Genomic DNA, 144,179 nt, shown 5'->3' on the forward strand with positions numbered 1-144,179 from the left:
CAAGGTTCATAAACAAAAGAGTCTCCTTAGATCGACTCTTATCAGTTAGCTCGGCAGTGGCTTTGCTTCCACTGATTGAGACTCCTTTTTAAACCCGGAGATGACTGCAACATCATCCTTCAAGGCAAATTTATGGTAAGAAACTGACAGTTGACGCATCTCATGTTTGTCATGAATAACATTTTTTGCCTTAATCCTTATAAAGGAGTTTCAAAACAAGAAAGTTGTAAAGACGGAAACATTTCTGTTTTTTCACACAGAGTGGTGGGTGATACGAGCACACGCGTGTATCTTTTGTGTTGTCTACAGTTACACGTACCACATGTTCAGACACACACACACACACTTGCATACAGTGTGGCCCTTAGTGATCATTTATCATAAATACATATACAGTCCTTTATATCAGGGGAAACACCAGTCCTCGGCTCATCTTCTCCATCCTCCCATCCTGCTTGGATTTACAGCACAGAGCCCTTTTCAGCCTCTGTACATCCACTCATCTCCCACCACTTTACCCAGCTCTCTGCCTCTGCCAGCCTGTTTCTCCTTATAGCCCATAATAATCCCCCAAAAAGCCTCTCAGGGTCTGCGTTTCCCAACTCTCAGACCAGAAACACAATGGAAGCTCAGCAAGAGGCACAGGCGAGCAGAGGAGATCAGTCAGTTTGATGAATGCATACACATCTGTGGGAGATTTCCTCTGTAGATAAAATGAACACTTACTGGTTTTTAGCTTTTTTCTTTCCATTTTCCCCCACTGCAGCGAGTTAAATATGTATTTGAAGGACAGGGTTTGTCAGGGTCTTGGACTGTACTGTTCAAGAACAATGAAATAATGCTGAACTTCATGTATATTAACAAAGAAAAAAGTTAAGACTGATGTCTCCAGTACAGGTCACACAGTCTCATGTCAGTCTTCCCTCACATCATTTCTCTGATGTGTTAAAGGTGCTGACACCTGCACTCAGAAGCTGTGGCTTGTAATAACACTGATCTAGGAACTGAAAGAGCATGCTGCCTGCTGCTGAGTTACTCAACCATTCAATAACACAGACAACACCATGCAATCCTTATCTCTAAAACGCGTGGCAAGCACAGCCCTGATACGGGAACGAGGAATTACCATGCTTAATTTAACTTCATCAACATGTCTCCTCTTAGCTACTTTTCCCTTTTTCCTTCACTGGGACCGCGCTGCAGTGCAGAGACTGGAGGTGGATAATTTGTTGGTGTGGCTGTGACAGTGGAGGTAGGAGCGTACAGGGGTTTAGGGACCAGACTGTGTGGGCCTATCAGGTTGCAGTATTGAATCGAGGTCTGCCTTGAGATATAAAAGAGAGCTCAGATTGAGAAAGAAATCCATGAAATAAAGAAACATCAGTCTGTGTGTGTGAGACAGAGAGAAACAGAGAGGGAAAAGAAGGAAGAAAATGTGAAAAATATTTGTATATCCTTCATTGTATTTGAGAGATTAAATCATGAGTAAAAGGAACATATGTAAAACATTTCAAACAAAAAAAAGGGAAGCCTGATACCACTTCCCTATTCCAGTAAATGGGAAAGTGGTCTCCGACACTTGGACCCCACTGTACCTATTTACTGTAATAGAGCTATAGAGTCTAATAAAGCAGTTTTGTTTAAAAACAATGGAGTAACACGAGCCTGTCAGATTTCAGGAGCACTTGACTCTTTGTGGCCAAAGCAGAAATAAACACTTAACAATCCTCAGATTACGGTCTCTTATTACTATTTATAAATCATCATGATTAAACCACCGGCAATACTTCTGCAAGATGAAATGGAGCCTGTTGTTTGTATTTTATCTTGTTTAAGTTTCTTTCTCATAGAGGGAAGCTACGGATAAATGAAACGGTTGAGGAAGGTTCAGCAGGTAACCTTCAGGTCAAAAGTTCATCACCGTCTTCAAAGAATAATTATTCTGATGAAAATAAAAATGTACTTTTATGTTTACAAAGACATATGACTTCTTCGATCAAGAAATACACTGCTCAGAATGTAAATGGAGTTAAATGTAAAATATTACACTTTGCCATTTGCTTTGGGTGAATTGTCGGTATTGTCAGACTCAGTGTTCTCACAACTTCACACTTTCATTCAGATTGTCTCACGTATGTGAAATATTTATGGGTGTGTGGCCTGATGTATATTTCTGCCTTAATTCCTACAACATTTTAAGTAAACTACTGAAAAAGTGCTCCCCCCAGGATTAAGTCCACAATTCAACATGTAGTCCTGTCCTCTAGAAAAACAAATGATCATGTAAAAGACAGCTATAGTGAGATCACTTTATAGTCTGACACCACTTTCTCAGCGGGAAAGTGGTTTCAGACTCTCAGACGCCGCTGTATAACCCTGTGTTAGAATGATAAAAATCAATCTGTTTGAATGTTAATTCTCTTCAGCAAATTCAGTCAAACTGACACAAGCAAACCTATTATTTTGTTTGCAGACACTTCCTGCAACATTGGCCAGCTGCATCATCACAACTGACAGAGGACCATTTATCTTTACTGTACCTAGTCACCATTTGCTCAGCGACCTGTTGAGCCAGATTTAAAATTTGCTGTTCTGCACAGCAGGCTCCCCCGCTGCGTTGTGCAGCTCATTTAATCCTTCTCTGTTCTAATGTTTTACCTTTATTTGTAAAGTTATGAGACTTTTAACTGCCTTAAAAAAAAAAAAAAAAAAAAAAAACTTTCCTCTTTTTGTGCGTGTTCAAGGGACGGAAGAGTTTGTGAGGTGACTGCTTTCAACATCGGGGGCCGATCAGGAACAGATGGACAGGGTGATGACCCCCCCCAGCAAGCAAGAGCAGCGCCACAACTGCCACTCAAAATCCCAGCGTGTGGATGTGTGTGAGTGTAGATTTGTGTGTCGGAGGAAGATGGGGTGGGGGGGGTGGGGGTTGTGTTATGGCTCTGAGGGTGCTATGGCAAACAGGGTCCCCATGAGTGACTGACGCTCCTCCAACATCTGTTCCATGGAAAACACTCTTTCTTCCTCAATCTCACTTCTCCACTAACAATCTCCCTGACTCTGTTGTCTCCCTGTCTGTCTCTTCCACACGCGCGCAGGCACGCGCACAGGCACGCACGCACACACACACACACACACACAGTTAGATGATCTTTTCATTTTACAGTAAAGCCAAGAGGAATGGGGAAATTAGATTAGGGCAGAATAAGATACTCCATTTATGATGTGGCTCTTTGCAGGGTTCTCTGCATGGTTGACAGAGGAGGCTGCAGACGGCACTGATGCCTTTACCCTTCTCTTCTCCTTCCTCACTCGCTCTGTTATCCCCTCCACCACCACCACCACCACCACCACCTCCACCACCATTCCTTGCTCAACGATCAGGTTTCTTTCTGCCCATCAGTGGAGAGGGGGAGGAGAAGAAGGGGGTGAGGTGGGGTGTTCTGATCAATGGCAGGAAACCAGACGATGGGAAGGGAAGACATGAAATAGATAGGCCCCATAACCTACCTACCCGTCCAGGATACCGCAACCACTTCTCTCGCTCTCTCTCCCTCCATCTATTTCTTGCTCACTTCTGTGTTCCTATCTGTAATTCTCACTCACACACACACACACACTCGCACACACGCCACACGCGTGCTCACGCACACACACACACAGCTCTGTTGAAACACAGTCCAGACACCACACATACAAACACGCATCTGACCGCAAACATGCTGCAAAGAACGCACTGCAGCACCTACTTTCAGAGTCTGATATGCCAACACACACACACACACACACACACACACACACACACACACACACACACACACACACACACACACACACACACACACACACACACACACACACACACACACACACACCCACCACACAACACTGCAGATTGCACAAAGCGTGTATATCTTTCCCTTTAGGCTGAATGCATACCTACTTACCTGCCCCTTATGGGAGAATGACTAATAATATACAAAATTAGAATATATTTTTCTCCCAGCCCTATGCAAATCTCAAACATATTGCTTTCTGTCTCAAGGGGGCCACACATTCCCAAACATGAATATACTTAGAGGTGCATGTGAGAGGGACACAAACACAAACACAAACCTCACCCAAGCTATGTGTGATTAGGGCAGACAGAGAGAATAGCTCTCTCGTTTGAGTTTATTAATTTGAGGTATTGCTCTTAGTGTTTATCGCCAGCATTTTATGGTGGACAACGCCGCAGCTCATTCCTCGAGGCACTTATTAGCAGAATGAGTATTTGGTGGTTATTTAAATCTATCCCTCTGGATTAAATTATGCAGTATTAGATCCTGGCAAAGTTATGAAACTAACACTGATAATACAGTGGGAAAAGGTGGAGACTTCATTATATTCAAAGACTGTGCTAAACATGATCTCATTGCTTCTTGTTTCAAAGATTTATTGGATTTTTTTTTTAATTTTATTTTTTTATCAGATCTGATGTGAGATGGTCACAGTTGCAAGTTTGACAGTCAGAGTGCGTCCTTGTATGTGTGTGTACATTCAAGCGTGCATGCGTAAAGGTGTGTGTTTCTGATCTATACAGTGCAGACTACTGAGCTCTCTCGCCACCCCAGCTAACTCTTAACTCCTGTCAAAACACGGCGCTTTAAATTGAATTAAGACTCCATGCTGCAGTCCCTGCTGAGCCCCCCAACCAACGCCTTTTTACACCCTACACTGCTCTGGGACACACACACACACACACACTGTGTATTCACACATCTTTTACATGCAAATACATATGTAGAAAGATGCACAGATATCAACGCTAACACCAATCTCAAAATGTACACCTGAATTCATGACAACCAACGAGACTAAGTGTGATTTGCTTTTTTAAAAACCAGCTAAAACACAATGAACGCACACACATGCAGAGGGTACTAAAAGAATATTTTAAGTAAGATGAGGCCGGGCTCAGCCTTGAAACTCTGTAGCTGTTAATTCACTGCAGCTGAAACAGAGACGATGATACCTTCTCAGAGTCCATAATGCTGGGAAGACTACAGTCTGAGGATTTCTGCCCTGTTTCAAGAGTTTTGAAATGATGTGTGGGTGGCAAGTTGAACTGAAACGTGTGTACTGATGTTGTGTCCAGCAGGTTCAAATGTCTGTGACTAACAGGGGAATACAGACTTGCAATAGGTAATGTTTTTTGTTGTATATTTTCATTTTATCATCATATTAGTATTGATATTTGCCACTGCAGTTATAAGGGAAACTCTGCAAAAATCAAACTAAACTGCATTTTGTTTTAATTACAGAACATATTCTGTAAGAATTGAAACCTCCTTGCAGACAGCAAAAGACCATTGTTAATATTCAATTACCTGCAGTTGATGAAAAACACCAAAAGTGTGATTCACTGAGTGACTAAAAATAGCAGAGATAGCCAACAATTTGGCTCGCACTGAGCTGGTTTGTCTTTTGTCCTCTGCAGTTAATGTATGTTGCAGAAGTGTCAATGTTCTGTGTTTTATCCAAAGATTTCTCCGCAATTTGTTCTGCGTGTTGTTGGCAGTTCAAGTTGCTCTATTAGAAATCATGTTAAAACAATATTGTCTAAGTGAGAGGGTCATTAATCATCAGGCTGACAAGAGCTCTGGACATTGTTGACGAGTAATGAGTGTGTTACTAACCTTTAATACATTTGGGCTGCTGTTAGACAGGTGGATAATTAGTACATTGATGATGGTACAAAAATATTCTGTATGCCATTAATTCTGGTGATTATGTGTAATTACTCAACTGAGCGGCGCAATAAAAGGCAGGAGTTTTGTTTCATTTTTACAATTTGAATATTTGTCTTTTCCCACATATTCAGAGCTTTGTAGCTGCAGCCAGAAAAATATTACTTCATTCACATGTGTGTGCATGTGTGTGTGTGTGTGTGTGCATGTGGATGTGGGTGTGTGTGTTTGAGTACTGAATTGTTATTTAATTTACATTTTAAGAAATTAAAGATATATGATTAAGGAAAAAATATGTCTGCAACATTAATGGTAAATTCATATATATTTTAGACATTTTTGGCAAAAAAACATAGTAATGTGACAATAAATTTTCACATAATTAACCTACAATTAACAGCAAGTTCCTTATTGAAACATTGAATTTGCTCAGTGTTTCATGTTATTACACATTATTTATGAAGGTGTGTATCGGCTACATAAATTTATGAATGAGCTGTTCTAGTCTGGCTCCCACAAATGAGAGTTAAATGGTGTGTGGGACATAACCTTTGCTTGGGGAATGAGCAAAAGGTTACTGCAGTGTGTGTGTTAGTGTGTGTGTGTGTGTGTGTGTGTGTGTGTGTGTGTGTGTGTGTGTGTGAGTGTGAGTATTGAGCAAAGGCCACTGCAATGCAACCAAACACCAGCTCTTTGTCTGGGCAGCAGCTCACCACAGACTGCTAACCAGACTGTCTCATTCCTTTCCTAATGCAATTCTTTAATAGTATATTTATAATATTTATTTCAAATTAACATTAACTGCTAAAATTTCATGAGCTTAAATGACTTTATAATGGATAATTAATTGAAAATCATTTGTTTGTTTTTTTGTTTTTTTTATTCGGTAGTTTTAACTTCTTAATGTTTCTTGACCCAGACCTAAAGAAGTATGTCTTTGTTCCAGCTTCAGTAATTATGATATATATGTATCTAGTTCAAAGTAAATTTTGTGTTAATGTAAAGCAGAGCTTGTGATGCTAAATGTATTTTATCACTAACAATAAAATTCACAGGTTTAATGAGCTATACAGAGTTCACGGATTTCCCCCAGAGACAAAGGAACAACAGGATGTAAAGGTTAAGACCAGAAAACCTCTCAGCTGTTTTACACTGCTCTGACATTTTGCATTTTGTTTTACAGTTCATAAACCACCTGTTGTATGAAGGGAAAAAAACAGCAAAGGTAAAAGATTTATAATTATATACAAGTTTTCAGGAGGTGAAATACTAATACTACAGGAAGTGAAACACTGATAGCATGGCTTTTAATTTTCCCACGCTGTAGTCAGGAGTGTGTTACAATATCTACCATGAAATGTTTGTGTGTGAGGCCGGTAGTGGGTGCGTGTGTATGTGTATGCACATGCAGTTTCCGTCCCTCCAGAGACATGATAATTGTTTGTTGTGATATTGTAATGAAGCCCTCAGGCCCTCTTAAACTAATCAGCCTCCCTCTCTCTCTGTGCAGATAGATCGGTTGTCAGGGCCGTGGGCAGGACGGTGCAGTGAAGCTCAGCGTCTGCCTTTTGGCCTTCGCCTTGCGTGACACATTCCCTGCCATTCCTGCCTAACACGTTAGCATGCAGCCTGCCTATCAATCAGCCGCTCAGCTCTCCCATTCCAAGCTCCAGCTGTTGTTCCTTGTCACAGTCATGATACATGAGCAACATTTTAAGGTAATACACCTCAGCAATTCTGCCAATAATTCTGCCGATGATATTAGGGTATAATGGTAAAGGTTTTACACAAATGTTAACGTGTCATTTTTGAGTCAAGGTTTTCTTAGTGAAATGCATCAGTCAGCAATAGGTTCTGTCACATCATTTTGCCCAGTTATTAAAACATTAAATGGTTTTTATACTATTCTCTGTAGTAATCCTTTTTTAAAATTCCTAATTATTTTCGCCATGAAGACATTATTGCCTCTGATATATGAGCCCTCTTCAACACTTCTCTGCAAAAACAACAAATCCAGAATCTAAGTAATACATGAATCATGGTCAATGCAGATTTATATACTGGATTCAGTCAAAAAAATGTATATATATATATATATATATATATATAAGTTTTATAGTATAGGTGATATCAAGAACTTTTTCAAAAACTTTTTCTTTACTAAATTTATTTTATTTATTTTAAATTTGTGTGAATTTGTGTGTGAATCAGCGTATTTGCCCGTAATGTGCAGTTAGTGGTCAACCCTTGTTGTATAATAACAGAACATTATATGGAAGCAACAAATTACTGTCTTGTTTTGTTTTTTTGAGGAAGATACACACACACACACACACACACACACACACACACACACACACACACACACACACACACGCAGACCTGTTAAATGTTCCATGCAAGAAAAAAAGGAAAAAAAAAATCTATATATAATAACTGAAAAATTATATACCAGAACTAAAATCAACAAACGTAGGGTTGCACTTTCTTCTGGCATGGATCAATATTCAGATACGTAGTAAATTGTTGAGGACAGGTCAGGGCTGTATGGATTTGGCCAGCGGCTTACCAAACATGCAAAACAGATTACCCTCCAGAGAATGAAGGGAAAGTTAAACAAAAACAACACTGGTGTAAATGAACTCTCACTGAGGACCTGGGTCTGTGGCATGCACCTCGTATGTGTGTGTGTGTGTGTGTGTGTGTGTGTGTGTGTGTGTGTGTGTGTGTGCGTGTGTGTGAGAGAGTGTGTGTGTGTGTGTGAGAGAGAGTGTGTGTGAGAATGTGTGTGTGTGTGTGTGTGTGTGAGAGAGTGTGTGTGTGAGAATGTGTGTGTGTGTGTAGTGCTCACTTCTGTATGATGATGATGATGATGATGACGACCATGATGATGGTGATGATGATTGGTTAATTGCAGGCAGCTTGCAAGTGCAGTGTAGAGCTTATTCTTTGTGTGTGTGTGTGTGTGTGTGTGTGTGTGTGTGTGTGTGTGTGTGTGTGTGTGTGTGTGTGTGTGTTGTTCACAGGTTGCAGTGCAAAGGAGTGGCCTGCGGTGGCTGTAAGAGGCATGTAATATGTTTAAATAGGGCAAAGTAGTGTTTGGAGAATTGGTAATTACTTACATCCCTCTCTGGCCATAGGGACACTGACCAGATCTCAGCCCTCCACCACACACACACACACCTAACACACATACACAAAACATGTACACTCCACTATGAAACTCAGTCAAACACTCAACACAGAGTCACTCTGACAATCAACAGTCATCAGGAGTGGCCAGCAAAAAGAAGTAGATGAAGTAGTTTAGACTAGTAGTTTCAAGGCAACATGTTGCATATTTGTAATTAGAAATGTGACTTAAGTGTGAAGTGACACTTTCCGGCAAAGGTCATCAAAGATGATGCCCATTGTACTCCACTGGTTGGCTGCAGCAACCTAAAACTCCTCCCACTTCAGTATAAGCCAGGGCAGCAATTTTCTTAGGGAAAAACACAATTAATATCTAAATAGCCACACTTTTTTATCATCACCGTTCCATTAGAAAAATGTTCGAATGAAGTTGAAAGTATTTAAGAGGGAATGCATGCATAATCCAGTTCTTGGCTAGCCACATCATGACCATATAAGTCAAAGTGAGATGCCACTGTTCTGCCCATTGTCCTCCCCGAAACTTGAAACTCTCAGAGATCATAAATACCACATTATAAGTTTCAAACAAGCAGGTAGAACGTCCACTTTGTCCTTTGTCCACTATTTCATACAGTCTGTCCTGTGTACAGCCTTTAAATTCAATCCTGACCTATAGCTGCTGTATGCATATTGATCCCATCCCTCACCACGAACAAGCAAACTCAGACACTAAAGAGGTGTAAAGACTGCGGTGTCGTGGTTTCTCGGTACATCGACAATTTGATGATTTCAACATTTTGCAAAAATTGTGTGAAATGCGAAACAATTTCTCAATATTTCCGGAAAAATGCAACTAGAAGACAAATTTAGTTCTGCATCAAAATAGAATTTCAATGCAATTAAACAATGCAGCAATAATGCTGGCAAGGCGGTCGTCCATTTGCTTCTAGGCTCTCAAGCCCAGGTCACGCCACAAAATGGCACAGCCAAGTTCATCTCCAGATCCTATCAAAATAGGTGTCTAGTCAGCAACAAACATGCTAGCGCTAGTCAGTCACAATAATCGTGGAGGATACAATATGGCAAAACAAAAGCCTCCTCTGTTTTGGACTATTCAACTCCTCACAAGTTTCCTCAGAAGTCATTTGAACTGGATGGAAAATATTGACTTCACGCCCACAAGCGAATCCACTTGTCATGGTGATGCCAATAACTGACTGTGTAATTTTGTTCTTATGAATGCTCGTGTTACCAGGCTTTTTGCTGTAGGGTCTAAGGTCGTTCTGCACCACCCATTTGCATGATAATTATGATGATGATACTGATGATTAATTAACGTGATTAATCATGATAAATTAAATAATGATTTTACAAAATTAAGCTTTAAAGGTCTTTAAACAGCATAGTGTTCCTTGTGTTCCTCGTCTCTCGAACTGAAGAAACAGAAAGAAAGTCCTGTGTTATTCAGCCATGATGTCACTTTGACCCTTATTCTGCTTCATCTTTTCAAAAATGTAAAAAAAAAATACAGTCCACTGACCTCAGACAATCAACTGAGAGTGAAAGAATAGAATAAAGTCAGGCAGCAAAGTGACGTAAAGTCACATGTGCCTATGCGTGTGCTTGCGTGTGTGTGTTTTGGGTGAGAAGGTCACAGGTGGCGCCAAACTCAATTTCGGATTGAGTGTTTAACTTGACTTTCCACTGTCTCCCTTTTACCAGTCCTGGCACTTAGTACGAGTGAGACATCAAGATGTGACCACAATACCACATTCTGCGTAAGAGGACCTTTTTCTCACTCATAATATTGACTCTGATAATGTTTTCATCACTACGTGGCAACACCAGATCAGATGAACAGCATTCTGCACAAACCAAATACACAGCAGCTTCTACGTGAGCGAAGGACAGAGCGACTAATGTTGCTCTTACCTTTTTACCCCTGAATAAATAAAAGACGCTCTTTCACTTCTTCCTGAGTTGAGAAGCATGTGTGTGCTGTTCGCTCATCAAGACGCGCGCTCTTGCTCTGCTCTTAGAGGCCTATCGTTCTGAGTGTTTCAAGGAAATGGACGTGAAAATATACAGAATTGGCTGTAATTATATGTGAAGGTTTATTTAAGTTTGAGGGTAACATGGAGAAAAAAGACAGACAGACAGAAATCCAGATGAGGGTCTTGTATGCGTGTTGAGCAGAGTGGGTTAAGCCTGTGTGAGTGTGTGTACTTGACCATGTATGTGTGTCTGTATTTCACATTGTGGCTTGATGATGTTGTCTGGGCCAATATGCTGGAGTGAATGGTTTGAATTTACTAGCCCGCGACAGTCAAATTGTCCTAATCACTAAGTAAATAGATACTTCCCCAAGCTATCAGGGCACATACGCCGACAAAACTGCCTGCAAGGAGGAGGTTGAGGGGGGAAAAAAAAGAGAAAACTTTCACTGTTAATTGTTGTTTTCCTTCTTATTCCAACATAAAAACACCCGGTGTAATTATTCATAAGTGCCACTTTGATTCGGGCAAATTTGTTTGAAAGAGGCTTAAGGTGTTTCGCTTGAGTTATTCCCTTACAGAGTTGGGGTTGTGCACGGAGGGTCTTATGCTTGCAGCGTTTTCAGTTAAATTGAAGCTGAGAGCTGGGGGTGGGATAGAATTACACACCTTGTGCCCCTTTCTGAATGACTTGCCTCTAATCTAACCCAATCTGGCTTTCTGCAAACCTTATGGTGCTATATTTCTTTACATGCGCTGGGTCTTAAGATAGGATAACAACTGATGAAGATAATCCACTCAAATGAATTAGATTTGTTAAAAAATGCTTTTAGCTGAAGTGAACCTACCACCTCTTGTAAACATTTAATTAAAGTTTACAGTGGATTATGCCCTGAAATTTGAGTCTATTTTGATTTAAAGGCACAAACAAATGTGTACACTCATAACACAGGAAATTTGCCGGGATAAGCATCTGCAACAAGGCAATTATACCACATTATGTTGCTTTGTAAATACAAAACAGCTATAATTCAACAGCCAATCAATCTCTCAGGACCACCTTTTAGAGTTTTCAGATGGTTCATGTTTTAAAATCTAATTACCTAATGACACTATACCACTAAACATTCAACACTGTGTACTGTAAGCTAATTTACAGCATCCACACTCTGAACACCTGCAGTTTATCCTCACCACTCACAAAATGTACCAACATAAACACAGTGTATTGTGTTGGAAATCAAGGTATAGACCAGTCTGCATGTAGTTTACCAGTGATTTGAACGTTCGAGCGTAGCTCAGGCCAAGTCAGCAACCTTATACCGGAGTATAGAGTGTCTGTCATGCCGGGTTTACACTGGACCCATGTCTGGAACAGGAGAAGTGAGGATACGGTGACATACCGAGGACTGAAACTCTGACGTGGAGCACGTCTCACACAGTGTTGGAAGGGAAATTACAAAAAAATGCCACAGTTGACACAGATCTCATGTTTGGTCATTTCCCAATTTTGGAATTTTAAAAGGAAAACTCTGCTCTGCTTTGGCGATGAGGTGTTGAAGCGTGAGAGGTGATACTTAATGTGTGAAGAAAAAAAATTCCATTAAAATGGGGAAATATGAGCTGCAGGATAGTTACATTAATTAGTTTATTAAGTTTTATTGTTCTGATGGTTGATGCTGTAAAATCAAACTGTGACTTGGGTAGTAGCTCACAAAAACAATGTAAACTTAAAATAATTTTGAAAAGTAAACTTGCATTCTTATTTTTACCTCCGCATGTTTTGGCTTCCCATACTGTACATGATGGACCGTTATTTGAAGATTCCCATAGAAAAAACAAAATCAGGGCAAAATCGTCTAGACACTAATGTATCAGATGTCTACATAATGTGGCTTATAGGCGCTCCCAGTCTTCTTAACATACCTAAACAGCAGCCGTGAGCTTTACAGTCTAACATTAACGACCACACCAAATACCACAGCCAGCGTTTAAACTGTAAACTGTAAATGAGGCAGCTCAGCGTGTCTGTGTGTGAACAGTAAGAACTATACTAATAGCTTTTAAGCAGTTTGTAATAGAGAGACAGTTTTTTACTGCAATGTGTATGCATGTGTGTTGAAAGTGTGTGTCTATGTCTCTGTGAGAGTGTGTGTTCGTTTATGGGCTAATTAGGATTGGAGTTACACCATAATTAGTTTTGTGGCATTCCCACAGCACAGCGTATCATTTTACAGCTCATATGCATAATTAGGGAAAATAAACATTCGGGGCTTTGGTTGGCTGTTATGAATCTTTCAACACTCTCCTTGTTTTTCCCTCTTTCTCTGCTCCCTAATCTCCCCTTTTATTTCTCTTGTTTTGTCTACTTCACACACACACACACACACACACACATTGTTTTTCCCTTCCTTCCAGTTTTCCTGTGGTAAAAAAAAAAGGTGAGGGGTAGAGCCTGAACGGTTTCTATCCCATTTAGAGCAAAACACAGCTCTGCATCAAGTCAAAAACACACACAAACATTTGTACATACACACATCAACACACACTTTGGTTTTTAAAGGGCAAATATAAAAGACATATTTTTCCTGGTTCTAATTTTAGTGTACACGTCTGTCTTTGGAGATAGTGTTGAGTTGACTTACACACCTACAGAGAGAGACTCCTGTGATGACTTTTACTGTCCAGGCGAGAGCCAATCACACTTTTGTGACACAAGTACAAAAAAGAAACGAATAAATCATAAATCAAGTGGTGTTTCTGTGGGAATTACATCCTGCAGTTAAATATCTTAAAAAGAGTAAAAATAAGCCTTGTGCTTCTTTGCTGTTCTGTGTCTCTCAGCTCTTCCTGAATGAGAGTCACAAAGTCCCCCAGGCATTTTTTTTTTCTCATATTGGCGCTCCAGAGCAGACACATGATGTCAATCCTACTATTTATTATGTTTATTTTGCTCTCTCTCTTTTCATAACATACTGGAAATGTCAGCCTCAGTTTCTAGCAATGTGTCTCTTGGCTGGACTTGAAAAGACATGACAGCAAGGAGTCTATTTTTCCTGTGTGTGTGTGTGTATGTGTGTGTGTGTGTGTGTGTGTGTGTGTGTGTGTGTGTGTGTGTGTGTGTTTTACTGACAGATTTTTCTTTACACTTCATGCTGACATTGACATTAGCCATTTAGATGTGTGTGTATTTGTGTTTCTCCAGAATCACAGACCATGCACACTTGGCTGCAGTTAACGTGTGTATTTGTTTGTGTATGTACAAGTGTGTGTGTGTGTGTGTGTGTGTGTGTGTGTGTGTGTGTGTGTGTGTGTGTGTGTGTGTGTGTGCCAAAGTATTTACAAATCTCTCTAATGAGAAATTATTGAGGTGCAGTACTGAATTTTCTTTGACCAAGGCGATTTATTTTCCCAGGTAAAATGTCCATATTTCAAAAGTGGCTTTTGCTCAATAGATGAAATGAAATATCAGAGCAAGTGAAAAGTTATCCTCCACCCCCGTCTGTCCACTCCTTACAGTTATGTTTACAAGGTTGATTTTAAAATGGTTGTGACCTGCGGGTGTTTATAAGGCAAGTTTAGCTTGTGAACATCTCAGAAGTCACTGAAACAGACTCGCTACAGGGGAAGAAATTAGTTCCAGAGAGAGGGGGGAGGAGGAAAGGAAAGGAAAGGAAAGGAAGGGAAAGGAAAGGAAAGGAAAGGAAAGGAAAGGAAAGGAAAGGAAAGGAAAGGAAAGGAAAGGGTGAGGTAAGAGGGGAAGAGAGCAATGGCACCAGACTTTTATGTCTGACTGAATATCTGCATATCTGCATGAAATGTGGATTTGTGTAAAGCAGCAAGACATTATTCCCCTTGATTATAGTGTTCTTTAGCACACACAAAACCTAGACAAAATTTGATATAACTTGAAATTAAAATATGTATAGATATAAACCCATTTTTGTGTCTGCATGTGTATTTATGTGTGGTGGGGGTTGCTTGTGTGAGGCACGCAGACTCGCAGATTTCTGGGTGGACAGAGAGCAGATGTTGAGAACGTGCTGAATAACTGACTTGTTGATAATCAGCCTGCCATTACATATGTTGGGATTTACGTGCGTGTGCACGCAACAACTCGAAATGTACACTCTAGTAGCCGTGTCGGAAGGGAGGGGATTACCCACTCACCCATTCTTACCCACTCACATCTTACAGTATGGCTCTAAATGTTTAAAGGTTGAGACTTGAACCAAGAAAATTTTGTGAGAAACATTTGCACCCTCCTCTCCTGAACTCTTTGATAAACAGTTCTCTTCATGTTTTATGCTAGATTAAAAAAAACAAAAAAAAACAATAAATCTAAATACACATTAAGATAAATTTAAATGAGTCACAGAGATGATGTCAACATCCCTTCAAAACATATTCTTTTATGGTGTGTCAGATTTTTATCTGCTTATTCTAAAAGATACAGGGGTGTATATACTATGTTTTCAGGACAGCCCGTTTGGTCAGGCTTAGTACATCACAGGGAATGAATTGGATGGATTTGAAGTAGTTAATTTGAGCCAAGGTCACGTAAACACTGGCTGATAGAATGGATTTGATTTCCATCAAATTCACCAGGGACGGATACACTTAACTCTACCCACACACACACACACACACACACACACAGAGAGACACCTGTAAAAGCTGAGCCTAGTGTATAGTATAGTGATTACTTATTTCCACAGAGAGTTACAGGGTAGAGAGAGAGACAGAAAGAGAAAGAAAGAAAGAAAGAAAGAAAGAAAGAAAGAAAGAAAGAAAGAACGAAAGAAAGACTCCAATGGATCCTCTCCTGCCATAGACACACATACATTCATTTGCAGTCATTGCTGAGCCCGTTTTGTTCAACAGCTGCATTTCCTCATGGCTCCGACTCAGCACATTTCCATCAACCAACTCTGCCAGACCACAACACACTCTAACAGCCCTCTTCAACACACACACACACACACACACACACACACACACACACACACACACACACACACACACACACACACACACACACACACAGCTGAGTGCATTAGCTGTGTAGATTAATGAAAATGTCTTGCTGAACAAGGAAGAGAATACCTAGCACTGTGAAATTGCTTGCAGACTGTGTGTGCGTGCGTGCGTGCGTGCGTGCGTGCGTGCGTGCGTGCGTGTACATGTGAATCCAAGGCGAGAACAGCATGTTTCATCTCAAACCTTGTTTCTCGCTGCTACTACTTCTACTACTACTACTCTCTCTCTCTCTCTCTCTCTCTTCCCTTGTTCCTCCCTCCTTCACGCTCCCTTGCTGGCCATTCATTTACACTTGTCAAGAGGTGGCCATTAAGCCCAAAAGCCTGTGCAGAAATTTTATTACAAAACCATTTGTATCCCTGAAAGAAAAATAAATCCAACGTTCCCTGCGACTGCATTAGGGCCGAGTTTTGGTGATTTGTTTAGGTTGATAACACTCACGAACCACCAGCCACTCAAACACTGATGTGACTGGAAAATAACTAGCCCTTGGTTCTGTCTTCTTTGCTTTTTCTTTCTTTCTTTCTTTCTTTCTCTCTCAGGGGCCACACAGGGGCCCTTGTCTGAATGTTAAACAGCTGGCTGTAACATAAATTCATACTTTATTTGACTTCTACTGGGAGAACAAGACATCTAATGAAGAGGGCTGTGTATGTAGAAAGAAAGAAAGAAAGAAAGAAAGAAAGAAAGAAAGAAAGAAAGAAAGAAAGAAAGATGGAGAATTAGCCTCAATAAAGTAGTTGGATTTGCTCAGAGTGCTCGTAAAAGCAAGTGGGCCCATTCAAAACGGCTGGGTGGGAGAGGACTAACAGAGCAGATCATGTCCCTAAAGTGTCCTACTGACTAATTGTGCTTGTGCACTAATATGTGTAAATGTGTCATTTTTGCTCTTTGCATGTGCGGGTGCATGTGTGTCTATCGTCCTGGAATGCGAAAATGTTTCTCCATTCAGCGTTTCAGCCCAGAGCAACACATTCTTTCAAGCCCTGTTCAAAAACTTGAGCCTGATTTCCAGACTGTTTGTCTGGCTGTTTCATGGTCGCAGTGATTTCATGACAGTATCCATACGCAGGCGCGGGCGGATTGGGGTTTTATCTTCCTGACATAGTAGCAATTGTACAACGTGATGGCCTTGGAAAAGTAATGGCTAGTCACATTGAGCTGCCAAAATGAAACCCTACTCTAGATGACTGGGGGAATGTTCCCACATCTCTTGTTAAATTGTCTCTGTCTGCTCGTTCATTTGTGCAATTGTTTTTTACTGTCTTTCTTTCTCCTTCTTTCTTTCCTTTCTTTTCTTCCTTCTCTCTTTTGCTCTTGGCACTCTCTCTCTCTCTCCACTGGGCTTTGTTTGAAGTCTGCTTCAGGCCAGTAAAAGGACTCCCCCATCCTTCCCGTGGCAGTATAAATGACAGCCAGTGAAACATGATACAGTGGCCCACCGTTAAAAAAAAAAAGAGCCCCTGATAGCCATGCCGCTCGCTCCGTTAATCAAATTCTCCGTAATTGTCATCTGCAGATTTGAATGGACGCAGAGGGGAAAACCATGAGATAAACCTCTGAACCTGCAGCCCTGGGGTCAGCGTTTGTGTGTGTGTGTGTGAGTGTCTTCAGGGATCGTCTGAGAGTTTGTATATGGTCATGCTGAGTTAAGGAGCTGTGTCTGAGATCTGGATGGAGCGTCTCCTCAGGGAGCCTATCGTCCACCCACTCTTTGTCTCTCAGTCTGGTTGTCTGTTTCTATGTCTCCCCATGTTAAATCCTCCCACCCATTCTGTCTGTTTTTACTTTGTCTCTCTCTCATCCTTTGACTTTCTCCACCATTGGCCTCATTTTCAACTGTGGCATAGAAGCTAATTTTACCACAACAGTTATAAGGTTGTCTCATGTTTTGAGCTATTTTTAAGACCAAGAAGTGACATGATAAATTAAGTCACTCCTCTCCACAAAGGCTTATGGTGTTGAGTAAAAGAAGAACTGAGGACAGGATCTGGGAGGATAGCTTTGGTCATGTGTTTCATTCACATGAATCTCATCTAAATTCCCTGCATGTTTTTTTCTGTTTTACAGCAACAACAGGCAAGAAATCACTGTTCATGAAAGACGATTAGACTGTTACAGTACTTATTTATTTACTTATTATTTTATATATTACTTGTATGTAAATAGCTATATAATGTACAACATATACATCAAACTATATAAATAATGTATAAAATATTTCCTCATTAACACATTTTGTAAGAAAAAGGTCAGGATCACATATAATAATAGCAGCTCCGGTTTTAAATATCTCAGTTTAGAATGAAACTCCAGATTCTGACACCATGCCACTGCACACTTTTGACCATTTGTCATTTCCCAGCTCAGCCACAATCCCAAACCAACATGTGGCTCTTCGATCAGCTGGTCCGACTGGCGGGAGGGGTGGTGTATGATCTGTGAACGATTCAGAGCCATTCTGAATGGCTCTAAATAGCAATGACTGATGTCTTGCTTCACGCCCAATGTGTCAATCCCATATTGTGAAACTGTCTCAGAATGTGTTAGCAGTAATTAAGGTCAAACAGGTTGTACACCTGTTGTATTCAATAATTAAGGAGCAATTCAGATGTTGACGGATGAGTAATAATGATCTGTGAGTAATTTGGCATTAAAAACAATGCAAAATTGTTCACTGTGAGACTAATTGGGAAATCTGAGTACATATTAGTCAGCCGTCTAGATTCTACAAAATGAAGAGTTCAGGGAGAGAAAGAGGATGACAGCCAATCAAGGATATGAAACACAAGATGATGCCAATAAATGACATGTGGTTACGCTCTTTTAGTGCCACCAGGAATTCACCCAGTGAATGAAATCGAAAGAGACGACTCCCACTGGACAACCTGCATGACTTCACATCACTCAGCAAGCGATTCACAGTGTAACAGACCATATTACAACACCGGGCAAATATGCACTTTATCGCCTACTCGAGTCTTTGATTTTCCTTTCTGCTCCATTTGGATTGACATAAATTGTGCAATATGGTAGTCTTGATTTCTGCTCCAGGCGGACAGGCGGACAGGCAGCTGGCTGGAGGGAGGGGGGAGACAGAGGGAGGACTGTGGGGTCAGTTAACTTCAGAAATTGAATTCTGTTCATCTCAAACGAAGCATTTGAATCGTGACTGCGTTTATGTGTGTGTGCATGCGTGTCGATTCACACCCATGGGCTCCTGGCCACACGTTTAACAAGGCGTTCCGGTGAGCCTGCAGACACAAGTGTTTACCCAACGTCCTGACCTTCCTGCACTGACACTTTCACTGCTGATATAAATACCACACACACAAACAAATGCACACACATAGCAGCAAAGATGCAGGTAACTTAATCCTCTTTGTCCTCCATTCTCTCCATTGGCTAACACCTGTCACATGTCCTTGCTCTCAACCAATCAGATCCCACGTCCTAAATGATACAAAGGATATTTTTATACCAAGCACTTGTTGTTGAGAGGCCTTCTGTAAAAATTGTGTTAGGGTGGGGGTGAGATCCTATTGGGTTGCGGTGCATGTATGTGTGTGTATGCATGTGTGTACGTGTGTGTGTGTGGTTTGAAACTAGATAGGTCAGAGAAGCCTGTGCTAATATGTCCTAAAGAATGCTTATGACGAGGTGCTAACTCGCAGTGATTGCAACTGCTGGTGGCAGAGAGCAGGAGAGAGAGGGAGAGAGACCGACAGACAGAGAGAGAGTGTGGGAGAATGCTCCAGTTTTATTTGGGTAACTGTGGAAAGGTCCCATCATGCTTCATGTTGACAGGACATTTGTCAAATTGGAATGATGCAACTGCCCTAGGTCTCCTTCGTCACGTGGCAAGGCTCTAGTTACCCGATATATTTGTTGTTGGAAAAATAGGTTCAAACATTTGGACAGCCCGAGAAGCACATGATTCGGGAAATATACTTTGAGTCCATTCACATATGAATCTATTGAATCTATGGATTTATAAATTCAATAGTACAACCAATTTGTCCTGATGTGATTGTTGATGAAAAGTCTGAAACCCATTCTAAAAAGTCAAAATCCTAGTCCCATTCAGACTCCCAAAGAGTTTCCATAGTAGCACTAAATTCTTTTGCTTGATTATCTGACCATGACACCAACATAATCACTTTGTGCTCATCTATATACCTCAGCCTTTGTTATGTTAGCCATTTGCCTGTTGAAGATCTGGCACAGTGGGTCTGTCTCAATACCTGCACTTGCAGTCTTGACCACTTTCAGTTTACGTTCACGTGCCACCAGGTAGTTGACAGGTGTGTCCTACGCAAACATGCAGTTCACTGAACCCACAGTGACACAGTGCACACGTCGTTCCCCACAATTCACCATAGTCTGCTGCTCCACACCAGTCCAGTTGATGACCTATGAGCTGGTGTTAAAACTGACAATAACACAATTTGAATCAGGACATGCCGGTAATTGTGTTTCTAATATACACAAAGCACTTCCTCCCTCTGTGCAGCTCAGTGAAAACAAGCAGGAGACGACTTTCCAGGAATCAATCTGTGCATCAATCAGAATACAGCTACAAACCAACCAATTACAATACAGCTACAAATCAATCAATCAAAATACAGCTAAAAACCAACCAATTACAATACAGCTACAAACCAATCAATCAGACTATGGCTACAAATCAACCAATCAGAATATTGCTACAAAATAACCAATTCAGCTAAGGGGTTTCCTTGAGGACTTCCCAAGATATTGTGGTCATGAGGCCAAAACCATGTTTTGTGAAGTCACTGTGATCTTGACCTTTGACCTTTCAACAGCAAAATCTAAACAGTTCATCCTGAGTCCAAGTGAATGTTTGTGCCAAATTTGAAGAAATTCCCTCACAGCGTTACTGGGCTATCGTGTTCACGAGAATGGGACAGACGGATTACCCGCAAAACATAATGCCTCCGGCCTTGGCTGTCGCCGGCACGGAGGCATAAAAATATATAAATATGTACTTGGTGTCTAATATCATGATTAGGTGCTTTACAGCTGTAAAACTTCCCAGCTCATCAACTAGTGTGTGCTGGGAAAGTATCCACTCTCACTAACTTCACTGATAGGTTAACACACTTTGAAAGGTTCCTTACAGTGCTGGTAATTGAGGAAAAACCTTCATAGCAAACTGCCACCACTGTGCTAACCGCATGGAAACATGTGTGTGTACAGTGTGTCTGTGTGCATTTGCATCTGTGTGTGTTTATGTCCATGGCCGGCCGGCATGCAGACCGGCCTGTGCATTAAGAGTGGAATATATGTAAAAGTTCTCATTTCCTTTTGATGTTCAAGCTCACTGTTTCCAGGCAGGAATTTGTGAACTCTGGAGAGAGAAACAGGGGGAAAATGGAGTGGAAGACAAACAGAAAAACAGAAATTGGTCATTTCTTCATGGTGCTGAAAAGGCAAACCCTCGTCATTACTACACCCTTTGTCCTCATATTCTACCATTCGCCTAACCACTCATGTTTTGATATTGTTTCTTTTTTTATAGCTGTCAAACATTGCCATGCTTACTCCATTCATTATTAGGAATAGTGTTGTAATTGTGTGTTTAAACATAAGCACAAAAAGACACACAAAGTCATGGTGGAGGAAATTTTTGCATTCTGTTTCATGTTTATTGACAGTGCTAATGGAATCATGTTTATGTCTGTGCGTGTTTTCTAGTGTTACTTTTTTTAATGTGTGTGCTTTTAAACATGCCTGTTAAGTGTCCACTGCTCACTTTGTCTGCGTTTGTATTTATGTGTGTAAGAATGTGTCACTCTCCATCTGCATTTCATTGTGTGTACCTGAATGAATTCATGCGTGTGTCTGTGTTTATCGATATAGCTAATGGATTTTCTGCTGGCGCAAAGTTTGTTTGTCCAGTAACTCAATACGGCAGTCAGTTTATAAGGCAAGCCTTCCGAATAGAAGCATGACTCATGACTCTGTCTGACACAACCGTCGATGACCTGACACCCATATCAGGTAACAGGGGACATAGGGAGGGGTGGAGGGAGAAAGATGGAGGGAATAAGAGGAGGAATTGTGATGAGCGATAGACCATCAAGCCAGGATGACATTTTAACCAGACGAGTGGGAAAAGAAAAATTTGAATGTTGGAATGAAAGAAAGAAATGCGGAGAAAAGACGCAAGGTAGAAACAGAAAGAATAAGGAAAAAGAGAGATTTATACCAGTAGTAGGTTTTTCTCAATCCTGGAGCCCAAAAATCAGATAACATTTCAGTGGATGGAAGAGGGAGGTCCTCCAAATCTGGCGATAATTGACTTTGAAGAACACACACACACACACACACACACACACACACGTCTAATTAAGTTAAGTTATCAGTGAGAGAATGAGTGAGTATGATCGGCAGAAAGAAAGGCAGTCTGGCTGCAGACAAAGAGTTATTCACACAAGCCTGGTCGTCAGACTGCTCTATAGGTAGATGAGTACAGAGCAGATGATTTCCACAGAGGGACGTCTCTGTCTCTTTCTCTGTAAGAGATGACTCACATCTCGCCGTCTACCTTAAAGCCCTTCCCTTCCCTCTCATCCTCTGCCTTCGCCACATGAAAGGAGACTGCAGGGCATTTCTAACTCTTGAAAGGGATTTGAGTTGAGCCATCTATAAAACGCTGTATGTGTGATGGTGACTGGGAGTTTGAAAAGAGCTCTTGTGACACTGCAAAGAGTGACTGAGGTGAAACAATGGCTGCTGAAAAGCATCTGGATATGTACGCTAAAGCTGGGCAATGGCTATGAAGTATGATCACACTGAGCTCCATGGACAGACTTATAGCTGTCTGACTGCTCAAGCATGCAGTGATACAGATGAAAGCAGACTTTGAGAGGTAAACAAAAGCAGGATTGTCATCTCTAGCTGAGAGCTAAACGTAGCACTATAATGGGTAACAAGTTTAGCTGGAGAAACTGGAGTGTAAACTTCACCACATAAAGAGCAGGAGACAGCCACAGTCATTACATCAAACTCTAATATAGTAGCATCCAGGATTGGCTCCCATACAGTGGATTTTCCTGTTTTAAATGGGGATTTTTTTATAACCTGTAAACCCACAAAATAATGGAGGAGGTGACAATATGCTCCTTGGGTTTGGAAGTAACACTCATTTACAACAGGCTGCCAGTCCATTACAATTGTTCTCTTGTATTTGTGGTTTAGAAAAGGCTAAAAGAGACACCTCCCTAGAAAGTCTTTAGAAAGGGAATATCACTCTTCTTACAGCTCAGTGCACACCGCCTGAGTGTGTCGATAAATCCAAAACTTGACAGGACTACAATGAGTAGCTACAGTTGCTTATATTGGACAACCATGATACAGGGGACACGGTTTCATGATCACTGGCAAAGGTCAATTGACTAATAGAAGATGTTTTAATATATAAATGCCATTCAAATGGATGAGTAGCAGGACAGATTCCATATCAAGGTCAAGTGAAACCAGCTAGGTTGAGGGAATCATTACCATGCTTTGAGAATTTATATGCATTATATATTGGTGCATTGCATGAAAGTTTTAGAGTAAAAGAAAAGAGGGGAGAGGAACAGTTAGCAAGGGATAAGTGAACAAAGAAGTAAAAAGCAGTTTAAAAAGGAAATAAAAGCGAGCTGATCAAAGTGATAATAGGGAACAGGGGAATGACTGAGAGCAGATTAACATCAAGAAGAAAGCACAACAACAGAAGAAAGGAACAAGGGAATGACAAATTGATGATGGAACAAGTGAGGAATGCACAGAAGTAAATAAAGACAGAGAACAAGGAAGCAAAGCTGCAGGAATCAAATGGGAGATGTAATGAGGACTTGTGTAGTTCAGATTGGAGTTTATACGTATATAGTGAAGGTGGTCTGGCCTGAGCCATGACACGTCACACCATGATTAACTTTAGCGTTTCACCCCTCTATTCCCCCAGATTTTTCTCTCTCTGTCTCATTATGTCCTTCGCTCTTTTCTAGTCCAGCGCCAGCTCCAACCGTCCCCCTGCATTGTTCTCAGAAAAAAAAAAAAAAAAAAAAACAGAGGATGGATCTACTTACCTTTTCAGGAAGACAGAAAAAAAACAGGCAGAACCTAAAACTCCTTGAAAACACAGGGGAGAAAAGGGGGAAGTGTTGGTGGTGGCAGCAGGGAGTGGGGAGACGAGTGAGTGGGAGAGGTGGAGGCTTTTGATTCAGGGAGGTTGGAGGAGGAAAGCAAAAAACACGATCTTTGATAATGAGCACAACTGTCTGATCAAGAAACCATTGGTACTAAATCATACTTCATTTAACCGTATGCAAACACTTTTGCAGCTAAAATTTTTTTTTTTCACACAAACACACACACACACACATACAAGCACAGACTATATACCCATGCGCACACAAACACACACACAGACACACAAACACATCTGCATGTTGCCTCATGCCAACCTTATTCTGCTGCACAATGAAAGCAGCATGATTCACGACCTTAATTACAACAGTTGATACTAAACAATATAAAGATAGATTCTTCACATAAATCACTCACACTGGGACAACACAGACCTCTTTGTTAACCATAATTACTGAAACGTTCAAATTACTTGATCTCACTAAATGTTGTTATACTGCACTTAGAAGTGATTTCACAAGTGAGCACTATCTTTGGCCTGTGGTCAAATGTGCATACATTTCAATTTCAATACATTGATTCAGGCTGGGAACTTCTGTTGCACATCGCCCCCCTTCTCTCCCTAAATGTCCTCTTTGCTTCTTTTATAAATTTCCAACTACATTTACCTGGGTTCCTGTTAAAAGCGTAAGGTTCGGTACAAAACTATTTAAATTCAATAACACTGCATATCCAATGGTTCGTTATTATGCATCCATATCACCCTTAAAGTACATGTGTATGTCTATAAGACACACCAAGATATATTGATTTATAATCTTGAAACATTTTAAAAATGCTCTTGCTTTATGATACGTCTACAGTTCTTCTTTGTCCACTGTATAATAGTTTGGTGAAGAGTGCCAAAATAAGAGTTCAGTCCCTGTCTCACCCTGCCTGTGAGCCATGGGCTATATCAGAGGGACTTTACAGAAAGCTGAGACTTCTTACACACACTCTCTCTCTCAAACACACGCACGCACGCACACACACCAGCATACAGGGTGGATGTTATCGTTGTGATCAGGTATGTATGAGAAAAACGACACACACAGACTCACTTGCCCTCTAGATAAGGAGGTACAAGTTTCCAGCTTTCTACTGCAGCCATATCCTGTTACTAATACTCTGCCCTGGGCATGCACGCCTACACACACACACACACACACACACACACACACACACACACACAACCACAGCCCTGGGGCACAGGAACATCAACTTCCACTGTGGGCCTCAGTTTCTCACCCTTTTGCTTGTTTCACCTCTCCATCACCTCTTATTTCACACTATGACCTTTTCACACCTGTTCACATATAATTGCAAAGACAAAGACACATACATGCGGGACCAAAAACAGACTGGTCATAAAAAGTGCATGCTCACGTCGTCAGGTATCGGGGCGTTACACATTTTGCACTGATAAACAAACAGAGTAAAAACTGTAGCTCTACACACATGTATGCTGCTAAATAGGACAGTGGTGCACTCTGATGCATCAATGCATGTCAATATCAAAATGCCATTGATGTGTCATGTTAACACATTCAATGCCACCAGTGTGTGTTGTTCTAGATACCTGAATGTGTAATGGGTTCAAACACCAGATCATGTAGCATTATATTTAATGACTACAGACTTGCACAACTAAATGTGAGGTAAGGAACAAACCTTAAACAAAGGAATGAGTAGTTTTCTTTCCCACACAGCTTTTAAGGCTGCATTTGCCCTTTTGACTCCAATAAATCAAAACAATAAATATATGACTGATTTATGGCGAACATAAAAGTGCAACAGGATTAGCAGCTTTGCAACATGACACTAAATTGGGGACACATGTCTCTCATTATGTATCACTCCTGTCTTTCTGTCTCTGTATTAGTCTAACAGCGTTTCACTATCAACTGCTTTGTTTTTGATTCAGAGGAGGTCAAAGAGAGACGCCAGCAGGCAGACAGATGTGAACAGGTATACGCGGACAGATGTAATAGGATGAAACTGCAAGTGGCGGTGGAGAGAGTGCAGGTGAGCGCACTGTGGGTCACAAATGTTGGAGATTTAGGGCTTCTCTCTGCTTCTGTTCTACTCTGGAACAGGTGCGACTCACTTCCTCAAGGCCAGGTTCAAAGGTCACGACCTGAGATGCAATGTCACAGCAGGGATATGTGACTCTGAAACTTTATATTTCCTTGTAGTCATCTGCATCCTTCTGATTGTCACGTCTATCTTCAGCTTACTCCAACTGCTTGTCTTTTAACAGGCGAAGTTATGTTCAGAAGTGGTATCAGTGAAACTACTGTTTCATTATTAAGTAAGTGTACTGGTCAACCGCACTGCAGAGCTACTTCCTGGTTTGTCTTGAAGTAGCCCACCTACTTATATTAACATGTGCAAACTATTGCACAGTATTTCAATTTAGATCTTCATCTGTGATGTCAGATCTGACGCATATGACCATAAACAGAACTGTATGGCCAGTATGTTGGTCATACAAAGGTTGAGGTTGATCCAAGAAGCAGCTCTGCAATTCGATGGACTCAAGTTATGACATTACAAAGCAAAATTATATAAATCTTTTAGGTTTCCTTTCCTTTATGCTTGTTCAAATGAATGTTTTGGATAACTGGGTTGAATGTGACTTACTTGTGGAATAGGTGTGTGAAAAACTATAAGAATAACACAAGGATTGCAGGAAAAATCCTTTTAGAATTGTCAATGTCTTGTCAATAAAACAACAATGTAACTCAGATAAACAAACTAAATTATGGTCAGTTATGATCTAACATCAGTATCATGCTAGAAAAATTTGGTGACATAACTATTTAAAAAAACAATGACAAGCACTTAGATTAGCAGATACAGATGAAAAACAAACAACTACATAGCTGGTTTTCTTTTCTTGTTCCAATTTTTCTTTTTCCTCCACACCTCCCATGTATCTCCTACTGATAATGTCAACACTAAGCTTAGCAGAAGCACCTGGATAACATGACAACCTGTCAACCTGTACCTAAACCCCCTAACACAGAAATACACACACATATACACAACTGAGAAAGGTCTTGACATGTTCACTCAAAGCCTTAAGAGTGAGATTAGATGGGCCTATCAAGAGTTTACACTCACACACTCTCTCTCTCTCTCTCTCTCTCACTCACACACACACACACACACACTCACTCACACACACACACACACACAGAGGTTGGATGGACAGCTCCCACAGCACTAAATGGTAAACAGCAGGTTTTAGGTGACACGTCTGGAATGCAGAAAATGCTCTTTCATAATAAGCTGCTCTCTAACACTGCAGGGCAGGTCAATCTCTCTCTGTTTCTGTGAAAGTGTGTGTGTGTGTGTGTGTGTGTGTGTGTGTGTGTGTGTGTGTGTGTGTGTGTGTGTGTGTGTGTGTGTGTAAGCTGTTGATCAACCTTTTGGTGTGAGTGAACCTGTCACGGCCAACTGTACGTGTGTACGTGTGTGTGTGTGTTAAAGTGGTGGACTTAGCATGATGAAGTGGTTTAAGCCAGCAGAGATTAGATGTGTGAACAGCTGAGCACAGGGTGGCAAAATAGGGCAGCCGACAAATTTAACTTGCACACGTAGGCCCGCATCCTCGGTTCCGACCCTGTCTTCTAGAAATTCTAATTATGTTAAAACGTAGTCGGTCTGCAATGATGTTTTCTACAAAACATACTTGATGTTGTAGTTTAGTTTTAGTTTTTAGTATTGAATTGTAATTTTTAAGAGACAGGGTTGTCAATTGTGGAATTATAGATAGTATGATGAACGACAATCTTACAAGCTGATTGGATATCACACTGTGCGAGATGGGTCTACTAACGTCTTGTGTCAGACTGTACAAAATCAATATTGAGGCATGTCCAATGCTGCGATAAATGAGAACGTAGCAAAAGAATTAACAAGCCTTGCACTTCAATGCATCAAAAAAAATTAAAAAGAGGAGAAGAAGAGTTTGAACCCAGCTGCAGCCTGGGAAAAAATGGCAGTATGAAATGCTGATTTGGCAAAGTGAGTGTGAGATAAATAGCCCATGATGTTTAACAGTAGCATTATGCTAGCTCACCACAGTATTCTGCATCGTTCACTCTCACTGTGGGAATTGGATCCTAAATTTCTGACGCTGTTGGAATTCGATATATACCGTCTTTGGTTGGCAAAGCTCTAAACTGGCTATCATTGAACATTTCTTGCTGTGCAATCTAAGAACACCATTTTTGACGGGCAATCAAAGATTTCACCGCCTTTCCTCATGATTGTCAACTTTTTCTGGACAGCACATGGATCTTTAGGCATAATAAACATTCAGTCACACATTCACACACAAGCACACACATCACGTTTAACTCGAAGACATTCTCACACTTGGCAACATACACACTTGATTGCCCCCATACAAGACTGACAACAGTGTATGTATTGTATGTGCAGGCTACAGGCGCTTGTAGGCATGTTTGTCCACTTACACTCACACATACCTTCGTTTGTTACTTTACCCGTCACACTGTCTGTAACAGTTGTGCAATCCATGTCTGTTAATTAGAAAGACAAACTGGTGTGACTAGATCTGTCAATTTCAATGGCTTACAGTGCTTCCCTCAATTTTACATTTAGATTTAGACACATACCCAAATATTTACCTGTTTTTTTTTTTTTTTTCCAGGTGGGAGCTGTTGTTTGAGTCATTGTGTGTGTGTGTTTCTGCTACTTGAGTAGTGACATACTCAGCAGAAAGTCACAGAGAGTTCATCCAACAAGAACAGGAGGATCTGCCAGGACTGTCATGTCTCAACAACTTTACAGGAAAGCTGACACACACACATGCACGCACGCACGCACGCACTCACACACACATACAAAGGAAACAATGCCTTCTGTATTCTTTTCTACATGTCAAATTTGAGAAATTTTTTGTCTCCAGTGAATGCAGAGTGGTAGCAGAAAAGAAAATGAGATTTGCAGTGGGTAGTAGCAAGTTAGGAATAAAAAAGCACCTTTTCATGTGTATAAAAATGTCTAGAAACCACATTTTAGATTCCTCATTCTATTCCTATCCTGGTCAACAAACATTTCCTTGATCTGCTGAAAAATGCGTATAAACCTCGGCCAAGTGTTAATCGAAAGAGAAAAGGTACAAGGTCACATATTTGGACAAAACATGAACTTTCTGCATCTTCCTCATGTCCCAGGAGGTTTGTGGAAGTCCCCTTGTGAAAGCTGAGAATGACTGGGTCTCTTACTCTGGTCAGGGCTTCATTCCCCTGGCCCATCCCTATCAAAGGCCTTCTGTTTGCGGGTAAAAGAGTCCAATTTCTGGGCCTCCCAGAAATAGGCCGTATGGTGGCATGGAGAGAAGGGCCTGGAGTGGGGAGGTGCTAAGTGAGTGGGAGCCAAGCGAGAGCCTGGGGAGCGAGTAGACCTGAGCTGCCCGACTAATGGTTCCCTCACTGGGGAGAAGAGGAATGTCTGGTGAGGGAGAGGAGAGGAGACAGGGCCTATACAAGAGGGATATGTGTGTTTGAGTGTGTTATTTGTAGATGTGTGTGCATGTGTGTGTGTGTGTGTGTGTGTGTGTGGACTATATTTCCCCACAGTGCCCCAATTAGAGAGACCCTGGAGACAAATACATTCAGCACTTCATTCATTATACTCAGCAGTCAACTGTCAGCTGCACACCAACATGCGTTCGCACACACAAGCATGCACTTACAGTCATCCAGGCATGATCATAACCATATTCATGCGACAGGCAAAGACATTAATGTAGTCCTTCACACATTAATATGTAAAGTATGTCACTGATATAGTCAGGGTTACATATTTAAATCCCACTGGAACTACCTAGGAAAAAACTGGATTCTCTCAAAGTACCGTGGATAAACGCAGCTTTTTCCGACTTGGCCCCACAGAGCACACACTTTGTGAAGGAAAACAAACTATATAAACAGGAAGTGAAGCAAAATCACTCTTAAATCAGTCTGTTTGAATGTTAAACTTCAAGATCCATACATTTACTTAGATGTATGGGTATAATATTTAGGCTGCAGCTAACTTAATTTAATTTATTTATCGATTAATCATTTATAAAATGCCAGACAATAGTGAAAAATATCCCAATTGTCCAAGGTCAGGTCTTCAAATGTCTCATTTTGTCTGAACAACAATCAAAAACCCAAAAATATTCAATTTACAATAAGAAGCTGACAGCAGCAAATTATTTGGCATTTCTGCTTGACACATGACGATTAATTGATTATCAAAACATTTTTCTGTTAATCTTGTAAACTAACCATTGCAGCTCTACATGATGTATATGAGAAAAAATAATAAAAGGAATCCCGTAGTGGTGTGAAGGTTTGTCACTTTAAGCTTGCTAAAATGATGGTAGTGATCAACCTGGATGCAGAGGTTTCAGAAATGTTTGACTTGCAGTCCCTTGAAAGGAAACAGCTTTCTACTTGCAACCTTGCACCACAGGTGACAGACTATTTCTCCTGGTTTGAAATGATTCACCAAAGAGACATAGATTTGTCAGATTGTTTCATTTGAATAACTGAATAAAAAATATCCAGTATTTTTACTAGAACTATGCAGAACTATGTTTCTTCTTCTTCCCTCTCCTTGTTATGATCTCCAACCCCCAAGATTGATCTTGCAAACCGTAGGTGGTTCCTAACTCCAACTACAACCCTAAAGCAAAGCACTTGCTACAAAGCTAGTAGCCAGCCAGTAGAAGCAGACAGTGAAAAAAATGTCTAGCCACTGAGGTGGGCAGGTGCCAGGTATGTGTGCTCATTGTTAAGAGTGACCACCCACCATGTATACGTGACATGAAAGAAAAATGTTTTGGGGTCTTGGCGATATTGGTTATAAGGCAAATACAATACATCTGATGTGATGTGTTGCTGTCTGTTGCTGTTCAATTTTCATGTCAATCTACACAGCAGGAAAACTGTAACCTGTAAAATGTTTTTTTTTTTTTTTTTTTAAATAATCTTTTGCACTGGTAAGAAAAAAAACAAGTTGATCGGAAGAAAAGTATCTGAAAATGGGGTATTCAAAGTTATTTAGGTAAGTGTAAGTTAAAGGACATTCCCTGAATTATTAAAATTAAATGTCACTTGCCACAAGCCATGATCCAAAACTTCCTTCACTTGACCTGGTATCACAGAAATACAAAGCACATTTACGTCCACATTGCTCTCTAAATGCTTATCTACAAGTGCAGTACACACACAGTATAGCACATAAACATACTGTAGATACAGACCCTGCTTTTGTCTGTACCAGAATAAGTACATCTATACACGAAGCAGATGTATGCACGAACACATAGGCATATATCTTGATCCCGCCTCACCCCACTCATCTCTGCTGCAGACAATAAAAGACGGAAGGAGGAGGACGGATGGAGGGAAGGATGCAACTTTCCTGTGAAAATAAACGTGAAACAAACACCAAGTGCGTGGGGGTCAGGTTTCGTTGCTGTGACGACAGTGGACGTGAGTCAAAGGGCCATCGTAATTGGAGCTGGAATAAAATACTGTGGAGATATGGCGAGTGAAATGTACACACTGGCAAACGCAAGATTAAGTTCAAAATATTTGAAAGATCTCAACCCGAATTATCACCCGATGGGAGTTTTTGGAATAATGTGTTAGACATCGCTCTCCGCCACCATCATCAAAACACCAAATGTGAGAATATCTTTCGGTCAAATGTTGTTCATCCCCCTAGTAGAGTTCAGACACTTGGACAATCAATACCAAGGAACCACTGAAGCTGTTCTGGAGGCTCAAGGTGGAACAAAACCTTACTAAGACACCTCATGTTGGTTTTCATATTGTCACCCATCTGTATATGAATGTAGGAACAACACATGCAAATACACAGAATCAGCACAGGCCAGGGTCATTTTATCTGAAACACCATGGGATAACCACCCACATGAGCAGGAAACATGACACTGTCAACACAGTTCTGGGAATTCCCACACACATCACAGTGACAGACACTCAAATGTACACAGACTGTACATATACCCAGCAATGAAGTGTTTTCATCCTCCCTTAAAAATAATAATCCATAGTAGATTTAAATCTTTCGTTGATATACACCAATGTCCATGTCATACGTACGTACTCAAACCATTACATGTCCCAGAAAAAAAAGCTGCCAGAAAATGTCAGAGTTTAATTTAAGTACACGTATAGACAGCTGTATAGGAATGCGAAAATGTGACACAAATCTAAACGTGATGGCGGATGTAATATCGAGTATCAGCATGGTATGTGTGAAAAAACATTACTCTGTTTCTCTTACTATTTCCCTCTCGCACCCGTCTTCTGTCTCACCTGAGCTAAAGGTCCTGGGAACAACACGCTTACTCCTGCAGTGAGTGACAGCTCGCGGCCCCGAGGCAGCCAGCTCCACCTTCAGGTGAGGTCTGACCATCTCAAGTTTCCATCTCAACTTCCTCGTTCATCCCTTGCCTTCACCTCCCCTCTCTCATTTTTAAAAAAATCCAAACTCTGCCATCTGACCTCACATACACACAAATGCAAAGTTTAGCGAACTTTGACAAAGATAAATACAAATGTAAAACTTGAACACATTTCACACACACACACACACACACACACACACACACACACACACACACACACACACACACACACACACACACACACACACACACACATTTTACACACACATGCAGAGACAGAGATAGAGCAACAGAAAATTAAACCCAAAATGACACATCCCCCACCCAACCAGGCACAAAGTTTAGAGCTTGTGTGTGTCTTTATGTGTGTGTTTGTGTGTGTTTGTGTGTGTTTGTGTGTGTTTGTGTGTGTGCGTACAGAGCCTGAGGTAGTGGGGTTTCTATTACAGTGAAGCTTCCTTTCCCAGGTGAAAAACCAAGCAGAGAGGGGCAGTGTAAAACCTTACAGCCTCGAGGGGATACACCACCACTCATACCCCCTCATGCCTCCACAAGTTTGCCCCCACCTGTCAATAAATTCACTCTGAATATTTGATGAAAACCACAATGAGGGAATACTGAAATTATTGCAACTGTTATGTAAACACCTTAAAGAGGTTATCTTGTATTAAGGATAAAGTACAAGTAAGTGTACCTGAACAACAGTGCTGGATTAGTTGTCACTTGTCAGTGTAGTTGTCATTACTTTTATTATACAATATGTACTTAATCTGGTTTCTTTCTGTGTTTCGATTCTATAACATCAACATCACACAGTGTCAGTGAAAAGAAAAAACGAATCTTGGCCTCTCTCCTAACACAACTCATAACAGTAAATATGTCCTCCAGTTTCCTTCTTATATTTTGTGAGGACTAAGATTTTAGCTGCTACACATTAGCCTCCATATATCAAACAAGGGTTATCATGAAAACAAGGGTTACTGGCGGAAGTCTGGTTACTTTGAAGCATGCAGGTACAGCTGATACATTGCCTCTAGGCATTTTTTTTTTTTTTACAGTCGGCTCTTCAACAGATGAGAGGTTCCCAACCTTTTTGGCACCACAGACTGTTTTTATGTTGACAGTTTCCTTGTGGACAGTGCTCTCCTTCCCACAACTTTCTGGACAGAAACTCCACTGACTGGTCTTTGTTTCTGATTTAGACATTTTCTGGAAAAGTTTTTACATTTTTTCTCAACTATGGTGTTTGAATAAACGATTTCAATAAAAACACGCCAACCTTATACAGTCATGATTCATTTTAGCTCTGCGATGTCTAAAGTGTACTCCCAAAAGTTCATGGAGCGGCCTGGCTTCCAGCTGCCAGAAGTCAAAGCAAAAAAAAGAAGGCCAGCTACAATGTGAAGCCCTTAGTCAAACAATTTCCTTAATCGGGATACTTACATCAGTCAGGCTATCTATATATCTGTAAAATGGACAGTAATATTTGCATGTACGTGTGTATGTAGGAAAAAAGGGAGAGGAGGTGGGATTTGATTGTGGTGGTACATTGAGTGTATGCTTGGACAAGAGTATGTGGCGGGATGTTTCTGTAGGATAGGCTGGGGTGAGGGGGTGACTGTGTCGACATGTAAAAGCCAATCAGTGAGTCTTGGTGCTCCGGTAAAAGTATGTAGAGTGGAGGTCGAAGGGACGCAGAGAATGAACTGTGAGAAAATAAAACAAAGGGAGACAGGAATAATCATCTCAGCCATTTCAATGAAAGTGCCAAAAAAGTGAGGTCTGAAAAATGTGTAAATTGAAACGGCCGTACTTCAAGCCATTCATTTCCTGCGGTATCTGGGTAAATATTATGAACTCTACTCGAGACTACTGAGCACACTATCCATCATGACTCACACAAGCCAAGTTCAAGCTCACATTTACTCTTCGACCAACATAATTAGTTGGGAGAATTATAGAGTCTATATGCACACAATGTGTGTGTGAATGTGCGTCTGATGTTAGAGTTCTACCCCTGGCAAGCTGGCAAGTTAGAGAAACATATTGCCTCATTCCAGGATACAAAGTTCCTGTAACTATAACAGGAAGGCAGAAAACCAAATCTGCACACACATGAACACTCATATAAAGATGCATATTTTTATAGAGTTCATAATTCTCCAGCTCAGCAGGCGTTGAATGAAGTTTTGAGTTCCATTATCCCCTATTCAATTTTACTTCTGCAAGCAGGTTAAAGTATTTCTTGTGGTTCTAACTGTGGGAGAGACACCACATTTTTTATTTTCAAACTATGCAATTTTTTGCCAACCCACTTTACTAGCTTGGCTACACAGAGATGACTGCCTCATAAAACAACATAGTCACATCCTCTTCGACTGATGCACCTGTGGGTACATGCACTTGGGTAACAAAGGTGGTGACAGTTTTGTAACAGATTGATGTAAGTTGTATTTGTTTGAGGTGTGTATCAGAACAATGATAATTGCCCTGTGAAAATTAAACTAGGCTACCTAAAATAATTTCTTTAATTATTTTCTCTTCCACTTACAAATGCAATAATTAAAAAAATGTTCCCAATAAATGATTTTTCACCAAGCATTGTGCAACTGCAGTATCATTTGCCTCAGTAATCTTATTATGTTTATCTTATGTAGATACATATCAGCCTGTTTGAAACATTATGTTACACCTTTGTGCAATGCTTTTATTTTGTTAATTCCCACATAGCTCAGCTTTCTCACTCCTCTGTTATTTATTCCGCTGCAGCTAAAGGAAATCGATTTAGGTTATTTTTTTGAACTTGCCATCACAACCAATCAAAATGTAAAACAAATCTAAACTTCACCGGTGGAAGCTGGGTTTTCTCATTCCCTGCTATTTAGGTTTTTTTCAAGTTTGTAACAAATTATTTTTGTAGTTTTGGTCATCATTTCTATTGATAACAACATTATACTCACCAAGTCACCAGTTGATGAGATCTGGGAACATCCCAATATCACTTTCACTTGTACCTCCAAAGAAAAGGTCTTAGATAATTTGATCAAAGCAGTGGCTTGTTTACAGCCTATTTGATCATCTGATGTAGCAGTGTTGCCATGTTACCAGAGTTCAGCAATCTTGGTAAGTACAAAATTATTAAAACTGATGGAAACGTTGGCCAAAGCTACAAAAATGAGACCATATCAACCAAAGCCATATGCAATAACCAAGCACAGCATGTTCTGTCCCTGTGGGTGACACTCAACTCCCGCTAAGTCATTGTCTGTCTTTCTAAATAAGAGCGTCAACAGCCAAAGAAGAGAGCGAGAGAGGATTGGGAACCCTCTCTCTCTCTCTCTCTCTCTCTCTCTCTGCAGTCGAGCACAAATGGGAGACGAGGAGAGGTAACTGGATGGATTTCTCTCCTCATTCCAAGGCCTCCAGCACTACCTGCCAGCTGGCCAGACAGAAGCAGAGACTTCTGGGATAGATTTATGTGTAGTGGTGGGTCTAAATTGGCCCCACATCAGGATGGCCTCTCACTAAAGTATTAATAATGATGGTTCCTGTTGGAGTGTGTGCGCAGTATTCTGGCAGCCTTTACGCATCTGGCTTGCCCTCTCTAAGCTGTTCTCCGTCAGCATTACCACACACACACACACACACACACACACAAAGAAGCACATTACCAGAAGCACTTGCAAAGACCAACACACATGCATGTATGCACAAGAACACACACCACCTCCTCATTCCCACTTGGCTCTGAATGAACCAACCACAATACACAAAGAGGCTCAGGAGATAGAGCATGATGACTAAAACTGCTTCTCATTCATCACTCTTTTCAACCGTCTCTCTCTCTCTCTCTCTCGCCTCTTTACTCACACATCATAAATACCACTGGTGCGAGAAAATCTATTTCCCCCATGTCCTCACACATGCACACTATAATAGAGTCATTTCAATGCCTGTCTAAACAATCATTTTCATGTCTGAGGGAAGTTGGTTGATACTCGGCTGAAATGTTCTGAATATACCCTGCAAGCCACTGGCTTCTGAGGTGAAGTGCCTGTACACAAAGAGGTGTTTATCTGTCAGATGCTAGACGGTTTGAAGCACAGTGGCAATATGCTTCCACTAGCAACAGATTTTTATGGTTTTTAAAACTACAGCGAACCAGAAAGGTTTAAAACTGTCCTTATTGACCAGGATTTGACCACAGTTATACATCATGGAGGCTTGAAGGCTCTATCCTTAATTACTTACCATATTATTTGAGCTGAGTTCACATACATGAGTTTATATGTTAAAGAAAAAAAAACTATTAAGACACAGAGCTTTATGTATTTGTCAACTGATCATAATAGGACAGGTGCCTATCTAAGTGCTGTCTTTATAAACATTGCAAATGTACACAAATCTTTTAATAGTATCAGAAGACATTGATAACTTAAATGTTATTTGTCTGTCGTTAGTCCCTGTATTACATCACTTAGGCTGTAACAGCATGCTGTGAATTTTGATTACATTTGGATCACAGGTAAAGGCAGAATCATGGCCTTCCATCCAAGATCACACCTCATTCCCTCATAAACTGCTCCCTGTATGATAGTCACCAAATACTTCACTATACAGTGAACTGTAAAATGAAATTACAGACACATATGAATTGTCACTGACAGGTGAAGTGTTGCACAACTGCAATTTTTACATCTATAAAATGCAACACATTGCACAGTGAGACTGTTAGCTGAGAGTTGTAAATGCATCAACACTATTTATTTCATTTCATTGTGGGAACTTTTGAGGGCAGTATAAAGTAGATAAACCACAATTTCTCTACTGTACATATTGGGAACTATGTAGTTAATGGGGAGGATTCTCTAGTGGAACTGTATCATTTACTAAATAAAAAAAGTCCATACAGCAATTGTGGAGAAATTATACAATCAGTAAAGGTGTTTCTGGTCAGTGAGGCCAACTGGATTCAAATTGACTGTAAACCAGTTATGTCGGCAGCAAACATTACCCTTCACATTTAAGCTGCCCTCTCCCAAAGGAAAAAATTAATGCCAGTTTTAAAATTTTGATGATTGCTCTCACACAGAAGTGCCATACACTTCATGGTATTTTAAAATCAATACAATTACCTGCTTTTTGGTTCCAGAGACTCAAGCCAAGAAATACACTTCCTCTCTTTTTGCACCATCTATTCCTCTTTTCTCCTCCTCTCTACCTCACGCTCCCATTTCCCCTATTTTAGTTCCCTCTCTTGCTTACTTTCATGTCTTCTGTACCGATCACCCTCTTCACCTCCGCACTGGCCATGTTATGCCGTTCTGCTATTTAAAAGAGCACCACAGCAATCCTCAGTGGCAGCCTGAGAACTGTCACTGAGACTATTAGAAAACCATTAACAACAGATCACGCTCTTCCACTGTAATCACAATCTGTTTGCTTTGGAAATGGTGGGTGAAACAACAGTCAGTTTCAACAAGGCAACATGGCCAAAGTCTTGATTTAAAAAAAAAAAAACTGAGATGTGAGATTCTGACAATGTTTATGCAAATAGATCTGGAACCAACAACATGTACACGTGCAAGTGGGGGAGAAAGAAAGAACAGAAAGTTAAAACTGTGTAAAAGCCAACATGCTCTCAGCTATCCAAGTGCTGATGTGCATCACTCAGATGTTAAGATTTATGCCCTTTAAGCATCTGCACTTGTGGTCATTTTTTGTGCAATCCATCTTAAACAGACATCAGTGCCATTGACTGACGATTAAAGCTGGACGCAAAACCAGATTCGACCTAATTTTTGTAAATATAAACCGTGTTATAAATATCTACCGTGTTATAAATACAGTATGTAGATAGAAATACAATGTCATACAACTTGTGTGTAAACATATACACACATTTACATACTGTGAACTGTCAAAGACTATCAGCACAATCCTAAAGAATGAAAGACTGGAGTGATCCTTACAGACAAGCGCACGCACGCACACACACACACGCACACACACAGAAACTCTAGTGGTTTCCAGTGGAGTAGAAATACCATTATACAGTTAACTGTACATTACAAATGGGCTGCCAACTGTCTCTGGAGTATCACATGACCACGGATGGCTCCTACAATTGGCTGGCTGGCACAACGGCATGAGTATCGGGTTAGCGATTGATTGGGTGACGTGTGGTGGAACAGATGGAACAGAGAGGAAGTGTATTCCCAGGAAACCACACCAAACCACTGGGTTTTTCCACAGGCAGGTGAGGTGGACACACACACACACTCTAACAAGACAATTCCTGAACCTCTTTCGCTCTCTTTCTCTCTCTCTCTCACTCTCTCTCTGACTGGCTCAAGCTCTTCCTGGCTCTCTCTCCAGCCCTCACAGGCCATTTGGTTCTACATAGATCTTCATTATATTTAATTACCTTCTCGGGTTTCACTGGAATGAATCCACATGTATGTGAGTTGGGGGGGCATTCTTTTCCTTTCCTGATTCTGAAGTCATTTTTTATCTGCCTAAGAGGTACAATAAATTAACAGAAGACAAAAAGCAGAATTGACATACTTTTCCATGGCAAGATTTATACTGGAACTGAACTGAAAAATCAGACTGTAAGTCTGCTTTGCCCGGGCCAAGTTCATGTTGTTACTGGCTGACCACAGAAATCATCAAACACGACTGGTAATGTTGAAATGCACAAGACATTTGTTCAGGAGAAAGCAAAAAATCTGACATGTAAGCAAAGATCACAAATATTAACATATCCAGTTGAGCCAATCTGCCTGGAGGACATATTTGTTTTCAGCAGCTTGACCTATTTATTCATTTATTTCTATATTTATCTATTTTTGACCTCCTCTTTCCCACTTTTTCTACTACTTCAGCAGGTGGCAGCAGTAACTGCGGTCAAAATAGAAGAAGGTCACAGATTTTAGGCATTTGCTTCACAACATGACTGTAGGTGAGGCTGTAAATGGCTGGCATGAATGTCACATTTTAGTTGTGTCAGAAACCATGTGTCTACATTTTCATAGTATAGTCAAATCAGCATAGCCGGTGCCAATCCCTCAGCCTGCTGATCAAAAAGCAGGAGGCAAGTCAAGATACTGTGTTTATGTCTGAAGGCCATCCAGTATCTGGACCAACTTTGAGACTGCTATAAATCACAGCACAATAAAGACAAGGTGTATTTTTTCCAAACCTTCATTCCATCAATTAACACAATACAACATAACTAATGGTATTAATATTTGGAAAGTATAGATCAAAAAAGTTGGAAGGAGTACACATCAACAAATCAACTCCCATGGATTATATTGGCCATTTTAGGGAAAAGAAAAGAATACTTCAATTTTTACTAAAAATCTTGTTTACCTCTGCCGTTTCATTCCTGTAAAGAGCTTGTAAACAGTTCAAGCTGTGAGGACTCACTTGACCAACATTGAAGTTTTAGTGTATAGTACATCATGAAAGCCCAATGGCTAGACAATATTTGCGTTGTGTACAACTGTATCATATTCTAGGACACACCTGGTTGGGAAACACTGTGGGAGGCTGAAAAATTGCTCAAGAAGAAGGCAGGCTAGTGATTTTATTTACCAAAGAGTAAATAGTCTCATCTCATTCCTCCTTGGTGAACTATGTAGTATACGTTTCAATATTTACTTGGAAAAAGAAAAGACTTAAAAGAAAATCTATCTGCATTGCTCCTCTGTCTGGGTTCATTCAAAAATGCCATTTTTCCTCTGCGGGGAAATAAATTGTTCAACATTTCTCCACCATTACACAGGACCCAAAACGGGAGAAAAACAAACAAAAGCAACTGGAAATAGCCCCAGGGGCAAACAGCTAAACAAACTCTTTGTGGAATATTCTCTTCGCCTATTCCTCTCTAGTTTTCTGTCTGGTAGGAGGTCGGCTCAGTCGCTCTCTGGAAATAGGTAAGTGAATTGTACTTTTTGGAAAAGCATCAGTGTCACTGGGCTACAATGTACAAGTAAAAATGGTTTCCTTTCTTGGATGTCAATTTTGTACCCCTACCATTTTTCCTTTAAAAATCATATACCCAGTGTAACCAAATCTACTTTTAAACAGTTTGCTACCTTGTTTTATTTTCATTTAACCTGCATTTTTCCCATTTTCTCACAATTTGAAATGGCCTATACCCTCTTGCACTTCAATCCACGATAAACACCAGTACACACACACACAGTCAGCCGCTGCTTTTTTTCACCTGGTTGCCATGATGTACCGAAAGGCTCACCGCACAATTGTCCAGTCACTAGTACAACAACAACATAATCTCTCACATCCTTCCTACCCAGAAAGTCAATCTAACCCTAACCTGTGTGTAGCCCATTCAGTCTGCTACCAAACTATTAATTTGTTGTGGATTTAGCTAAAATTCTGAAACAATAATCAAAACTTTCAGACCTTTCAATCAATCACTAATACAAGAGTTAATCTACTATACATACGACATACTGGAAGATTGCTACCTTTAGCGCAGATACATGGCGAATCAAAAGGAATGTATCTACGAGCCGACCTGTTGTAGCACATCTGTGAAAAATTTGGTGCAAAAATGTACTCCTCCTTTACCGCTATTTTTGAGTGTGCTGCCCACTGTGTTGAATTCAGCTTTGCTACAGAAACCCGTGGGGGTTTACAAAATGTCCTGTGAAATCCAGCTGCTGTGAGCGCGCCAAATATCGCTCACCACATAACAATCTATATCTGCGCAGTTGAAGCACTTACAGCCTCACAAGAGAGGCAGTGTTTTGTGTCGTGCTACTTTATGAATGGGATGATTTCGCAGGTTTCAAACTGTAAACTAGATGAAAACGGCTCATTTCATGGTACACTACCCGGGCAGGCAAAAACAGAGAAATCAATGATGGATATGGAAAACAAATCATACAAGAAAAACTATCCCATTGTTGCTCACGGCTGCAGCAGTTTCACTCACCACCGTCTACCTCGCTCCTCCTCCCAACTATACAATGATTTGTTTTAAAAAGACAAGATAAAGTAAGATTATTTACCTAAAGTTGCTCTAGCCACCAAGGTGGACCGATTATTTACTGTTAATCTAATGAAATTTTGATGACTAATAACTGTTAACACATTTTCTATTACAAGTCACTTTATTTGCTTCCAAGTGCATTTCAGTATCTTGTGCTTAACCTATAGTATGAAGTGGTTTCTGTTGTTGGATCAGCTTGGGAGGTAAACCGCGAGGTCCAAGTTGCACTTGTTTTCCTTTGAACTCAAACGTAATGGGAACATCCATTTGACAAAACTGCAGGGTTTAAAGTAAACTACTTACAGAAGGTGTGAAAATACCCTTGATTTGCCATCAATTATTCTTCAGAGCCTTCCTAAAGTGTTTAGTTCCTCTTACAGGTGCATTTAAAATATGGCTACTGGGAATTTACAAAATCACTTTCACTGGGTTTATTATCTGTGTTCCCTAAAAGGTGCGCCACACCCCTAAGATTTGTACTCCAGGTTAAATCCATGTCCAGGAAGCACTTCTTTGGTAGCCTAAATCCATGTGTAATCTGTGTTAAGGAAATTGCTCCCATGTGTGTTAATGCTACTGACAGCACTATTAGGCCTCAGTATTAATGGCTTGCTGAAATACGCAGCTAAACAAACAACAGCCACTGCTAGCTAACCCTGTCTTTGCCCTGAGGGGTCTACACAGACTAGAGATGTTACTTGGCCCTTCATACAGTAGCAGCTGTGCTAACAGTCGCAACTTGAGTGGTCTGAAGTGCTAATGGTTATGACACAACATCTTATGACACTAAAATGGAAAATTTTAATCCACAAGTAAAATAACAGGAAAGTCAAAGTCTTGTTCCACGTAATGGTTTGTAACAAACCATGACTGGGGGTCTGTTGTATTTGTCCATGTTATTTTCATTTCATTTTCAATGAGAGCTCTCCATTGTCCAGGAGAGCTGATGAGACATCAATCTCCATACTTAAGGCAGCCTACTAGATCATATAACCATAGGGGCCAGATCATGAGTAATTTTCATGGCCTCTTTGCTGTCCATACTGAAAATACAACAGTAAGCTACAGTACATGGCTGTAATTAATATAACCCCCCCAGCTTCCCACAGAAAAGGGGAAAAAATCATGGTCCAGAGGAACTGTACTTAAACAGAAGTTTTCTGGGATATTCCAATACTTAACTGTTTGTAAGTGTAAATGAATTCCCCCTAAGCTCCCACTTCCTTCCTCCCACTGACACAAGGTTGCTATGGTCTCAGACTGGGTTCCCTGTGGGATGACCAGAAGATGTGTCGGTGAGATATGCCCATACACTCTCTGTATATGTGTATGTGTGTCAGCATGGAGGATGGAGGGGGTGTGCCTAGACACTATGTCTATATGTGTTTGTGTGAATGTGTATGCGGCTCTATAAGTCTGTGTGTATGAGATCTCACCAGTGTTCTATATTGGATGTGTAAAAAGGCTTTGCCTATGGTAAATACCCAGAGGTGGCAGTCTAACCCAAACACTCAGCTGTCAATCACTATAAGCCACCAACCACGGTCATGACCTGGGAACAGGAAGAGGCCTTGTTGTCCCTGAACGGATCTTACTGTGTTACTCTGGAGGGAGCCATGTATAGAGAGATGTATCTGTGTGTTTAACTTGCTATTCAGTATAATGTATGTTTGTGTGTAGTGGGAGTTCAGCATAAGTGGTGGACTTTTTGCATCTGACTTCTATAACAACCTTCAATCAACGTAAGTGTATTAGCTTAACATGATACATGCCCAAACTGCTCAAAATGTTCAGTGTAATATAATATACCTCTTTGTATAGACTGGGCCAAAAATGCTCCCACTTTGCATAAAATTATTGGTGAAATACTACACTTATTCAAACAGCATCTGAGACACACGTCTGTATTTTACTTTACTTTTTACACAACATGACATTAGAGGGCAGTTAATCTTCCTGGGATTTTTTGATCTCCTTTTCAGGATAGGGATAAATCTGATATGTTGGATTGGTATTGGCCGTGCTACTGACCGCAGGTCGGGTGTATCAGCCATGACATAACAGATCCACATTGCATACAGTTTCTTTTTCAATGTCATTACAAAATTCACTGTCTCTCTGCTAACAGTTCCATCCATTAATTTGGGCTGTCAACTCAACCTTCTAGTGCCACAGAAATTCCTGGACCAATGTTACCTTACAGAAGAAAAGTTATTTCCACACAGGGAAGTACACAGATTTTAACTGGTATCGCAGCGAGAGAAATTACCAGCAGAAATCCTGACAAAGATTTGAGAAGTAAATTTACACAGGCTCATATACATACATGTATAGAAACGCTTTTTTAAATATGCTTACATATATATGGTCAGCCCCTGTATATCGTTTCTTTCCTTCATTCACAAAGCTTATAAAGCAATGCTCTAATTTATAACAGTGTGCATGGTCCATTAAAGCAAGAAGAACAAAATAAGTTGTCGTAAATATAGCCTCAATGTGGGAGTAAAATGATTTATGATGGCGAACGCCGCTGAAGTTATTTCATCAAAATCTAAATACACAAGAATCTCTTTCTCTGGCTCCTCCAACATGTTGACCCTGGCATACCTGGCAACCAGAAAGTTACACGAATCTTACTTTCTCTCTTATTGCTGCGGCCCGACTTTCTCTCCTGATATGTCTATTACTGTGCTCACCTCCACTTTCTTTGTTGTGTGTTTCTACTGTATGTAAAAAGGTATACAAGTACCACGGCAATGCAAAAACAAAGTCAGTCAAAATATTAGTTTTTAATATTAATAATATTCTATGTACAGTATGAGACTGTGGAGGACAACTGGTGAACACCTGGCACCTATGAAAACATTTACCCAGGCAGGAATCACTGCTGAGGGAACTTTTCTCTTGACATACCCCGTCCTCTGGTTCCCTTTACCTGCTTCTCCACTCTACATTCAAGCAGACTTAATACTGATTAAAACAAACGCACAGTCTTAAGGCATTACCCACTTTGTGGAGATAAGTGGCGAAGCTGACGGAGACTGCGAATTGTTAGTGACGTAGTAGTGGTTTTAAAAATGGTTGGCAAAGAGTTGGGAAATGAATAGTAGAAAAAGGGATGGCCTGGGGGAAAGAAAGGCAAGAGGAAAGGCTTTGAAGGAAAGAAGCTGCATCTTCCCCCAATGAGCTGCTCGCATTTTATCAGCGACTCACTCATTCACTGCCATTTACCTTTCACCTCACTACGGAAGCCTTTGTAAGCTCTGTTGGTGAGGTGTTTCCTTAGAAAACCCTGTAGTGTTTCAATGTGTTTGTGAGCTCACATGCTTAAAGTGCTTATGTGGGATATGTAAATGTTATGGTTTTCATATATTCACATCACATTTGCTTAGTTTTATTTCATTACACAGAGCATCATACTTTCCCTGTAAAGACTAATGCGATCAGTACTAAAGACTATATTCTTGTGTGTCAGTGACTCCGAGTGTCTACTTTGTCGGGTGTCCTGGTGTGTGATGAAGTATGTGAAAGGTTGACGGAGAGAGTGTGAGGAAAAGTAACAGACAGAGAGACCAAAACACATGTACTGTGTGTTTGTCTCTGAGCCAGTGAATGAAATATACTGCCTGAAGTGTGTGTGTGAGTGTGTATGTGTGTCCTGGCACGTGTGAGGTGGTGTGTGGGCGTCGAGAGGGAAAGCTCATAAAACCCATGATCACACTGATGAGGTCACAGGGAGTGAAACCGGAGAAAGCCTTTCATTTCCTGTCTCATTCCATCCCTCTCTCCCCTACTTCCATTCATCCATCTCTCCACTACCCTCCTGCCTATACTTTACTCCTGTTTTTCACCAGTGATACCAAAAGCCTGAAGTCTTTCTCACCCCCTGGCTTTCTGGAATTTTTCAGTATGTGCCACCCAACACTCGAAAACAAGAGGATGAAAGAGTTTTGTTTTTTTTAGAAGTGACTGCATTCAACTTACAGCAAATGAGACAGTAAATGTCATTCTTGGTTCACACGTTAAAACTCGTCTGCTCTGATTTTTTTACCACTAATGTCCTCACACATTAAGTGTTAGAGTGTGGGTTATAAAGGATGTGAACTTATGTCCTGTTGTAATCTCTCTTAAAAATATGAAAAATAAACAAACTAGGGCTACAACTGACAATTACTTTCATTATCAATTACAATGCTGATTATTCCACTAATTGTTTGGTCAATAAAATGTCAGAAAATGCTCATCACAATAGAAACTCGAGGTGATATCTTCATGTGTCCTTTTGTGTCCAACCATCAGTCCAGAATCTAGTCCAAAAATGGCTTTGCAAAGTAGAAAAGTATTTTTAGGTGATCTATGCTGCAAAACTTTAGATATGTCTTAAAAGTCGACAGAAGAGTTTACTGAAAAGTTAGAAGCAATAGAGAGTTGATTGTAGCTTACTGTTGTGCAAGGCCACTATTCATGGAAGCTACAGGGAGTTTGCCAAACAGTAGGTTTCACTAAAGTGAAATGCCAATTTGAGCCGCCACCAAATATTAACGGGAGTACAATCTTTGGTAATGCTGTTAGTATAAATGTGTGTCGAACACAGAGAAAAGTTTTTCTCACAAAACTTACATCCAAAAGGAGACTGGATTGATGTCAGTGGTCACAACGCTACACTGGAGTTATTTTCTGTTGGAAGGAGAAGCCAGTGCTAATCACTGTGTCACACTGAGGCAATCATAGGCATGGAACAACACAAAAGAAAACAGTGTTCACAGCATAGGCATCTGAGCAATGAAGACTAGAAGTGTAATACTCTCCCTCTTTACTTTTAGATAGCAGGTACTCCAAATGTAGCAAGTCTGTTTACTGTGTTGCTTATCAATAGTGCAGCTAGTGGGTTATCTCTTGGAAAAAGACACTGTGTGCCTCTGCCATGCTCATTCTGATTGTCAGACAATATCATTGACATGAGCCATAAGCTCACTCTTACACACTGCTGTTGATAATATTGCAGGAGGTTGCTCCAATACAGGCTACAGTACAGACACAAAGCACATTCAACATTCAAAGTTAGACTTCTATTGCTGTGTCTTGAATTTCCACCATAAATGCCCTAATATTTTTTATGTGTTACCAAAAGAAATAAATTTTTAAATACTGTAGTATACTATTGTATCTGAAACTAAAGCAGCCACATAAGACGGACTGCAGCATTCAGGCATTGTTTGCAGTGCTTCAGGGTTTTACTCGTTTTTTGACAGGTGATCTGAGAAATCAGAGATCAACAGAGAAAGCTATATTCTCTACTCAATGTTCGCTTGGCAGGATGCATTTGCTGGCTGTGAGAGCCATTCCCTCTGCTACTGTGTGAAAAAAAGTTGAGATGACTTTGGATCCACCTGCGTCTCCATGGCTTATCTTGAGCAAAAGCTGATGAAAAAGAGCCCTGCATGACCGCTTGGGATATTTTTCTGTGTTAACTTTTCTTTAAATAGCCTGAGACTTATGAGACAACAAACAGCCAGATGTGTGTGACATTCATTTAGCAGCTTGCTTACCATCAATTTCCTTCATATTTCACAAAAACCACAAGGCACACCTGAGCTCAATCCATAACACAACAGCTGAGAAACAGTGCAGCAGAGGGTAACAGAGGACTACACAACTACTCCCGCAGCCGCTCTGCTTCTTATCACAGGCTCATTACTGGTCAATGTTTGACAAAAACTCCAAGGGGCAACAGTAGCTGGCGGCCAGATTGCCTGTCCCATCTGCGTGCTCACGTTTAGTATAGGGAGGAAGATTAAAGGTGGGAAAAGCAGGAATGATGCTGAGGGAAACTGTGTTTACTTGCACAAATACATGTGTTCCTCAAGAAAAAAAAACCCACTGGAAACACAAAAGCAAGAGACTGTGCCGAGCTAAAGTACATGAGATCAAAAGAAATAAAAGACAACAAAATGACAAAGGGAGTTAACGTCAAATAAAAAACCTTGATTAGGAAATGAAATTCCTTTTGAAAAATGAGAGAGTAAAGGGAGACAATGAAATAAAGTATGGGAATCTAGTCTGAATTTGTGTGTAGTTTTCTCAGATCATCACCAAGCAAACTGCCACTTCTGATTAATCTTGATCGAACATCTCTTTGTGTTTGTGTCTAGAATATATTCCATTTGTTTCCCCAAGGGGAGATACTGAAGCAGCAGCACTAACGGTGATTAGGTATTCTACAGTCAGTATAGGGGTTAGCACAGGGGACCTCAGGCCTTCTCAGAATCATATTTTATGTTTTTTTTTTTTTTATTTATTCCAGTTTCATGAACACAAACAAATTAGATAATGTGGATGGGGAGTCTGGGATTAATTTTGAAGCAGCTGATTAGAGTGTATTTGTGTGTGTGTCCTGGGATAATTGTGTCTGGGACCATGCCTAAAAAGCCTTCAGGCTTTACTGCAGTCTGGAAGATAGAAACACTCCCTCATCCTCCTCCTCCTCCTCCTCCTCCTCCTCTCCCTGTCTCTGCTCACCCCCTCCCCAGCCCACCCATTCTGTTTTTTCACATCTTCCTGTTGTCTGGAAGAAAAATTTCATCATTAACTGGTGTCTTCTTTCCTCTTTCCATCATTTCACACATCCACTGCACCTTCTCCCACTTTCCTTTTCTCCATGCTTCATTGCATCCTCCCTCTTCTCCATTCTCATCCATGCCCGTCCTCTACCATGTAAATTAGATGACATCACTGAGTGCGTAATTTCCTGAGTTCTTCATTTTGAGACAATTAACATCAAGATCGCAAGGTATACAGGAAACATTTTTAATGTCAAAACTTCATTTTGACCTCATTTGATTTACACGTCGTGTCCGTTAGGTGGTTTAAGTTACCACAAATACTGTAAAGTCTACTTTGAACAACACAAATCCAAAAATGTGTTCACAACAGTACAAAACAAAACATGAGTTGAATTTTTATTTATCTATTTAAGTATGAGAATAACATTGAAGTATTATCTTATTTATAAAAATGTAAGGCGGCATGGTGGTGCAGTGGTTAGCGCTTTCGCCTCACAACAAGAAGATTCCGGGTTCGAGTCCCAGCTCGGACACGGGGTCTTTCTGTGTGGAGTTTGTATGTTCTCCCCGTGCCTGCCCCCCCGCGACAGTCATTAGCATTACTGCTAAAGTGCAAATGTCATGGGTTTCATCTCAATAAGCAGTCTGATCAGTAAACAGCACTGTGTGCAGATAGCAAGCCAGCCAGAAAGTTGATGAACAAAACGGAAACTTTTGCCCTGAATCAGGCATTCAAATATAGTGTTGAACTCCATGCAAAGCACTACTCCTAAAAACATACAGGGAGTAATATTCAGGCTGGGAATAAATCCTACATGAGAGAATGACTTGAGGGAAAAGAAAGTCTCCCAGTCATGAACATAACTGTAAGGAAGTTTGATTTGATTTTATTTCAGTGGACTTGTAACTGCTGTTTTGAGTTGAATTGAAATCAACAAACAGTCTTTCACTGAACCATTTTTTGCAGAAGAAAAGCAGATACTGCATTAAAAATTGCAAGCCCTCCCAAATAATGCAGACATTGGTTGAATGCATGTAACAAAGAATAAAGGACCATTCCTATAAATACACTTAACAGGCTGCCTGTTTAAATGCCTTGTTCTTATCTGATCATAAGAACCATATTAGTTCTCATCCACAATCACTGTAACCATCATGAAGTAATTTGCTCTGTAGCTTTGTGTAATATTAATTATGGGAATTAAGTGACTCTATTCGAGAACCCTAATCAGATCCAGACCGATCCGTCCCCTCTGAAGGTCCACATTCAGGACCCGGACCTCCACCCGTTCTCCTGGTCCCAGAGCTAGGCTGCGGCGGCGCTGACTGACAGGCAGCTTGTCCAGGGTGATGTTGCTCTTGTGGATGAGGCCTGATCGGCCCACACCGATATCTACAAAAGCCCCAAACAGAGCAGTGTTGTCCACGCGGCCCGTCAGCACCGCACCCACCCGCAGATCACTCATCGACACAACGCCCCGCTTAAAGTCGGCCTGCCCAAAATCTGGGGATAGCAAAGGGAGAGATCAAGAAAGAGAATATCAAACGCTGAGGTGGCTCGATGACAGTGTGGCAGAATGTTTGGGAGGAGAAACGGGAAATGGGGATGCAGGAAAATGGGGGGGCGGGGCAGAAATGACAAACAGATATTACATTTCGAGCAGTAATCAAATACTTGTGTCTACATACTTCCACATTTCTCAGCGTTTTATTCTATCCCACTTTCCACTTGGCATGTTCATGAGAGATCTTTTTCCTTTCTGTAGCATTAACACAAACAAGGAAGGCTCGCACCCCAGGAAATAGTCCGGTCCAATTATCCTCCCCACAGCACTGATTTCATGCGGTAGCCTCGGCCCATCTGTTTACTCAGCTGAGCGCTGGCTAGGAGGCCAAGCATAGTGTGCTGCAACCGAATAGGTCCAACCTGAGAATGAACCTTGAAGCTGCGTTCCTTAATTTTAAGAAGAGTTAGCCAGCGCTAACTGGGTATCCAGGCTTTACTTCCTTTCCATATGAAACTGTATGAAAAAGGACAGCCTGGTAATAAGGCATGGGAGTGAATTTGGATTTAAATGAGTCGTCTATTTTTTTTTTTTTGCACTTTTCATCCTTGCTTTATGTAAGGATCAAAGGTCAAGCATCCTTCTCCCAAGTGGCTTTATATTGTATTGTATTGTACTGTATTGTATTGTATACTTATTAAGTATGATTCCAGAATCAGTGTGTATGGCATTCACAAGTACACATACACAATAATAGTTGATACCTATACCAGAAATCAGTAATGTGTCTCACTTTTGCTTTCTTCTGAAAAACTTATCCCCAAAATCCCAGCTCTCAATGTCGTCAAACTTTTACTTATATTTCCTCTTTAGCCCCGAATAAGTGTGTTAAATCATACATATTGTACATTAGATATTTATACAATACATGGTTCTTTCTAACTGTTCTTTTATTTCATATACCTTTTTTCAGAATATAGAAAAGGGAAAGAAAAAAGTGAGACGGATGTGGCATGACTTCTTCTTGAGAAAAGGAATCGGTGCTGGAGCAAAATAAAATCTAAAGGTTTGTGACCGTGTATGATTTTATTGGTATATTTATGTGTGCCTGAACTCAAGAGCATGAGATTAAGGAGAAAAACAGAGGTCTTTGTGTATGTGATATTCTGTCCAACAACACAATCTGCTGGACCCATCACACCCTGTCAGAAACACATTGCCTGTGTTGTTGGGCTACAGGGAGGAAGCCACAGCACTGTCAGATCCTATCAAGTTACACTGCCAAGATATGCCTATTATAATAAAGGCACAAGAAACGTCAGTGTGTGTGTGCAACTAGCAAACCAGTCAAAGACTGGACAAACACAAGTTCAACTTTCTCTTAGTCAGTAGGGACCTATAAAGGGCATTGAGGAGGAAAGATGAGAGACTAAGAGAAGTTACTGTGGCGGCTAGCTTGCACGTATGTGTGTCTATAAAATTTTATATGATTAAAAACACTGATAGTTTTGTGTTCAGTGACAAGATTTTGCACAAAGATATATGTAGGAATAACAGATGTATGTCTATTCCTTTAACTGAAACAGGGGCAATAAAGGACGGCACCTAAACGTATTAAACGATGCTGTGTAAATGTTGAGTTTACATGGATGAATATACTCATCTTGGCGAGTTTTGCAAATATTCTTTGTATTCTTGTTCTTTGTGTTTGTGTTCTTCCATGATTTTAGTCATAGTGTTAATTAGGTTTTTCTCAAAAGAAAGTTTGAGTCTTGACTATTTGCCTACACTGTGTCGCAAAAATGAGTTGATATCAGTATTTGAGTGTTGCTGCGACTGGCAGGAGTCTTACTTTGTCGTATGTCAAACCCAGGAGGCTGCGTGAGGCCATCTATGATGAGCTTGAGGGTCTCAGGTGTAGTGTCCACTGATCTGGCCAATTCCTCCACATTGCTGGTCTTAACCTTGCTCTCCACACAGTGTCGCAGGCCTACGTTCCCAATATGGTCTGCACTCCCACCCACCAGGGACAGAAATCTGGAGAGGAGAGACAGGTGTGAAATATATGTTAATATAAAGCAGAGTGTGAAAATTAAACTTTTAACAACAGCTAAACAAACTATTTTTTTTTTTTGCACACACAAGTTTATAGTGGGTCAAAGTTGCTGGGCTTAAAGCACATGCACCACATCCTTTACTGACTGAAAGAGAGACCTGGGTTTATGAGGGATGGAGTGAGAGAGGAGGAGGGAGGAGGAAAGGAGCAAGCGATATGGGGGGGGGGGGTGATGATAGACTAGACAAGCAAAGAAATAGGAAGGAGGGAGAGAATAGCTAAGCTAATGCAGGTAAAGTGAGAGGGAGGTGGAAAAGAAAGGAGGGATGGAAGAGAGGTGTGAGAGTAATTACACACAAAGTCATGAGCTGTCAAGACTGGGCTTTCTGTTCTGAAAAATACACACTCACAAACACTCACATTTATTTTACCCCCTAGTAAATCAGGTAAATCCACAGTGGGCTGTAAACGCCCTGACACCTTGTCTCATGAAATTGCCTCCACTTTGCTGAGGTTGGACTGTTCGTCCTTCAACTGCTTGGAAAAATCTCCTTATATCACTTTATTCTAGCAGGATGTCCCACCTCCAAAATGTCTAGACAGTCAGTCAGGTTGCACCATTTAAAATTTACTGAATCTGAGAATTAAATCCAAACTAATTAACTAGTCTGCAATCTAAACAGACTTAGTAACAAACTGGCATGAGAGCCAGAGTAGCAAATAGGGGTTATGGAAAAATGTGCGATGTGTGTTTCAGAGTGTGTGTGTATTGTGCATACTATATAAATTATTTACAGTAGGCACTTTCCACAGTTGGTGATAGATGTGAATGCATTTGCCTCTATGCATGTATTCATGTGAGGACCAGCTGGGCAGCGTCCGTGATGGATGTCGCTCACTGGCAGCCTGACGCCAAACAGACTCCACAGCTGTCCCCCCAGCCATGATGGACAGAACAGGTGGACATACACGCAAGAACATACACACAAAGTTGATTCATACACAATGTTGTTCAGAAATGCTCATTTGGCAGTAGCCGGGACAGTGCGGATGTAACGCGACACGGCTTGTGTACAAACTATGTATGAGACAGCTGTGAATGGAGAGGCCCCTGCCAGCGAAGTCACCATCTACCGTCCAAAAGAGGGAGACAAGCAGAATCAATCCCTCAACACCAGCAAGCCAGATCAGTACAAAATAGTAGCAGAGTATGTGCCAGAAATGGCTTAGTGGTGAGGAAACAGCACCTTTGGACCAAAATGGATGCCTGTCCAACACTAGGATCACCTCTCCTGTGTCTCCCTAGGCTTCTTGACTTTCCATCCATATATCTCTTTACAGGAAAAGATACATTTGTGTCTTGGTGGCCTAGAGGTCTAAAACACATACCACATAGTCTCCCCCCCCCCCCCCCCCCCCCGGTGCCTAGCCGCTCTGCCCGGTTTGTACATGCCAGATCTGGGACCTTTGTTGAGGGTCATTTCTCTTTCCTCTCTCTTACACTGCCAAATAGTCTTTAAGGGACAGGAGGTTGACAAATCTTTTTTTTAAGAAAGACATGGATCACTAGAGTACAAAATACAGCCTTTTAAATCCTTACAGACGTACATCGAAACTTATCATCTTACTGGAAATTTAGCAACTGGGGCTTCAACCAACTTAAAATACTAATCATGCTGAGGCAGAACTGCAAGGATTTCTCCAGTGATACTCAAACCACTCAAATGTCAAACCTCTAAGCCAGTTTAGGAACATCCCTTTAATCTATGAGTAACAAAAACTATTTAAGATTTAAGAAGGAGAGGAGAGGAGAGTGTTGAATTAAGAGCAGCCTGCATTCTGGCTCTGGATCTTAAAATGGTTTTGGTGTGTAGTGGGTTCTACTTTCAGGTGTGTGTGTGTGTGTGTGTGTGTGTGTGTGTGTGTGTGTGTGTGTGTGTGTGTGTGTTGCCCATCTCATTTTTCAGTGCTGTATGTTAGTATTTAAGGGGTACCAGGAGTCCAGAGGCCCCCCATCACTGTTGGGTTCATACTCATATAATTACTACCAACACTATGTGTGTATACAGTATGTGGTGTGTGTATGTGTGAATGTGGGGTTGGGTGGGCTGGGATATAGATTTTATCCAGGCCCACAGCAAGAACCCACTCTGCCTTGTATTACAGAAATATTGGGCCCCGACTACATATCAGAGACATATTCGTCATAGAATGGACCCCCTCTGTCTCATACCGGAGTACTACAATATGCTTCATTCATGATGTGAAATATTCTAATAGAGTTGAATCCTCTACATCTGAATATTAACATTCTTTACAGAAATGTTTCACTGTAAGATATCACAGAAATATTAGCTTTTAAGCAAACACATCCTTCTATCTCTGAAACAAAGGTGGGCAAATTATGTCTCTGCCTATGTGTTTCAGCATGTATGCGTGTGTGTGTGTGTGTGTGTGTGTGTGTGTGTGTGTGTGTGTTGTATATGGTTACAAAAGGGAGATGATGAGTGGGCTGTGAGCAGTAATGGAGGATCCAGTTTCTCTAATGTGATGAACATGATATTCCTTATACACCATAAAGGCACACACACACACACACACACACACACACACACACACAAACAGCATTCCTCCACAGTCCTCCATCCACACCTCCTGTCCTGAGCTGTTGTTGGTGACGATGTGAAAAGACCAGCGATGCCCTCACATCTAATGCTCTACCCAGTTTGAGACTGTTCATTTAGAGAGGAGTTAAATGCATGACAATGATTATTGACTGTAAAGGGAGCGTTTCAAAAAAGATTTATTTTAAAAATGTAGAGCTGACTCTGAAAAAAACTGGCATGGCATGACATAATCCCCCATAAGAGCAAAACCCATAGTACAGAGAGGAAAGCCATGCTCTGTTAAGTGCAATACAACCTTCTTATTCTGAAATTAAACAATCACTTTCCATGAATGACAACAAAACTCCCCACGACAGACGAATCAACATCTAAACATTACAGCTGTAATCTGAGGGCTTATGTGAGGTGACAGTCAAATCAGGTTCAACTACACATTCACCAAATACGATGGTCTATTTTGCAGCGGCGTGACATACCCTCAGATGTAAAGTTCAATGACAGGTGATTTATTTTTCCCCTGCATTAAAACTACACCAGGCTGTCGGAATTCCAAGGAAGAGCAAGTGCTGACATGCACGGCTTTTCCTGCCGTCCATCGTCGTTAACATTTAAAGAGGGAAGTGACATACTGTAAAACCACAAGACACGCTATGGGATGTTCAAAAAAAAAAAAAAAAATGTCTCTCAAATTCGGCAAGAGTTTGTAGAATTGAGACCATCACAAATTAATCAGTATTGAATTGAGTAAATTCCCAGACAGGGATTACAAGATAGTCATAACAAAGGATACAACATTTGCCAACACAGGGTAAAGAATTCTGAACAGCAGGAAAAATCTAAAAGCTGAGAATGATAAGTAGACTAGTGAGAAACAGGAGAAAGATTTAATTACAGAGTGGGAGAGGAAAAACAAAAGTTGCAAGAGCAGACTGTTGATTTTTACAACATACTGCCACCTACTTGGCCAAATGTAGGATATTTAATGTACAAATAAAGCCATCTAAATAGGTTGTGGGTGAAAACCCAAAACAAAACATATATACTAAACAAAAAAGTATACTTGTTATTTTCTATGCCCCCTGACTAAATTTTATACCTGAATTCCTATAATCGCAAAAATTCATGTAAATGTTGCATTAAGATTTTTAAAGCTCTTTAGGAAAATGTAAAATCTCTTTAAACTGTCAATTTATCTACTTAAAAGAAATTTTGGATTTATCATCAGATAAAGCCATCAGTTTAACTCCAGCCATGACTGATGGAACAAGAACAAAAGTGAAAGAGAGGGAGAGAGGGAGAAAGAGAGATAGATGGATAGATGGATGGATGGATGGATGGATGGATGACAATGAGAAAGATGGAAGTTGCGGGAAGGTGTACACATGTTTTGTGTGTGTGAGAAAGAGGTCAAATAACAACACAGAAAGAGAAAGGAAGAGAGGGTGGATTAAAAAAAGAAGGGGTAGTAATTTGTCTTCTCTCATTTTTCTCTCAGTCTTTTTAAATCCCCATAAGAGCTCTTTGATGAACAACTGTACAATCTAGTCTGTACTGAACACACAGACACATACACTCAAAAACACACATGGTCACTTAGCTGAAGTAGGACAGACAAGCAAAAACACTATTTCATACAAGCGGCATCAATCTATCCTCACATATGTGCATAGAGACACATCCACCCACACACATGCACTGAGGCCATTAAAGGCACATCAACATGAGGGAGCGATGCTTAGAGCCACTAGTGTCAGAACTTATGTAGACTAAACACAGTTGAGTGACTACAGCTGTAGGAGAGAAGGCCCACCGTCTCTCTCTGTCTGTCCGCCCCTCTCACTCACTCACTCTCTCTCTCTCACACTCTCTCTCTCTCACACACACACACACACACACACACACACACACACACACACACACACACACACACACACACACACACACAAAGGACATAGAAGTCTTGGGCAGATGTTCAATGTGCTTTTGATATCAGCATCAGCAGCGCTAACAATCATTTCTCACACAAGGACACACACACATACAAAGCCAACACCTCCTCTCTTGTATCCCATGTCTGTGTAAATCAAATCAGAGTCCTCCACCACTATAACCAGCCCCATATGAGACGGTGTCAAAATCAACTCCATCTCAGCCTGAACATGCTTCGGCCAGTGGGGTAGGCCGCTGTACAAGTATGTGTGTGTGTGTGTGTGTGTGTGTGTGTATTTGTATTTGTGTGTACTATACCTCTGTGCCACATGGTAGGACTCTGGGTGTATGCAGGTCTGGTCCAGGGGGTTAAATGAGGTTGGTATATTGACACAAGTCTTTCCTTTGCTCTTCTTCGCTGCTGGTTTCTCTGCCACTGCTGGTACAGGGTGAGGTGAGACTTTGGTGCTATTCAATTAGAAAGAAAGGCATTTTAAATTTATGAGAAAGTCCCAGTCTTAGACAGCCTTAATATAAAAACACAACTTTCTATCAGAGTCAATTCACCAAATTACAATTACAACATTTTTTTTCTGTAGTGGTATCAAGCAATGCAGGCAGTTAAAGTTGTATTTTGTCTGGCTCTGAGATTCCTGCTTCTGCTCCAATACAATGGCCGTTAACTCATTTTGTTTGCACAATTCACAGCATTGAAAACTTACATTTAAAAATTTAGCAGCTAAGTGTCTTTTTAGAAACAATGTTTTAGTTAATCTGGAGTATAATACATTCTAATGAAACAGTTCACAGTGAGGTCTGTGGATTACCCACAGTGACTGCTCCCCCCTATCTCTGCTCTACATGATATACACGTTATATACTTTGCATTATAAATACTTACTTCACATGTGAGACATTTGCACTCTGCTGTTCTGTTTTTTTGTTCTTTTGCACATCACCACATCACTTCCTTGCACTGCTACCTAATTCTGCACTACAACTACACAGATATCGTATATATCCAATCTTTGTGTACAATAATAATGTGTATATACATATTAGTACTATTTTACCTTGTATTTTATCATTTGCCAATTTGTTTTATATATACAATTTTTGTGTTTGTAGCATGGGCAGAGCTACAACTGCATTTCATCATGCAATCCTGTAATGTATAATGTCATAAAGCTGAACACTGAATTTTTTTTTATCGTGATTTGACATGGAGCACCGCAAACAATATTCCACTGGGAAAACTGAAGTCATAATAAATATGAAAACCTGGGCAAATTAAAGCAACAGTACCTGCTTGTACGTGGGATAATATGCTTTACTTCAATGTGTATAAACTGACCCTTTAATGAGAAATAGATAAGAAGGTAGACTCAGAAGAGTCTGAGTAAACCGTGTGTGCCTGTTTCTATCTATGGATCTGTGCATTCAGTGTGCATATGTAGCCCACCTGTGTAGGGATTGCTGGTTGATTCTAATGAAGCCAGCACACTGCTGGTAGGTCTTGGGCCCCATGCCTTTGACCAGTTTGAGTTGCTCCCTGTTGATGAAGGGACCTTTCTGCTCTCTCCACTCTGCAATATTCCGCGCCCGGCCCACATTCAGGCCTGCTACATGCCTAGGAGATAAAACAACAAAGGTCTGTTTATTTCTGAGGTCACCATTCAACATTGGATGCTACTGTGAGAAAACGCTAAAGTGAAAAATTAAATTTAGGGGAAAACTGGAGTTTAGTTTCAAAATGAGATATGAGTTACACATGAGCCAATATTTAGTGAGTGCATTCGTCCAGTTTTGGCCAAGCAAAGAAGAGAGGTGATTTGAAACTCAATTAGGCCTGCTCTGTTAATGTCCACAGTGACTCACTCAGGCTAAAACACACTGCTATGTCAACAGTCCACATAATACCTCAGTCATCAACACGTCTGTGTGTATGTGTGTGTAGCATAACTTCTGGCAGGAGTGGAAAAAAGCTCACTTGCAGAGCAGACAGGTAAACAGATGACCTGATGCCTGCCCTGCAGCTAACACCAGCTCATTTCATACTGTTTCTGTCTATTATATTATATTAAATGTCATAGTAATTGAGCGTGTGTGTGCATAGTGCTCTATCAAAGATATTTGTTACTATATTAATATGTATGCAAATGATTGCTGCTGTGCATGTATGTTTCTGTGTGTGCGTATGTGTGAGCGTCTGTGTCTACCTTGCCTAATCCCCTCGGTTGATTCCAGTCAGCCCAGTAAGTGAGGCAAGGGTGTGAAGCATTAGTCTAAACAGAAAGCTGGCAGGACGTGTGTGTGTATGTGTGTGTGTGTGTGTGTGTGTGTATCCTGTGCCTGTGCATGAGTGTGAATGAACCTTTGCCATGTTGTGACTGCTATGGGAAAGTATGTCAGAGGTCTGAGCCCTACTTCATCTCCGTTTCATAATTTGCATGTGTGTCTGTATATTTTTTTGTGGAGGAGAGAGTGCTTGTGTGCACACATGCACTTGCTTATGAAGACATAGATATATGTGTGTTGTCTACCTCATCAGTGTCTCAGAGCAGATGTTGATGTCCACCCCCACAAAGCTCACACACTCCTGCACCACGCCGTCCAGCGCTGCCTTCAGAGCTCCGGTAGATACATCATGCTAGAAAAACACAAATTTAGAGCAAACCCACATTAATATTTACACACACACACACACACACACACACACACACACACACACACACACACACATTTAATTACCACTTAAATCTGCTGCACAGAGCACGAAAGTTGCCCCATGTTCTAAAACACACACAGATACTAAAAATGAGCAAGTACTATTTAGGAACCTTAGTGGTTTGATATGATAACAAGTCCAGATGTGCAGTCTGTTACAAGGAACAACTATTCTATTAGAGAGGAGTCCCCTCTCCTGACACAGAGGAGAATGATTGTGCAGAGTGATAGTAGTTGGCAGGAATGACTTCAGGTCATGGAGGGGATGTGAGATGTAAATTGCGAGATTCAAAGTAATGATATTTATTCACTTTTATATTCCATCTTTGCAATATACTACTATTTGCTCCTGTGTAGGCACAATGTCCCCAAGAGAATTATTAAAGTATCATCCTTAAAGAGATAAACAGCAGCAGAGAGTGTAAGCAATAAAATACTAACACACTGATGGACAAGAAGTACAGCAAGCAGAAAAAAGAGAAATGGAGTGACGGAGAGGGAGCTGATTGACAGACAGAGGGAGCACAGAAGGGAAAAGAGAGAGCGAATGTTTGGTTTGGCTTGTCAATGATCTCTCTCTCTCCTGCTAACACAGTGTTCTCGTTACTGTAGCTTGCTGTCGATAAAGATCCTCCAAATGAACTCCTCACACTTCTTAACCACCAGCCAATCAACCACTAATCGGAACATATTTTCCAAAAAGGCTAGAATCTTTTTCCTAATAAGGAGCAGGGAGGACAGCCAGCAATGCGAGGAGAGGAGAGAAGAGGAGAGGAGAGGAGAGAGGAGAGGGAACAGAAAGTAAAAATGACAGGATCAAAACTAAACTTGATCAAAACACAAAACAAAAATAAGATTTAAGAAATTCTATGAGGTCAAGCAGTCACCACCAGAAAAACAGAAGCCCTTGGCTACAGGACAGGGCCAAAACACCAAGGAGTTCAGCTGTAGACTGATGCCTCAGCAACTGCTCGAGGATTAGCTGACACTCTAACTAGACTACTGTTGAGCTATGTGTGTGTTTCGTGCAAGTGTTTGTGTGGGAACGTGACTGAGACTAGCATGAGTTTTCCTGTAATATGATCAAGCTTTGAACAATCCTGGCATGTAAACAGATAACAACAACACCAGCTAACAAACGCACCCTTCTCTGTCAGCAATAACAGGACAGTAGAACAGATGCGGACAGAGAGGCAGACCAGTGAGAAAACACAACCATTTGTGAGACATTCACTAGTCTGAACCAAGTTTTCACCTACATCACTGAAAAGGTTCAGTACTAACCTGATTCTCCAATAGTTTGATTATTTATTCCATTTATCAGTACCTGAAGCACATAATATTAGCATGTTTATCTACTTACAAATAGCTTAGCAGAGCTCACTGTCAAGCTGAGGAGAAGAAAAAGAATCAGAACAAAAAAAAAAAAAAAAAATGGGATAATATTTCTTGGTCTGGGTTACATCAACGGTGGCAACATACAAGGCCCACAGTTGTCTCTAAAAGAAGCACCCAGAAGGATTTGTTATAGGCTTGAAACTGTGAGGATCAAAATTTAATTTACTACAGAAACGGAACTGAACTGCAAAAACAAACATATGCTGCTGTTTAATAGCTGTCAGCAACAATCATAATCATGGGATGAGCACACATAGATGGCAAGCATGTTATAAATTTTCCTCATTATCACGTTGCCAAGAAGTGATGCTGAGAGGACGAGTGAGGACGCTGTGTAAACAACAGGTATTTTATGTACTTTATTAAGTATTCAAGGTTTCTGTTTTTATAGTCACTGAACTTTTAATTATAGTGGAAAGCTCTTGCACTCTAACAACACTGACACTGTTATTAGAGGTGTATTTAAATATTGACTTTTTTTTTGATACATTACTTCATGAAGACATTTTCCACTTCATTCTGCTGTTGTGCAAAAAAACTCTTTGGGAACCTGGTTTGTATTTACAGCATAAAGCATAAATTAATGTGCAATCAGACAAGAATAGACATATCATTAAAGAAATACTTCATGACACTGGAAAAGAAAAGAGAAATCTGACATGACACACTGGCTGTTTGGTAATATTATACTAGAGGGTATAAAAGATCTATGACTAAGCTCCTTGGTAAGTACCATTTGTCCAACAGCTCTACCTCAATAAAAAATATTTTTAGATTGTGGTGCTTTTAATTAAATAAATGACCTTTCCCCAGCACAGTTTACAATTCTGTATGACTGGATGTTGTTTCCTTCTGAAATAACATCCTTCTCAGTAATTACTGTATTTAATTAATATTAATTGTTGTATTGAATGAGCTCAGGTTTTGCTTTTGGTTAGCCTGATGGCAAGCATTTAATGAATTACTGTAATATCTGCAACTTAGCAGTTTAAAACTCACCTACAGTAAGCAGGATGATAAGGACTGTGATTGAGCAGAGAGGGGAAAACAGATAAAGACAGCAGGAGATGAAGTAGTAATGTAGAGACAGTACAGCACCCCTGGTGACTGCTTAAGGAACCTGCAGTCTGATATTTGGCGAAAATGCTCAGACTCTACAGCCAGAGGCATTTTGGAAATGCTTTCCAAACAATAACAGGTTCTCATAAATCTAGGACTGAAAGATTTACGACTTCCGGTGAGTGGATATAGGAAGAGTAGAGAGACAAAGATAGTCAGTGAGGAAAAAGAGGAAATCACCTGTAATGTCACACCACAGAATAATGTTTTCACATGAGAAAAGTGGAGGTGTGTGAGGCAGAGTGAATTTTAACCTGCAGTAAAACCCCAATGAATGTGTTCTCACATTCTTATTGAAACCTTATAGAGCTGGGAGCAGCACAAGAGGATCTCAGGTATTGTCACCACTAGCACAGAGGTGCACCAGCACCACAGCACATAACTTAGCTTTAATTGGGGATGGGGAAAAACTGAGCTGAAACTGTAACTTAACTTTATTAAGTATTAATTTCATTCCAGTTAGAGAGAAAAGTAATGGGGTAAAAAAGATTTAAAAAAAAACATGGTCACACAGTTAACAAACCCCAGGACAACCGACAGGTTTAGGTTAAGTCACTGCACAATTCTTGCTAATTTGGAAACAGTGTTTATGAAGCATTACAAAACCTACTCAACACAAACATTTTATTCTAAATGAGGACAACTCTTGAACCAAAAAAATCAAACTGAGAAGAAAACCAGGACAATCAGGACATAGACACAGAGAAGTTCCTCTGTCACCAGCAGCAGCGACTGAATGTGTCAGAGTGAAGAGAGTAACTGCAACAGAAAATAAGCAAGTTCTTTACTAGCTCTACTAAACTTACATACACATAATCCAGTGCGTGTGTCTGTGCTGACATCCAAAGAGCAGAGGCCCTTGTGGTGCTGTACACAGTTTGCAGTGGTAATAACTGCAGCAAAGGTATGTCATCATATCTTCCTATCTCTCTCTCAATCCACGCATCCCTTTTTCTCCTTTTCCTTCTTTAAGCTCACCGAGAGGTAAAATAGCCAATGGATGTCAGAAATCAAAAACACCAGTAACAAAATTCAGATTTATCATCATAGCCATGATTGTGCAGTTCTAGTGTTGAGCGTTTCTTTTTTCTGAAGCATTCGTCATTCAGCTCGGCTCCAGCTCTACATTTCCCCTCTTAAATCACAGCTTCCTCTCTGATGTCTTATTTCCTACCTTACTTTTCTCCTGCTGCCTTTTCTATCTCAGTGGCTTTCTCTAATTATTTTCACTCTAAACTATATTCTTCGTATCTCAATTAGGATTTGCTGGGTGGTGTAGGGCATAGAGATACTCCAGAGATTTACCTCAGAACATGAGAACATCTTGCTACCTAACGGACAGACCTTTACAAACTCCATCCACCCCATAGATGCATACCTTCCATTTTTAAAACCACCTCCACTCTCCTATTCTGTGGTCCCAATGCCCAGACCCTCAAACCTCAGAATCATCCAGAGTCAATGGACTGGATCCTTATGTGTGAAGGTCATGTTTGGATTGGCCAGAAATCGTCTGAAGTCAGCCAACCAATACACAAGAACAAAGTGCTTCTGTCTGCACCTCAAGTACTTAAAATCTGCACTGACAAACTGAAAACTTTAATGTTCTTTTCTCTGATACAGGAACACATATATACATACATATACACACATATATACAGTATATATGGGTTTCCGTACATACACCCCTCATTACAAAGATGGAAGCACATTTGAGAGTTCATTGCTACAAAAACCAAAGCTACTGGTCTACAGAGAGATGTGGAAAGACGCGATATGGTCAGATGAGTAAGTGTATATACAGTAACAGTTGAAGCTGCAATCGTCATTAGAAAAACTAATACCCTTTTTACACCAAAACTAGCAAGTACATGTGGGTTTTTTAAATGCAGGCAAACCTACTACAGAAGGCGACTGAGCCACTTTTACATTGTCAGCAGACGATTTGGCCTTTTTGTTCAGACAAAGTGAACTGCTAACTTCCGTGCAGACTGGCAAAATGGATCTGTTGTGTCTCATCACCTCTGTGTGAGATGCGTTGGTCAGTTAATGTGTGTTTTTAAAACTTATTTTAGGGCTACCATCGTTAGCTTAGCTGTGCTGTGTGTAGCCCAAAGACAGGGGAAAGGGGCGAAAGTTGGCGTGTTCACTCAGATGTCATGTTTGCATCACTGCTGATCGGAGCTGGAGTCGATAAATACATGTGACTACTGTAGAGTCATTTGACCTGGGAATTAATGCCCTTTCACACTGAAGAAAAAGCCAGATGTTTGTGGGTATAAGTGGGGTTTTTGTCCAGTGTGAAAGCGGCTTAAGAGTCTGCTTGTGCTTGGAAACTTCTAAAATATTTGTGACTTCTAAAAAGGAAGTATTTGGAGTATAGTTTCTCCAAATGTGTGTTGCCTTGTGCATGTGTGTGACAATGCTGTGAAACGACAATTTCTTGTCTTCAACTTTAAGATAATCAAGCGATTAAATACAGATTAACAAAGTGCCTGAGGTTATCTCAAGGTCATGTTCTCCTTGACTGACAGGCTTCTGAGAACTCCCTCTTGAACATACCATATACTATTCCAGGCACGTAGGATTGGCTTAGGGTGTGTGTGTGTGTGTGTGTGTGTGTGTGTGTGTGTGTGTGTGTGTGTGTGTGTGTGTGTGTGTGTGTGTGTGTGTGTTTTGCAGGAAGTTTAGAAATGGCTCTAAGGCATTCATGAAAGGTGTTGGAAAAACATAAAACCATCTAGTTGCTGTCATATCACTTTCAGCTGCTGACTTATGACTGGTACTAAACTAATTTACACACACACACACATTACCTGAGGGACTTCAAAACAGAGCATGAGAAAATCAGAGCACAGTTAGTTTCAGAGGAAGTCCAAATGACAGACTGACTTGGGCAGGATTTTTACATTAAAATAAAATCAGTTGAAACTATTACCAAATATTCCATTGCATAAAAAGGAAAGAGGGTGCAGTAATTTGGGCATTTTCCGTGGCACAGAAGTTACAGAATAATTTCCCCATTATTAGCTGATTTTCAGATCATCATATTGATCTATTCAAAAATACACTTTAAATTCTTTTTCATAGTACTTCTCACCATCCACCTTCTTTACCATCTTCCTTATAAGCCCATGTTTGTGCGTTTGTGTAAACACAGTGGTTTTGATGGTACCCATAAAAATAAAGGTTTAGTTAATTACAATCTTTATCACCAAAATACAAACACCCTCACTTATTGTAAACTCAACAACTAAGATACCTGATATTTTATGAATTCTTGAATAAGTAGACCTAACCTATGTAAATCCATTATATAAGCAAAGATACAGGTTTGACTCACTCAGCCCACAAACACACAGACACATGCTGTAAAAAGACCTGAGGGAAATAATTAAAATAGTAGCAGATACTATTTGGCAGCTCATGCCACTGATCAAGTCTTTAAGAGCCAGATTTTTTTTCCCATGCCTCAAATCGCAGAGGCAAGAACTATCAATCACTGTCAACTCTCCATTTCTTGCTCTCCTTCCTTTCTCAGCTCTGTCTGCTCCTGTCTCCCCTGTAGGCACCACCATTCAGGAATGAAAGATAGCATGCTCAAGTGCAGACACACACATACTTGCACTGCTGAACACACACAAAGCATTAGGCTCAGTGGCCTAGGTGTGAAAGTGACATCACTTGCACTAGCTGTAGGTATAGACCTCAAAACCTCAAATATCAATACTGTCATTGGTCTCAACTGATCCATGGCTCTAATAAGCCATGGTGGTTGCATCTCCTAACCTCAGCCTTATCCTGTTTCTAATTTCCTAGTTCTAACAACTGACACTGTGGCAACAAGCGGCAAAGACAAACTTCAGGTCCTAAGGCAGAAGGAGAGGGGGAGTCGTTGGAACAAGTGCACGAAAACGCTAGCAAAAAAAATTTAGCGAGAATAGTAGAACAGTTAAAAGAGGTGAGGAGAAGAGTGACAGTTTCTTTAATATCCGGGTGGCAGGCAATGTTTTCTTACACAGCAGTGTGTGTCTGTGTGTGTATTTTTCAGTTGCAGTTAGTTTCAAAGCCCTGGGGATTACCAGCTGTCAACAAACCCGAGCAATTTAAAGAGCTGATTGACAGATGGAGGAGCTGTCCAAAGGCCACACCCACTAAATGTCAAAACTTCCATAATGTTTGTCCAAGTAAGTGATCTGAACCATCAGTACAATGATCTCAAATCTATGAGTATCAGTAGTCTTTAAATGTACTGTATTGAAGGCAACCAATAATATTAAAAAATACTAATAACATTAGCTGTCCATTCAAGCAGACACCTAGCAAACTCATTATCCAGAAAAACCTGTCTGCCAATGGGGCTGTAGTGAAAAGTGAGTTCCCACATCAACAGTTACGTCCAATCAGATTTTAATGGGCCTCTCCTTTTTCGCCCTCAGCTCATTTCCTCCTTTCTCTCAGAGCTGTCACTCACTAGGTCAGCAGAGGGAGATAGAAGGAGGGAGCATGCTGTGCCAGCTGTCTAGAGTTACATCTGCCCTTATGCTTTTTGGGTCTAATGGTAATAAACTTTCAGAAAGCTCAAAATGCCATGAATCACACAAAAGAACTTGCAGGAAAAAAAAAACACACACACATACATGAATGCAGGTTTCTCGCACCTATACACTCACACAAATACAAATGTATACACACATGCAAGCATATACACTCTAAAAAGGGATTGGAAGAACAGTTTGCATGTGCGTGTGTGCGTGTGTGCGTGTGTGCGCGTGTGCGTGTGTGCGCGTGTGAACGCACATGCAGGTCAAAGTGATGTCCCATCTCATATCTGTCAGCACTCAGAGTTTATTTACTCGGTTATATTATCATTTGTTGACCTAGTCACATGATCTGAGAGCGGGAGGTGCAGAACCCCCGGCACCCCGGAGAGCCCAGTCAGGACATGATGAGAGACACGGGCCTGTGACCTAACATACTTAGCCACACACACATACGCTCAAGCACTTGCACATTATGACCTCCTCCTTTCTCTTTCAAATCTCCATTTTTTCCCCCCTCACCCTTAAATCCTTTTCGTTTGACTTTTGTCACCCTCTACTGTCCTTTTTTAACCCCATTCCTTCTCTTCTCCCTCTCATTTAGAGTGGTTGTCCACTGAGGGTCTTTCTTTACCCTGCCGGGTTCTTTTTCTTGTTAACACTGAAACAGATGCTCTGTCGGCCAACACCAACAAATGACGATACTTTTATATATCCTGAGTTTCAGCTGCTGAATGTTAAAAACATTTTGACATTGAGGAAAGTGTACATAAATCTCAAACAGTGTGTATAACCGACTTAAGTGTACAGGAGCTTCCTCTCAATAATCCCAATGCATAAGGCTTCTCCTAAATCGCTAGGAGAACTGACTGAACACCTCACAAGAGCTGAGCCAATTAGACAATTAATCAATTCATTAGTCAACAAAAATGACTCATCAACAATTTTCATATGTCATTAATTGTTAGTCTTCATGAAACAACAAAGCCAAAATTCTGTTTCCAGCTTCCAAAATCTCATATTTTTTACATTTCTAAAATGTCAGGAAAAAAACAAATCCCAGTTGACGTCTTCAAACTGCTCACATGGACAAGCAAACTCTCTATTTTTTTTTTTACTATTATTTGACCTTTTACAAACTAAATGAATAACCAATAAATTACAATCATCAGCTGCAGTTCTGATGTCACTCAGCCTCACAATATATTAACTCCTCTCTCTCGTCATTGCCCTTTGCATCTCTATCAGGACAACAGGAATTATTCCAATTTAACACTATAACCAATGAATTACTCCAGTGAAGAAAGAACTCATGTTCCCATCCTCCCCTGGGAGGGTGAAATTTAAAAAAAAAATTAAGATGAAAATTAAGATGATTTATTTGAACTATCACCTGGTTGCTGTGACTTGTACCTCTGCATTACTCACTATTGGATGATTCAATATCACCATTTATCAGTCAAACACAGACTGTTAACAAGTGTGTGCATATGGCAATAAGGTAGACCTTCCTACCTCTCCTAACAGTCTTTTACTTAGCTATGTTCTATGGCAAAGGTGGTAGCAAAATAACTTAAGCACTAGAACTAAGTTAAACAAAGTGAACATGGGGCGCCCCAGTAGCTCACCTGGTAGAATACATACCATTAAGGTTGAGTCCTTACTGCAGCCGCCTGCTGCATGTCATCCCCATGTAATCATCAGGATTAATGACAATAATTCAATTTGTGCATTCAAAATAAAAATTTGTGATTGAATTATTTATGAGAAATTAAATACTAAACTTTTAAACATAGGCCTATTATGATATTATGACACCACCCCATTAACACCCAGATGACGCCAAAGTGCTCTCATTAATTTGTACATTGTCTGTTGTGAGCTTAATTGTTCAAGCAAAACAAACATCTGTGCTTCATTTATTACTCAAGCTATCACAATTTATCTATCTGACTTGTAATGCTCATAACTTGAGAATTAATGACACAAAAATGTTTTATTTTGCTTGCACAAAAAAGAAATGAGTCACCACTTTGGAATAATTTACACATTAATGAGGTGATGAGGCCTATGTCTAAAAACGTAAAGTTTAATTTTTCAAAAACAGTGCAAGCAGAAGTGTTTATGTTGCAAGCACAAACGATGCGTAAACAAATAAATATGGTATGATTTAATCCTGATCCTGTGTGGTGCCAACTTCAAAGAGGTACAAGCTTAGACTAAACTGCTGAAACCTTATCCTGTGTCCAACGCTTATTTTGTTAGTCAAATTATATTTGAAATTTCACATGAATCCAAAAGATTGACTCAAGTTTATATTTCTATTATCTATTTCTATTTATGTGCAAGTACTTTTCTGTGTCGAGGCATTTCAATCTTTCTACATTTATTACTACATCTGTCTAGGCCTCCAGAGCCCTTCAAGTGTCAAAGGTGCTCTATAAATTAATACACATATAACCGGACAAACATGAATAACCCTATGTATGCATAAATACAGGTCCAATGTTGTTGTGCCCGTGGACCCACACACAACTCATCGCTGCTGAATAATTTCCATCCTCTCACAGCCTTTTCTTCCATAATCTCCCGTATATGGAGAACAACACTGCATTAATAGCTGATATAAACAGTATGCACACTGACCTAATGCTTGTCTTGTCTTTCTCACACAATTACACACACACACACACACTTGCAAAGTACAAAATCAACATTGAGCTGACTGTTGTTTCATCTGTACACACATTGGAACACATATGGACAAGGAGCAGAAAGCACACAAGCAAAAACAATGTCCAAACATACGTCATGCCTGAACCTCCATTAATTGAATTTGCTGTCAGCCTTAACATCATCTGTTGACACAGGCCTTAGCCAAGTTTATCTACTTCCCTGCTTGACTCTCTTCACTCAACCTGTTTAATTTTTTCTCATCTGTCCGCTCACATATTCTGTCCTTCACCCACATACACTCGCACTGATGCCTGAGTCCAGTTTCTGTTCTCTTTGTTTTTCCTGAAATATAAAAGTCAAATCTAAACTGCAAAAGTCCGAGGTAAAATAACTGAATTAACAGTCAGAACCATAGAATATTTGTAAAGATGGACGTAGACATGTTTATTTCTGCTGTAAAGTTGGACATTTAACATGGGAGTCAGTGGAGATTGACTTGCTTTGGGAGCCAGCCTCAATTGGCCATTCAAGGAACTGCAGTTTTTGAAACTTCTGTGTTGGCATTATTTTTCAGCCCCATTTGAGGTGCAATGTTTTAACCTATAGTTTTAGTTTTTGTTCAGAAATATTGTTGTTGCAATGTGTTCAATGTCTTATGTTGTCCTTCCTTAAACTTATTTCTTTTGTGAATGCTGGTTGTATGTTAGTTATAGTTAGGCTGTCATTTTGTTCAGGACTATTCCTAGTTGAATAAATGAGAGAATAAAAAAAAAAAAAAAAAAAAAAAAAATACAACATGCGCATCTTACTCCAGCACAGTGCTGTAACAACAACACACACACACACACACACACACACACACCACACACACACACACACACACACACCACACACACACCACAACACACACACACACACACACACACACACACACCACACACACACACACACACACACACACACCACACACACACACACACACACACACACATACACACACACTTGTCTGCTCAGCTCTTTGCTTCAGTCTAACTCACAGCAGATGTTCCACTGCCCAGGGACAAGAAGATCTAACCCACAACGAGCATCTCAACAGAAAAAAAAACTAAAACACAATTACCTGGTATGTTCCGATGCCTATGTGTTTTTGGATCAATCTTCACAAGCTCAGCCAGTGGATCTTGGACACGTCTTCCAATGGACACTGTCGACAAACACGCACAAAATGCGCGCACAAAAAAACACACACACACACAGAAGAAGCAAGCATGTGATACATGTCTCATGAGATTCTATGGTTTGTGTTTTTTATGAACTTGCTATCAGAATCACAGTTATTGAATATGCAAATCCATATTATTTATAATTACTGAATATGCAAATGGTCTGCATATTACAGTGTGGCCTGGAGGTAGGCCAAACCTAATTGTCATTCCTCCACCCCCAATAATAATAATTAAAGCTGGCTTTCAACTGTCTGCACCTGTCATTTAGCTTCCTGATAGATGCTGGAGACATGGACCTTTACAATGACTAATTTAACCACACCCATGCACTTTGGCACACACAGCCAAATGTAGTGCACAAACAAACACACACACACTGAGTCTGTATCGACCAAAATAAGGTTTGCTTTTACCGACGTAGTCTGTAAGGCTTCAGCCTGCTGCTGCACATGAAGCCAAATGTCTTTTCCATGAATATGCTGGCAAGGCCCAGTGACAAGGAGAAAAATTACAAACAACCTTACTCAGATACACACCATAATACATGACATCACCCCTCAACACACACAGGCACACAGAGAGGGGGAGAACAACACAGCAAAACAACTGTTCTCAAATCCCTATAAAAGACAAAGGACATGCCAGCTGTGGGTGTTAACACCATACATTGTTCTTTCTTTGTTTTTCTTGTTATTATTTTCAAAGCTAGAATAAATGCTGTCCTGAAACTTCAGTCATATATTTGAGAAAATAAATAAAGAGTCATCCATATATTTCTTTTAAGAGGTATCTAATGAGTTTAATGATTTGAGTTCAATCAAGGAATAGAGACTGACCAAAATGTTACCCACTTTAAATTTTGGCTTCTAAAATACACTCTATGATGAATCAAAACTTATACAGTTTGTCCCTTCCTCTATTCTGCCTATGAAGTGGCTTGTCAATGTTTTGAACGTGTGCATTTTGTGTATGTTTGAATTTCAGTGGTCAGCAACGAAGTAAGCTGCATGAGACATGTCAGACTTAGATCTTTGAGGCGGAACGGACAGACAAAGAGAAAGAGAGGGATGGGATGTAATAGAGAGAGTATGTCTGGAATCAATGGCTTTCCTCTCCTCTCTCTCCTCTGGCTGCGGTGGGAGGCTGCTGCCTGAGATAATATTTAGACAGGGATGGAGTTTCAACCCTGGCCTTGCTCAGTGCACCACCAAAACTCTCCAATAGTCTTTCCATCTATTCTGTCTCTGACTCCCTCGCTCTCTCTCCCTCCCGCTCTCTTACTGAGAGGAGCCGATTTGTAAATGGAGTCCAGCATAACTCTCCAGCACTTATTGAAAGTTTATGAGCCAAATACAGCACTGCGAAACTGGGCAGTAATGAGGACAGAAACAATAGAGAAAGGCCCTGTTCAGACACAGACACATCTCTCAGGAGAACTGGAAGAATGTGACGTGCAGCATTCTGCCGGCGCAGGGGGGGACAGCTGTGATGTAGCTGCACTGCTTTTGTTGCTGAGCGTGAGGTGAAAAAAAGTACGGTGAAAATAGTTCAACTTTTGAGGAGATACAGCATGGCTTGACTGTCATACTGAAACTGGCAATCAGTGTGTGACAATGGCCTAGGAAAACTGATCTGTACTTTTGACTAATTTTCCATTGTAGTCACTCTAGACTAATCACTTGCTCTGTCTCAGACACAAAAAAACTAAACAAAATAAGCTAAACACAAAAAACAATCCTCTTGAAGAATGGTTGAAATATTGCCTATCACCACTAGGTGTCCCTAGATCTCCCAACAATAGACAGGACAGATGGAGGGTGCCTATAACTCACAGTTTCCTACATACTATGTTACATGGCCACTTGTATAGACAGAGGCAGAAACATGTATACCCCCCTAAAGGCAAAACAGACAGACAGAAACACTCTGTCACCACATCTGTAACCATAGTGTCCTAGCTGAGCACCCCGCTCTTTTTATACCCATCCAAAGTCAGACGCTGTAGATTTCTCATGGCTTTCATTAGGGGTATAAATATGGCTTTCCATGGCTCTCAGTGCTGCTGACCACAGGAAACTAGTGAGGAATAATCCAGCCACACTTGATTTACGGCTTTTATAGAGGAAGTCTGCTGGAAACATTTGTTCTCCAAAACTCAGCATGATTTTTTTTATTCTGCTATGTTTTCAGTGATGTAGTACGTGGAGTGAGTGAGGGAGAGGTGGCAAGTGAGAGAAAGAGGGGACGAGGCAAAGGAAAGCGGGAGAGACAAAACCTAATAGCAATGCCAGAAATTCACTGATAATGTGACAATACTCTATATTGCTGGTAAGAGGTTGGAAATACAATTAAAACTAAGGAAAACAAAATTTGTGAGCATATATTCTGACAGAAATGTAGATGCCAAGAATATCACATAGTTGTCTGGCCAAATATTTAATCGCCATCAGAAGACAAGCCAGCATAGTTGCTTAGCTAGAGTACCTGCACTCCTAAGGTTGGGGTCCAAGTCTGGCATCTCTTTGACTGCCTCAGGACTCACGCTGTAGATGGATGCTCCTGCCTCATTGGTTATACTAAGGAAAGAAAGGGAAGAAAAACAAGTCAAAGAGTGAAATATATAAAATGAGTGGGAGGAGGAGTTGATGGCCTTTATATAGAAACATGGAATGAGAGGCAAGCTGGCCAGTGGGGGAGAAGGTGAGGGAGAGAGGGGTGAAGGGAGACGGGGAAAAAACATTGTGAGCAGTTATTACTGCTTGAAAGACATAATGGCAAAGCTATTATGGAAAATCACCACTGACTTGGACTTTAAATAATGCAGCTGACAAGTTCTCATTCAAGTCAACCTGACTGACCGTTTGTAGTCAAAGCTTGATTATCATTACTGACTCAATGGCCAAAATAGCATCATCACTAGTAGCCCTGCCTTAATGTTAACACTGCAATTACAATCTTTCAAATGCTCTTAGGAATTCTTATTCATTTGACAGCAGGTGTCAAGAACCACATGCATCTCAATTGCATGTACGAACCATTGGCTTAGTATTAAACTATGACTGCTAAACATATCCAGAATAGGTCATTTAGTGAGTCAGATAATTGAGAGAGATTATTTGTATGGTTCCTGTTTCACATTGAAACGACTGACACTTTAATAACAGTCAATATGACGTGCTGTGTGTTTGATCTGCACTTGCAATTTATGTGGCACTACTGCCATCTAGAGGTCATTACAGTGTATTACTATTTGTCAGTATCTATAGATCATCACTGTCATGCGTGACATTGAGAATTTTTTTTTTCATAATATGACCACACAACAGTGGTGTCAGTGTTGTGATTCCAACTGATACTCTATCCAATGCACGACCTGCTAAACCTTCAGATCTCTTCAGTTCAAAAAAAGTTGATCTGCTTTTGCTCATTCTTGTGTATACCTGAAAACAAGATAGATCAATTATATACTAAACTGAATTTTTGTACACTGACTCACAATTTCTCACTCTTAGATATTTTCAAAACTTGTAGTCAACTTCAGAGTGGCAGCTAACACTGTGAGCTAATCAACTGTCTCTTGTTTACTGTCTCTAGTAAACTGTCCACTAAAATATTTGAGACAAAAAAATAATGCGCTGTGTCTCTGGACACACCAGAAGCTATCACACACACACACATCAATCACTGTCTCTGTGATCAATCACTGAACAAACAGCTTGAAACAGGGTACTTAAAAAATAAGATTCAGCCACTTTAAAAGACACAGCCAGATTTCAATGGAACATTCAGTTGAATAAAAAACTGAAATTTCTGTACATGTTACCACGTTTTTCCAGTTTGAATCTAGTGGCAAACTCAATCAGCTTTGGCAATCTTTGGCGCAAAGACTTTGACACTGTGTTGTACTGAATCCAGGACGCCTTAAGGTGCTCTTAAAGATGAAAAACTTACAGTGAGGGAAAAAGAAAAGAAAACATTTACAGGCACTCTTAGGCAGAGCAAGGAGATGATATATTTTAAAGCACCTTCATAATTACACTCAATGTTTAATGAAATTTCCTTACAAACATATTTATTGCACAGCACTTTATCAAAAAAAAAAAAAACACCCTTATTCAAGCTCATATGCCAATTTCTGTGTCGATATTTTTGACATGTAAATCTTGACAATTAAAATGAACTGATTCTACATGGAAATTGGTTTTACATGACAACAAATGATACCATTTGCCATGTTAATGTATTCAGTAACATAGGCTGCTTATCATCCATCACAACACAGACAGGATGGTGGTAAAACAAAGCCACTGATACCCGTGTTAATGCTGCCGACCTACAACTGAAGCTGTCGTATTGTTTAGTGCTTCTGCTCACTCGGGTGAATGGAAAGATAGGGAAGCCTGGAGGGAGAGAGGGGGGCTTTTTCCTCAGGGTTGACCAATATGATGAAGGGGTCAGTACCTCCCCTATGTACAAAACTCAGAGTGAGGCCTTCTGTGATGTGTACACACACACACACACACACACACACACACACACACACACACACACACACACACACACACACACACACACACACTATCCTAGAGGCCCGGACCTTGCCACAACAACCTTGCCAATTATAAGTATCTTGTTAATGAGGAGTGGCAGAGGCCTTCTGATGAGAATCATATTTAAATGAACTTGTCCTCCCGCCCTCTTTTTCTCTCTCTTTCCCATCCTCTGTATTCATCCCTTCCTCCGCCCCACTGTTCTTTTTGTCAGGTCCTTATCCATCGTGCTGACAGCTGACATATCGCCATGGTGACACTACTAACGAGCACTGGCACATGACCTTCAAAGAGGTCAAAGCAGAGCTGGTCATTAACCTGACACACTGCCTCACACATATACATGCGCACACACACACACACAGAGAGACACACAAGCTAATTTATGCTGAGTAAGTAATACAGAAGATAATTGAGTGAATATTACTCAAAAACATCCACTATACTCAAATCACACACTGACTGTGCACAGATGGACAAGGCTTTCAATTAGGTCACATGGAGAGAAAAAAAAACAGGGCTCACACCTCTAACCTCACTCTTTGGTCTCATTCAGAGAGAGTAGGACAATGGAGGTCAAGTAAAAGAGTGCCAGGGCCTCAACTAGTATTGTTCAAGAAACAGAGACAGGAAGACAAAGAGAAAGAAAAGGAGATGGGGCTGACAAAAGTAAGAAAAAAAAAGGTATCATTAAGAACACACAGAATGATATAACAAAGGAGAATAGGGAGAGAAAAGAAAGCAAGGCCACCAGCCCCTATCATGTCTAACTTAATTAAGGCTGCCGCTGGGGCAGCTGGGTAACAGCACTGTCATGGATACAGCTCTGAGCTCTCATTGCCATAGTGTCCACAGCTGTCGCCATAGTCAGGGCATCGTCCTGGCAGCTAGCAGAAGGTTGTCAGTTCCCTAGCTCTCTGGCCTAAGTGGGTGGATGGCCGATGCTTGGACACACACACACACACACACACATATTGAAACACAAAGTCGAGGTCGCCTCTTGGTGTAAAGCGGCGACTTGGTGGCCCTGTAGGGTTATCATATATTCACACTCTCTTTTGCTCTCTCAATTGTACACACACACACAAACACAGGCCTGCCTTTAGCCCCGTCCCATCCTGGGGCAAAGTCACAAAAACTGGCTCCTCTATCTGTTCCCCTTCTGGTCGTCTTTGAGACACACCCTTGGGCTGACACACAAGCACACACACATCATGACTGGCCCCCTGCTGTCCCTCAAGAAACCTAACGTTGGAAGAGATGGATACACACTTTGATACCTCATTACAGCCTTCTGGCATACAGATCCCTAATCTAAATTAAAAACAGCTCATCATATCAGTCAGAGAAGAAGAGGGGCAATAATATCACCAGCTAAACTGATACAGAGGACAAAAAGTTGGGGGGAGGAGGAAGGGGAAAGAGGTAAACAAAGTGAACAGGGACAGAAAATTACATTTTAAGGCTAAATGCTGAAATATACAAAGGCCTATATCTTAATATGTCAATGGCACTAAGTGTAAATAAACACATTGCATGTAACAATACCATTTTTTATAAGGAACTGCAAGGCCTCCTAATGGTAGACTTCAGTAAAAGTATATATGTAAAAATGCATGTACGTGATTTCAAATTGGAACAGCACTGTAAAAAAGCAGAAGAAAGTGTTGTATTTCAAAGGGAGTATGTAGAGAGTAGAGAGTATGTGAATATGTGGCTGAAGATTGGTTATATATTTATGTTATATGTATGTTATATATATATACATCTATGCAATAATTTACCCTTCCCTAAAGTTATCTGGGAAAATGCACAGAAACTAGTGGGAGAACTCTTAACTGAGCCACAATTTCCCCTCACTGCATTAACAGGCAGTTACTTGAGTTGTCATATCAAACAAAATATGCCATCAGATGAAAACTGTTATCTATAGGTAAGCTGCAGTACCATAAAGTCATCAAGGGGTCAGTAAGAATTGACTACTAGCCTAGATGGGTTTCAAGTCGGACACTCGAGAGCTGAGGAATACACCCACACACACACACAACTATATTATGTCATATTCTATTGGCGTAATCTGTCGCTTTATTTGTCCTCAACTCAGACTGGACTCTAAATAATTGGATTGCCTCATGTTATTGCCTTAGAAGGAGTTGTGATGTCACATATTACCAGCCCAAAATGCATTCATATTAACACACACACACACAAACACACACAAGTTTCTCCATCCCGGCTGCTCAAACAGCTTGGGTCCATTGTTCAGTCAGCTGCAAAGCTTGACCTCAGGGAGACAAATTGAGGGACGCACCATCTCTCTCTCACACACACACACACACACACACACACACACCACCCACACACCACACACACACACACACACACACACACACACGTCGGGTCTGAAGACGATGACATTTTTCACAGAGAAAAGCGTCCAAATGGCAGGTGTCAGGGGCCGTCAGTCTCTAGCGAGGCGCTAGAAGGCAGGCAGGCACACACACACACACAAACTCCAACTGCCAGTGTTAGGCACGTCTGAAAAGAGCAAAGCCTCACAGACACTCATGTCAATCTGGTAGCAGGAAAGGCCTGCACTTGTGTCACGCACAAACGCATACACACCACCATGCACACCCCAAATCACAAATACACACATGGCATGTCACACAGACTCATGTTTGTCACACGCAGGACCATCGCAGGGAACAGTGGAACCCTAGGGGAGGATGGCATGGTGGACGGGTGGAAGGAAGGGGAAGGAGGGGAAGAAGATGGGACAGAGGCTGACCACCAGCCTGGTGGTCCATGCCCACCAGCACGGTGGGAGGGGAGAGGTAGGTGAGGGTGATATGGACAAGGCTGGCAGATATTCACAGCCCACCACCTGTGCCAGAGGTCCCAATGCCACTCCCCTACAGATGATGAGCCACACAAACAAACATAAATATACCTTATTCAAGAAACACTGCTTAGCTGTGGTACGACCTGCTGTAAAACAAAGACGTAATACATCAGATTTGAGGATTTAAAGACAGAAGGTGTAACATGCTGTGCAGACCGTTACGCCCCTTTGAGGCAAATTTGTGATATTGGGCTGTATAAATTAAATTCATTATTTAAATCTACTAAATTACAATTCTGTGCAAACTCATCTTGAGAGATGTGCACTCTCCCATCCATTGCTCTCTTTCTTCACATCCATCTCATCATTAAGGTTTCAGCCTTCACAGTAATGTGGTTCCTCTGTGATAAAGACACTGAGGATCTGATTTAAGGATAGCTGAGTGTACCCACTCTTCCCTCTACAATTCGAACCACCCATACAGCACTCTCTCCATCTGTTTATGAATACATTGTTAGTTTAGAAGTAAGAAGAGCATTTGAATGAATACCAAAAAATACATATCTAAAAAATGTTTCTATGGTTGCACACAGGACCTCTGTGACCTATATGTCTTCAAATGAAAAGGATTAAGAAAACTAATAAAATTTTATATTTTGAAGGATTTGTATTTAGACTATTGTCTGGTATTACAATTTTCCTTCATAGTATTGTATTATATTGATACATGTTAAACACTTCCACCATTTTTCTGGCTTCCTCTAGCCATCCTGCATTAAGTCAAAGTTATAACCTTTCCATGTACCCATGGGTACAGGTTTCTCTTTTGAAGGGAAGGTACACCGACGCTGAGGCCTTTCCATGCCTCTAAATCCATCTGTCCCTCTGTACTTCCCTCTATCCAACTTTCAGACCTTCGGTGAGGCCTGAGCGCCTGGATCTCATTCAGTCATCGCTGGTCCTGCCACTGTATGTTCATCACTCACTAAGCCTGGCCCTGGGAGCATGCCTGGACACAGGACATGACAGGGGATACACACAGCCGCAACCACACACAGTCATAAATACAGTCTACACCACTGTCCTCCAGGTCTATCAACTGGCCAGTAATAATGATCTCATCCCAACAGGAGTGCGCTAGAGGGCAAGACGGTCAAGGACTTATTGTGAGCATGTCTGTGTCAGAAGAGGCGTGCACTGTTGGCTATTTGAGTAGGTTTCCTGCTGCAACTACTTGTAAGGCCCTCGGACAACTCCAAGTATGAACCAGTCAAGGAGAGAATGATGACTTCTCCTAGAAAGAGAGATGGCCTACTACTTTTGTCAGCTACAGAGTACAACATCAGGCAATGACAAAGCCACGTGCAGGAAACAAACTGACAAATAAACTGACAGCACAGCAGGGTTCACTGTGGCAAAAATCATCATATATATAAAACAGACTTTCATGGAGTTAATTTGAAAACAAATTTATTTCCTATCAATACATTGTAATTAATCAAGCTATTCAAAGCAAATGGCATTGCTGGTGAGACTTGGAGGCCCTGAGGGATATGTTTGTGTGCTCATGAAAAAGAATAACAGGGTCGGTCATCTCATTGCCTTCAGGAGTGACTGAGCAAGTGGTCAGGAAATTGGATGTCATTTTTGCTCGCCTTTAGCTGTGTGGTCACTGTGTGTGTGTGTGTGTGTGTGTGTGTGTGTGTGTGTGTGTGTGTGTGTGTGTGTGTGTGTGTGTGTGTGTGTATCATCATCATTGCCCAAAGAACTCCCTAACCTTACCCCACATATTCTTGCCCTCTGATATCATTAAGATTAGCTTGATTCGAGTGTCAACTTGTCATTCTTCATGCACACAGTCCCAGACTCACACTAAAAAAATCAAAAATGTATTCACAATCACAACACTGTAAAAGCAAATACAGTTTAAGTCTAATTGAATAACCTAAAGCCAAAGCTGCATAGGGTTAGGAAGAAAAAAAAACTTAAAGTCAAATTTTAAACATGATGATAGTAACACTCCACAATTAGCCCTTTTCTGCCTGTAACCCGTTTCTCAGAAAACAGTTAAAGGTATTTATTTTGCTCAAGAGGTTAGGTGCTTTTTTAAAATCTTTCTTAATCACTCATGTTGAAACTAGAAAAACGTTTTTTTTTTCCTGCACTTCAACAGATGGATATGCAAACAGGTTTGTTTGCTTACTAAAGTAAAGTCATTGAGCTGATGACAGGTTGATCTCTGTGTGCTGCCACAATTTGTAAAATCTTCCAAAAAATACACGAGTCACATCTTGAGAGTCAATAGATCATAACTCTGTGTGTGTGTGTGTGTTTTCCCTTCCAAATCAGCTCCACTCTCAAAAGTCCAGAAACACTAGCTGATGAGGGTGACACAGACCGGTGTGCGTCACCAAGACACCAACACACACACATACAAAAGACATCTGTCTGGCCAGTGCTGAGCACTCTTACAAGCTTTGACAAAGCCTGCATGCTCTACCAGTCAGTGCTAAAGCGCAATGACAGACAAGGTCATGCTGCATTGGCCTGTCTCTCTCACTCACACACACACACACACACACACACACACACACACACACAGCAGTGGGCAGTGTGCTCGCCATAAACAGGTGTTAATGACAGTAACCAGGCCATCAAACAGACACATATTTACACATACCTCACATCCATATGCATAGATATATATATGCTTGAAGCCACCTACAACCAAGTCAGAGATGTGGTTTTTTTAAAACCAATATGTCACAAACTGACATCCAGCAGGAGGTCTTTAAAATTATTGGGGCACAGCTGTATGGCAGATAACCTAATGTGCATTCAGTGGGGGCCATCACAGGCACAGACAAACCTTGTCAGCTAAATAATACCTCATGCTGTACAATGTCCTGCAGGATGCAGGTCATTCATAGAGGCATTGTTCAGGCTTAATCATGTAAGGTTACTTTGTAATCAGGGGGATGAGGAGTTGATTCTGGTGATTTTTTTTTCCTCACTCAGCAAAGGCAACAGTAAAGGTTACATGGACTATTGCATGTGATGCAGTTTAAAAGCTGACAGAATTTATGCTGTGATCACACTCAGTGTGTCCTTACTGTATATTGTACTGTATATGCAGTGAACTGTAAAATGTTCTGATTGCATTAGTTTCAGTATTCAGTATTAAGTAATCAGTATTCTTGAGTGACCTTGTTTTTTGTACTTTTTCGGTACTACTGTTACTTTTTTTCTAATTCAACAATTATTAAATTTGTGGGAAAATCATGAGTGAACATGGACTTATGATGTAATTATCAATATTAGCATCCAAGACAAGCACCCACATGCTTGTATATCCACAGTGATTGTGGTAACTGGGATACTGCTGCTGCCAAAATATTCATGAGGTCATTCGCTTGTTATTATAGACTCCAAAGTGAATTATCATTTTAGCGTGAGATAAAACTTACAGTGACCAGATAAGCATGCTGACCCCAGAAATATGCTATGCCATTTCATTATCAATAGAATGTGGTTAAATAAAATTTAATTTTAATTCTACTGTTATACCAATCACACTACATTCTATAATATCAAAACTTTCTGGGCTTCAAAAATATTTGGTGATGCATCCATTTAAGTCTCAGTAAAAGGGTAATAGGTCAGAGTGTGTCAGTCATTACATTTAAATCAAGTTAATGAATGGTTATAGGGTAAGTAATTACCCTGGAAACAGTAGTTAATAATCATAACACACAATCTATTTACTGGCTTTTTCTGAAGCTCTCACCGACATCCCATAGTGTTTATCAACAGATGAATGGATGATGACCGTGAGATGCAGTTAAAAGCTTCAGATAAAGTTTGTAGTGTAAAGGGACTTTGTTTTAGAATGTTTTAGAAAATGAATCATTAGTAATTTTAATCATTGAATAATCGCTTAATTCCAAATATCTGCCTGCTCAAGCTTCTCCAACTACTAAAGACAAGCACACATCGTGGGCCCTGAGAATTTAGTATGGAGTTAACAATCTATCAGAAATTTACTACAGAATAAAATATGACACATTAATTGTGATCCTACTGGAATTACTTATTTCATACCTAACAATGTCACCTTCCTTTTACCAAAAAAATTAATAATTAATCCCACTAATCTGATCACTGCCTGCAACATGCATCTAAATTTACATAAATGATTTGGCTGGACATTTAACTGACTGGCCTTTTATACACATTCACACCTATTTCTCCATCTACATGACATACTTACACTACGACATACGCACAAAGATACACAACTGTGCGCCCTTGCTTGGTTGTCTTTAGAAAAGGCCAGACTCCTCACAAATTATGGAAGAGGTGACTCAGTGAGTGTGATGAGTCTACTCAAACAGGACTAAGGCACTGAAAAATACATACTCTCTCTCACACATATACACACACACACACACACACACACACACAAAATACAAGTAAGGATGTCCCGCAGGCTGCCATTTCTGGCTGTCATTCCAGCTGAGCACTGAGGCAGAAGGACAGAGAGAGAGACAGGCGGGTGGAGAAGAAAGGGTGGAGAAGGGTGGGGGTGGTGACACAATGAAGGCTCACAGGGAGACAGGAAGCAGACGGTGCAAATGAGGCTGAGGTCTTTTAATGAACTACTGCACTGTCAAGGTGAAGAGGAGAGGAGCAGAGCAGGGAGGAGACCTATGCATGCACATGCGCTTGTACAGGTGCACACACAAACACGGAGTCATACAAACCACAGTCATATAATACATCTAACAGTACTTCACCCAAAATTTTAGAAACCTTTCAACGCTGTTAACGTCACATTTTTACTGACTGATCCCACCTAACAAGGTAATGATGTTAAAAATCCAAAACTGCTCTTTCGTCTGGTAAAATAACACAATGAAGACGAAATATAAGCTCTCTCTTGCTCTCTCACTCCCTTTAACACACACACACACACACACACACACACACACACTAAATTGTTGTGGATTTTTGCTTTTGAGCCAGAACACATCTTTCCAAGTGCACAGCTGTTTTTAGTAGCCGAGTATGACAAAGAAAGAGCAGAAAAAACACGGGAAGCCAAAGAAACGCAGATGGTAAGGTGGAGATGGAAAGTGGAATCAGTGACTTTGTAAATGCACTGAAACAGACGAGACAGTATAGGCTCTGGAAAAGTTCATCTGTGTAGTAAGAGTAGAGTAGAGTGAACCAGCTTCCTATGCATGGGGTGCCTGAAAGACTTTCTACACCTGTCGACCAAAAACTGTTTGAAGCAACTTGGGTATAAGGTCAACGAACAAATGCTTATACATATAGAAACGCACAAAGTGTGCCAGAAACTGGGTCAATTAATTATACTGGGGACATTCACAGCAAGCACTAAGACCCCTTGCTGTTCCTGATGCTACATAGCTATTCTCCGTCATTGCCATCATCCTTGTTGCTGTGGTAATGAGGTTTCCCTAATGGCAGCTCAGGGTCAGCCGTGGGTCAGTCAGCAGGGGAGTAAGACCCTCATAGTTAGTTACAACCGTCACTCCTCGAGGCCAGTCATCTTCCCCTGCCCTCATATCATCATACGTCAAGGGATTTTTGGTCAAGCGTTCACACAGATATCTTTTAAGAGTGTTAAATAAAGAAAATAAACACACATTACTATTTTGGCCACAGAGCAGACATTCGCCAATCTAAATACATCCTTAAACAAGGCACAGAATCGTTTCTTCCTCCAATGCTGGTGGTGTATAGTTGACACAATGTCTGACAACCACATGGAGGGATGAAGTAAGAAAGAAAATGTCTCTGTATGGATTAATTGTTAATCCATGATCGATTAATCAGTGTAAGAAATTTGAGCAATCAAGAATATATTAACGAACAAGCGGGGTGTAGTGTGTGTTCAGGTAGAATAACTGCATCATACATAAATGCAATTCCCATTGAGTTGAAACATAAAATTGACCAGCACCTTGAATAACAGCACATAAAACATAATTTAGTTTGAACATCAATATGGGTACTTTCTCCTTACTTGCTAAATTTTTTATTCTCATAACAGACTCAAGAAAGGACACTAGTCATTAAAGTCATTAAGTTTCAAGATTTGTTGAAACATCCAGAATCACTGTAAAATTACATTAAAGGGATTTTTAAGGGCTAAATTAATTAAATATTAACAGGTTGTTTTGATTAGTTCAATGGTCTTACAGTGGAGCTGAAAATTCATTTGTGTGGAGCAATTTGAGGTTAACTCCACCCAGGCATCACATATATCCCATGGTGTGTGTAATACTGATGTGCAAAGTGGGCCCATACCCCTGAGTCTTATATTTCAAAGACATATGTGGGGGACCCCATCTTAGAGGGAAGAGAGGAAGTAGACTTGCATTTGGACTTTGCAGTGCATTTCAAAAGCACTTTTAATTGATTGCACTTATAAACTTATAAACACAAAGAAATGTATGAAGAGGACAGACGATGGAAACAGACAGTGGCGAGGCAGAAGGGAGAAAACAGGGAAGGAGAGTGCAGACAGAAATATGGAGAATGAGACAGAAGATGGAGAAAGGAGGAGAGCAGAATAAAAGCATTTTAATACAGAAACACACAGATTCAGCTCTAATATCTATGGTTCTGAGCCTACATCAGCCACAGTCCAAAGAAACCGAAGTGAGACATAGGACCAGACGCCGGCAGAGCGATATCATCTGGCTAACAACAACCATATTTCTGTGGCTAATGTCAAAATAACACCTCTCTGCTCTTCCAAAGTTCATGCACTTGCAAATGCCTTTATTCCACAAACCCTACTAAGGCAAAGGCAGACCATTTATACATGTGTTACGTGCTGCAAAAATATAGTTAATCATATCAGGTGATAAAGGACATTCAGCCCGGACCACATCAAAAAGAAGTCCAACATTCTTACGTGTTGTGAAAAGCATGAATGCCAATAACTGCAGCAAAAGAATGAACAAGAGAGACATTATATCAAGATGTGAAATTTTGCTGCTCTGGAGGTGCTCAGAACTGCTCAAAAGAAAAAATGTCTTTCATGAAAATAATCAAGTGGACGTTAACTTAATAAACCCTTCTCTTTGACTGTTTCTGTTCTCGCAAATAGACAGAAAATGGAACTTTAGAGAAAAAACATGGGCTATTAAACCAAAAGGTATGACCTCTGAAGTCTGCATGTGTGCATGAACTCAAAGATACTAAGAAACCTCTCTCACACACTCACACACACACACACACACACACACATTCAAGCAAAGCTCAGAATCATTCTAGGCTGTGGTCCCAACGCTAACCTCAAGTCAACAAACACACATGGAACTTAGCAGAGAGAGAAAGAGACGGAGCGGGGAGAGGCCAGTGGTTATTATACTTGGATCAAGGTTCTGTGCCGTTGTATTCTGAAGTGTGGACTGGCCTGTTCACAGACACAACGTGCACCGCAAAACGTCTCTTTAATTGGACCGAAGTGAAACGAAGTCCAGATGGCTTTAATAGACAATATTCGCTTGAGGGACACATTCCAATTTGTCTTTTTCTCCATCTGTGTCCCGCTCTCTAACTCCCACACTTTTTCCTCCTCTGTTCTCTACCCTTTCACATTCCTCACCCCCTTTGTTCACCCACTCTTTCCTTTCCACACACTCAACTTTCTGCATTTTTATACTAAGACATAATTTCTTAGTTATGATCATCATCATCATCATCATCATCATCATCATCATCATCATTCCTGATCTAACTGACACCTACCTTTTGTCCCACTGTCTCCCTAATAATTACATAGCTCTCACCCAATCTTTGATAATGGCAGATACCCTCTTTTCTCAATTCAGGGTCATGGGTAACTGGGCCCTGTTCTAGCATGCACTGGGTGAAAGAGCTTACCAGTAGGACACGTCCAGGGGTTGAAAAAAGCGTCTGGAGATGAGGTCAGCAAAGAAGGACTCAGTCTCACGACACGCTGTCCCGTTGCCGATGACAACCCTGGTGCAGCTAGTATGGACAAGGGTAGGGGAGAAAGAAATGATTAAGAAAGCAACCACAAAGGTTTAAAAATGGCATTAGTTTCACAATTTACTTTCCCTGTTTATAATAGTATGTTTAGTGAACTCAACTGAAAGACCATAGCAGCAGTACCTGTATTTGATCATTAGGTGGCGCAGTTTGTCTGCTTCTTTTTGTTGGCCTGAGATATGCAGGTACACTACATCAGTATGGAGAATCTGACCTGAGAGCAGAGAGATGAAGACAAAGAGATGGAGAGTGAGAGAAAATAAAATACAATGTTGCTGAAAAAGTATTATGATGACAAGAGGGGGCTCAAGAGAGTAAATGATATACTATTAGCTAATGTCTCTCTACTGTATGCTGTCTGTTGAGTAATGTTCTAAATGAATTCAATAATTTATGAACTCCACATCTGCACTTGCTACGCCTCCACAGGAAGTCCAGCCCCTACCAGTTCCCAGTTCGCTCAGAGCAGAGTGCAGATCTGAATGAACAGTTCTGACAGGAAGTCATGTGAGCACACCTGTGACCATCCCCTGCTCAGCCTGACACGCAATATACGTATGCCGGTGTCTGTCTGTTGTAAGTCTGTCAGCGGGACTTGTGGCCACACAATCAGTCACCCAGAGGGTGGGACCTACCCTTGCACAGTGTGACGCCACACCCACTGCGAGACATGCTGAGACCTACAGTACAGTACAGTAGACACACAAAAAATACACATGCACACACATACTCCTCCCACCAGGATCATGCCAACTGGCATCTAGTCTCTGACAGCACATGGACACTCACTTTGGTGCCTGGTTACATGGCATCCTCTCAGACAAAATATTTGGCTTCATTACTGCTTAATCAAATGATCTATGTAACATAATGAAGAGACTCATCAACATTTCTCAACTAGGTCTGAATCATAATGAGATAAGAGAGAGACGGACAGACAGATAAGACAGAGAGGACAATATAGCCCATTAGCCATGAAATGAGTACAGGGGCATTATAGTTTGCATAGCATGTTAGAGTAGATAATCCCTGAATATGTCACAACAAAATACTGTTGGTGAAATACAATAGTTCAGCTCTTAATATCAGAGCAATTAGTGTATGAACAGAAGTTAACGCTAATTTAGAGAACATCTATGACAATATAACAATCCATGTTCCAATGTATCAGTGAGACCCTACAAACCAATACTATTAGTCAAGATGTTCTAAGTATGTATGCAGAAATAGAGCTTTAATTCCAGTTAGTGTAACATATTTGAAGCCTAAGAGCTGTACTTTTTATTACTCCTTTTAGATGAACACAAGCACAGAATAAACCCGTGTTTGTGGTCAACCTCAGTGGGTCAACATGCGTCATCCAAACTCACACAGCAGCCTTTCAGACACAGCTCCGCTATAGCTCAAACTATTCTGGATGAAAAAGTAGTTGAGTGATATAAATGTGCCAGTGGAGTCCAGCACACTATGATTTTACTTACTAGTGGGGGAGAGGATTGCCAGCTTACAGCCATGTCTAAAGCCAGGGTCCACCCCCATGATGACACAGCCCCTGACTGGACAGACTAACAGGCGTTGGCGGAGGTTGCGCACAAACATGGCAATTGATTCCTTCTCTGCTGCAATTGTCAGCTTAGTCCTAAAGAGAGGGAATGCAGGAGAGAGATAAAAAAAATGGGGAAAGAGAGAGATGTGGAAAGGAGTGAATATCAACAAAAAGAGTCAGAGCAGTGGGTGGAGAGAAATGTGTATATTTAAGTTGTATGGTGAGGGTAAAACGAAATAAAGAATGAAAGTGGAAAAGGATTTACAGACAAAAAAAAGAGAAGGAAAGAAAAAAGTGAGAGGTGGGTGGGTGGGGGGATTACAGGGACACTGTAAATGAATAAGTGGTTATCAAAGGAAAAAAAGGCCTGAAAGCAAACACAAACACACACTTGAAATACCTGTAACTCCTAGTGAGGAAAGGCAGAATAAGCCTTTTATAAGAGTCTTCTACTCCATTCCTGATGATTGCATTAAGCTCTTCTCTTGCAAATGTCTTCGGCCTCCACCTGCATTAGAATAGTGGGAAAAAGGTGATTTTTTTTGTCTAGCATTTCTACTGATAAATACAATCTATAAAAGTAGATGTGACTTCCCCTAGTCTAAGAACTGACTCTCCCTCTCAGGAGAAAATGTGCCACACACCCCAGCCCACACAAATCAAAACACCCAATTTGTGCAAGAAATTGGTTTTATTTTATTTTCATTTGGTTTTTGTTCTGAGTGTTCTGTACACTTGGATTAACAGTCAATTCCTTTAAACCAGACAACACAGCCTCATGATTAAACATAAAGTGTAATGTTATTTTTTTATATTCTAACTTTTATTTATGCAAGATAGGTTGACTGAGGACATATGTGAACAAAGTGCTGCTTCACTTTCACACATTTTTATATTCTCATATATGCTTTATAAACACAAAACATGACGTTATTGAATTTTTCTCTAATTTCAAATTCAAGAGGATACTTAGGTGTGATTAAAATTAATAGTGCAGCAGAACGAACTGATGTAAGACTTCTACACAGAAAATCTTTTTTTTTCTTAGAGCCATGCTTTGAGTTTCTGCTTTCTTTTTTATTCAACAAATTATTTCTCAAGGTAAATTGTACTCTTAAAAAACATAAAGAATGAACCTTGAAAAATTAATGGATTGTATAAAATGTGAGGAGCTTTCATATTTTTCACGTTAAAAAGCAATTTAATGTGCAGTATTTCAGCATTAATCAAATGCCAATTCACTATAAATCCTTTAATACCAAATATCTACTTTGATGAACAGCATCCACTTGGAGTTGCCAGGGACCAAGATCAATGATGTAGTGCTTTCATAAATGAAAAAAAATGATTCCATTATTGTCATATAATATGAATCGTTATCTCAGCCCTCATTTAAACCAATGCATGAAGACACATATGTGCACTGTGTGTGTGTGTGTGTGTGTGTGTGTGTGTGTGTGTGTGTGTGTGTGTGTCTGCCTGCTTGTCAGTGTGTGGTGTGTAAGGGTATTTGTGTATTACTGTTTTTCTGACCTGTTGTTGATGCACCACCTAGTGAAGTCACTCTTCACCCTGTCGGGAATGTTCACCTTCACTGTCAAAATCTTCAGACTCTCCCCTCGGTTAATAGCCAGTGTCTGTACACGCACACATGAAAGCAAGCACGCGCACACGCACACACACGCGCACGCACGCACGCACGCACGCACGCACGCACGCACACACACACACACACACACGGTTAATGCAAGACAATAAAAAAGGTATACACAGTGCACACAGGTGCGTATGAACAATGCCTCCCAAAAACTCCCAGCCTCCACAGGTCACACAATGAAAGTATAAACATAGAGAAAAGATACAGTATAAACCCAGACAGCAGATTACTCTGTCATTGTTGTTGCTTCTTTATTCTTTATATCTAGGTTTATATTTGTACTTTGATCTACAGTTGAAAAAGATTTTATCTCTTTACGGCAAAATATTACTGTTATTTTGTTCAGTTGAATTTAAACAACAAAGCCCGGTCATTTATATAAACTGCAAGCACAAAAATCTAGATGTGATGATTCTCATGTTCATTATATTTAGCCGTTTACATTTAGCAGCTAGAATAAAAAAAACAAAAATCCCCATTTGTACACATAGGTCTTAGTTTGGGTTAGACAAGGTTTTATTGTATACACAGAATATATGTATAAAAAAAACACATCCTCCCAAATCTCTACACACAAGCACAAAACAAAATCTTTTAACTCCCCACACACTTGTAAAAGTGATGAGCCTAGGAGTGTATCCTGTGGCCAGGCCTGTTGTGTTGTGTTGTGCGCTGGTCCCCCTTCAGAGGAACTGTTACATGCTGTTAAGCAAACAGTAGTAAGTGTCTGACCTTTTCAGTAGGGAACCTTTAGCCCGCCACAAAACAGGGCCAAGAAGCAAGACGTCAATCTGGAGCCCAAGCGGAAGAAGCAAGCTGACAAATGCCACCACTACGCCACCATCAGCGCTGAGACCGCAAGGCCTACCCCCACCCACGCGCACATACACACAGGGTGCCACAACCATTACCACTCAGCGGCACCCTCGGATGTACTCACACACACAAAAATAAAAAACACAGCTAATGGCATAGCGGAGGCAAGAATTAATGCAGCGAGCTTGCTTGAATTATGATGAAAGTTAAATTTCTCTTCTGTTGGCATGTTTCTGCCTCGGGCTGCCGCACTGACTGTGATGAGATTTCTCAAGCAATCTTCATCAAAGTACTGAAGTTTAACATGTTGTCCAAGGAAGGAAGAACAACACCTCTCTATGGACTCGCTAAACATCTGGAAAAGCCCACGAGTGAAATTAAAGTGGTAAATACAGAACTGCCTCACTAAACACATTTTCTCAGGGTTCGACATTCAATCATTTAAAGATCACTTTGGATAATGACGAATGACATGCAGTTGTTGCATGATTGTCATGCTTTCCAGGCTGAGTCCTACACTTTACCTAGCATGCTCTCTTCTCGTTTAACGTGTGAATGAACTATTAACTATTACTACTACTGAACTATTTAAGCACACAATATGACTTTTATCAAATAAAAAATAATGATTCATAAACAATGTTAAGTGGTTTAAAAACAATCAAGGAAAACAACACTAGTTGAAAGTCTCACAGCCAAAAATTATATATTGCTGGTCACAATAGCTTAAACAAACGCAGACAATAGAAACCACATAGAAAAATGTGACTGTCTAAACACAACACTATAATGAATGGATAACACACAATTTCGATTCTCTGTACTTCATGAAAAGTATTAATGCAGCTTCAGTGTACCAGATTTTGTAAGCCATCCCTTCATTTGTTGCCTGCATGATAAACATCCATTTTAAGGCAATACAGACAAGCACTGCTGCAAATCCATAATTTAACTACCAAAAAAAATCAAAACGAATCTTTTCTTTGCCTGGGTGCCAAACACTAACTGTGTTGAAAATTTGGTGGTCTCCAACAGTTGTATAATCTATGTCCTCGCCTGTTCGTAGCTGGCCACTGTTTTTGATGATGATAAATAACCTAGTGTCTGAACATCTCTCACTTTCTGCCTGGGTTGGGTCACTGGTGGGAGACAGAGGGTGATCTGAAAAGATGGTTGATGTGAGACAGAGGGAGAAGTGTGTGTTTGTGTGTAAGATGGCCCAGGAGTGACAGGTAGCCAAGTGCTGGCCAAACTGTGACAAGACCAGACAGACTGTCTTTCCTGGACGCCCCTTCATCCTTCCACCAGCCCCCAAGGGAGGGCAGTCGGCCAACGACCATCCTCTCTCTATCTGTCTCCTTGTCTCTCTCACCCTTTCTTTAGAGGAATACTGTCATCAACACATCTATCCATCCAACATATCAGGGATAAACAAACAGATACACAAATAGCGACACACAGATTCACAGTAGACTTGCACACTTTTTGGCATGGCTGTGTAAGAGTCGTAAATGTTAGAGAGTTTTAAAAAAAAAAAAGCTACACTGAGCATAATATGTTCTTGATAAACAATGAAATTAAAACTGGTTAAGTAAATGGAATGTGAGCTTACATTTACAATGGGTCATGGTCCAACATGATACACTAATTTTTACACAAATATACTGGAGGCTCAGACTCATTCTCTCGCTTTTACACTCTCTTATTCTATCCAAAAACAAACAACACACCACAGGGTCTGATGGATGTTAATGGAACAACTTCAGATCAGAACGAAAAAGCATTTCAATCAGCACTTACTGTACTTTTAAATTTTGGATTTACCAAACATTTTATTATTAATTTCATTATCTCAGTTGTAAATATTGAATATTACGAACAGTACAAAAAGAAGGCAGAAGGGGATTAAACATTTTCAGGTGAGACCCTACTCTTGAAATGGAAAAGGAGGTCAATGTTAACTTGATGAGAACTAATGTATGTTGTTGTAAACTGTGGCTGATTTACCATGTTTTACAATATTGACAAATTCATCATGTTTAGCACCAGTGTACCAAAAGAAGTAGCAGTAAATTATCACATCCTATGACATCTTCTAAAGCATTAACACCAATACACACACACAAACTGAGTATTTCTGTGACTGGGTGACAACGCAAACAAACTATTTTTCCTCTGTCCATCAAAAAAAGTGTTTAATTGATGAAACAGTTCCATTTACGGAAGCTCCACTGCAGGGGAGCCCCAGACTGCAGTGCTAAACTTCCATTTAATCACAACGCAAGTCGCATTAAAAGTAGCCCACTGCACATTCAACAAATCTGCCCTGGCATACCCAAGCGCATACCGGCTGCTAATAGCTATAAGGTAAATGCGTACCCTTCGAAGAAGGCCCCAAATCAAATCTGACGGAATTAAATCAGAGCTAAGTATCTCATGTGTCAAATGGCTTATGCTTTAAGACATACTGAATACCAGAGCTTGGTATATATTTTATGAATACAACTTTATTATAATTTAATTTATAACTTTGAATGAATTTATAAAACTTTACATAATTCTATAAAAAGCCATACATCAGGGGACTTATTATAAAATAATAAAAAATACTGTCAGGGCTGAAATTCCAGTCTCAGGTTCCAGCCTCTGTGAGAATTTGCAACTTTTCTTTGTCTGATTGTAAAACACTGTAAATGTCTTTGGGTTTTGGATGGTTGGTCAGAAAAAACAAGCAATTTGATAATATCACCTTGAGAATTTTAGACTAAACAATTAATCAATTAACCAAGACAAAAAAAGCAGATGAATTCAAAATGAAAATCAGCTTTAGTCACAGATCCATATTTCTATTTCCAAAGTGCATTTGAAGCAGACAATAAACACTGAATGTTCATGTTTCATCCTTCTTTAGTCTTCACTGGCTTTATAAAACATATTTGTCTTTGTATACTTAGTGGTAACGATCTACAGGTGAACTTGCATGTTCAGTGGACCAACTCCAACATCTCTTTATCACTCATTTCATACAATGCCCCGTCCTTTTCCCTTAACAAACAGCCAAGTGTGCGCTCACACACATGCCTCCTGTCAAAACACATCTCCCACCTGCTTCCCCTTCCCGCCAACTTGACGGCTAGAAAAGGTTCATTTTAGCCGGAATCCGACAGCTAGCAGGGGCACAGCAGCCTGTGGATTAACGCTCTGTGACAAAGGCGAGTCATCGAATTAAAGGCCTCACATACACAGGAGAGGAGAGGGGAAAAGGGGAGGTGTGGAGTGAATTGGTGGGCTGAGGTTTAGTCAGAAAAAGAGGGAGGGAGGGAGAGAGGGAGGGAGGCAGATCAGAGCGGAGCAAGAGAGATAAGTGACGGATGCACCTCAACATCGCTCATCTGTTCATTCTCTCCCTCCCTTTACCGCCCCCACTCCCTCTCCACATCCTTCCTTCCGCCTGTGGGCCCAGCAGCAGTAGCTGTCACTACAGGAGAGCGCCTGTCAATCAAAGCTTCCTAATCCAATGGCATGTCGGCAGGGGACATGTCACATATGTTAAGAGGAGAGAATGAGGGGACTTGCAGGGTGTGCTTGTGTGTGAGCAAGTGTGTGTGCATGCATGTATGTGTATGTGATTTTATGACTGTAGGGCAGAGTGCGGTTGCCAGAGAGTGTGGTGTGGCAGAGAGGCAGCGGGTGATGGAAGCTATGGTGACACATGAGGCCCGGGACCAACTCTGAGTAACCCACCAGTCACTAGAGGGACAGAGGGGGAGCAGAGGAGGCAGAGCAGGGCACAGGAGGGGTAAATGTGGAGGCAGACACAAGGCTAACTGCGACTGACATCGCTAGCATTCAGAAGCGGCACGCACCAAGCAGACAGAAATGGCACAAACACAAACAGATGGTGTGCATTTGTTCGTGTGTGCATGTGTGTGTTCATGTGTGTGTGTGTCCGATCATCAGGCAAGTTAAAACAGACGATACAGGACTATAAGAGTGACCAGAGATTATTAGTCAAAATAAACTATTAGGAAGTAACAAAACTTGTTATCTGTTATTGCTTTTCTTCTCCTCTATTTTCTGGTGGCTGGTGTGTAAGAAGAGTAAACCCTACAAATCAACAACCAGAAAACACCAAAAGAAGCAAATCAAATGTGTGAGTGTATGTCTTTACCTCTATATAGTAATAACTCTATAGAATCATCCATAAATTCACACCCATATTGGACATGTAATATCTTTATAGCATTATAACATACGGTATGTATGGATGGATGGATGAATGGATGGATGGATGGATGTGCAATGAGATTGATATTACTATGACTACCTGATGGGGCTGGATGCGTTGGATGTTGCTGGTGAAGTCGAAGTACAGATGGAACTTGTCAATGTCCATGTTTTTGTTTTGCTGGGCCCCGGGTTTTTTGTGGCTTTGAAAAGTGTTCTTCTGCTCTTTTTCCTTTAGCGCCGACTTAGATACAGAGGACTGAATGGTCACAAAACTGTTCTCACACCTGATCCGGCAAGAAAGAAATGGAGAGGAAATGTACTGAGCAAGAGATACTTTGATCCCAGTAAGAAAGAAACACAAAAGCACAGAGAAAGACAGACAAAAGAAAAGTACAGTGGTTCATTGTACATCACAAAATTTGAAATGTTGTGCGCATGTGGATATGTTCTCACAATGTTTTCACGTAGGTGAGTGTCTCAGGGTCTTTGGCTATCATATCAGCCAAGATGTGCTCCACACCTGTAGCCACTTCTTCCACGGTTGACAGACCTGTTACACAAACACACAAGGGTACTGTACTTCAAAACAGTACTCACATAAGCTCTATAAATCTGTGAGAGCAAAAAGGTGTTGTTAAATTTTTAACAATTTAAATGTGACTGTATGTTTGTGCAAGAATTTGTGTCTGTCTAAATCTGTACATCTAAACCATTTGAATCAAAGCTGAACAAATTTGTCCAACCAAATTAAGAAATTAAGGACCATTAGGCAGGTGCCCTAATTCAAGTGATATCCTAAACTGCTCAAAAACTAAAACATACAAAATAGCTAATATCAGTAATTTCTCCAACATGATCTATGAAGTAAAAACCTTCTCTTCATGAGTCTAACACAAGAAAGGGTCAAGCAATCAAGAAGGTTTTTATCCAAGAATAATGTTAACTTTAAGTGCTATATGTTTATGTCTTACCTTCAGCATCAGGTTTTACCCATGCCCTTAAATCCAGTGTGTGTGGTGTGTTCATCAGTGCCGAGGCAGCCACCTCAAGGCCAAGTGCTTTGGCTCTGCGAGCCTTTGTCAGCTTACTGCCTTTTTTATACGGAGAATACTGAAGACAAAGACAGAAGAACTGAACTAAGATGACTGAATGAAGGATAAGTCTCATTCAGGTGTCAATTAGTGTGTGAATAAATAATATTTGCAACCAAAAATAAGATCTCAAAATCACATTTAAATGATACGTATGACTTCTGCAAAAAAAATGTGATTCTGACCACATGATCCAGTTCATCAGCTGATCGGCAGCTCCTCAGGTTTTGCTCCAACTCAGCTGTCAAAACACCATCCTTCTTCAGGGTCTGAATCACAGACTGGGTCTTCTTAGCCAGAGTGCTGAAGCAGCACACACACATACACAAACATATACAAAAAAAAAAAACTGATTATATACCGTTCAAAACTATCACACACACAGACACACACACAAGATAAATTGATGCACATGTAGAACAATCACACATGATTACTACTGTTCCAGGCCTCAAAGCTTGACCACTAGCACCATCTAGTGGCCAATATCAAACATGCTGTCTGGAAATGACCCCAGTCCTCAGTTCATATGAGAAAACATTTCGTGGCTGCAGCTGTATATATGAAACTCTATATCTAAATGTGCTTCATCATACATACATGTATGCTTGTGATGGTATGGTATGAAAAAAGGTATTAGTTTCTATTTTTTTTGTTTTTGTTTAATTGAAGAAGTTTCATGTCTCCTACCATAACTCCTCATATACCATCTGGACATCTCGGACGGCATCAGCATCCATGTGGTTAATCATCTCTTTGCGGTAGCGCACCATGAACGGCACTGTGTTCTCCTCACGAAGCAGTAAAATGATATTTACACACACCCACCGCTCCACACATGTCAGGGTGGACAACACCTGAGGGGAAAGACACACACACATTAAAACAGTATACCTATATACACAAAGAGCAAGTAAGCAGTGAGACACTGCCCATATAACCATTAACTATTCAATTGAAATTGAAAATTGTTTTCCGATTGTTAATATCTTACAGCCAGTATCTTTGGGTGCATTTACAGTATAAAAGAGAATTTAGACATTAAAGTGTGCAGAAGAAACAGCTACTCATTTTGTCTTTGAGTCTGTGGCATTAGCACTACAATGCACTGCCTCACAATGGAGGAAGGTAAAATGAGGTGTGTGGTGAAACTTAATGTTTTCAATCTCCTTCACCTTTGGTGGTGGATCGTTTTACTGTTTTCTTAGTAGATTTGTTCAGCTATAAGTAAACACTAATGCACACTATGTCAGAACTCAACTTTTCAATGCATTTATAATTTTGTAAAAAGGGTAACGTCCCCATCAAAAGCTTACCAGCATTATAGCAGTTAATCGTCATTTTGGCAACAGTGTCATAGTGAGCTCTTAAGTTAGCTGGTTAACTTTTGTTAACAGAGGTAGAAATGTGAATGTAAAAGTCTTTTTATTTGGTGGTAACAACTCCATGAGTGCCCCACTGTGTCACCTTAAAAATATCCACACATTTCAGCATTGTGTGTCTGCCAATCATTCAATGAGGGATAAGCACTGCCTTATGCTGCACTGCCTACACCATCTGACAAAAATAAACACAAACACTTTCCTGCATATATACCTCAGTCAAGTCCCAGTTCATATTGAGCTCATTTCTCAAAGCTTGTGCTTCTGAAGATGGTAAAGAAGTTGGTTGTCCCAGACAGGCACCACTGGTCTTCTGTTTCTTTAGGCAGGGCTCATCAAACGTGAAATCCTCGTCCTCTGCTTCCTCTTTCTTTGCTCTAAGCCCAGCCAGTGATGGCCCCTCGTCTGCCCATCTGTCAGCCTCATGGGCTTCTGGGATAATAAATGAGACCCTCTACAAGAAAAAACAGGAAAAATAAAAACAGAAAGAGATAACTGATTTTTTTTTTTTTTTTAAGGATTGGAAAAACACACCATACATGCCATACACTAAAGAAAGTTTTTGCTTTCTGTATGATTTGGTCAAATAGTTTTATTCATTCAACAGATGTTTTAAGGCCAGCAATTTTGATGTGCAGAGTTCAGTAACACACAGATATTCTAGTTGTGTGTGTGTGTGTTGTCTGTATGTAAAATAATACTAACAACCTGTGGTTAAAACTCCATTTCATCTTCTTTCAGGCATACTAGTATATGTCTGTGTATGCAGATAGACTGTTAGTGAAATCGGCATTGGTCTTACCTCATCCTTCAGTCTGATACTTGGCCCACTTTCGTCAGCCCTCTCTCCCTCTGCACAGTCTGTTTGTTTTTCCACTTTGTCTTCTCTAGTCTTATCATCCTTTTTCCCATCATTTATTTTCCTCTTTGTTCCAGCCAACACAGATGGACCATAATCCTTCAGAACTGTGGGGGCCTCTGTGTTTTTCTGTGTTTTTCGCTGTATTGCAGGTTTGCGTGGTGCCCTTGGTTTAGGATCTTTAGGCACTTTGGGAGCTTTAGGTTCTTTGGGTGCTTTTGGCTCCTTTGGTTGAGCAGTTCTCTTGGCAGCTGCTTTCTTCTCCCCTGCTGCAGTTGCACTGGAAGTCTTTTGGGGGGCTTTTGCCTTTGGTTCTGGTGGCTTCCATTCCTCACAGTCCTCATCACTACTCAATGTCTGGGTAAAGGACCTAATGGTAGTGTGTGAACAAAGTGGAATATCAGATTATTTAGAGTAGGATTTAGCTCTGTCTGCAATTTTTCCCCAGGTTTGCCTGGTTTCCTCCTGCATTCTTAATACAGTAAAACAGTCTCTAATGAATTACATAGTCTCATATGTATAGTGTAACAATGTGAATATGCATTTGTGTGTCTATTAGGCCTGTGATGAACTGACAATCAGGTGAACTGCTAACATCATCCGTTACAGTGAATATAGAACCAAATCTTCCCCCTAAACATGAATATGCTGTTGTTGTAGAAAAGGGACTGCAAAAAAAGACTGCTATGACTGAATGAATGAAAATCACTTACAGGTCGGAGTCCGTATCTCTGTACTTTGCAACTTTGCTAGTTGCCGCTCGGGGTCTTCGCATCATCTGTTACAAAATGTGTTTAGTTATGTTACATTAAAGCTGTACTGTTAAAAACACATAAATTAGCTTACTGTCCACTGTGGTAGAATGTAACTAAGTACATTTACTCAAATACTGTACTTATGTGCAATTTTTATGTGCCTTTACTTTACTTGAGTGTCTCTATTTTATTTTACTTTATACTTCTATTCCATTACAACTCAGGAAAAAATATTGCCCTTTTCATTCAACTACATTTATTTGGCAGCTTTAGTTATTTGCTACTTTGCAGAATCAGATTATAGTGGCAAAATATAATAAACGAGTAATTAGGATGTACTAAAATATATATATATTTTAGTACATATATATATATATTTTAGTACTTTAAGTATGTTTTGATGCTAATACTTTTGAACTTTTATTTAAGTAAAATCTTTAATGCAGGGCTTCTACCTGTAACCGAGTATTTCTACAATGTGGCACAACTACTTTTACTTAAATAACAGCTCTGACTACTTCTTCCCTCAATGATAATGTTAAAACAAATAACATTAAATTCTGATTTGCGGTTTAAAGATAGCGTTAACTGGTCAAAGTGTAAAGTTACCCGCAGTTAAGGTAGCGTTAGCTATATGTCGTTATCCAACAAATTAGGATTACACAGAGAGCACAAACATTTTATCTGTGCTAACATTAGCAGCAACATTGAATTTACTGAAGCAGCCATGAAATTGCAAATGTTTGCTAGTTATCAATAGGTTAGCTGCTATTTCAAATTTGCCGCTTCACGCTGACGCTAGCAAAGTTAGCTGGCTAAATGGCCCCACAACGAGGCATTATCATTTATGTCACTGTTTTCTCACAAGATATTAAGCATAGTTAACTAAGTAGTTGTACCTTTACACCGTTGGAAAAGCTCAAATTGTTTGAGGGTACTCCGCTGGAAATTGTAGCTAATGAATCTCCGCTTCCTGCAACAATATGGGTTCAACCAATGACGACATCCAAAAGTCTTAAAGGGCAAGAAACACCTTTTCTTCTTCTGCTATGTGTTTCTTGGCGGATCGAAAATCAGCTTTCGAGGTGCATACCGCCACCTACTGTCTCAGAGTGTGTAGTATCATGGCATACATAATTGAATTCCGAAGAAAAAACAAATTTAAAATAAAAAGATACATAAATAAATTTACTATAATGATAACAATAATAAAAAAAATAGTGCTACTTACACCCTATTTCCTTATGCTGCCTGTATTATATCCTCTCTGTGCTTAAAATGATTTTAAACTCCCTTCCTGCCCTGCCTCAAGAAGCCTACTATGTTTCATAATCTCTCCCCCCAAGATCTATGAAAATTCTCTATCTCATTTTGGCTTCAAACTGAAAATTCAAAAAGCTTTGAGACTATTCAAATAGTTATTTTAAAAGCAGTGCATCTTAATCTGTTCCATCTGTAAATGATCTGAGTCACACAATAGAGCAGGGAAATTTTGTTATAACATCAACTAAATCCTATTCAGACTTTTTTTGACTTATTATAACTGTTAAACTGTCTCACTGAAGTCCCCATTGCCCCCCACTGCACTCTCACTTCCTTCCTTTCAGCCAATGCGTCTCAAATGTCAGACTTTCAGACATTAATCGGTTCTCTCATTTGTTGTAATTTCCCTTGTTCCTCAAAGGTGACAAATTAAAACCAAACTATTTATGTTAGTTCAATGATTTTATTACATTTGATTTCCATATTGTAAGAAGCAGAGTAGTATCCATCTGTAAGATGCCCTGAACCAGACCAAACAAATCTGCAAATACAAGTACACAGAATTTACATACATGTACATATACAATTTTAGAATATATACACAGAGGAGTAAGATGACGTGGTCATAGGAGATGTCTAAGCAGAATGTGTTGATATTTATTTGAAATGTGTATAGAGATGATTAATAAAGTCTATGTTATCTCTGTATCATTATAACACACCTGTCTAATTGGCCAGAAAGAGTTCAACAGCCTGTGATTTAAGGACTTATCAATCATGAACTGCAAGATTATGAAATTAATTGTATATCAAAAAGGGATTTCACTACCTGAGTAATAAACTCCCTAAACCCAGGAATAATGATAGTACTTGAAGACACTACTAATACTATACTAGCTAAATACTACTGAACACTAATAATGTGAATATTAAAACACCAATAGTGATAACAAACTGCTATATAAAATGTATAACCAGTGGTACAAGTGAGTCAGTATTTCAAAATTCAGCATTTTCACAAATTCAATCTGTGTCCTAATCATTCTCAGAATCATGTTACTATTGGTTAACAAATATTTACATAAATTTTAAACAATATTAAGATATGTATAGGGATAAAAAAAAAGGTCTATGGTCTTAACCAAGTGTTTGATGATTGCTGAATATCTTTATACCCTGCCCCTGGTTACATATGACGCATCAACATGAGTAACCAATCAGAAATTCAGTCTGGAACAGCCAACACAGACTTTGGTTCTAAGTGTGGGGATTTCCACACCCATTGCTTTCAGTTCCCTGTGTCTCCACTCAGCCATAAAGGTAAAATGCCATGTACTTCTGTCATTGATTTTTGTGAAACAGCTTGCAGCCTTACCTGAAAGAAGGTATTACTTCTGTGTGTGTGTGTGTGTGGGTGTGTATGTATATATTAGTATATATGTGTGTGTGTGTTTGTGTGTGTGTGTGTGTGTGTGTGTGTGTGTGTGTGTGTGTAGTTTCAGTCAGTGTTAAAATTTACTCTGTTTAAACACATTTTGTGATTATGTATGTGTGTGTTTATAGGTTTCTGTGAACATGTCGGACCCCGAGAACCCAACTCAGCCTCTCTTAAGAGCTCCCAACCAGCCAACAGCAGTCAATGCAGGAGAAACAACAGAGAAGTAAGAATTGTGTCTGCCTATTTATGTGTCTTGATGGGATACAAACACCAGGGATCTGTCAGGGTGTGAGAACCAAAAACCTGATTCCCACATAGTTTACAAAACCAACCTTAGACCAAAACATTTACTGTAAATGAGCCTTAGAAACTTCTCTAATGTTCGTAGTGGCTATTGTTAAAAGTTGTTCACTAAGATGAAGTGTGTGTGTGTGTGTGTGTGTGTGTGTGTGTGTGTGTGTGTGTGTGTGTGTGTGTGTGTGTGTGTGTGTGTGTGTGTGATAGAGAAAAAATGAGCTTCCTGTGTTTTTTTTCTCAGCTGTAGTTGTCATTTTACAGTAAACATCCATATTTTCATTAATTTAAACAAATGACATTAAACTATGTATAGGCCTACTTTAATTTACAGGTAACCACTTTGTAAATCACAATGCCATGTTTGAGATTTTTTGAACGTATATTTTCCAACTTCAATGCAGCAATTGGTTTCCATTTACCTCAATGAAAATCGACAGACTCTTTAACAGAGATTGATCTGTTCAATAGTGCAGATTTGTCTCATCTATCTGAACTTACAACAACATTATTGAACAACAATAATGGAACTGTGGCAAAAGTAACAGATTACCAGTATATGAAAAACAATGGAAGCCAATGGCTGTGATTTAAGAATTCAGTCAAATTGTAGATTAGGAAATACATTTTGTAAATACTCTTTAAAAGGGTTGTAATTAGACAAATGGTTTAGGGATATCGTTGAGATTAAAAAGCAAGAGAGGACACATCATTTCAATCAATGGTATTTTCCAAAGGAGTTAAAAAGGGGAAGTTAAAAAGAGAAAAGAAGTAGAAAATTCCTAAACTTCCACTCAGGTGTCTACTTGGCAACAATTGATTTCATCACTCAGCTTGCAGTGACGTACACAGTAACCGACACCCAGGTTCCTGTTTCATAGAATCTCTCTAAGTCTGCAAAGAATCAGCCTCTGTAATGTTCCTCCAATTAACATTCTCCTTTGCTCCCTCATCCTCCGATCTACCTCCTCTTTGCTGTCTCTCTTTATCTCTTTCTTCGGCCTAAGGATTTGGTCCCCATGACCTCAAATATCAAATACAAGTGTTTTCTTTCCCTTTTTTTTTTTTTTTTTTAAAATCTAACAATCATTTGTAAATGTGTAACATTCCTCCACTCTTCCCACCTTCTTTCACGTCTTGATTTCCAGTCGCCGCCCCAGCCGGGCCTATAAGATGGCAGCTTTAACCCTGTTGGCCTGTGTCCTGATTGTGGGCCAGGCGATGATCGCCTACTTCCTCCTCAGCCAGAGGAACGACATCAAATCCCTGGAGGAGCAGAACAACAACATGAAGACAGAGCTGACGAAGGGAAGATCTGGTGAGGAAGCCAAATTAATTTTGGATTAAGAAGGATATACTGTGTGCTATTGGCATTTAGTAGAATGTCTCACGAAGTAACAGTAGGATGAGCTTTATTTGTCAACCACCTGGTGAGCAGCTAAATAATAAAATTAAATGATAAAAGAAGAGAAAAAACAAATCAAATAATCATATATGTTCCTATTTGTGTTTCTAAAGCTAAACGCTAACTGAAGTGAACTAAGGTTGAAAGAATAAAATTGATTGATTGATTGAAAAGTATGATCTCACTTTATAATATTCATATATAATATTGTCACAAAATACTTACTTCCTTTGGTTCTCAACCTCTCACACACACTCTTACTCTTTCTGTCTGTAGTGTCTGTGCCAGTGCGGATGCACATGCCCATGAACGCCTTGACCATGCTGGCTGATGACTATGTGGAAGAGGTAAAATAGCCCAATACTGGATTTTTGAGGCTGATACTAATATAAAAATTTGAGTTTCCCATAATGATCTTTTTCTCTGTTTTATTTCACTTGCAGGAGGCTTCCACTGATAAAATGGGTATGTCTATATACTGTCTTTACTGTATTCATCTACACATACATATATAGTGAATTAATTAATTATCTTTATCAATTAATCATCTTTATCTACCTACACATTAGATGACAGTTGACTATAGTTTGTGATTACAATCACACACCTTCCTCTTTCCCCCTCATATGTTTCTAAGTTCAGAAGTCTTATGTTTTCCGTGAGACAGAGGTGATTTAATTCCTCTCCTCTCCCAGTCCCTCTGCAGGGCACCAACTGCCAGCTGGAGGCTGCTGGTGTGAAGGCCACGCATCTGCCAGGTTTCCGCCCTGCCTGTGATGAGCGTGGCCTCTACAAGGCCCAGCAGTGCTTTATGAGAACGTGCTGGTGTGTGAATCCAGTCAATGGGGAACAAATCCCTGGATCCGTGAGCAATGGACCGGCCAGATGCAGCATGGCTGTGCACACCGGTGAGACAAGATAACTGATCACAAAGTCAGTCTGAAAATAGAAGAAGAAATTATTTCAAAATGATGTGCAGATGTGAACCGGTGTATTGTATTAATGTTTTTACTCAATGTGTATAGTAGTTTAAATCAAAAACCCATACTTCAGTCAGATTTTCCTGTATTTTGCCATCAATAAATGATAATTGGAGCTTGATTTAATGGAAAATAATGGATTTCACTATGGCACAAACAGAGAAACCTCTTCTACTAGTTCCACATACACTTACAGTTTTGCTTTCCATACTGCGCAGTATAAAATCAATGTTGTTGTGTGTGGAGTAATCTACATTACCTCATATGAGGTTTTGAGTCCTGCTTGTTTGTTTATAGTTAATGGGATATGTCTTCAGAGACATCCAATATTAATATCCAATATTTCAGTTTTTCTCCATTTCTTTGATGCAATTCACACATCAGAAACGTCTTTGTCACCACTCTTAATGCATTTCTCAAAACTCAGGTGTGACTGGCCTTGTTCTTTCATACATATTTGAAGAATTTTTAAAGTGATTTGATTTAAAACACTGATGCAATGCAGGACGGGTCACGGTGAGTGAGAGGTCTGTGATTCTAACAGACGAGTGTAAAAACTGTTTTTTATGAGTTATCAGAGTCAGATGACAAATGCATCAACACAACAACAAAACATGTTTAGTAGTGAAATATGGGTGGATACAATGGCAGTTTGGACAAACACAATCAGAAATGCTAATGTGTGTGGGGAAATGCGGAACCTGTATTGAGAGCTGTAATAATTTGAGAATGACGTTTCTGAAGTGTTTCAGAAAAACTGTAAAAGAACAATAATTTTGGAGCCCTGACTTAAGCTGCACCGTTGTTCTGTCTTTGTAGGCGGCCTGAGCAACATGCTGACTATAACCGATGTTGATGTCTAATACTGTGGTGAGTATGTGCATGATGCTCATCTGATTCACTATGTATGTATTCATATATAAACATTTGTGAGCGGTACTGTATGTAGGGTGTGATGATGCTTCTCTCTGCTATAGTTTCAATTCAGTTTATTTCAGTCCAGTACTTTTGAGTACTTTTGGAAAGGGGCTTTTATTAAAGGGAAAAAACTTTCTATTGTTGTTTTGAATGAACTGTATATTTCATCATGTTTTCTGCTTCTGTTTCTTGGGAAACTGAAGCTGATGAAATCTCCTCCAGACACCAGCAACAGGTCAACTCCAAATCCTGAAGATGCAACTTTGCCAACTTATAATCAGTAATCGCTTTTCTATAATCTTATTATCTGCAATTAATATTTTACAGGCAGATGTAACCTTTGCTATTGATTACTTAACATCTTTCAGTTTTTTTTTAAATGGCTAGTAAAAGTTAAGGGTTATAGAATAGAGTGTTCTTGCTTTGCAGACTTAAAAAAAAAAGTTTTATTCAAATTGTGTCTAATATCAGTTTGATAAGAAGTAATGTGATGTTGGGAAGTTAGTAAACAGCAGTGACTTAAAATAATAAAAGTATGAATTGAGTGGCAATTCAGTTGAGTGTGGGCATGGAGTAATTATTAATATATTTTTGTTAAGAGTAGATTTTTGGCAATATGTAAATGAAATCAAGATCTGTCCAGTGCCCGTTTACATTATACTTTTGAATTATTCAGATTATGAACATGGTGACTTGGTCTATGAACATTTGGCTTAAAGTTAAAGGGGTGAAACTATGATTAAAATTATTGTCACACATTTGGGCAAAATTGGGAACAAATGAAACAAGTACAAACTGTATTTTCCCCATTTATTTGAACATCCCAAATAAACCTGTTAAAAGACAGTTGCAGTTGTTTTCTTTTACAAAGTCACACTGCGTTGATGTGCAGGAGTGAAAACCCATGACGACGAGACAGATTAACCAGCGAAATAAAGCACCATCAACTCACCTGTCATGTTCTATACTCCACAGCATATAAGTGTTTAAAGAAAGGTATTACTTAAAGAACAAGAGAAACATGCAAACACATAATAGACAGGAAATTAAAAAACTAATAGCATGCAATATAAGGACAGCAATACAATGGTTGTCAATAGGCACAAGTTGTTTCTGGTTTCCAGTTACCAAACATACAGAACACATATAATACACGTTCCAGTAAGCACAACCGCAACTGAACTTAAATGTTTTCCTTTATGGCTTTTTTTAACACAATTTCAATGGCAGCAATACAGTATGTGTGGACACTAATGTTTCCGTCGTGTGAAAACCATGGTGCAGTACACTTCTCTTTATATTACACTTAGTACATTTCCTTTCCTTAGATGAGAAGGTTTTTATAATGTGTACAGCACAGATGAGTACATCCTCCTGAAAGTAACAGTAAAATGTCAAAAATGTTTTCTGGTGTGAGTTAAGGGCAACTGTAACAGCTGAACCATCACACTCTAACGGGTGACTGGTTGACAATTAAAATCACTTCACCCACTGAATCACTCAGACTTGATGCTGACAACAAGGGCAGCACATGGGAGAGAATTGTCCAGAGACCTGAGAGAGAAAATTGTTTCATCGCACCGAAGAGGACAAGGGTCCAATCCTTGATCTATAAGATAAGATAAAGTTGGCAAAACTACATATTTTACTCTCATTAATGACACATTGTTCTATGTTGGCATTAGGAATATGTTTAATAAATTTCAGTTTTGTTTTTTTTTTTTTTATCTTTCCATGAATTGTAATGTTGATCATTCAGAAAAAAGTTTAAAGTCTGTTGCATGTCTGCTGTGTTATTAAATGTGTTATTTTTTAGGTGGTTTTCTGTGCATTAGCTTTTCAGAGGAGTGTCCTGCAGCAACAGTATTGTTTATGAACATAATTTATTATTATTTATTTATCAATCTTACTGTTAAAATACCAATTCCTCAGAAAAAAAAAAAATCTTGCAGTACATACTACTCACATGATACAGATTCCACATTTTAAATAAGTAAAAACACCACTACATCATTGATATTGATATTTTTGGGACAAAAAAAAAAAAAAAGTTGATTTCTGAAACACAAACAGTTTTAATCCCTAAAGTTCATAGAAGTGCAAAAGATCAACTACTTTCCAGCATATGAAATAGGCAGCCAAATCCCGTCAGGAGAAGGCTATTGCACACATGGCATGAGATGATAATATCAAGTTCAGACCAGAGTAGGCACTCTTAATATATATTTTATATAAAATACTTTAACAGACTCTTCCCTGTTTGTTAAAACCACCAAGTGCAATTAAAAACTACACTTTTGCACAAAAATCTCACTTTGGCGTACATTTTCACCCAACTGCTTACTAACTGTGTTCCCCAGCTTTTGCAGAGTGAAGTGTATTTTTTAAGCAGTGTGAGGTGGAATAAAGAAAAATATTACATTTCTGGGAATACTTTTCCTTGTGTATGAAAGGAGTGCGTCATTTTAGGAGTCATTCTTCAAATTGTAAAAATGAAAGAAATGTCTACCTTAAGTGAGTTTTTGTGAATCTCTACAGACACATGACACCACAGACACCACAGACTTTGCTCTGACACCTGCAAACAATTTGAAAACTAACAACAACCATGAATGGTTCTGGCAGGTTTTACAGAGGAGCACCTTGTGATGTGCAGAGATAACTTTTAACATGCTCCATCATCCCCTGAGCATAGAAGTGCAAATTAGTTAAGGCTGCTATCATTGATTTCTGACCACTAGGCAGAAGAAGACACCACAGTAGATGACAAAATAAGTTTCTAAAACCCTTGTCTACTGTGCTTCTAAAGTAGTTGCTTTGGAAGAAACTAAACACTATTTACATGTTTAAGTAGCAAAAGAGAAGTGTTGTGCTTCTCTCAAGTGAAGCTCCTTTAGTAAGGAGGCAAAAGAGCCAACATAGCTGGTCTGCACATATGTAGACATTGGTTGGTCTCTTTATGTAGCAAATAATCTTCAGAAAGCACATATTGTAATATTGTAGGCGGGACAGGTTTGGAATCAGAAATCAGTTATAGCAGCTATAATTTTATTAACAGTAACAGTTTGTCTAAATTTAAGTAATCATATGGGGAAGAGAATAGGAGATCTTGAGTGTTTAAATTAACCAAATTGTAATCCTTTCCACATGCATGTCAATATGCTCCGTCTATTATAAAATGTAATTCAGTTAATCATTCTCCTTACTCATGTTGCAAGGGATCAGATGAATTTAAAAAAGATATTAAAAAAATCTGTTTCACCTTACTCTAGAAGTTGGTTTGCAGCTTTTGAGTTTTCCTATTTACTCATCCATGTAGAAGATAAATTTAATTAATAACTCTTGAAATACATATCTGTTCCCATATGTACCTCTACTTTGTACATTTCATCTTCCCCCATCTGTTGTCTTCTTACTTTTCCTCCTCTCTTCTCATTTACGTCCTCCTTTCAGGTTGTTTATGTAGTCTTTGATGGTGTTTTCAATGTTGGGAACGGCATAATTTTGTGCTGCATAGATTCCTGTACACGTTCCTACGGCAACACCCAGCAGTGCTGAAGAGCGTAGCCTAGCAACAATGTACCCGGCCAGAAAACCCTTCAGGAAGGGAGAGCCAAGCAGACTGCCTCCCTGGAGAAGGAAGGTGAGAAGAGATCAGATCAGGTACTTGGTAGTCTGACTAATGGTTTTATATTTACATCTGCATACCTGCAAACGGTTCTCATGCTTTTACAGATGCCTGGCATGTGAACACAATTCAAGGCAGAGTGACATGAGCATGTTAGTGCCTGTGTGAGACTTACTGGGGGAACCCCTGCCTGTATCTCATCCTCCACCCGTCTCTGAATGTCCTCCAGCTGGTCCTTCAGCTCCACCAGGTCCTTCAGCTGGCCCAGAGGATTCTGCACACACACATGCACACGCACACAAACAAACAAACAAACAAACAAACAAACAACAGGTTAGTGGAGCTGATCAGAGTTTCCTAAAATCTGGGGAGGTTTATTAGGCCACGATCTGCAAACACATAACAAAAGTTTACTACTATGTGGCAACAACGACAACTGGCAGCACACTACAGGCTAACGTTAACAATACATTTTCAATACCTCACGCCAGTAACTTTCAATCTCAGATACAACATTTAAATTGATTACTGTGGGCCAAGTGTTCCTTGTTTACAAACTGTTTGTCTCAGCATCGACACACTTTTCAAACTTCATACTAAATTAACTAACTCGTACCATTAAATCGGCTAATTGAGCTTTGGGTTAGCAGTTAGCCACAGACTTATTCTAACATTAATCTTAACAGCTTGTCAGTGTCTCGTTAAGAATAACACCCGCAATAAATACTGCGTTCACGTAGGTAAACTAATTAGGGAACCACCTGACACTTATAGGTTACTAAATAAGCTAACACTTAAGCTAGCATAGCTGAGGGATAGCCTGTCTGTCTGCATAGTGTTTAATTCACAAGCTAACGTTAATTCGTGCCTGTTTACGGTACTGTAAACTACGCGGTATAATAATATAGTAACGCCAATCAAAAGTGTAAATTATCTTATCGTTAGAAAGTTAAGGACCGACCTTGTCATTTGCCATAGTTCCACTGGAGAGTTGATACCACCACCTTCTTCTTCTTTGGTACCTATCTCCTACTTCTTCTCCTTCTCCTACTTCTACTTCTACTTCTACTTCTTCTTCTTCTTCTTCTTCTTTTGACTTTGTTGAAAAGTAATCTTTCTGCCCTCTACTGGTTACTCAAGACTCTGCCTAGGGTTTTAGATTTTCTTCATAATTAGTAGTAACTTTCGTTTAAAAATTGCATAATTCCCCTGACTATTTTGCTCACTGTACAAAATTATAGACTGTGTGTACAGATACAGTCTTGGGGTTATTATAAATGGAGCCTTCCAAATATTTCACACAGTTATTTAACCAGCAGACAGTTCACATACTCACAATGTCTTTCTTACCCTTAACATCCCTTCTCATGTTGAAGCACCTTTAGTTCCAAATTCCAGTTTATTAGTGTAGTGTAAACATCGCAACAATTTACATCAGAAAATCTGATGCTGTCCAGTATTTATATATTATAATATTATTTTCAGAACAGATTCTGCATCACTGGTGACATTGCCACCAGCCCCCACATGTTTTGAAGCTGCCAGTATTTTCAACATATTGCAAAATGCCTCATATAAAGTAGTTTATTTAGCTATATGTTGCAATACGTTGCCTATGCTTCAGAGGTATTTCATTTAAAACATTAAATCTATAGACTAGTAGCCTATATACAAATCTCTGTATTCTCACTCTTAGCTGACTGAGAGGAATCTATCTAATTAACTTGGACTTACTCTGTGCAAACTGAACTGTCTGGAAGTCTGCATGAGGACAGATGATGAGACGCTGAGAAAGGAAAGAGGAGTGAGAGACAATTGGGGTAAATAATTAGAGAGACAGAAGGATAGTGTGTCGTGCAAGCAATGAGAGTCATAAATCAGAGGTGTTTAATTTGCCATGTTTTGTCACCATCACAGCATCAACTCAGCCTGAAGGAGGAGGAAAGATTGTAAAGATTAGTAAAAGAGTAGCAAAACAAGCCTTTCACCCAGAATTATAAAACAAATTTAGTAATTACATGGACTGAGTTGCATGTAAAACATTGTGTGCACTAAAGTTTAAATTAATGGGTCACTTTTCCTAAGCAAATACTGGCAGCCGAGATGATTGGTCACAAGTGTGACTCACTGTTGAAGTGAGAGTGAATAGTGGAGCTTGGAGTCACAGAGGGTGAGAGAGAGATTGGGAAAGATGGAGAGAGGAAGTATTAGAGACTTAGCAGAGAACAAGCGAGAGATTGCTATCTCATAGAGACACAGAAAGACTGTGCAGTGCAATATGTAAAGGTCTCTGCCTTGGATTAATTATAAAAGATTAATCTTGCCATAACAAATGATTACTTTTCAGACAGAATGTGATGGTTTCTTCTAGGACTTTGTTACTCTAGTGGGCATTAAAATTATTTAATCCTCATACTTGGCAAGACAGAGAGTCCATTAACCTTTCCTTATTCAGGGTTATCACAGGCCCGACCTGATATGGACCACAGTATTTAAGGGACTTTTCACGCTGGAACTGAACAGTTTTCATACTTCTTTTCCATGAGACTGAACACTGGTCTGCAGGCGTTTAAGAGCTGGAAGGAGTGATGGAGGTAAGGTGTCTCTGATCTTCAGTGCTGTTGATGGTTTAGAGGGGGCGTTATTGATTTTGGCTGAGGCATATTTGGCTGACTAATCTTTGGACACCACTGTAAAGGAAAGGTCATTGAAGCTTATGGTACAATCATTATAGTGATGTGCTTTGGGGTTGTGTATTCATAAACTTCAGGGACAGCCAATGGATTTACTGTATGTTTGGACTCTCATCTTGAATCGGGAGGAAGGATAATCTGTCATAATGTTCAAAGACTTGAAATAAGCAGTTGAGTAATTATAAAACTGTTTATATTCTTTTAAAGCTTTGTGACTAAAGCTTCATCTATTATTCAACGAGCCCAGCTGAGTTTTTACTCTTATATAATGTCAGAGGTTTGTATTAATATGCCAAACCATAATTGTGAGGTTTGTTTGTGCACAAACAGATATTATAATTCATATGAAGGGAAAATAAATCCCTGTGCAGCTTGAGGACATAAAAGCATGCAGTCTTTTTTAGCAGTGGGCTTTGAGGAGTACTTCAAAATGTACTTTATAGTCAATGCAATGGGTACATTTCACTGTCTTTCAGGAAAGTCACAGTCACAACTTTGTATTTACTTGAAGTGGGAGTAGCAAGGGTTTTAGTAACCTTGACTACAACATGAATCTCGGCGATAAGCACTTAAATTCTGTCATTTCAACTTCAGCAGCTTCATATAATGTAGTTAGATAGGCTACTGACAAATTCTCAAATACTATTGAAGGTATGTCAATTGATATGTGCCTCATATCGGATGTCACACACTTTTTTAAGAGCTGTGAGACATACATGTATTGAGGTTGTTTACCAAAATAACAGTGATAAAATACTCCATACAGACCATCTGAACTGTTAGCTTCCTTCACTTTGTGTCTTGTTGTCATCAGTGTACCTCTGGTGATAGGAATTTGTTTTCTAAATATACAGTTATCTGGGCTTGATATTACAAGCATCCTCTGACAAAACACGTACTCAGATTAAAACTGGCACTAAGATCTCTTGTTGAGGAAGGGAAGCATTAAAAAAACAATGTTGGTGGGAAAATATTATTTATTGGTTTTAGCACTTTGTGTATAAACAAATGGCTCCCTGCTGTCCCTTATGTCAAAAGTACTGAATTATAGTTTCATAACCTGTGCCCTGAGTCAAAGATTGCTCTTGGCTCTGTGTTGCGTTCTGCTTTGCTGCGTTTGGCTGCACAGCATCATGTTGGATGTTGTGTTGTCATAGATTTATTATCCCTGTGTATGAAATGTGCTTTGTATTGTGCCACACTGCACTATGCTATGTTGACCCGAAGTGCAATGGTGTACAGAGTACATGTGTCATATTTTGCAATCTGGTTGGATCTGTAAATTGGAATCAATGAAAGCTTAAGTCAGACACTTCTGACTTCTGGCCGGAATTGTGATGCTTTTCTCCTGGACTGGCTTAAACTTGGAAGCCTTTTAGCACGGCTCGATGTTTTTCTGGGTTGAGTTGGCCCATGTTCAGCCAAGTTCCCTCATTAACCTCAGTGTTCAGTATTCAGCTGGCGTTTCCACTGATGGCTACTGATACAGTACACTCTGCTAGCAGAGAGAAATGTGATTGGAATACAACAGGACTGAATTAGAGGGAACGGGACTTTGGAGATGGACCTAGATTTTTTGCGATGTAAGCTTAATCAAGAACGCGCATGACTCAGCGCTGTTGAGATGGAATACAGTCCCACCAAAGAAAAATCATCTGCCACTTGAAAAAATGAGAACGAGCACTACATTAATTGAAGAATGGATTCTTTGTCTCATTGAACAGACAAATAAGTAAAGCAATATTTACTTCCCATGTATGGTCAGACAGATTTTTCCAGACCTCAGCGACAAGAGAAGAGAAGGTCAAATCTTATTGACTGTGTTGAAAGTGGTCTGATATGCACAATTATTCACAGACTGGGTGTAAACTGTAGCTCAGGATCATTTGTATGGGAGGTTCAAGGTGCACCCTCTAAGATGAGTTATACTGTAGTCCTTAGTATCACAATCATTTTACTAATAAATGATAATCTGAATTTAACAGTATTTCTATATTTTACTGAACAGTCTATTCACTGTTTAGTGACTTTGCATGATGCTCCAGTATATTCTCTTTCCAAATACATAAACTGCTAAACCTTGTAATACAATCATTCCTGATGATCACACTGATGATCAAAGTATTGAAAACTAAACAGCATTATTGAATGTATTTACTTTTTCCATGATTGATGAGTTGTCAATACCGATATGACATTACATGACATTTTTTTCTCTTATATTTTTGATATAATTTGCACTCCAGTTATATTTTTTTGTGTAATCGTATAATCTTTGAGGGTCAGTATTTCAGCAGCAGTGGCTGGGAGTGAAGGCATGCAATTAAAATGGATTGTTTCCATTTCAAAGAGTCAAGGTGCACTCGCTGTTTGCCACTAATGATTTCAACATTCAGATAATGTGTGTGTGCGCGTGTGTGCGTGTGTGTGTGTGTGTGTGTGTGTGTGCGTGTGTGCGTGTGTGTGTGTGTGTGTGTGTGTGTGCGTGTGTGCGTGTGTGTGTGTGTGTGTGTGTGTGTGCGTGTGTGCGTGTGTGTGTGTGTGTGTGTGTGTGTGTGTATGTGTGTGTGTGTGGGGTGTGTGCGCGTGTGTGTGCGTGTGTGTATAGCACATATGGGTTTGCCCAAATGCCAGCTATAAGCCAATTAAAGTTTTTAAGCTCTGTTGCTTCTCTGGCACACTGAGGCAAGCCAAGGTAAGGGAAGAGAGCTACTGCAGCCTCACTGCACCACTCTGCTGTGATGTGCCAAGGTGTGTGTGTGTGTGTGTGTGTGTCTCTGTGTGTGTGTGTCTCTCTGTGTGTAGTCAGAGGTGCATATGTGTAGCTAGATATAGCACTGTCCACAGCGTCAAAGGAGAGAGCAACACTGCTAAACGAGGAAGGGAAAAAACTTCATCAAAATTGGGATGGGAGTGGTGGAAATGAACGGAGAACAATAGAGACAACATGACTTTAAATGTAGGCAGCAACCAAGTTTGTAAGAGGGAGAGCTGTCAACATGTAGAGGCAAGAACATTGTGATATAGTGATAGGGAAGTCTGGAATAAATGTGAGAGTCCCAAAAGAGGAGTTGGGGGGTTGCAAAGAGGAATGTTAATGAGAAAAACAGTGACAATGAGAAGGGAAGCGTTATGGAGAGATGCAGAAATGAGTGTGTGAATTTATTCTCTCATCAGGATGCACTGGTGTTTCGCAGGAGGGTCTTTCCTTCCTCTGTGACGCTGCATCAGCATCACCACAACTCTCTCTATCTGTCCCCGCTCTCTTTCTACCTCTTTCTTCGAGTTTCTCCACCCCTCCCTTCTCCTCTCTCCTCCTCACACATACGCTCTCGCACTGGGGATGCCTGAATCGGTGGAAATCCTGATCAGTGTCGTCGGAGTCCCTGGTCTGCTGAGACCTGAGCCTAACAGATCTAGTCTTGAGAGGGTGAAGCGCTGCTTTCTGGAGGCGCCTTGGAAGAGGATTTCCTACAGCCTGTGGACATTTGCCAGTACTGGTGAAGACAGCTATGCTCCTACTATATGAGCACAGGGGTATGATGATAGTGAAAGCTGTTTGGGGAGGCATTTGAAAAATATGAAGCTTCAAACTCAGATCTTGTGTATTTAAGACATAGCTAATGAGGAAAGCATTGTGATTTTTTTTTTCCGTCTCAACGTCCTCTTTGAAGACAATCTACTGAAGCTGAATGCTTGCAGCGGACTGCTGCAAACAATACCACCTTTTGCCGGATAATAATGAGTATGTATGTATGTATGTATTTATTTTTCACTATTTACAAAGGTGCAGTCAAGCTTATTGGACACAATGCATCCTAAAAAGGAAGAGTTTTATTCAGCTAGTAACCAGAGATTGACAAGTTAAGTTTTTTTTTAATCAAGACTGAAACTGCACCATCTACCCAACTATCTAGCCGTATGGAGCTACGAGGGATCCGCGGGCCAATGGGTGGCCAGGACCTAAAGGGTCAGGGGTTAGGGTTTGTCGCCCCGGCCTCTGGTCTTCCAGCCAGTTCCATAATAACGGCAGTACAGCAGCAGGACTACTCAGCCAGCGTTTGGCTTCGCAGGAGGGACAAACTGGAACACGTAAGTTCTGAATACTGGAACTGGGGTCTGAGAAACAGATGGAACGAGGCTGAAGTGCTGAGCCAAAAGGCGGGGAGTTAAATCATTCATATTCAAGAGATGCATATTTTTTACTGACAAAATGTTAAATCCTTTAATTAAAGCGAAAGTGCAATATGATCATATTAAATGACATGAAATGATAAAGCCATTGCTGTAGAGGTGAAGTTGTTTTAGCCAAAATATGTTGTGTGTTGTGTTTTTGCATGTTGCGTAATTGTTGCATACATGCAACTAAAATATTTATTTGAGTATCCATTGTAGCATGTTCTCTCCATGCCTGTTTGTTTTCAGGGAATGAAAATATTACACTGTGAACGTCTGGATAAATTAGCAGAGTAACATCAGGATCATAATGAAGGGATAGCACCAGGGTGTTGGCACTCAAATATGATTTAAAAAAAAAAAACTGTGTTGAGGAACTTCAATTGGAAACCTTTGTTTGAATGAGACAAACTGTGCAATGTACGTCTCTAAATTTTGCATGTTGCGGGAGCTCTCCTTTTATTGCTGGAGGAACAATCTGTTTTTCATTTTCCTCTCAGCAACACTGTGCCTTTCTTTCATGTCTTTGTACCATTCAACAGTCACTTTTGTTTTCTGTTAGAAAGGAGTTATAAGGTCCAGACTCTCAGTTAGCAGGTAAACAGTATCAGCATTCTACAGAGGGCTTAGGTGTAGAGATTTAATGTCGGGCAAAGGAATAGAAAAGGTGTGTGTTGAATATTTGATGCTGGAGGGGAACAGTGCCACGTCCAGAGAGCTGCTTTCTATGCCCGTCTGCATAACCAACTAGGATGATGAATCAGCCTGTCCCCTTTCTGCAGACCTGCACATACACACACATAAAGTGCACGCAGGCACTTAAATGCACACGTACTGTAAGTGGGTTTTTGCAGGCACCATGCCACACACACACACACACACACACACACACACACACACACACAGACAAGCTATTTTTCAGACAAGCCTGCAGCAGTCGCTTGACAGACAAGGAATTTTTGCAGTTTAACTCCACACCAAACCAAGCTCTATGCAGCCACACACACAGACAGGCACAAACACGCACACACATACTCCATGTAATATTCGTCATAAATTATGTTATGTTATGTCATCTAATGCCCAGGATGTGTTGGCAACATCTGCAGTTAGGTCCAACAGTCAGACACCACAGATGGGAAAGTGTTCTCAGACCTCTAGACCCCACTGATACGGTACATATAAAGAAAGTGCAAGCATTACCCTGGTAACACCGGTGATGAATGGGGAGTAAGTAGGAGGAGAATGAGATAAGAAGTTGGATACAAAGCGCTTCAGGCACATTGAGCTCTGCTGTCAAAGCAGCGTAATTCATGTCACAAGTTCAGCAACAACTTGTCAAACTCTGAGTCAGTCATGAGTCTCAGAAAATCATGAACTGAAGCGACACATTACAGACAAGCACTTCTAAGCTGTTGTCATTTCTATGTTTTAACCCTTTCTGTCTAAACATTCGCCTCTTAAAGCCCTTTTTTTGCTTGAAATATAGATGTACTGCACATTTTGATTGTAAGCAGGGCTCTGTTAACATTAAACATTTTACATGAATAGTCGAATAGCATTCAAGATTTAAGATTGCATACCCAACTGTCGAATTTAGACTGACCAAGAAAAGTCCACTTATAAAATGCATTTATGAGAATTCTCCAAGTGTCATATAGGCCTAATGTACAATAGTTCATTACTGAACACTAGTCCAATATATGGTGTAACTGACAACAGCTGCAGAATCAAAGCCAATTGATGTCACATGTTAAAAATGAATAAAGCTAGATTACAAACTTTTGCTAAAAGTAACTTTTTCTCCAGTCAAACATGTCACTTCCTTCACTGACTTCACATGGGTTTTGGTTGAATGATTAGAGTGGTTATAACCAACATAGTTCATTTTGCTCATAAGGGACTGTTGACAGACCGACTGCCACCGGTCACTTCAAGTATGAGCCTTAGTTAAGGTCCCTTGGCAGTTTTGGGCTGTCCCCAGACCGAGGTTGATCTTAGCTCTGTGAGACAAGTCCCAGAGAAAGGCTGCAACTAAATCTGACAATGTCAAACATTTAGGACTAAAATAGCACAATATGACTGTCATACATTTTACAAAATATGACAGGAAGGAACTAAAGCTAGTTCATTGTTTTGCTTCACTTTCAAAGCATGCGAATGGCGTCTGAAGTGCCTCACAATTGACTTGAGTAGACCCATTTGACACAGTGTGAGAGGCAATGAACCTGCAAGGTAATTGTCTATCGCCGCCTTTCAACAGGCAGTTTAGAGCCAGCGTTCTGGTGGGACACGCTGTTAGAATTATAAACCAGTAGCCGCCCATATATATTTTCTTTTACTCACTTCTCTTTCCTGTTACATGAACCTATGATCGCTGATTCAGTTCAGCTCGTGTGCAGCCAGCTTGTTGTGGTTGCTTTTCCAAAACAATATGAGTGCATCTAAGTGGATTTAATACTATTAGGAGTCTTGTTAATGGCTGTATGGATACTAAATAATTTTATGTTGGCATTGTTTTGTACTTTGTAGTTCACTAATGATAGCTAATATTTCACATGCTTGGTTTCGGATGCACATTGCCCCGAGGTAAGTATTAAATTAACGTTTCTATTACGGCAGTTATTGGATCCAAAGAGCTTTGCTCTTAAAACGGACTTAGATGGAGGTAGATGAGGCAGCAGCTGACAGCCAGGCTGGGAGGCTAACTCTGGATCAAAGACGGTGAAACCTCCCAGATGAATTTTAAGGGTTGGCAGCTCAAAGTGGAGCTGGCTCCACACGCTGAATGCATTTTCAATTTCACAGTGACTGTGCTGATGTGCAGACCCCAGTCTGTACTAATCTTGGTCAAACTATACAAGGCCCTGAGGCTTTTTCACCTTGAGACAAGCTGGTCTAAGAGATTTATTTCACCTGTTATCTCATGCAGTTCAAACTGAAACAGAAAGGATTCATGCATTGCTGAGGATGAACCTTTGTAGGAGTAATTCGTATCGATTATATACTGTGAAATCCAATACATAGGTAATCTTGCCCCTTGACTTGCAATATGGCCTCTAGTACCCAGAGATGCTAACAGGATAGACACCACTGTATAAACCGGTGGATCCCAAACTCTAAACTAGGGGGTGGGTCCCCCCAGAGGTGCCATTGCAGGGGAATACACATGACCAGGAGAAGAATGTGGAGTCGAACCAAACTTGAGCGAATCTGATTCATTTGTAAGATACAGTAATCTGATGGTGCAAGGCTAGCAAGATTCAAGTCAGCAAGTTTCATAAAATGACAAGTAAAGTACAAGACGCCCATAGATTTCAAACAGGTGATCAGACGCAGCTAATCAGATCTAAGATTTGGCAAAGCAAGTGAAGCTGGAAAGCCTTGTGTAAAAACTCTGTGTTTATGCATGAAAATAAACATGCAGTTCAGTTTTTGATAATGTTATTTTAAAATGATTCTCCCTGACCCCTGTTACTACTTTCACTCCAGCTATTGATATCAGCTGATTTAAAAAATCAATCAATTTAAGTGCTGGTATGGGCGTGGTTCTTCCAAGTTTAGTAAGCACTTTTATAGACAGTATGGCAGAATCGCTGAAGGTTGACATGATTGTATCTTTTCATGGAATATGCTAACGGAGGTGAATGGGATTTCATTTGTAATGTGTAAATTGTCATTGTAAATATTACATTTAAAATGATTTTTCTCTATAAATAACAACAGATTTAACAGATTCACAAGAACACATGATGAACTTTGAAGGAAGTTAAACTCACTTACACATCTGGTCCCCAGAAAATCCCTAAAAGACTTCCTGTTGTCACATTTAACCCTTACAAATCCCTTTGATTAAGGACCATGAAGAAACCAGAGCCTCATTAAAGCTGCTGTCTTCTGTAGAGATTTCCTCCAAGCTGAACAAAGCTCTGTTGCTGCTGTTCACTCACATTATCTGGTAAGGACTTACGGCTTTGTCTCCACTTTCAAAGCAGCACAGACCGGACTTTTCATTCAAAGATGGACATGTTTTGAAACTTTTGTGTTCCTTTCATTTCATTTTTAATTGATGTGTTGACATTTATTCACTGGCAGGAAATAGAGATTGAGATTTGTGCTGTAGCTGTCGCTGAGAGATAAAGCTGCTTTCCCATAATGCGTTTAGACGGCTCTGATCTTTCGATAAGATCCTCCTATGTCATCTTTCGTTCTTTGACACTATAAAAAAATTCTCTTGTCAAGCAGACTTGTTATTTGTTACAGTGAAAATGTTTCCCACAAGAGAGTTATTGGTTAATTAAGAATGTTTTCTCATACCCATTAGACAGGATACTGTGTGGTGGAAGATAGAAGACAGCCAGAGAAAGGAAGCCAATAAGATGAAAACGGACACACTCCGGTGGCTGCAGTGCCAGATTAAAGTTAGGCAAGATTCCATATATTAGGATTTTTTTTTGCCGCTCAACTTTCAAAGATCCTTTAGCAGAAACTGAGACAAGGAGAAAGAGAGATGGTCAGAAAAAAACCTAGATAGAGTGATGAACTGTATGTGAAGATACCTTTGGCCTGAAGCGTACCATCATCGATCATCTATTCTCATCATTGTATTCAACACTGGCAGCCGATTAAATTGGTGGTTGGGGTGTTCTGGCTTGCTGTTTGACAGCTTGGCTCATGTTCAGCTTCACTTCACTTCAGCAGCAAATTAACCTAAGGCATCTGGCTTTGATTAAAGTTTTGTTCCTGTGTGTTTGCTTTAAATGTGTGATGCTGCAAAGGTTGACGACATAGTTAATGGATAATTCGCTCAGTGCACACTTGCATCAACTGAGCCACATCACCAAATCGATCACACAGATAAACTCTCTCCCAACCGCTAACGCTGCTTGTCAGTCATCATGATGTTATCTAACTGCCGTGCACTACAGCTAGTTGGACATGATCAGCTATGAATCACTTTATCTTGGTCTTCCTGTAATGAGAACTCCATCTGAAGTAAATGTTTTACACATGAGCTGTTAGTGCAAAGTGACAGGATCAGACAATATGGTAGAATAGCAATATCACAACAGGAAAAAAACAAGTCCTGCGTTAAAAACTTTACTTATGTAAAAGTAAATACAAGTATAATCAACTCACTTTAACGTCAAGAGAAAGGAATAATTAGCCTCTGCATAATGGCTCCTCTGTATTATGTATGTTTTATAATGTATATATCTGTAAACATCTATATCAATCTATAATGTATTATTACTGATGAAGACTTAATTATGTTTCTCAAGGTTAAATTTCCTGAATACTCATTTAATGTTGTAACCGTTCAAGATGGAGCTTATACAAATAATTTTGATATAAGTCTAAGGTTTGGGTAGTTTATTGTAATATACAGCCGAATTCATCATGTTTTATTTACAGTGAATCCTTACAGCAACCAGATAAATGCATTTTCCAGGTAATGACATAACATGGACATACTTCAAGTACAGATAACTTAAATGTGCACTGAAGTACAATACCTGAAAAATGTAATTTGTTTTCTTCCACTGAACTTAAAATACATAAAAAGCAGACATGTAAGATTTTTTAATGAATAACTATACACATAAGTTAATAAAGTAAGTAAATCATTACAATAATCCGAAGTGTAGAGATTGGATCTATAACATTTAGACCTTAAGAACAGTAGAGGGAGCTATTGCCTAATGTGAAAAACATATTTGTACATATTTAAAATGCTCATGTAAGAAGAAAGTGACTACAAGTTTATGTATGTAACTCAAGTCAAGTCAAGTCAAGTCAAGTAAATTTTTATTTGTATAGCTTCAGTTCCCAACATAAGTTACCTCAAGGCACTTTCCAAATGGAGCAGGTCTAGATCTTCTCTTTATAACATCATTTACAGAGACCCAACAAATCCCACCAAGATCAAGCGCTAGGCAACAGTGGAAGGGAAAAACTTCCTTTTAAGAGGCAGAAACCTCGAGCAGAACCGGACTCAGGGTGGGCGGCCATCTGCCTCGACCGGTTGGGTTGGGAGAGATAGAGAGAGAGAGAGAGAGAGAGAGCACAGAGGAAAATACAGGAACATGCAATGATAGTGATATTTATAATAGTGATAGTAGCAGCATGCTTCTGACTGTTGCACTATCTGTGCATGTGCAGGTGTGTGTTATACATACCGTGATAATGAACACTATCAGTTTCAACACTAACTAATTGAATGTCTCTCCAGGATTTGAGGTTTTGAAGAATGCTGGCTGTCAGTTTCCTATATGTCAGCTTTAAATCTCACTCATCTCATTTACTCTAATTGGCTGGGTTTTTTTTCTTTTTCCTTTGATGGGTTTCTTTACTGTGTGGCATCTCAGACCATGTTACCTCTCTCTCTCTCTCTCTCTCTCTCTCTCCCTACAAAAACACACTCAAACACACACACACATACACAGCCACATGCAGATACTGATTTATGGTGAAAATTCACTGGCTGTCATACTTATGCTTTTTCATGAGGTGAACTAATTAGGCAATTAGCTGAAACTCATTGGACTCGGTCTATGAGAAAGACGAGTTATTATAGTTGAAGAAGTGTTACATTAGCGTGATCATGGGGTGCTGACTGATTTGTGAAATCCATATGTCATCAAAATGTCAGAGGGATTTAACTGCGCCATAAATATCTGTGTGGATCTTCTCTTGTGAAGAAGCTCTCGGGTCTTTTAAACGCTGAGCATTTAGCTCAGAACTGAGATTAAACAGGAAACTTTCATGTTGGCATTTCATAATCCAATTTAATATTCCTTTCAGCCTTCCCTAATATCTTGATTTGCAGAAATGTTTTATATTGAATTTGACAGGCAAACAATTGGTGTCGGTTCTGAACTGTCATGGTTCAGAAATTTTCCAATGAAGCAGATATAAAAATAAAGCTCTGGCTTGCAGTTCAAACATTATTGAAGTGCAGTATCTTCGTATGTGCTAGCAGGGATCATTTCTTATTTATCACTTGATGCCATGATTACCAGGCCTCTTCTTAAACATCTGTGTGGTGGTGGGTGTTTGGTTTCAAAGTGTGTGCTGACTGTGTGATGATGCTCCTGAGAAATCAGGTCAGGGAGTCTTACCAACTCAAAGACTACAGTTAAATGTACTTAGTTATATTCCACCACTGGATTAATCAGTAATATGCTTTTGTGGGCTACACAAAGTGAAATAAACATCTTAGCCAAAATACTCATTTTCCTTTAAATGTAAGTTTTGCTATTGCTACATAGCCACCGTTAGCATTAATAGCTTGTGTGTGAATGTGAAGGAGAATTCCAAGCAAACTGTCATTTGCTTTGGCTAAATACAGTCAATTTACTATTCTATTTATTAAGATAACGGATTTACTGACAGTATGTGTGCCCATTTCCCCAGACTGCACGTCTCCATCTGTTTGTTCTCATTCATAGGCAGCTGAGGGTTGTTTAAATCCTGATATGCTTCATGCAGTATTTGCAAGAAAATGAAAGCAAGAGAAAGCATGAAACATTTTTGGGCAACTCTGAAACATGAGCATCCGTTCCATCTCTTCATTTAGACTCTGTATTTTTTCTTCACCCCTGAGATCCTGCAGTAAAAGGATTTTAAAGCCACCAGAGTACTTCCTGTTATAAATCACCATCTGGTGTAGGTATATGTTCTGTTTGTACAAAGAAGTGAAGTCACATCAAACAGCTGTTGTTGTTTCTTGGTGCAACTCTTTTCCAGGCTGTCACATTCTGACAGTAAATCCCATAGGAACTGTGTAAACACACATAATACACACATTTATTGCGAGGTGTTTTGGAGCTTCACAGCTTCAGTTAGATGCCTAAATTGTCAAAAATAAAAGCTGTCGATTCAGTGAACTTTGCACAAAACCATCTGAAGTGAGTAGAGCGGGATGTTGAAGGGTCATGCTGTCTGTCGTCTGACAGTGTTAGCTGACAACGACTAGAGAGAAGCAGCAGCTCGACCTTTCATCAAGACCAGCATCTGACGGCTCCCCACCACCTGCCATGACGAAGGAAAGCTAGAGCTGATTCCTGCAAATTGTCAATATGAGACAGGGTCAGGTTGTAGGTCTCCATTGTTCTTTGTTGTGAGCAGTGCCAAGTCAGCTAGAAACTCAAAGTTCTGCAGTGCAACACAATAACAAATACTCTCCGACTTCTTCAGATGGATGGCAGAGACGAGTGCTGATGCTGCATCACTGACGCCTGTGACAAACACAAACAGTTTTGTTCTTTTGGTGTGCATATTGTTTTTCAAGGAGCAGGAATCAACACGCATTTCTATACATATTGTGTAAATTTCAAAACAGTCCTAGATGTTTTTATTTATAGCTGGTTCTTTGCTACTGCAATGACCCAGTATCCCCTCTGGGATGAGGCGTTGTCTGATGTGGAGCAAAGACACACAGACACGCACACAAACAAACACAGACACACACATACAAACACAGAGGACAGAGTTCAGAGGCAGTCACAGCAGGTTGAAGTGCTGCCGAGCCAACCAGATATTCTGAGATCAACTAATTAGCCTCTAATCAGCCCCAGAGAAATGATGAACTACTATATCGATCCCTTAAAGGTTCTACCTGAGGCATGCAGATATATATCATACGTTAGAGATTAATGCTTTAGGATTAAAATCATCCTAGAGTTATGTTTCTGTGCTCACTGAGACTGTCAGAGACTGATGGCACCTAAGGGCAGAAAGTGACAGTGGAATCTGGTAGAATTATGCTATTATGGCTGTGTACATCGATCATGACCCAGAGTAAAAAGTGTTTGTTGTTACACTATACCATCAACGAAGAAAATGAAATACCATTAACTGAGTATAGGTGGTTTATTTTTGCAACATCACCTTCTCCCATGTTTACAGGGAAACCTGGAAGTTTAAAACAGTTGTTATAGCCTGTTAAAATATATGACCAGTGCCTTACAGTGGCTAATGTTAGCTAATATAGCTACACAATGTGTTAGTATGTCACAGATTAACATGTCAATAGTTTCATCACAAAAGTAAAACAAAAAGAAAAGGTGTACTGCACATTTTGAAGGAACCATAACTGCGAGCAGATGACTTTTCCCCATGTGAAGAGTTACAGGACTTGATGGTTCACTTCAGAGATCTGGCTTGTTTGCTCTTCTGGCTTCTGAGTTTAATACCGTTTAACACTGTACTGTTAAAGTGTTAAGAGGATTTATGCAGAGTTTGGATAACAATGTTTCCGTCACCTATAGTTGAAATACCCTTGTAGTCTTTCCAGGTGATTTATGAAAGTTGGCTGGGTACAGTAATGATGTTTGTGTATGGCCTTTTAATGCCAATGTAGTAAAGTGGTACTAAACTAGAGGGTAGTAGGCTGCAGGCGCGTATCCATAAAAGATACAAAGACAAAGTGTTTACAAGGGCTTTACCAATGAAAAACACATTTGCTGTGTCCTCTATTTGGTACTATTCTCTGCTCCATCCTCTACTGTTCTCTTCTCATTAACTGAATAATAGCTTCAGCTTCTTAATGTTGGACTCATCTTCTTAGTTTTGCTCAGACTTTAGTTTAAAGTAAGTTTGACAGTTCTTACTATAGTTTACTGTTCTTACTGATAACTGACTGATTTCATGCCTATAAAGTTAAACTTCAACCTGCCCTGAAGCTCTCTCCCCCAAGCTTCGAGTTATATTACCATAATGCAATGACACTGGCTGACAAATGAAAGAGAGATCCTCCATTGATTCAGTCCAAGCCGCAGCCCTTCTCTTCTCTTCTCTTCTCTTCTCTTCTCTTCTCTTCTCTTCTCTTCTCTTCTCCGTTATAATGAGCCCTGGCTTGTGAGGTGTGACGGCTCCCTCTGTTGGCTGTTCTATGTCAGCACACAGTTGCAGGGCAGATTGACTTTAAAAGATTTACTATCCCTACTCTGCATCTGAACGGGAGCTGCCCTGCATCTCAATGTGCTGCCGATATTACCATTGCGTACTAAAACGTGTGAAGTCAACCTTCAAGGATTACATTATGATACCTGTGCTTGATGTCATTGAACTCACTCACACTGATATCCACTCTTGGATATCACATAGCATCTCTTGCAAATAGGGACACGAAATAGGATGCATTACTGTGTGTGTGTGTGTGTGTATGCCCTGCATTGTTGCGAGCTTGCCAACTGAACCATGTAATCAAACAGAGTAGAGGACAGTTTACAACCTTACATTTACATCCTTGTAAATGTAAGGTGATATAATACTTTGTAACAGTTTATAATGTAGTGGTATGATCGTCTGCTGGTGTTTGACTATGATCTTTACCTGTTATTTGTTCCATGGCTCTAATCATCAATAAGATATTTTCCTGGAAATTCCCTGTATTTCTAAATTAATTCATCTCAACCAATTATACTAGTAATGTGTGTATAATGTGTGTTTTAATCACATAGAGATTAATTAAGCAAGAGCAAGGGCAGGGTAGCCCACTGTGATGCACTGCAGGGTGAGAGGAGACAAGCGGGACAGGTGGATGGATGGACTGTGAAAAAAGAGGAGAGCCGTACCATTACTATGTATTCTCTTTTCCCTGACCCTCTCTGTTTCTATGTGGGAGAACAGAGAAATGTGAGCTTTCCATTAAACGGAGAGGGTGGGGAGATATCGAGGGAGGGAGGGAGGGAGGGAGGGAGGGAGAGAGAGAGAGAGGGAGAGAGTTAGAAGGAGGTGGACAAACACATGATACTAAGAGACGATAGGAGAGGAGGAAAGTGAGACAGATAGGAGAAGGGAAGAAAGGAGGGAGGACAGGAAGCATAAAGAGCGCAGAATGAGATGATAGAAAAAGTGTGAACAGAAGATAGATAGATAGATAGATAGATAGATAGATAGATAGATAGATAGATAGATAGATAGATAGATAGATAGATAGATAGATAGATAGATTCATGTTAAGACTTAGGTGTGTCCTTTTCTGTTAGAGTTTTCATTCATATAACATCAGGAGAGGCTAGGAGGAGCAGCACTTTCTCTCTCCAACACACACACACACACACACACACTCATCTCACAGACATACACGTGCATTTACAAACACCATCACACACATTTTCGCTGTGGAGAGCGACAGACTCTCCTCCTGGGGAAGAGATAGATTTTACAGCCAAAGCTACAGACACGCACTCACTTTGTGTTTCCCTCATCGCACACACCCAGAGAAGCACGTGTGTTTCCTAGTGGACGAGCAACAGAGGGATGCGCCATGAAGGTGAGCTCACCTTACTATAAATTTGTTCAATTTTCATGTGTGTGAGTGTGTGAGTGTGTGTGTGTGTGTGTGTGTGTGTGCGTGTGTGTGTGTGTGTGTGTGTGTGTGTGTGTGTGTGTGTGTGTGTGTGTGTGTGTGTGTGGTGTAACTGTTACTGGGCTAGAAATATTTCAATGTACTGTGTGTACTGTATCTTGTATGCGAGTCCTTGCAGCACCGTGCACACTCACTCAGATTTGAGTATATCAAGAAGGTGCTGATGCTGATCAACTTGTGATGATGTGAATATCGCATTCAGTGGCTAACACAGTTTGCTATGACTGCTGTACACCTGATAAACATGCCCATTGGGTAACATTGCAGGCAACCAACCTGTAAGCAGCAACACACACTTAGTGCAGCATCGCAGCTCCTTTAGTACTTTTATGACCTGTGAGGTGCATCTCTGACACTGAGCAGAGCCAGTGAGACTTTTATGTAATGAAAGTTATGATCCTTTTTTTTTTCCTTTTCATTCAGTGCTTTATTTGGCAGTGGGAGAAACATGGGTTCAGAGCTGCCTCTCATTTATTTATCTCTCCATTATGTGATTTGTACCTTTCTCTATAATCTCCTGGGCATTTCTTATGTTATTTTAAGCTTGTAGTGTAGAAGGAGGTGGTGAGGGTGTGATAAGGTGGTTGGTTTATGTATGTGGTTCTACTGTGTTGTTTTGCTGCACCTACACAGTAAAAGTAATGGCTAAGTAATGGATATGGCTTTGATTCAAAGGGTTACTTTTCTAGGAATTTCGGAAAACCGGCGAAGTAACAGATGCCTTTTTGATTGTATGTTGGATGATGGCGGTAGCCTAATGTATTGTAGCTGTACCACTGGGGAATGTATGATGTATAAACTCAGAGATAGATTCACCTTTGAATGCCTTGGAGGAAGCGCATGGTTGAGACATGTTTTGGTGCGTAGTTCCCTTACATGAATGTTTACATGCTTCAACAGCCACAGCAGCTCAAACTGTAGTTTCATATAATGGTTATATAATTTTTGGTAGGAATTTGTATGGATTTTTTAATGCTATCATTATTTATATATTACTCATTAGGAAGAATGCTAATGTACAGCTTATGATTACAAAGCATAACTTTCAACACTGATGTGTAATTTGTCAATAGAAAGTAATTAGAAGTAAATCAATTGATATTAGCTTGCAAACATAGTATAGTCATTTTTAGGAGATGTTTTTGGTATATGTTGCCTGACAATTAATGGAAAAAAAACTAAAAATGGAAATGCTAAAATGTGTTGGAGGTTTGAGGATTTAGAAATGGACAAGTTTACTTTTCAACTGTAAAATGTCTTGCTAAGGATTTAGCTTAGTCACTGTTCTTTGAAAAAGAAATTTGAGGGATCCTCCCAAAAAATTACTGTCAGAATCCAGTAAAAAAAAATCCAATATGAGCCGGGGTATAGAAAGGTGAATTATGCCTGAACTGAATACAGGAGGACAGCCAGACTAAGCTCGCCCAGTGGCACCTCACTCTGAACTGGTCAGCTCTCATTGGCTGTTTAAGAGTGAACCACTGCTCAGTGCACAACTTACTGTAATATCTTTTTACTGTAATTTTATCCAGTGTGTGATATCAGATTATAGCAGACAACTACAAATCAGCCCAAGACCTTTACAGCTTGCTTTTGTCTTTATCATTACTCTTTCTTTCCCACCATCTTTCTCTTTGATTCTTCCTCTCTGTCTCTGTCCCTTTCTGTTTCCTGGTCCCATCAGTCTTTCAGCCTGGGTGCACAGAGCACTGCCTGACAAGTGGGCTGCTGGGTCAAACTGGGCTGTTCAAGTCTGACCTACTACACTCAGACTGTCTATCTGTGGGGAGGAGGGGAGGGGAGATAGTGATGGGAAGGGAGAGAGTTCAAAAAAAGGAGAAGTAAAGAAACAATGGGAGCTGACAAAAGAGAAGAGAAGAGAAGAGAAGAGAAGAGAAGAGAAGAGAAGAAAAGAGAAGAAAAGAGAAGAGAAGAGAGAATCTTTCATAATTGTGCTCACAGACAGCATCGGTATGCTGGGTACACAGACACACTCCCACATCAGTGCACATGCACACACACACGCACAAACACACACAAACAGACCCAGAAGCCATTAGACCATGTTGCAAAGCGCCTGCAGAGACTGGAGCCCAAACACCTGAAATGGTATCCATGGCAACCAAACTACTGGCTGCTGCACGTTAGTCAAAAACAGTGGGACAGAGATCCAGAGTCAGTGCATTCACTGTGCGTGATATTTCTTCAAAGACAGGTCATTCTGGCCAGACCTCAGTTCGTCAGGAGGCTTGTTTACATTGAAGCTCGGAGTAGCTGAAGTTCGGGGTTAGAGGAGTCTGACTCGCTGCATGTACACTGCAGAGATATACTTCCTTTCAACAAGTGGTAGACCGAGCTAACAAGCTGCTTAGTATTTGACAGGTATTTGAACTGTGCATGAAGAAAAGGTGATTGCTACCTGGTGCAGATTGTGACTCCATATCTCCATGTGGCCATTTAAGCACTTTACATTTGACTAGAGAAGCAACATACCTTTTTCCACGGTTACTGTAATGTTAGTACAAAACCCAAATATTCCAGAAGAGGTTCTACATCCAAAATCTTGCCTGCCATCAGCCAATCAGCTATGCTATCTTTTGCCTTTGCTGGGCTGGTTTATTTTGATTCAAATCCAGATTCAGATGCAAATTAATTTGCTTTAAATATTTTTTACTGTAATGAATTCAGAGGACAGAGCAGAAGGATGCGCTCTCTGAGTGCTTAATAGTACAGCTGAATTACAGCATTTAATTGAATGTTGTTTTCTGATTAATGTACATGCTGTAACGAACATGATTATGAATGCGCTGTTGTGGTCTATGATTAGAATGTGTTTATGTTAAGTACAATGCACTTTTCAAAGTGCATTATGCATTTTTTATTTTTTTTCCCCTGTAGACTGAGTCTAATATAATTTCCCTTCTTGATCCTGTCAGTTAAGGACAGTGATCAGGCTCCTACCGATATGCTGAGAGAAAATCTTGGCTGGCTCTCTGTGTTGTTGCACTGTGGAAGAATGCCTCACATTATCATGGAAGCTCTGCTGGAAGAAAAGAGGGAGAGAAAATGCTAAGAAAATGTATTATGCAGTAGAAGCCTATGGAAGCTGGTTTGTGCCTCTTGGCTGTCACTCTCACAGATGTCCGAGGTTTGACATTCTGTCAAAGTATCATTTCAGCAGTGTGATGCAGAACAGGATGATTTAGTTGTTGTGTAGCCAGAGGTAAGCTATTGACAAGCTATGCAAGGGAATAATGTAAAATCCCTGGACCAAATCAAACTCTGATCTTGACCTGTACAGGAATTGATATTAGTCTGTCGTATAAGCTGGAGGACTTCTGCGATATTTATTTTCTGCATCTCTTTTTAATCCAAAAAGATAAATAGTTAGATGATAAGCCTATATTAATTAGTTTCCCTTAAGTCTGTGGTATACTACAAAAAGTTGTATAATATAACAGAGCTGACTTCAACCATTCCAAGCTGCCAAATCCAAAACCACAGATCGGACATGAAAGTCACATATTGGCAACCAAAATGTTGATATTGGTCAACTGGACCACGAACAAAAAGGTGCAGTTGAGCAGTCAACATGATGATGATCTTGAATAGTGCAATGTAATATTTAGTAAATCCATGGGAGCCTCCTCGCACTTGCAGGCGTTAGCTGATGTACAGTTTCACAGTGCGTGGCAGTGGCATGCTCTTGGATCAAAGCATCTCTCTCTCTCTCAATATCCCTCAATATCCTCAAAGACAATAACATAGACAGAATTCAGTCCAGTGTCAGTGTAGATCTAGACAGAGGTTATTGAGGTCTGAAAGTTCAAAGCCAGAGGAGCATGTGTCCGTGTTTCCCTCGGGAAACCCAGGAAACAAACCTGGAATCTTTTTATGCAGCTCATGTCCAAAAACAAAGATTATTTCCATCTTCTGCCTTAACAGTAAAAAAGGACATCTGTGTCTTACTGGCTCACATGCTTACACATGCACGCATGCACACATGCACACACACACACACACACACACACACACACACATAATCCATCTTGCACTAATAAGGGTTTAACCAGGCAAAACAAATGACACCTCTCAGAATATTACAACATCTAAGCAGAGAACTCACAGTTTGATTTATCAAAGCATTAATTATGTATGGACCGTTATTACACCAGATGCAGAGGAGAGGAGAGGAGAGGAGAGGAGAGGAGAGGAGAGGAGAGGAGAGGAGAGGAGGTTGACTTTTTACTGGTCATTGCTAAAAAGAGATTCACTCTGTAATTCTTCTTTGTTTAAATGACTTGAATAATCACTTTTTACAGAGTATAACATATCTTCTAAATTAGTGTATTGAGATGCATCAGCTTGACAGTTCTGACAATAGGGTGAAGCAGATCAAATTTCCCTACAGTGATAATACATCAGTATAATTTTACAGTTTTGTAGTTTTTGTCTGTGTGACAGATGGCATGTTGTGAAACTCGGGTTGTGAATTTTTAACAGCTGTAAATTCTGCAACCTCTTGAAGTCTGGGGTGTTCACGTCTGTGTGCTTCGAATACAGGCTCTTCCTTCGCATTCATGTCTGTGATAGTTGTCACACAGTTTTATTGTACGGAACGTAGTACAACAGTGAGAGCGCTCATCTACTTCAGCTTCTGCAATTTTCATTAACTGACACTTAAATTAACCAGGGGAGATATACATGTAGAGAGAGAGCAGCAGTTAGTCAAAAAGATGTGCCATTATCTTTGAGAAAATGATTAATGGGAACAGTGGGTTTGCAAATGAAATCTTTGGGTGTATTTTAAACCTCTTACAAAACAGCTCTTTCAGACTTGTCATAGCAGGAAAAAAAGCACAAGTGGAACTACAGTAATAACATTAACGATGGCTCTGTTGCATTCATGTGCCTTATTATGTGATCTGCCATGCATGATAACAAGGGTCTGGTACTGGCAGAACTACATGGGATGCAGCCATTATTAAAAGACTAATTAAGAGACTATTCTCCAAAGTTGAAGTCCCTGTGGAAACAAAATGTACTAAAATGTACCTTCAGACAACACCCAACTGATTGGCCTGATTCAGAGCGCTGAAGAGTGCAGAGTAATTTCAGACACTTACAGACTTGAAAAATGTGAAACTGTCCCCTAATGTTAATAATTATACCTGTGCTTCTCATGCCATGTTTAAATGTTGTTGATGGGATGACAACATTGATGATGATACTGTTGGGTCTGCTCCGTTAGCTGCTCCAGTGTCAGTTCCCTGGTATTGTGCAGGGTGACTCATGACTTACTGAACCACTTCAATGGAACTGAGTCATTATTACAGTTACCTGCTCTGACAAATGAAAATGTCCACAGAGAGAAATGTCTAAAACCTTAGACAGCCTGGAGGTTCCATTTATTTTTCCTCGTTCAAAGATTTAATGATAAAAAAAATTGCTTCACTGAATTGGAGGAGGACTATTTGGTATACTAGCTTATACTCACTTATATTACAGCAGTTACAGACAGGATGATGCATTTGTTTATTCATTATGACAGTAAAAGAAATTGTTACTCATAGCAGTAGTACTGTAAAAAGATCAATTTTCACTCTTTAAATGGAGTAGTTTTCAACATGAGCTGCAATACATTTTAATATATTTGATCTTCTAATCTGTCAGTCAGCTGTTCATCCTTCCTTCTATGGGTAACTTATTAAAAAAGAGAAAGGAAATTAAAAGATGTGACCCTGTCTTTGTCTCCAAGGGGCAGAGCAATTTTACATGCTGTTAAAAATTTTATTCATATTTTCAGTAGCCACACCTGGAAGTGGCTCGGCAGTATGTGCAGGTGATTCAGGTTTATGTGTTGCAGTGTTATTATCAGTGCAGAAAACACTAGTGATTTTAAAGTTAGCTCCCTGTCCTGGTGTTAACTCTGCTGCTAAACTTGCTGATGTGCCAGCTCATTATGTGAGCATCAGCAGCGCCCGTGCAAGCATGAGTGTAAGAAGGCCAGAGACACAGAAAGCTGACAGTCTGTCAGGGCCATACACAATAAAATTCCTGTCATGCACTCTGCTCAAGGTAAAAAGTAGCATCAAGCAAAAACAAATGCATCAGTGTGTAACAGTACAGACTGTTCTACAGTACACGATAGACAAGTGTCGAGTGTGTCTTCAGTTGTTTAGTTAATTTGTGGTAACATTTTAACAAGCATTTACAGCCCTGATAGCTGCTCTTTATCTTTGCTGGTATTTGGTCACAAATTTAGACACGTTTGAATTCTGACTTAATGATGATGTCAGATGAAAAGTTATTTCATCACAAAAGTTATTACCATTTATCCTGAGGGGAACATGAATGTGTACGTATCAAATTTCATGCCAGTCCATTGGATATTTGTTGAGATGTGTAATTCAAAACCACAAATGCCAGCCTCATTGAGGTGGGAACCTCATTGTAGAGGAGAAGTCACGGATCCTCATAGAGGATCAGCAAAGTTGTTAGGGTTCATCCTCTGGGGACCACGAATGTCTCTACTAATTTTCATGGAAAGCGATTTAATACTTGTAGAGATACATCAGTTTGGACCAAACAGATGGAGCGATCAACCGGTCAGACAGCCAACACTTCCATCATCAGAAGAACTAAACAGTGTGATAACTTAATATCTAAAGGTCTGTTTTCTAATCTGATGCCATGACATAATCAATTGAAGAGGCATTTGGAACTTCTCCATCCTCTCTCACACACACGTCCACACACACATCCACACAAATGTATTGTTGACAGGCAGACGGCACTACACAGACACCCAGACATATAAGCAACTCACACCAGGACCAACAAACACTTACAAGCACTGTTCCTGTCAGCTGACACATTGTCAAAGAGCTGCTGTGGGGTTTTAATTTGTGTTAGACAGACACACACTTTATTGTAATTGCATACACACAGACAAGCACCCAAAGTACAGATGCAAGGATGCACAGACAAAGAAAATGCTGTAAAAGCTGTAAGTTCTTCATTAAAGCTATAGGGGCTACAAGTCTCTGAAGTCCTGGTGAAGAGCTGTTGCTCAGCTGTATTTTAGCTGCACTGCAGATATTGTGCCGAATCCCCTTCAGGAGAGCAGTTCATCTCTCTGTCCGTAAGGTGATAACTTTATTTGACTATAAAATAAAAAATAAAAAAAAACTCTGACCTTGATTCAGGCAAAAAGGCAAAGTGTCGTGGTTGTGAAGGGTGTGCATGTGTTTGTTTATGTATATTTGTGAATGCATCTGTTCGGAGAGTTTTTGTTCAACTTCTACAATCAAAAGAATTCCTTTCAAATACAAATACAAGACATATTGTTTTGATCATTAGTTAGCTGATATCCTGTTTTTAAATCTGTTGATAATGTCTTCGCTCTGAGTCCAGTCAAATTAAATCAAACAAGAGGAAACACACATCTGAGCCTTTATTGTCAATCGATTCATGTCTCCCTCTCTCTCTGTCTTCTTTGTTCCCTGCCATTGTGATAATTTAGCCAAGGCCTGTGGCTTGTCAGGGGATCAAGCCCAAGCAGCTCGACTGGCAGAGCTTTAATAAAACGCTTTTGGCTCAGAAAGAATGTGTGTGCCTGAGTGTGTGTGTGTGTGTGTGTGTGTGTGTGCATTGGGGAGGGTACTGAGTAAACCAACCTCTGTCTATATACACCAGCTGAGCCAGTGTAATTGAACATTCTGCTGATTCCACCACAAAAACATACACACACACACACACACACACACACAACTAATGCACAAGTGGTGAAGTGTAGCTGGTAATGTCGTGAGCAGAGGCAAAAGGATACAGTCTCTATTATAGACATGCAGAAGAGAGCAGGAAACACCACTAGATGGTCGGAAGTGTGGAGAAAAATGAAGACGTCTGTAAAAACATCTACTTTTTAGTAAGACGAGAACACTGAGGTAGCTATAGTACTGAAGTCAACAAAAAGCACATATCTCATGTATCGCTACACCAGCAGCAGCATATCGTAAGAGTGACACCATAGTTATATTATTGGTAGCTTGGAGTATCAGTTATCAGCTGCCAGCTGTTCAATACTGTATATTTGTTTTCAAATTCAGGGCAAACCTGTTTCATTTCCTCCTATCTCCTCTAACAGGCAGGATAAACACAGAAAATAGAGACTACGCAGTTTGGCTTTACTTAAACTCTACTATCAACAGCACAGACTCTTGGAGGGTCAAAAGAAGCAGAGACAATAAACTCCTGATACATAATTTCCTCAGTCTTACTGCTGAATCAGCAAAAGCTGAAAAAAAAGTCTTTCCCTACATATTTCTAAATACTAAAATAATTAATTCTAAAAAAGTGTCAGAGGTGATAAAATCATTTATGGATGCAGAACAGTGTGGTTCCTACACAGCCAGCAGTTTAAAGACTGGACAGAGAGGAAGGCTTGGACAGGGTTGACTGGATGGAGCGACAGGAGGTTGATTGGGTGGGTTAACAGTGGTCTCAGGTCTCATCATGGTCAGGAGGGCTCTCATGTCGTTTTAATGGGACTGTAATTGATATATTGATTTTGAGAGCCCAGCTGGGATCAATGGGCACAGCTGTTTGCAAAGGAGGGAGACATGAAGAGACAGGCAGCGGGAGACAGAAGATGTGCATGACAGTGGCTGAGATACGGTTGTAATGGCTGTAATAACGGATAGCAATGACATGTTACTGATAATCTACACGACACGAGTTTCAGAGTATGCACTGGAATGCTAGCAGGCGGAGTCTTATATAAAAGGTTTGATACATAACAAATGGTCATTGTTCATTGTTGACATCTTCAAGTCCTCGATGCATAGACATAAGCTGAAATAATGCAGGTGCAAAGAATTCTTGTGAAATAAATAACAGCCTTGCTCAGACTGTACAACCCTTTCATGGCAAAGTAAAGGTCACTCAGACTCAGTGGGGATGTTCTGCAACAAACTATTGTAGCGCACGATGGGTAAAATGTCACCATTTGGGTTTTAAAGGTTGAGTTCACCCAAATTAATGTTGTCTAGCCATGCAGATAGTTTCCGATTTATATGAACAGGTTTTGAGAGAACCTCCCTTCACTCCAAAATTCAGTGGAGGTGAGTGGTTTTTGTTTGTGGTGCACAAAAGAAGAGCAACGGGTCAATGCCCTGCACATTTTAGATTTTTTGTTTGTTTGAGCTAGGCTACCCGATTCCCTCCATTTCCTGTCTTTATGCTAAGCTAAGCTAATCAGCTACTACAGACATGGGACAGGTACTGTTCTTCTCATCTAACTAACCAGTGTATTTCCCAAAATGTTTGCGATTACATGTGATGTGATTACATCATAAAATAAACAATAATACCTGTAATATAGCATAATACAACATTCTATTAGGAAAGGTGTGCTTTACTTCCATGGGTGTTTAATACTAAAGTGATTATTGGAGTGGAAGAGCATAAGGAAACACATAATACCTTAGCAGGCAGTGAAAGAGATAAAATAAGATCAGGGGGGCAAAGGGTCAAAGTACTGTACGTGATAAACAGTACAGTTGTGCAGTAGTCTGCTTTGTGAGAAACTGGGTCATGGCAACAGGAGTGAGGACCTAAATATAGAAACAGAGACTCAACTGGTAGAGTAACAGGATGTTTACAAAGTTCAGATATCAAATAAACAGGCAGTGGGCAAGCAGTCACACCAGACAAACAATTTACAGGAAGCATGTCAGCAACATGCCGAAGTTAGGTTCCTGTCCTGGTGTTAACTGAACTTCTGGATGAGCTGCTGTGCCAGCTCCTCACTGTGAGCATCAGCATCCCTGGTGACACAGAAAGCTGACGGACTGTCAAGGCCATAGACACAATAAAATTCCTGTCATGCACTCCACTCGAGGTGAACAGTAGCAGCAGGCGATAGCAAAGGTATTAGTGTCTAACAGGACAGACTGTTCTACAATAAAGGATAGACAAGTGCCAAATATCTCTTCAGTAATGGTAACAGATTAAGAGGCTACAGCCATGCCAACTGCTCCATGGGGCTGTACTAAAACGCAGTGGTGCTTTGAGCTAAATGCTAACATCAGCATGCTAACATGCTCACATGACAATATCAGCATGCTGATATTTAGCAGGTATGTTTACCATAGTGTAGCATGATAGCATGTAAACATTAACTACATTGCTGTCAGTGTTAAAGGTGTTCAAGGTGTGATCATTTTGTAGCCATCTTTTTGTATAAGGTAATAGGCCTATTGTCCACAACAGCTTAAACTGCAGCCTCCAAGCTTGAATCAACAGCTCTTAAACAAAAACTGAACATTGAAACCTCCATGAAGGAGGATTTAATCCAGAACTTAACTGCATTCATTCTAGCTAGGTGTTCCTAATAAACTGACAGCTTAGTGTATAATTGCACTAGAATGCCAACACCAACATATCTACCACCAAACCAACAAAGGATTCACCCTCTAGAGAGCAGGTATTCAGGACACAAGCATGTGGGAAGAGTTCAAATGTTGCACAGCAGCTCAGGACAGACTATTACTGCTGATAAATGGCTGACATCAAGTCTGACTCGAGAAGTGGAATGATAAATGTCATCTTAGTTTTCTCTATCCACTTAAACACTGTTGTTGTTTTCATCATGAAAGTCTCAGGGCTGCTTGCTATACAGGGTACCACAAAAACACTGCAGTATTTTACTCAAAAATCAACTTTGCCCCCTGCTTTTAAATCATTTCAACTCAGGTTCTTACACACAAACACACTCAAAATGAACACTTTGGCCCGAAAGTGAACACACACACACACATAAACACTGAATTGCCCGCTCTGTGTCTTTAACTGTCAGAAAGGTGAGAACACATAAATTCACTCTCACTGAAACCCTGCGTGGCCGTAATTCTTTCTTCTCAGAGGATCTAAGAATCAATAGGAGTCTGGATTTCACAGCAGCACACTACACGTTCTGCCTATAACTTTAAATTCATCAACTTGTCATGCTTTGATCCTTTCTTTGTGAATCACTTCTTCCTGTCTCACACACACAAATACTTGTAGCATTTTTGGAGCGTATGTCCTCCTTTGCGGGTCAGTGCCGACGTTTATCTTCAGAGGTGAACACTGACCTTTCTCTGTTAAGTCAGTTATTGAAAAGGTCAGGCAAAAGGTCAACAGTGAGGGAGGGACAGACCGAATGTTAGTAGTTGGTAGTTAGTGGTAGTTAGTAGTAGTTAGTAGTCCCTGTATGCAGTACAGCCATTTCATTAACAAAAGCTAAAAAAAAAAGAAGAAAAAAAAAGAAAAAAGCCAAATGAGAACTCATCTGTGGTACAAAATGTGTGATTTATATTGTGTCAGTTTTTGTGATAGATGATGAAAGCTGTAAGTAGGTCATCACTGAGTTTCTAAATCACTTATCACACCCATTGAACAACCCTTAATCAATCCTGATTGGCTGGGACACACGTATCCTTGTCCAACCAGAGGCTGTAGATGCATTGTCACTTGATCACAGAAACCAAAAGGTGCATCAGTCACAGTCCCTCTTGTCAGTCCTTCAGACATCAATAACTCTCTGGTCCAAACGGACTGTCAGTGAGGATACATTCTGCGACCAGTGGGCTGCAATTGAAATCATAAATTACAGTTTTCATTGCTACAGAGCGTTTTTCTGCACGAACAGCACACATAAGCTATACAGCATCTGCATCCCGGCCTCCCTTGTCAAAACATGACATAGCGGATTAAACTGGATGATGTATAATTTCAGCAAGCCTCTGAACAATCCAATGTGATAACCTTCAGTGCCGACGAGTCCCCAAGTGGGAATCAGGGAATAGATCCAGGGATGAAGGGATAGAGAGGATAGAGAGATGGACTGAACAGATTGCGAGATGGGAGCACAGCTCACAGCTGAGCAGGGAATGATGAGTTTTTGGGGTTTTTTTCTTTAAAGAGTGTAGTTGTAAGGGTTCATCAGATTGTCAGAGTAAATCTGGGGGAGATTGGAGCTGCTGGGACTGTTTAGCTCCAAGTCGATCGTCCCCAGACTGCCTTTAGGAGTGATGGATGTCCTTGCCTTCAGTTTTTACAGAGGAATAGAGTCTCTAATTGGCACAGAAGCAATTCAATTTAGAACAACTTTATTTATCAGCCTCAGAGGCAGAGGAACATAGGAATAAAGCAGGTTCATACTGTGCAAAAAGTCATTTTATTTACAAAGTCGTTTGTCACATAAATTAAATCGAGGGACACAAAACAAATGTATACAGCATGAAATATGACAGTGTCAGCTCCAAGAAATAGGATAAGTGTGTGTGCGTGTGTGTGTGTGTGTAGATGAGAAGTTGAGAGTTACAGCGTGTTAACTGTGCTGAAGTGACACAGTATGTGATTAGAAATTCTTCCCTAATTGCTTTTAATAAAAGCTGTTTCAAGCTCACTTATTACTGTAAAGCTGCTCTCATCAGTATTTTTATATTAACAATGGCTATGACTTTGTGTAATGTGAAAAGAGTTGCTTATAGTGATGATCCCACAGAGAATTATCACCCAACTCCACATTTCCCTGCAGGCAGTTGTTTCAGTGAGTTACAGTTCGTTGTTAAACTGTCAGGCCTGCAGCTGCAGCTTTACCGTCTTGGTTCACTCTCCCAGCGTTTGGTTTCAGTCACAGCATGTCACAACTGCTGTAGCAGTACAGATAGATTGGACCCAAATATGAACAGTTTCAATACTTTGATAGTGAAATTCAGGCTTACAGGAAGACAAGATGATCAAGCTGGCAGGTGAGAACACAGGTAGGCAGAGGGACAGGAAAATACACAAGGTTAACACAAGGAAAAGTAAGCATGAAGCGTAGGTGAAAGCGGCAGTTACAGTATCTATACTGACTGGGGGTGATGATTAAAAAAAAGGAACACGTGTGTGAATGGGCGGGGAGTATGTGGGGAAGGAGAGAGGAAAAAAAAATCCGGGGACATCTGGTAAGCAGAGGGCTGGGGAGATGAAGGGACAGACATGGCCAGGGAAAAGGGAGCGGGGGGCTGCAGATCCAGGGACGAGGGGGAACTGAGGAGCAGATCGTGACACAGCAGGCAGCTGTTTTGATCAAGAAAGCTTTAAAAGCACTACTTGCTCAGCACTAATCTGCACATTAACAGAGTTAGCAACAAGCTGGCGACCAGAGTCTAGCATTTAACAGCTAAAGAACCACATTTTTCCCTCAGCACATAGTGGAGACCAAAACAGAGCTACAAGGAGAAGGAATATTGGACTGAAATTCAGGAGGACATTCTATTGTTGCTTAAAATGTTTGCCCACAAAATGTTGACATCAGTTTTATAAGCTTGTTGTTGAAATCAGGTAATGTAAGTTGAAGGATCAGGTATTGTTATGCGATTGCAGTGCCACAGGATAAAAGTTTTCTCCTTGGACATTCAACCGTCAAGTGATCTGCTGATAGAGAAAACACAGCGCACAAATCAGGGATTCATCTCTGTGGTTAATGCCTGCAAAGAGCAGCAGCCGAGTGTACAGCATTGTAGAGAGTGATGAATGCAAAGAGGTACTACAGAGATGAGATTGCATTCAGATTTATAACTTTACTTTCATTTTTTTTCATCATTATATGCCACAGAGGAAAGAAGAACATTTGCAGAGTGAACAGAAGAAGAAAAAAAAAAAAAGGCTGTTTTGTCTAGAATTAGTAGAAATGTTGTGATGTTTGTCTCAAATCACAGAATCGTGTCAGTTATAGTAAGATACTGTCTGGCTTTAAAAGATCCTATCCTATACGTTTCAGGATCTGAGATGGTTTGTGTCTTTACTGTGAGGAGGAATTTTGTGACCCTGTTGTTTTAGCTGAAGGGTATTAAAGTAAAGCATGCGATGTGTTGGCTCTTTCAGTATTCCAGATCACACCCTCGTCCTGTGTGTGTACCCGTCTTAAAGATGGATGATGTTCCTGCTGTATTGGTTGGAACCAATAATGTCATATGTTTTCAGACTCAAAGTGTAAAAGACAGAAGCTGGCGTTAAGCCAAGCACCGCTTCTGTTAGCAAAAGCTTTTAAACACACATGGCTGTGCACAGGCAGACAGGCAGACTCTGCAGCAAAGTGAATAATGGTGTAAGTTTATATACATTTACTAAAGGACTTTATCGAGAAAGTCAGTCAGCAGACAATGTATAGAAAATCTATAGGGGAAAATAAAAGGATTCATTACACAAGTCTTGTCCATAATAAAAATCCCATCACCCACTTTTATGACCAGAAGCAGTCGGCCATCTGGACCCTTGGGTGCATCACAATGTATTTTTAATCACATCTGAGCTTGTAAGATCAAAAAACGGACACAGTGTATAATTAACATAAAGCAAAGCAGAGCAATAAAAAAGGTAAAATGAAGGGACATGTGAAAACTCATGAATAATAAATAAGTGGCAGAGCATAACAAATGCAGAAGCCTCCAGACAGGGCACGATGGGGGGAACTGGATGGTGTGATGAGTTTAAAAATGAAATGAATCATATGTTGTGGCCTTCACAATCCTTACATCTCAACCCAGCTGAGCACCTATGGAAGACTGTGGACCTCTGTGTTCAACAGCACTTGCCAGCAGCATTTTTGCAGCAGGATCAATACTCGTCCCTGCAGTGCAGTTCAGGGACTTGGATGAAAAGGAGCATCGATGCGAGTGGTGGTCCAACACTTTTCTGAGATGGGTTTTCCTTTAATTTGTCACACAGTTGACTCATTAAGTGAAGCATAGTGAAATATGGCCACCAAGAAACTGCTTAGTAACCGTGGTTCTATACCTCTGAATAACTGCCCATTTCGGATTTGTTCAGCAGCTGAAACGAGACACGATCTAGGACCAGTTCCATAGTTAGATAGAAATACTCTGGTGACATTGTTATAAGTAAATATAAAGTATGTTACATGTTGTTGGTTAAATAAATCAAGGCTATAGGTTTCTAGTAACAGTTCCTGTTCCACAGTCATCAACACAATAGTGAGCAGATCCATGAATGTGCAAGACTTGACAGAGCTGTCAAACAGACTGATAATGGAAAATCTTCAAAGACATGTAGCTCTGGGCTTCCAGCCATTACAAACCAAGCGCCAAGAATCTGGTCATCCATTCCTTCCTTTAATCTGACCATTGGCGTCAAGCGGAGATGATCACTACTGCTTCAAATTAACCAGAGATGGAAAAAGGGCCTTTGGCCAACCAGCTACTGCACTCTGTAATTCAGTGTCAACTAGGTTTTCTTTGTTGTCTTGAAGACATTTCCTACTGATCCAAACACTTCATCCTCAGTTGTTGTTCATGCTAAACTCTCATCGGGGCTTGATGCATGTCCAGTTGACCTTTGTCTTACTGCCTTGGAAGGCTGATAATTTTCATAAACATTGAACTCTTTCTCTGTTAAGGTGAGCCCTATTATTATGAAGTCACATCCTGATAAAGCTGCTGTGACTGTGCTTGAGTTAAGGGCAGAGTGACTGCTCATCCGGCTGGCAGAGCACTTGGAGCCCTGGTTTCACTCAGGAGACTCCAACAGACACCGAGATGAACTAAGAGCTCACTGTCTCTCTGGAGAGGAGCACTCAGTGTCACTTTCTATAAGGCAGGAGGAAGCAGTGGCTGAAAAGTGACAAAGCAATGACAACAGGAATGCAATAGCATACTGCCATTTCTTAGTATTTCTTAGTAGTTTTGGGTGCGTTAAGGGACTTAAAGGACTGTGATAAGGTATTCCTTACCCTCAAAAAAACTCTGAAAGGGAACCAGAGAAGTAGTGTCCATGTCATGTCATGCAATGCAATGCTCCACATATTTTTGGTGCTAAATGTCATCTCTACAGCTGTCAGTGATGACGCAGCATGATGATGATTTGTAGTCTTCAAAATTTTGATTTACTGCTCACTATTAAGTAAACTAGTGCCCATCACATAGGGAGTTGTGAATAAGTGAACAAGGGGATGATTTCGGACACGACACCTATCTACTGGCTGTACGGACATTAGTTCTTGACCAAGCGGCTATATTTGCCTGACATTTCCCTCATTCAGATTCGCCGAAGCTGAAATGTTTCAACTCAGATTTCCACAGCATAAACCCATCTCTCCATTGATGATATGCAATCGCACCACTTCTAAAAATTTTTGTCAACAAGATAGTTTCAGTACTTTAACCTATGCAAAACATATTTATGACAATAGTCTGCAACACCGTTCATATATGATTGTTTGGTGTAAACTCAACATGCACCAGCTATTGCTATAGTTCTTGATCCTCATGTGAACTTGCAGTGAAGCCACAAGCACAATGACACAGACAAGCTAAGAATGGCCATTTTTCAAACACTGTGCACGTAAAAAAAAAGATCACGCACACACAAATTCAGAAATGCGTTTTCTACTGTGCACCAATGTCATTACAAAGTCCCTTGTCAGTCTGTATTGCTTTCTGTGTCCATCACCTGTGTGCATACTCAGCGTTTCAAAATCAGAGTGACTGATATGTTCTCTCCTGTCTTTTGCTCGGTCTTTCATTTTAAAGTCCTGAATCTTGTATACATGTAAACACTTTGGTTAAACACTGAAAGCTTTTTAATCAGAGTCAATATCCTTTAACACCCATTCAACCTCCTTCATTTCAGTTTTGATTAATTTCCCTGGGACCATCCTCTCCCCACAGCCTTGGGTAAAACCTCGACTTCACCTTGATCACAGCCAGTAAAAAAGGACTTATGACACTTATGCCACCAGATGAAAGAGACAACTCTCTTTCAACCCATCCAGGTCTAAATCTACACAGCAATCTTTGAATCAAGCATGTAATCATCCAGCATCTCTTCATGTACGGACCACACTGTAGCACAAACAGGGCTGATAATATAAAGGAGTAAATAATTGGCTTAGGATCAAAACCTCTCAAAATCTCTCCACCAAAGTGGTTACTTGAAAAAAACCTGAGCCTGGACAGCCCAGTTTATCACTTCAATAGAGATCAGATGAGGATCTACCACTTGCATTAAATAGACTACAGTCAGAGAATCCAAAATTTTAGCAGCAGGGGGCAAATAAGTTGAGCTAATGCACTGACTTTTCACTTTTGATTGAAAGGGACTTACATACCTTTGTTATAACCAGCAGCTTTTTGGAGCCTGCATTTGAGGAGACGCTTCTGAAGCCACTTCCATCTAAACCTCAACATTCAGCAGTGGTGGCTGATCCTTTCATTGGGCATGAGGTTAAAACATTTCTAACTAAACCCACAAAACATCTGTAGTGATGTATGATAAAAAGGAAAAGTCCGCTAAATATAAGGCTACAGCCACCAGTCAGGTAGTTTGTCTCTGTCCGATGTAACCAAACATGTCTGAAGCTCACTGATTGACATGTTACATCTCAACCAAGAGAAAATCCAGCACATAACAGCCAGTAAAGTCGCACGTAGGCTGAGCTGGCTGCTTCCCCTGGCTTCCACTCTTTTTGCTAAGCTAAGCTAACCTCCTCCTGGCTATAGGCTAATAATTGGGTATATGAGTGATATCAATCTTCTCATCTAACTCGCTGCCAGAAAGCAAACAAGCCATTTCCCAAATTGTCGTTTGCTTTAGGGAGGACATGCCGGTCATCACCGACAGATAAACAACTGAACAGGAACATTATCACTCTGCTGAAGGTATACTCTATTTTCATTTGTGATACTTGGAATGATAAGGATAGAGTTAATACACTGAAAAGAGAAGAAACAGAGAAACGGGACAGAAATAGAAGAGATAGGACACAGACAGTAAACATTATGAACTACATCTCAACTCAATACAGAGAGCTAAGGAGAGATGGCAAGTGAGAGCAACCAGACAGTTTATTGGAAATGAAGTGTGTTCCAAGCATCAAAACACACACACACACACACACACACACACACACACACACACACAAGAAACTTGCCTCCTCAGCACTTAGACAGCATGACAGCACCCTGCCTGATATTGCTCTTTTACTGTCACTCATTCCACACCTCTGGCATTCAAAAACCTCTGTACATAAATAACCTGGATGCAGGGACACACAAACACTTAGAGCTACTGAATGGCTGCATCGTACCGTGTGTATAGATATAAATACTGGAAGCTCATAGCAGCCATGTTCGGAAAACACAGTGTTATAGCAACTTGGTTATTATTGCAGCTATTTTATCTTTATTAAACATTTAATGTCCCGTGAGACAGAGAC

At 40.2% G+C, this 144,179-nt stretch overlaps 4 protein-coding genes across 4 annotated transcripts in view; 2 read left to right on the forward strand and 2 right to left on the reverse strand.

Moving 5' to 3' along the window:
• Window positions 1-48,426: 48,426 nt before the first annotated feature.
• srbd1 (S1 RNA binding domain 1) lies at window positions 48,427-97,759 on the reverse strand. Its single transcript, XM_022752852.1, is given in 21 exon segments — window positions 48,427-49,656; window positions 51,510-51,694; window positions 56,588-56,737; window positions 57,732-57,899; window positions 58,813-58,919; window positions 69,851-69,877; window positions 69,879-69,934; window positions 72,441-72,532; window positions 85,275-85,382; window positions 85,527-85,617; window positions 86,885-87,042; window positions 87,350-87,457; window positions 88,483-88,586; window positions 93,750-93,936; window positions 94,106-94,202; window positions 94,624-94,762; window positions 94,929-95,046; window positions 95,434-95,600; window positions 96,340-96,579; window positions 96,928-97,354; window positions 97,698-97,759. Coding segments are annotated over 21 exon segments (3,084 nt in total). The 3' UTR covers window positions 48,427-49,363.
• Window positions 97,760-100,247: 2,488 nt separating this feature from the next.
• Window positions 100,248-104,883, forward strand: LOC111227415 (insulin-like growth factor-binding protein 2). The gene is made up of 8 exons (XM_022752865.1): window positions 100,248-100,322; window positions 100,566-100,663; window positions 101,883-102,052; window positions 102,416-102,486; window positions 102,583-102,604; window positions 102,835-103,047; window positions 103,939-103,989; window positions 104,241-104,883. The coding sequence occupies exons 2-7, from the start codon at window positions 100,578-100,580 to the stop codon at window positions 103,980-103,982; spliced, it is 606 nt and encodes a 201-aa protein (XP_022608586.1). The 5' UTR covers window positions 100,248-100,322; window positions 100,566-100,577; the 3' UTR covers window positions 103,983-103,989; window positions 104,241-104,883.
• LOC111227416 (SLC35A4 upstream open reading frame protein-like) lies at window positions 104,460-108,703 on the reverse strand. The gene is made up of 3 exons (XM_022752866.1): window positions 108,627-108,703; window positions 107,841-107,939; window positions 104,460-107,667 (listed from the first exon to the last, which is right to left on the reverse strand). Exons 1-3 carry the CDS (start codon window positions 108,639-108,641, stop codon window positions 107,470-107,472), a joined length of 312 nt encoding a protein of 103 aa, XP_022608587.1. The 5' UTR covers window positions 108,642-108,703; the 3' UTR covers window positions 104,460-107,469.
• Window positions 108,704-125,729: 17,026 nt separating this feature from the next.
• LOC111227403 (inactive phospholipase D5-like) overlaps window positions 125,730-144,179 on the forward strand; it is a 47,007-nt gene continuing 28,557 nt past the window's right edge. Inside the window, 1 exon segment of the mRNA XM_022752853.1 lies at window positions 125,730-125,815. Coding sequence (XP_022608574.1) covers window positions 125,810-125,815 — 6 coding nt within the window. The 5' untranslated portion in view covers window positions 125,730-125,809.

Source organism: Seriola dumerili, unplaced genomic scaffold (assembly GCF_002260705.1).
Source record: "Seriola dumerili isolate Sdu_G_001 unplaced genomic scaffold, Sdu_1.0 BDQW01000187.1, whole genome shotgun sequence".
NCBI lineage: Eukaryota > Metazoa > Chordata > Actinopteri > Carangiformes > Carangidae > Seriola > Seriola dumerili.

Bases quoted from the DNA above. Each gene is read 5' to 3' on its own strand.
- LOC111227415 (XM_022752865.1), top strand. From the start codon at position 100,578: ATGTCGGACCCCGAGAACCCAACTCAGCCTCTCTTAAGAGCTCCCAAC. The intron at 102,053-102,415 runs GTGAGGAAGCCA...TTCTGTCTGTAG, and splicing joins GCTGACGAAGGGAAGATCTG to TGTCTGTGCCAGTGCGGATG. The intron at 102,605-102,834 runs GTATGTCTATAT...CTCCTCTCCCAG, and splicing joins GGCTTCCACTGATAAAATGG to TCCCTCTGCAGGGCACCAAC.
- LOC111227416 (XM_022752866.1), bottom strand. The intron at 107,668-107,840 runs GTAAGTCTCACA...TTCCTTCTCCAG, and splicing joins TACAGGCAGGGGTTCCCCCA to GGAGGCAGTCTGCTTGGCTC.